The sequence below is a fragment of the Dermacentor albipictus genome, unplaced genomic scaffold (assembly GCF_038994185.2).
Source record: "Dermacentor albipictus isolate Rhodes 1998 colony unplaced genomic scaffold, USDA_Dalb.pri_finalv2 scaffold_14, whole genome shotgun sequence".
NCBI lineage: Eukaryota > Metazoa > Arthropoda > Arachnida > Ixodida > Ixodidae > Dermacentor > Dermacentor albipictus.
In genome coordinates this window covers 14,578,162-14,722,340 of record NW_027225568.1, presented here as the reverse complement: position 1 = coordinate 14,722,340, position 144,179 = coordinate 14,578,162, and the positions used below count along the sequence as shown (strand labels likewise).

Here is a 144,179-nt window from a genome sequence, read left to right as displayed (position 1 = left end):
AAAGAACTGGAATACATCTTCGGTGCGCCCTTTTTATTGATGGTGATCAGGAATTGGAGGAAAGGAACTTGGCCTAGAAAAATGTAGTTTTCGGCAATAACGCCAGCCACCCACCATGGAGCCCTACGAGGGGACGCTACAGGGACTGTATGAACAGGTCCTGTAAACGCCAGCTGTACGTCATCACTGTAACCAAATATGAAAAAACCTAGGTTAGCTATTCACGCAAGGTTAACCCTTGCTGCCTGGAAACTTGGAAGTAAGGGAAGCTAGGAGAAGACAGGAAAGATGGAAAGGGAGAAAAAGACCAAGGTTGGAGGGAGAGAGAGACAGGAAAAGGTAACTACCGATTTCCCCCGGGTGGATCAGTCCAGGTGTGCCGTCTACGTGAAGCCGAGGCCAAAGGGCTGTGTTGCCTCCGCCGAGGAGCTGTAAAGGTCCAAACAGCCGCCATCGGCTACACCCCCAGGATCCCCTTTTCCCCGGACACGGCTAAGCCATGCACGGTTAAACGCGGGAGGGTCCAACCCTCGCCTACTCGGATACGTGGTGTCGCAACACACCAAACGCCTGCTGACGCACACGCCCCAGGGGGGTTTAATCTATGTTAGTAACTTCAGTTTATTCAAACAGAAAAAGAAATAAAAAGGAAAAGAAACGCCCAGAAACCTGAAACAAAGGCTTTAACTGTAAACACAATTTTGGCATTCCGAGTATTGCATGTGCAATACCCGCACCATTCAAGCTCGTATGCTTTTCAATGCAAAAAGCCGATAAAAGGCAACGACGTTTCCACAGCGCGCTACACAGGCCACGTGGTGCGCATGCCTGCTGGCATTTTAGGGAACAGAGATGCCTTGGCTGGCAAGCGTCGAACTCTTAGCACGCGCTGTTTATATTTATTAGGTAGTGTATGCTGGGATGCGTGTTCAGGCACGGTAAAGCGTCGAGCATGAGACTAAAGTTCCAGGGTTGACGTTGTTACTAGAAGCACTCTCCACCAGCTCTACAGGTGTTCATTATTCGTTAGCGTTGCGGCCGACCGTCAGAGCAGGGGACGGAGTCTCAACACGAGCGCCGTTCCCCGAGCAAAGCTCCGGAAAGGATGCTCCACTATTACGTGCCTCTTCTTCGCTACATCATCATCATCATCATCAGCCTGGTTACGCCCACTGCAGGGCAAAGGCCTCTCCCATACTTCTCCAACAACCCCGGCCATGTACTAATTGTGGCCATGCCCTCCCTGCAAACTTCTTAATCTCATCCGCCAACCTAACTGTCTGCCGCCCCCTGCTACGCTTCCCTTCGCTTGGGATCCAGTCCGTAACCCTTAATGACCATCGGTTATCTTCCCTCCTCATTACATGTCCTGCCCATGCCCATTTCTTTTTCTTGATTTCAACTAAGATGTCATTAACTCGCATTTTTTCCCTCACCCAATCTGCTCTTTTCTTATCCCTTAACGTTACACCTATCATTCTTCTTTCCATAGCTCGTTATGTCGTCCTTAATTTGAGTAGTACCCTTTTCGTAAGCCTCCAGGTTTCTGCCCCGTAAGTGAGTACTGGTAAGACACAGCTATTATATACTTTTCTCTTGAGGGATAATGGCAACCTGCTGTTCATGATTTGGGAATGCCTGCCAAACGCACCCCAGCCCATTCTTATTCTTCTGATTATTTCCGTCTCATGATCCGGATCCGCCGTCAATACCTGCCCTAAGTAGATGTATTCCCTTACGACTTCCAGTGCCTCGCTGCCTATTGTAAATTGCTGTTCTCTCCCGAGACTGTTAAACATTACTTTAGTTTTCTGCAGATTAATTTTTAGACCCACTCTTCTGCTTTGCCTCTCCAGGTCAGTGAGCATGCATAGCAATTGGCGCCCTGAGTTACTAAACAAGGCAATATCATCAGCAAATCGCAAGTTACTAAGATATTCTCCATTAACTTTTATCCTCAATTCTTCCCAATCCAGGTCTCTGAATACCTCCTGTAAACGCGCTGTGAATAGCATTGGAGATATCGTATCTCCCTGCCTGAGGCCTTTCTTTATTGGGATTTTGTTGCTTGCTTTATGGAGGACTACGGTGGCTGTGGAGCCGCTATAGATATCTTCCAATATTTTTACATATGGCTCATCTACACCCTGATTCCGTAATGCCTCCATGACTGCTGAGGTTTCGACTGAATCAAACGCTTTCTCGTAATCAGTGAAAGCTATATATAAGGGTTGGTTATATTCTGCACATTTCTCTATCACTTGATTGATAGTCTGAATATGGTCTATTGTTAAGTAGCCTTTACGGAATCCTGCCTGGTCCTTTGGTTGACAGAAGTCTAAGGTGTTCCTGATTCTATTTGCAGTTACCTTAAAAAATACTTTGTAGGCAACGGACAGTAAGCTGATCGGTCTATAATTTTTCAAGTCTTTGGCGTCCCCTTTCTTATGGATTAGGATTATGTTAGCGTTCTTCAAAGATTCCGGTACGCTCGAGGTCATGAGGCATTGCGCATACAGGGTGGCCAGCTTCTCTAAAACAATCTGTCCACCATCCTTCAACAAATCTGCTGTTACCTGATCCTCCCCAGCTGCCTTCCACCTTTGCATATCTCCTAAGGCTTTCTTTACTTCTTCCGGCGTTACCTTCGGGATTTCGAATTCCTCTAGACTATTTTCTTTTCCATTATCGTCGTGGGTGGCACTGGTACTGTATAAATCTCCATAGAGCTCCTCAGCCACTTGAACTATCTCATCCATATTAGTAATGATATTGCCGGCTTTGTCTCTTAACGCATGCATCTGATTCTTGCCAATTCCTAGTTTCTTCTTCACTGTTTTTAGGCTTCCTCCGTTCCTGAGCGCATGTTCAATTCTATCCATATTATACTTCCTTATGTCAGCTGCCTTACGCTTGTTGATTAACTTCGAAAGTACTGCCAGTTCTATTCTAGCTGTAGGGTTAGATGCTTTCATGCATTGGCGTTTCTTCGTCAGATCTTTCGTCTCCTGCGATAGTTTGCTGGTATCCTGCCTAACGGAGTTACCACCGACTTCCATTGCACACTTCTTAATGATGTCCACAAGATTGTCATTCATTGCTTCAACACTAAGGTCCTCTTCCTGAGTTAAAGCTGAGTACCTGTTCTGTAGCTTGATCTGGAATTCCTCTATTTTCCCTCTTACCGCTAACTCATTGATCGGCTTCTTAGGTACCAGTTTCTTCCGTTCCCTCCTCAGGTCTAGGCTAATTCGAGTTCTTACCATCCTGTGGTCACTGCAGCGCACCTTGCCGAGCACGTCCACATCTTGTATGATGCCAGGGTTAGCACAGAGTATGAAGTCTATTTCATTTCTAGTCTCCCCGTTCAGGCTGCTCCACGTCCACTTTCGGCTATCCCGCTTGCGGAAGAAGGTATTCATTATCCTCATATTATTCTGTTCCGCAAACTCTACTAATAACTCTTCCCTGCTATTCCTATTGCCTATGCCATATACCCCCTCTGCCTAGTCTCCAGCCTGCTTCTTGCCTACCTTGGCATTAAAGTCGCCCATTAGTATAGTGTATTTAGTTTTCACTCTACCCATCGCCGATTCCACGTCTTCGCTACAATATATATATATATATATATATATATATATATATATATATATATGTATTGTCACGTGGTGGTGACGTTAAGAACACAGTAGCAATGCTGTGATAGACAAAACTAACTTTTATTGGGCGAACCTGTGCCCACAAAACAGGCTACACTTATAGCACAACGATAGCGGCGAACACGGTCGGCGATCGTCGAAAATCTGATCAGCGGTTCAAGCGCGTCGGCTTTTATACACAATCGTCGAATGTTCCAGACTAATCGTTGGGACCCGCGTGCCTTCCATAAATTTCTACATCATTCGCGTCAGGCGAATAAATCAGATAACACAAGGTTCGGCAACAACAGACTGCGGATAGAAGCACCGATAACTTTCCAGAAACTTCGGATACATGCAAGCGCATCCCGCGCTGTGCGATAAGATTTGTTAGGCGGTGAAACCTGGTCGCCCGATAAATATAAATACACGTGTCAATATATATATATATATATATATATATATATACATACATATATATACGGATACGTCACCAGAGTTTAGGTAACGTATCCGCACCTAACATCTGGTGTCTGGTGCAGCCGTAGATAAATGACATGGATTTTCTGATTGAACGTCACACTCGTATCGTGATTACAATCTAGGGCTCGCATATTGGGCATCGCCATTCATTTATTTCTATGCATACTTTCATTGTGCTATATTCATCATCGTCATCAGCCTGTTTTACGTGCACTGCAGGACGAAAGCCACCTAATGCGATCTCCGATTACCCCTGTCCTGAGCTAACCGATTCCAACTAGCGCCCACAAATTTCCTAATTTCATCGCTCCACCTAGTCTTTTGTCGTCCTCCATTGCGTTTTCCTTCTCTTGGTACCCATTCTGTAACCCTAATGGTCCAACGGATATCTAAACGGTGCATTACGTCACCTGCCAAGCTTCATTTGTTCCTCTTCAGGTCAATTAGGATATCGACTATACACGTTTGCTCTCTGATCCATACCGCTCTCTTTCTGTCTCAAATCGTTATGCCTAGCAATCTCCGTTCCATCGCTCTTTGCGCGGTCCTTAACTTGTTCTCAAGCTTCTTTGTCAGTCTCCAAGTCTCTGCCCCATATGTCATAATAAAATGCACTGATTGTACATCTTCATCTTCAATAATAATGGTAAGCTCCCAGTCAGGAGTTGGCAACATCTGCCTTATGCGATCCTACCCATTTTTATTCTTCAGTGAATTTTCTTTTTATGATCAGGGTTCCCTGTGAATAATTGATCCAGGTGAACGCACTCCTTCACAGACTCTAGTGGCCCACTGGCGATCCTGAACTCTTGCTCTTTGCCCGGCTATTTATCATTATCTTTGTCTTCTACCGTATTAATCTTCAACCCCACTTTTACACTCCCTCTGTTAACTGTGGTATAAAGTTTGTAAACAGGGATAACGTGCCTCAGACAGGCTGGCCAACGTTTCGATAGGAGGACCTATCTTCGTCAAAGGCGGCCTCGTCATCCTCGGCGTGTTAGTTTTAAAGCGTTAGTGCAGTGAGGTCACGTGCGGGTGTTGTCGCTGGCGGCTGGTTTTAAAGAGAGAGATTACCAGAGGAAACAAGCGCTGTCGTCCGACGTCTGTGAGCTTCATTCTCAAGACGAGGGGACAAGAGCGTGAGAATGGGCACGCGGGGAGAAAAGGAAAGAAATAGAAGCAGGAAAAAGGGAAAAGGGGAAAAAGAGGGTGGGGGAAGCCAGGGCCGCACCAAGGCAGACAAAAAAGGGGAGGGGGGAGAGTGAAAGTTTTAAGAAATACGGGGGCTTGGGAGCGTGTTGGTGATGCGAAAGGTTAGGAGGTATTCAGGAGGAGTCGTTGGCGGCATGTTTTTGAGGCATTAGAACGGCCGGTCAAGCGGTGAGTACGCGAGTAACAGAAAAGACAAAAAAAGAGAAAAGCCAGACACACACACAAAAAAAACATGAGTTGAAAGCGACTTGAGTAGCATAGTAGCAATACGTCGAGTAGTTTTGAAATAGTTAAGATGGCGACGACGAGTCTGCGGTGCAATGTATGGGGTGACTGAAAGACAGCGGCATGGTCTTTCAAGGGGCACTGCCCCATGCGCTCAACGTAGGTGTCGTTACGGCGGCATCCAGAAATGGCGATACTCTGGGTTGAGGCCCCGGAAAAGGCACATTGACTTCGGGATGTGTTGTCGAGGGGATTTCAAGAAAAAAATAGATGAAAAGGGGGGAGGAAGGGAAGGGAGAGGGGGAGGGGGGTCCCGAAACCGGTATAACAAACAGGAGGGTGACGCGCGCAGAAGCGGGCGGGGGCAAGTGTACATGGAAGAAGGGGATCGTACAGTTGGTTTAGACGTAAAAACCTGAAAGACTACATTAAGTTGAGTAGTAGGCAGGAAAAAAAATTTTTTGAAATGGAACAGTAGGTGAGGTTAAGAATTAAAGTTGGCTGGTGGCCTAAGGTGTTTTGTGTATTGGTTGATGATACGAGAGTTTCAGCTTTAAGTTACAGCTTTTAAAGATTCTAAGTTGCCACGTGCCAAATTAATTCCTGTCGGGTGTAGGGAATTAAACTTGTGTATGAGGTATGATTCCGTATACTTCCTTTCGCGAGGGGAACGTAACTTAAAGCTGAAACTCTCATATCATCAACCAATACACAAAACACATTAGGCCACCAGCCAACTTTAACTCTTAACCTCACCTACTCTTCCATTTCGAAAAATTTGTTTTTCCTGCCTACTACTCAATTTAATGTAGTCTTTCAGGTTTTTACGTCTAATAATAATAATAATATTTGGGGTTTTACGTGCCAAAACAACTTTCTGATTATGAGGCACACCGTAGTGGAGGACTCCGGAAATTTTGACCACCTGGGGTTCTTTAACGTGCACCTAAATCTAAGCATACGGGTGTTTTCGCATTTCGCCCCCATCGAAATGCGGCCGCCATGGCCGGGATTCGATCCCGCGAATTTTTTTTTTTTACGTCTATACCAACTGTACGATCCCCTTCTTCCATGTACACCTGCCCCCACCCGCTTCTGCGCGCGTCACCATCCTGTTTGTTATACCGGTTTCGGGGCCCCCCTCTCCCTTCCCTTCCTCCCCCTTTTTTATCTATTTTTTTTTCTTGAAACCGCTTCGACAACACATTCCGAAGTCAATATGCCTTTTCCGGCGCCTCAACCCAGAGTATCGCCATTTCTGGATGCCGCCGTAACGACACCTATGTTGAGCGCGTGGGGCAGTGCCCCTTGAAAGATCATGCCGCTGTCTTTCAGTCACCCCATACATTGCACCGCAGACTCCTCGTCGCCATCTTAACTATTTCAAAACTACTCGACGCATTCCTACTTTGCTACTCAAGTCGCTTTCAACTCATGTTTTTTGTGTGTGTGCGTGTCTGGGTTTTCTCTTTTTTTGTCTTTTGTGTTTCTCGCATACTGACCGCTTGACCGGCTGTTCTAATGCCTCAAAAACATGCCGCCAACGACTCCCCCTGAATACCTCCTAACCTTTCGCATCCCCAACACGCTCCCAAGCCCCCGTATTTCTTAAAGCTTTCACTCACCCCTTCCCTTTTTTTTGTCTGTCTTGGTGCCGCCCTGGCTTCAGCCACCCTCTTTTTTTTCTTTTTTCTGCTTATATTTCTTTCCTTTTCTCCCCGCGTGCCCACTCTCACGCTCTTGTCCCCTCGTCTTGAGAATGAAGCTCACAGACGTCGGACGACAGCACTTGTTTCCTCTGGTAATCTCTTTCTTTAAAACCAGCCGCCAGCGACAACACCCGCACGTGACGTCACTGCACTAACCCTTTAAAACTAACACGCCGAGGATGACGAGGCCGCCTTTGACGAAGATAGGTCCTCCTATCGAAACGTTGGCCAGCCGGTCTGAGGCACCTTATCCCTGTTTACAAACTTTATACCACAGTGTGCTATTCAATCTGTCAGCCCCTTTCTTGATTTTGGACTCCCTCTGTTAAATTTGTGAATGATTTGTTGTAACTCCTCTGCATTGTTGCTGAATAGAACAATGACATCGGCAAACCGAAAGTTGCTGAGATATTCGCCGTCGATTTTTACTCTCAAGCCTTCCCAGTTTAATAGCTTGAATACTTCTTCTAAGCACGCAGTGAATACCATTGGAGAGATTGTGTCTTCCTGTCAGACCCCTTTCTTTATAGGTATCTTCCTGTGTTTCTTATGTAGAATTAAGGTAGCTGTAGACCATCTGTAGATATTTTTCAAGGTATTTTGCATAAGCATTCTGTGCTCCTTGATTGCGTAATGCCTCTATGACTGCTGGTTTCTCTACTGAATCAAATGTCTTTTCGTAATCTATAAAAGCCATAGAGAGAGGCTTATTGTATTCTGTGGATTTCTCCATAAACTGATTGATGACCTGGATGTGATCCATTTTAGAGTAGCCCTTCCTGAAGCCAGCCTGTTCCCTTGGTGGACTAGAGTCCAGTGTTGGCTTTATTCAATTAGAGATTATTTTGGCAAATATGTTATATAATACTGAGAGTAAGCTAATGGGCCTATAATGTTTGAATTCTTTAACGTCTCCCTTTTCGTGGATTAGTATGATGTTTCCATTCTTCCAGTTCTCTGAGACCCTTGCAGTCGATAGACACTTCGTCTAAAGAGCCGTCAGTTTAACAAGCATTATGTCTCCTCCATCTTAGATTTAATCGACTGTTATTCCATCTTCTCCAGCCGCTCTTCCTCGTTTCATGTCTTGCAGGGCCATTGTGACCTCATCGCTAGCTATATAGGAGGAGTTTCTGTATCCTGTTCAATACTGTTTGTAATTGAGGTATCCTGACTCCTGGGTACTGCAGAGGTCAGTATAGAATTCTTCCGCTGCTTTCACTATATCTTTGAGATTGCTGATGATATTACTCTGCTTATCTTTTAGTGAATACATCTTGGATTTTCCTATGCCAAGTTTTTTCTCACTGATATCAGGCTCCGTCCATTTTTTACGGCTTGTTCAGTCTTTCTGACGTTATAGCTTCAAATATCACTTATTTTCGCCTTCTTGATCAGTTTTGACCGTTCCTCAAATTCTATGTTATCTCATGAGTTGGGCACTTTCATTTTTGTCGTTTCTTTATTAGGTCCTTTGTTACTTGGGAGAGCTTGCCTACTGGTTGCCTGGGTGCCTGGCCTCCCACTTCAATTGCTGCCTCTGAAGCCAACCTAGTTCCAGTTTCATTCATTAGCTCTATGTCATCATCATCTAGCTGTTCTAAGGCTGCGTATTTGTTTGCAGGTACCAGCTTGAGTTTGACTGCTTTTACCCTTACTGCCTCAAGGTTGACCAGTTTGTTCTTGAGAAATTTTGCTCTTTCTCTCTTCAAATTGAGGTGTATCCTAGCCCTCACTAACCTATGATCGCTGCACTTTACCCTACCTATCACTTCTACATCCTGCACTATGCTGGGATCAGCGCAAAGTATGAAGTCAATTTCATTTTTTCTTCCACCATTAGGGCTTTTCCAGGTCCATTTTCTGTTGCTACGCTTCCTGAAAAAAGGTGTTCATTATTCTGCGAATTCCTTTCTGCGAATTCTACCAGCGTCTCTCCTCTAGCGTTCCCAGAGTCGACGCTGTTGTTAATGTCGCCCATTACTGTAGCACACTGAGTTAGCACTTTTCTCATCGCTAATTCAACAGCTTCATAAAACTGACCTACTTCCTCATTGTCCTGACTTGATGTTGGAGAGTAGGCTTGTACTACCTTTAATCTATACCTCGTATTAAGCTTGATTACGACTACAGCTACCCTCTCATTAATGCTGTAGAATTCGTCATGTTGCTGGCTATGTCCTTATGGATTATTTATTTATTTATGTATTTATTTCATTTATTTATTTATTTCAAGTACCCTCATGGCCCTGCGGGCATTATTGAGGGGCATGGAACAAGACATACAATAATACAGATAACAAGAAATGTAGATACATTCATGGGTCACAGCATTACATGTCATTGCATTATAGCATAGCATTGCATACATAACATTACATAGCTCACTGCACTGAGTTTTACAGATTTCACAGATTTCAGCAATTGTGCACATTCATGGAAGGCTAAAAAACGAGAAAAGAAAACAACTAACAACGCAAACTTGAAAATCATCAACACAGAGTTCGTGAGGGACCATGAAACGAAAGGCACGCATGTCATGAAGAAGAAATGTAGACACTTAACCTATTCTTAAAATGCTCGAGATCGTCGGCGAGTGCCACATCTGCTGGCAAGTGATTCCACTCGGATGACGTAGTTGGAATGAAAGAAGTTAAGCGAGCGGTAGTGTGACAAAGTGGAACGCCCACTTTGCGTGGATGGTCAATGCGCGATGAAACATAGGCGGGTGAAAGGAGCAAAGTGTTTTTCAAAACAGGATTCAGATTGTAGATCTTAAAAAAAGACAGAGTCATGAAATTTTCCTGCGCAATGAAAGTAATGGTAGTGACAAAGTGTTTTTCATTAGTGTTACACTTGATGTGCGGTCATAGTTGTGGAGAATAAAACGAGCGGCAGGGTTCTGAACAGCTTCCAGCACAGATATAAGTGACTTAGCTTGAGGGTCCCATATCGACGCGGCGTATTCAAGCTTTGAACGAACCAGTGTTTTATAAAGTAGGAGTTTGACGGAAATGGGCGCATTAGAAAAGTTTCTTTTTGTGTAACCGAGCATGCGGTTTGCATTTCCAGTAATGTAGGTGATATGGTGATTCCAGGATAAGTTTGATGTCAGATGTACACCGAGGTATTTATACGAGGTAACCGGGGCTAACGAAGCATTGTTAATGCTGTAAGAGGCTCGTGGCGACACGCCTTGACGTGAAAAGCGCATGGATTTGCATTTTGATGTGTTTAAAACCATTTTCCATTTAGCACACCAGTCAGTAACGCAGTTAAGATCTGCTTGCAATAAGTGGACATCATTAGTGTTTTTAATTTCATGGTATAGTATACAATCATCTGCAAAAAGTTTGATGGAAGATTTTATATTGTTAGGCAGATCATTAATGTACACAAGGAACAACAAGGGTGCGAGTACCGATCCTTGTGGTACCCCAGACCTAACCGGCATTGAAGATGATTGAAGACCATTAATGTGGACAAACTACGAGCGGTTAGATAAAAAACAACGAATCCATGCTAGAACATTCGGGTCGATGTGAAGATGAGCAAGCTTATACTACATCAGACTATGGGATGCCTTATCGAAAGCCCTGCAAACCTCTAAGAAGATGACGTCGACCTCTGAACCTTCATGAAGAATGGAATAAATCTCGTTGCTGAAAGATAATAACTGTGTTTCACAGGAAAACTGCTTCCTGAAACCATGTTGTGTAGGCGTAAAAAACGAAAATGATTCAAGAAAACCAGATAATTGAGAAAAGATTATATGCTCCATGATTTTACATGATATGGAAGTTAATGATATGGGACGATAATTGAGGGGTGAATGCCTGTCGCCAGATTTATGGAGTGGAAGCACTTTAGCCACTTTCCATTCGTGCGGTATATCTCCTGTTTAAAGCGATTGCTCACATATCTTTAGTAAAAAAATTGCGGAGTACACTTCAGTATTTTTCAGGACTTTGGTGTTAATGTTATCAGGCCCGCAAGAAGAGGAGATTTTCAAATTGTTAATTATGTTGATAATTCCGTCATAGCTAAACCTGACAGGCTCCATTGGAAAGCCTATGTTACATGCATAGTCTCCAACATTAGTAATGTTAGTTACGGTACTTGAAAAAGCGGTACTAAAGGTCTCGTTAAGGATCTCGGCGACATCAGTGCTTGAAATAGGGTTTGACTGAGGGTTAACGAGAGATATAAGTGACTGCTCTCGTTTATTGACACTACTCCAAAATTTTTTTGGATTGCTTGTTAAAAACGTTGGCAACGTCACATTTAAGTAGTAGTGCTTCGATTCCTTCAAAGACTTCTTGTAGCTAGTAACAGTTTTTTTCAGTGCTGACCAGGGCTCACGCTTTCCTGAAGACTTAGCTTTGCGGAAAAGCCTCCTTTTTTTGTTTGCCAGACGTTTTAATGAGCGGTTGTACCATGGATAGTGGCAGTTAGTTAAAAGCTTTTTTCGAGGAATATACAAGTCGACCAATTCACAAAGCTTGTTTCTGAAAAGTTGCGAATTGGTATTTACGGATCTTTCGTTGAAGTTAGCCTGAAATTCGTCAAGGAAGTTTTCAAGTGTTTTTTTAATTGCAGTGTAATTTCCTTTAGCATAATCATATATTACTTTTATATTGTTATGCGACGTTCGAGCAGGGAAGTTCAACATGACATGTAGTAAAGAATGATCGCTTATTCCTGATAAATAGGAAATATTGGAAACAGCATCAGGGGCCGCTGTTAGCAACAAGTCTAATACATTGGATGTTGAAAATGTGACCCTCGTAGGCTGCGCTATTACTTGTGTTAAACAAAAGTCGGAACCGATTTACAAAATGAGACGATTCTGTCGAAGAGTTGATAGTGGTATACGAAGTGCTAGACCATTTAATATTAGGGAAATTAAAATCACCAAAAAAAAAACTGGAATATTCGGAAAGTTGGCACACACAGCGCTCAGCGCGTCATGAAGGTCCTAGCAAAAACCAATCCCAGTAGAGGGCGAACGGTAGCATGCCCATAATAGAAGCTTTTGATATTCAGTCGTGATCTGCACACATAAAAACTCTAGCGTCGTATGAATATCAATGTAAAGGCTATCGAGATTATCAGAGACAGCGACCAGAACACCGACACCACGTGCTGCTGCGCGATCACAGCGAAATATGGAATACCGCTTTTGGGTAGCGAGGATTTCCGTGCTTCTAACAGAATCATTCAGCCATGTTTCCGTTAGGACAATAATGTCGGCCGATGTGGTATCGGCGGCACCACAAAGGTCATCGCGATTGCGAACAACACTGCGTATATTTGTGAACAGCACTGAAAGTCCAGGAATCGGCTGCGCACGCTGACGGAGGCGCCCAGCCAGCTATCTCGAATCTTCAGAACCACCTGCGGCACTGGGATCAACACGTGAAGTAGTAGCATACACGCCAGTTTGTTCACAAACGCTATCACTTTGAGCACAATACGTATAGCATTTCTTGTTTAAGAATAACCTTACGTGCCTCAGTTTGAAGCGCGTCTTAGGTGCCGTTGCCTTCGGAAAATCCATCAGTTTTTTTCTAGCATGCCTTGTAGATGGACTAAAATCTTCAGACATAGAAACATCTGAATCTTTGAGTTTAGTCTGAGCATTTTTTAGCATTTCCTTCGTTTTGTAGTTGGAAAATTTCACTATTATTGGCCGCGTTTTCGTAGACTCTGCAATGCCGATTCGGTGGGCCCGGACGATATCGGTACTAGAAAGGGTAATTGACATATTTTGCTGTATTATATTCACAATTTTTTCCTCTGACTGCAACCATGTTTCGGTGCTTCCAGCGCCTTCAGGTATGCCGAAAAATAAGAGGTTATCTCTACGGGATCTATCTTCCAGGTCGTTCATTCGGGCCCTTAATGAATAATGTTCTTTGGCTAGTCGTTAAGCAGTTGACTTGAGAGCATTAAGGTCCTGACGGACGGATTCAAGACCCGCAAGTTTGGCCTCAACATTTATAAGCCAGTTTGAAATATCAGAAACCCTCACGTCTAGTTCCTCTTGACTGCATATAATAGACTTAACCGAGTTCAATATTTCGACCTGCCCTTGTTCAATGTTTGTTGAGCGGGTTCTTAGATCCTCTAAAAGGGCGCGTATGGCGCCACTGTCAGATTCGGACGTCGGGTTTTGAGGGTTGGTACGACTGCTATGGCCAGGGCTAGGGTTTAATTCAACATCTCGGGACAAAAGCAATTGGAGCACACAATAACACTGGCATACATTTTCTAACAGCACTTGTGGGCAAGGGAGCATAATGAGGAATAGATCATTTGAACGCTTGGATGAGACTGGACTAACCTCAAGGATGAAAAAACGAAAGACGTTGGTGAACAACATCGTATCGCTGCTCCCATGCCCACTGAAGGGGCGGCGACGGTGCAGCTCATTTATATCTTGTGCGATGGTTGACGTCGATGCCGATCCGGGGTAGAAATCTTGCGAAGCGGTCACCAGCTGCGTCATGAAAGCATTCGATGGGCCGGCGGAGCATTTGTCGCTTGACGCCGGCGCACTCCCGTCGAAAAGCGCCGGTGGGATTCCGTCGTAGCACAGAACTGGATCTGAAGCAACGCTGCCAGTGAAGAACACCGGACACTGAAGGATGAAAAAACGAAAGACGTTGGTGAACAACATCGTATCGCTGCTCCCATGCCCACTCTAGGAATCCTACCCCGTATTGCTTCTTATCTTCAATACCTCTATAGCAGAGGAGGTGTCCATTATTCAGCAACGTATGAGCCTCACCAGTTCTTCTAATCTCACTAAGGCCAATGATATCCCAAACAATGTCTGATAATTCCTCAAAGAGTCCTGCTAAGCTAGCCTCACTCGAGAGGGTTCGTGTATTAAACGCTGCAAGTGTCAGTTTCCATTGGCGGCCTGTCCGGATCCAGAGGTACTTAGCACCCTCTGCTTAGTTATAGGTCTGACCGCCGCCTTGGTCAGGTGCTACGCAGCTGCTGGGGACTAAAGGCCATTGGGTAATTGAGTGAGCCATGTGGCATGGGGTGGCTGAATACTGCACCAGGGAGGCCAATTCCTGTTCTGGTGGGGGAGTATCTTGATGAAGCTTAGTGGACCTTCCTAATTTGCTTGTGCCTGGATTAGTATAACCCCACTTGTTCTCGGCATCTATTGCCGGTGGCAGGCGTCACTCCAACCCTGCAGATGCTGTGCACAGTAGGAGGTGAATTTCAAGCTCACCACAGTAAAAAAAAAAACTTTTATAGCGGAATTCAACCTTCCGGCTATAAAAACAGAGTATTCGACATAGCTCAATCAGCTAATCTCCCAAGCGGCGAGGCTATACCTTCTCGCCGAAAGTACAGCCCAGAGCGCCCTACGTGCCTAACATTTTTTTTTATTCCTCAGGGACAGATGCCTTTAGCTGATCGCGATGGGTAACTCTATATAGAACGATTTCTGAACAGTTCTGGCCTCGTAGTTCCGGAATCGCACGTTCGCAGTCGGTCGTGAACCCGGCTAGGTATATGGCGTCTCGGCCGCTTTTGACAGCGCTTAGAACGTGGAGGGGTAAGATAACGGCGGAGCACTGATCGCTTCACTCCCTGGAAGGGAGACTAGACACGGCGCACCTCCATCTTCCGTTCTTTTGAAAGCGGAGCCGAGGAGAATGGATCAGCTGCTCAGTCGTATGCACACACGCATTTATTTATTTATTTATTTATTTATTTATTTATTTATTTGTTTGATATTTATTTATTTATTTATTGTACCCTCAGGGCCATTGGCATTGGAGAGGGGAGTGGTTAAAGGCATACAAAACAAGAAAAAAATAGGAACTGTGATACAACGAATAGGAGTATTGCAGTAAAAAGTTAACAGGTGTGTCTACTCATACAATATTAGCTAAGGCGTTCTTGAAGAGCTGGTAATCTTTGATGGCTGCTGTCAGTGCGGGAAGGTGATTCCACTCTGCTGCTGTACGAGGTATAAATTACTCAAAGAAAGCGTTAGTTATGCAAAATGGGACACCGACCTTGTAGGCACGATCTAATTGCGATGATGGGTGACGTAGGGGAGGTATAATTCACTACGCAAGTGTGGAGGATTAAACATCTTATGGAACAGACAGATACAAAATCCTTTGCGATGTGAGGCTAGTGATGGTAGATTAAGGCTTGATTTCATTGAAGATATGCTAGCGGTCCTGTTATAGTTGGAAAGAATGAAGCGAACTGAGTTATTTCAGACCATTTCTAGTGAATATATTAGGTTTTCATGATGAGGGTCCCAGATGGATGCGGCGTATTCTAGTTTCGGACGTAATGACGTTTTGTACAACAGCTGTTTGAGGGATGAGGGCGCTTCAGAAAAGTTGCGGTGGATGTAACCAAGCATACGGCTACCATTGTTAATTACGTATGAGATATGTAGAGACCAAATGAGATTGGAAGTGATGTGTACACCAAGGTACTTGTACGAGGCTACAGGTTTTAAGAGGGCATGATCTAATAAATTAGTGGGGATGCTGTTGCAAGTTCTGGATACGCGAAGAGATTTACATTTAGTGATGTTAAGTTCCATTAGCCATGTTTTACACCACAATGAAATAGCGTTCAGGTTAGACTGAAGAGCGGTTACATCATCACTGCTTGTTATTTCTCGGAAAATAACACAGTCATCCGCAAGTAAATGGATATGAGAGGAAACAGAAGAAAGCAAATCGTTGATGTGAATTTGAAGAAGAGGCCCGAGGACGGAGCCTTGTGGGACACCGGAATGAACAGCGTTTGAGTGAGAGTTAAGATTATTAGCTGACACGTATTGCGAACGGTTACTAAGGAAACACTCAATCCAAGCAAGAAGTTTGGGGTCTATGTTTATGAGCTGTAGTTTGTGAAGTAGTAGTTTGTGACACACTTTATCGAAAGCTGTGGAATATTCAAGGAAAATGCAATCTGCCATTGAACGTATATCAAGAATTAGGTTTAACTTATGTATGAAGGCAGCCATACTGTGAACTTGAGAAAAATGAGTTTGACTCAAGAAAGTTAGCAAGCTGTAAATATGGGATGTGTTCTAATATTTTGCATGGGATACTGGTTAGTGAAATAGGCCGATAATTGAGAGGAGAATGCTTGTCACTTGATTTATAAAGTGGAATCACCTTACCAACTTTCCAATCAAGGGGCAGGTATCCTGTGTCAAGCGATTACTGAAAAGTTTTCCTAGTAAAATAGATGAATAAACAACAGTGCTGTGCAAAAATTTCACGGAAATTAGGTCATAGCCGGGAGCAGAGGATAGGCGCAACGATTTAATCATGGTTTCGATGCCACATGCTTCAATTGTAATTGGAAATATAGCCTGGTAATCATAACAAGGTGCAGTGGGTGGGGAACAGTGCAGGTTGCAGAAAAGTTTTGGATAAATGTTTCATAGAGGACAGACGCGATATGATTACAGGGTATCGCATTCCCAGAGTTATCTGCAAGAATTATAACGTCATCATCATTTTGGTTAATAACGAGCCAGAATTTCTTTATATATACACCTGTGTACAAGAAAACTTTCTCTCACGGGCGAATCGGAAGGCTGCAAACCCGGATTTCTCTACGGCATGCAGCTCATAACGCGCTACTCTCATTTAAAAATGATAATAACAGCAATAAGGTCCACTATGTGCTCACTTTCACCACAATAGTGGCCCATCTCAGTTGGCACGCCTTGGCGGCGCATTTCAAGAGCTTCTTCTGCCTATTTCGAGAACCTTACATGCCTAAAGATTTCCTTGATTTGTTCGGGATAGATGCCTTTAGCAGATTACGAAGAGTAACTCAATATAGAGCGGTTTCTAAACGGTTCTGGCCTCGTAGTTCCGGAATTGCATGTGCGTAGCAGTTCGAGAACCCGGCTAGGTATAAGAAGAAAAAGAAGGTTATTTACCACATAAGTACATTGATGTAAACAAACTGGTGGAGATGGCAGGATAACAGCTGCATAACGGCACCCTGACTAGTCCCACCTCCCCGTGCACAACATGCAGCAACATGGCAAGATATTAGATGTACATAAACTTGTGGCAAGGTTAACATATATATCTATATATATATATATATATATATATATATATATATATATATATATATATGGGTATATGGGTGTATATATATATATATATATATATATATATATATATATATATATATATATATACACGCGTATCCACATATGGAATAGAATCATACATAACAACTTCGAAATGACAAAGAAATACTTTTCAAGTGACAAACAGAAAAGTTAACATTCACATACATTTTTGCAGTAATGTTTTCTTCGATATATGATGTATGTTTACATCACTTAGATTGCATTTGTTAAGTGTTGAGGGAAGACAGTAGGGGAGTTCTTGAAGGCCATAGTTTGTCCAAGGGCGTGAGACTTCCCAGTTTTCAGTGTATCGATTTAGATGAAAAGAAGGATTCCGCTGCAAGTTCGCGATGTTTATGATATGATTAGTATCCTTAATCGTGTCATGTTTAAAAGAACACATAAGTTGATACTCGTTAAATTTTAAGTTTCCGGAATATATCACGCGGATGTGCATTGTAAGGCAAGTCTTAAATAGCATGTAAGGCATTCTTTCGAAGTGAAACTAAATTACCTAATGATTTCCTTAGTACTATTTGACCCGACGAGGTTACAATAGCGCAGGTGAGAAGCAAATAGCGCATTATAAACCGTAGGTTACTGTGGTATTGGTAGTAGCCTCTGGCATCTGCGCAACATACGTAACACTTTACAAAGTTTATTTCGTAAGTAATCGGTGTGGTGGTCCCATAGCATCAATTCATGAAAGATAACACCCAAAGTTTTTGCTGTAGCGGAAAGTTCTATTTTCGTGTGATTGAGTGTGAGGCACAGGGTGAGATCACAAGGCGTGGACTTCGCTCTAAAGAGGACCGCTTTTGTCTTGGAGCAATTTAACTGGAGATAATTTTTGCAGACCAGTTATATATTTTGTCAAGTACTTCATTTGCAAAATTCATGAGTTCATCCTCCTTATTTTCTGAGAAGAATAAGCTAGTGTCATCTGCATAAATAATATAGTTAATCGAATCATCAATATTCACAATACACGAGAAGAAAGGGGGTTAACCGAGGGGCCCGAAATGCGAAGGTTGTGGGTTCGGTTCCAACCTGTGGCAAGTTGTTTTTTTCATCCACTTTAATTCCCATTAATTCATCGTTTCATTATTCCATTTTATTAAGCACAAGTATTTCCCCCTATGTTGTGCTTGGTGTCAGTGTTTGTTGGCTTCTTACAGTATTCGCAATGTCATTTATATAAATGATAAATACAAGAGGTCCCAATATGCTACCTTGAGGCCCACATTGCGTAATCAGTTTAAACGAAGATAATTTTCTATTTATTGATACCCATTGCTTTCTGTTGGTTATCTATCTGCTAATTAAATCTAACACTATTCCGCGTGTACCATAACAGTTCAATTTTTCTAATAGTGTTCCATGGTTAATTCTGTCAAAAGCTTTTGAGAAATCAAGGAATGCTCTCAATGTTAGTTTTCTTGTCTTTATATTTTTCAAAATTAGTTCGTTTTGTTTAAGAAGAGCAGCTTCAGTCGGAGCTGCCTGACCTGAAGCCAAATTGACATGGTGTTAGAATACTTGTTAAAGAAAGCATTCATCTGAAGAAGAATAATTATTTCTAGACCGTTTGAAAACAGCGGAAGAATTTAAATTGGTTACTTAATTCGTTACTTGAAATTGGTTACTTAAGTTTTCCCTTTCTCCGCCTGTGTACACCACAGCTACCCTTGAAATTTTCATCTGATGAGGAAAAATGCAAGAGGTTAAGCACATGTTGTAAATGTGAGTGAGGCAAGGGGTGAGCAGGTCAAGAACAAAAACAATTGGTTGTATTGTACCCTCTGTTTTAGTTCGCCTAAAATTTTTGAACACATTTACAACTTCAATGTCATCAGTCTCATCAAGATACAAAGAATGTGTAAGGGGACTGGGCAAATACATCAAGCCATCTTGATCATAAGTACTTTCAACTAGAGAGACAAAGTAATCATTAAATTTGTTGATGAGCGCTTCATCTTTGAGAACCTCATCGCCAACCTTCAGCTCTTGGTATGGTAGTGGCGGGTTGCCCTTATTATATAACAGAATTCAGCTTATTCCAAGCCTGTTTTGTGTCAACGATACAATCGAACACGGAGTACTAATAGTCGGGTTTTGCTTGCTTTTGGAGTTTAGTCATGTTATTTGGATATTTTTTAAACTGCTTCAACTCATCTGGCTCACGGGTATTCAAAAGCGCATGGTACAGCCTATTCTTTTCTTTTATCATTTTGATTAGCTTAACGGAGATCCATGGCTTGCGAGTGTGTTTAAGTTTTTCTATGTGCCTGTAAGGAAAGTGGTTTTGGTATACTGTGCACACGATCTTAATGAAACGGTCATAGGCGTTATCAGGTGATGAAGAGTATGTCATCCCAGCTCAACGAGCTTATTTCGTCACGAAATCAGGAAAGATATTGTTAATTAATGTCTTGGAAATAAATGTCTGCTTTCACGGGGTGCCTCGGTTTAATTTGAATCGTAGTAAGTAGGCAAAGTGGCAAATGATCATTGATAGTGTTACTCATCGGATCATGGTGTAGTAGGTTAGCAGAATTTGTTATAAATAGATCTATCAAGGTTGCTGTAGCAGCTGTAATGCGAGTTGAGGTAGTTATAACATATGAAAGGCAATGCGAAAGAAGTAGATTTGACAGGTCAGTTTGTTTGCTGGTTTTTGTGAGCATGTCAATGTTCAGATCACCTCCGCGTACTAATGTATAATTATTACCATTAACAAACCAATAGAATTCATCTAAACTTCGAAAAAAATGCTAATGTTGCCGTGAGTAGGTCTATACACAACTGTAAATAGAGAGTTTTCGAATTTTAAACCCAGAATTTTAATCTCTTCACAGCGCCGACACCATTCATCAGTACAATAACGGCTGATACTTGTGTCCACTTATATGCATACACCGCCACCTCTAGTTTCAATATTTATGTAGGCCACATTATACCCATCAATAAGGCGTCTCGGCTGCCTTTGACAGCGCTTAGAACATGGAGTGGTGACGTAATGTTGGAAAACTGGTCGCTTCTCTCACAGGAAGGACGACTATATAGACACGGGGAACTTCCATCTTGCGCTCATTTGAAGGCGGAGCTGATGAGAATGGATAAGCTGCTCAGTCGTATGCACAAACATATTGTAGTTTACCTTTAGGAAGCAATTGAACCCACCTTCCCGTGATATATACATCTCACAGAAAGATTGTTGGCGCTTGGTAATCGCTATTCGCATTGTTATCAAACCTGTAAAGCTTCTAATTGCGATCGTACACTAGTCTAATGGCACTCTCTCCAGTTTCGTCTTCTTCCACTCTAATGCTTGTAGAATTTGTTTCGCTGCAGGGCTCGATGCCGTCAAGCACATAAACTTGACCCGCTACGTATAAGCGATCAGCGGATCTGTGTTATGAATCTCAAACGCACAGCTTTCTCACGGACCAAATCTGAATATGACGTAATTTCCAGCCACGTGTCGTAAAATTATGCTTTACCATATATCGCAAGTGGACAAGTGAAAATCGGTGGCCATTCATTTTACATTAAGCGGAAAGCGGGGAAGTCAAGAGATATCGACCAAAGTATATGCGAGATCCTATATCCGTTGTCTAAACACCATTTTCAATGTACGCCTTCCCGCGCATTCTTACATCACGCATAAAAGTGAACGTGGATGCATACAGCTAAGTTTTCCTTTCTTTAAAGGATAAACCCGTCGTTTTCTTTAGCCATAGTAGGTTATTATCATGTTCAATTCCATGGCTTTCATAGTCCTACCACTGGTAGGGGGTTCAAAATGTTTATAAATTTATCAATAATTTCAAATCACCAGTAAAGAAGGTACCGAAGCCGAAACGGGTAGCTGCTTCGTGTGACATCTAGGATCAGTGGAAGACATACGATCCTATGCTGCTCCAACGTAGACATGCAGAATGAACGCTAAGCACGCTATACACCTTGTGCTAATGCCAAAAAAAAGCTATGCTGACGATGTCTTCTGACCACACAGGAAGCTTATCCAGCTCTTCCGAATGAGACAGCGCCGATATAAGCGCACAAATATCGCAGTTTGCTTTCAACCCGCAGCCGCCCAGCGAGGCGGCTGGCGAGCCCCAAGCTCAACGCATTGTGCTGCGGGAAGACGAAGAGAAGCGCCGGTCCTCACATCTGCCAAAACGATGATTGTGGGCCGTCGTCTCGTAGAAAAAGGAGCCACCTTCGTCGTTTATATAGGCGAAGCGACGGTGTAGACTCTAACGTCACAAACACAAGGGTGGACGGTAACAGTGGACATGAACACGTGTGCAGCCAATATTAAAATTATTTTCAGGAAAACTAAACGAGTTGCAGTCGTATCGTTTGGCAAAGACAATCAGAGTGAGAAAGAGAACGTATATTCAAAACTTTATCATGGTCCATGGACATAGAAAAATCGCTGGAGTTTCCTTTTAAGGTACATCTCAGTATGGTTACAAGCGCTTTGTCTTTTTTTTCACTAAATTTGATTCACCATTCGGCCATCATCAAAACTCGAAAGAGATTGGGAGAGACAAAAAGAAGTCTTTTGAGCACAAAGTGTTGTAGCACTATTTTGAATAAAAAGAAAAGGTTCTAAATTAGGACAAACTTTACTCTGCATTCCTACTACAGACACAATTATACTTTCTATATAAAGACATTTCAAACACCAAAAGTGGCACAGATGCGACATTGCACACATTGTAAAATAGCTTGTACCCTTAAACGCGAATAATGGTGTAAATAGGCCTATAACTCACACCCTTACACCATTTTTTAGTGTAAGGATGTGAGTTATTGACCAATTGACAACCTTATTCACTTTTTGAGGGTATAAACTGTTTTGCAGTGCATAGTGCTATTTGCATGACACACTGTCGGGCGCCTCGCAGCGGGGCGAAGGTTTTTTTGGCGACTGCACAAATCGTAGCCCTATATTGCGATGACCGATATAATTACAGCGGAGCTATTATACGCCAGGTTCTGTCGGTTTGTGTGCGTAGGCAAAAAAGATGACAGCCACCCCAGAGCTAAAAGAGCATAAGCATAAAGCAAAAGCGAATCACCGGGTATGCCCCAGCTGCGTTAAATCGCGAGAAGTTCCACAACGTATTGTGATCAAAAATACCGTAATTAAAATGTAAAACCGGAACACAGTTTAGTATGGATTGCGGTTTGTCGTCACGGGCTCTATAGGCGTACCACCGTAACCTTATCCCAGTTCCTTTTCACCCGTACCAGGAGTAGGCCCCATTCCGTGAGGACTGCGGAAGAACAGCGCGCCTACAAAGAACACCGTCGTGAACAGAAGCGGGATTGAGTGCGGCAACGGCGGGCGGCACGTAATATACGGACGAAGATCATGCCGCGAACGCCAAGCGTAGCACCTTTGTTTGGATCGCCCCTACTGACTCCACTCCCATCGTAATTGTGGGTGATTTGCAACAGAGGCATGTCGCGGCTGAACGGAAATTGGTTCGTGGCGTTTCTTGTGAAAGGGCTCGGCATTCAATTTTACACTAACATCAGTGTGCCCACGACATGACATTTTGTGTATAGACCTCAGTTTGGCCTAGAACCTTTCCAGTGTTGCCATAGACCCTCTGCCCGTACATCTAAGCGATCATAAAACAATAGTGATCTTGGTGACCGAACAATAAATCCATAAAAGCCAACAAAAGAAGCTTTCACATAATAAAAGCATTCAGTGTGCCATTTAATAAGACAACATAAAAAATTCCAAATTATATGTGGTGGGTCTTTTATTTTCAACTACCATATTTATTATCAACATATTTATCACTCCATATACAGCTCTGCTAGCCATCCAGCTTCACGGAGTGGAATGGCTCTGAATTTTCGTTTTTCATCCTTTTCGTCCGGCGTCATTAGCTCGGACACCGCGGAGCGGCTGCTGTCGTTCGGACTGGCTACACTACGCGACGTATAATAACACACCGAAGAATGAAAAAAATAATAATAGCAATAAGAAAACAAAAGGCAACGAAAACCGATCACTGTTGTCAATTTTTCCCTATGGAACTGCATCACTGCCCTAAGATATTCCCAGAGGTATGCAGTACACGAGGACAGCATGCGATTTCGTTCGGTTTTTAACTCCAATTCAACTTCTATTTGCGTGGAGTGCTTTTTCAAAAAATCACCGCCCAAGCACTCCGTACAGATGATTAACCAGTGAAGCTGAAACGTGGGACCCGGTGTTTATGACTTGTTAAATTCCTATGTTTGATGCAACGCCCGCTTCGTAGGCGGCCGGATCTTCGGTATGCAGTTGCTGCTTGAGCTCGGCTGCACGAACCCGTTCTTCTGCCCGACCTGTAGCATCGGCATGGCGTAGACGAGCTCGTACCCGGTTCTGTTCGCGGCTTTGCTGATCGAAAGCTGCCTGCTCCTCAGGAGTACGTATGACGCGTGGCCTACCCATTTTGGAGTTCGAGAGAAGCTGCTGCGCGGGCACTCAGTTGCGACGGAGAGCAACGACGTCACTAGTGGTGCAGCCACTCACGCGCCTCTCTCTCATTCTCTCTCTCACTTTTTCAAACATGCGCATGGAGTTGCGCTGGAAGAGTTTTCGGCGTACCCGCGATGGACGGACGAATCGGCTAGCGATTTACAGCTTGGCTATAAAACTGGGCAAGGTATATATATATATATATATATATATATATATATATATATATATATATATATATATATATATATATATATATATATATATATATATGCAACTGTTCCACGCCTCTTCTACGGCGGACACTGTGGTGTCGGCGATATTTCACAGCAGCAATGTTCGTGACGCCGTGACACGTGGCCTGAAAATTTGCCTCTGCACAAGGCGACCTAGTCCCATCACTGCAGCGCCGGAAATGGTCGTCGCCTGCGTGATTTCAGCAAAAACAAAGCATGCTTTTCAAGACATATCGCTTAATGGTCCTAATATGGCATCTCCTCATAAACAATCCTTGCGTGTGGCGTAAATGTGAGGCCCAGATGCCACCACAGCAGACAGAAGGCACTTGCGCACGCAGCTTTTCGGACAGTTCAGTATAGACGCATTTCGGCTATATATAAAATTCGGATTCGTTCACTAACCTTTCAGGCCAAAGACTGCGCATTCAACCCGAAGTTTTCTTAACAAATTTATGAGGTATATGCATGGAGTGCTGCGCGCTTCGCATCACGGTACAAACACTTCACGATCTCTTTTACTGAGTGCTCTATTCTCGGAAAGGACTGAAAAGACGCGGCATTAGTCCCGTTTCGTGAGCACGCTCGTGCGTTGCAGCGTGTTGAAGTTCTTACAATAGTGCCGCCTATATTCAGCAAATGCATGGATCGACGAGGCTTGCATGTTGCGGACGTCAATATAGGCATCAAGCTGCAATAATAGACATCGGGGCTTCCAGATGTGTGAAGTCGATGAAAAGGCTCAAGTTTTTAGCAGGAATAGTTGCGGCAGTTTCCCGGAGTATGGCTCAGATACTCAAGCTGCCCGTCCACGCTTAGACAATGAAGGAATATCGCACCACGGCCACGGTGATTCGGGTTGCAGTGATGTGCGGACTCGTCGCACTGGACCAAGTCATGGCATCGGTCGCGGTAATGAAAGTTTCAGTAAGCGAAGGTAAAAGCTTTGTCACTGTTTTCTCCGTGCACGCTCGCGTTTTGCTGAAGCACATATGCGGCGTACTCTGTATTGCTGTGGTGCGGCGGAACGAGATATGGTGTCCACACACAGGAGGCTGTCAGCGGTCAGCGTATCGCTAGACGAGCAAACGCTGCTTGAGCGAGAAGCCCAGAAACAAGCGGCAAAAATTTTCAACTAGGCGAACTGACTCAAAGGCGGCTGCTATATGCCGGTTGTCCCATGTAACTTGAGCCAAACTTCAAAAGTATGTAAGTGCCGTGTAGATGGACAAACCATCGTAATGTTGTTCGTAGTCACTTTTATATACCCATACTTTTTTTCGCATTCAGTCTAATTACACAATTAGCCTTCATTATATATTCAACTTCTGAAATACAATCAGATGAAGAGTATCAATGGGAAAATTGTAGAGCAACTTTGTAAACTTGCAATCAAACTTTGCACTACGCAACACGTGGTACATAATAGTGATTTTCCAAGCGTGAGTGCCGCTAGTGGCCAGACGCGGGGCAATTTTTCGCGTATTCGCGCACTTCTACTTTCGATGTCTTCTTCGCGGTGTATAGTCTCAGCTACTTCCAAACTCGCTACGCATCAGTGTTTCTCGAATGCCGGAGTACGCGCATCAAAGCATGTGGACATTACGCTACGAATTAACAGTCAGCTACTGGTCTATATGACTGATTTAAACTTAGCAGAGTTCTGTAATAGGAAGCGGTCAGTGTTTAAGTAAGCTACAGAGGGAGCTAGCTGGGAGGCCAATTCTCAGCCTTCGAAAATCGGATAGGAAACGCTATGCAATCTATGTCCTCTGTGTGACGGTCGCCAAAAAACAGTTAAAACAAATTACAGTGGCTTCCTACTGCACCCTACTGAACAAGGCTGTGATATAGAGAACCTAAATGTAAGTAGGTATTTGAAGATATGAGGCCTAGCGAAAAGAAAACTGAGCTTCATTGTAAAATTTTGCGAGCCCGTAGCCGTATAGTCGGCATGCAGATAACTTCAGCCACGCAGGTCTTCTATGAAACTTCTGCGTGGTTATACGTTTTCTTCGATGATATCCTTAACAGCGCCACCGCTTCAAGTCCATTACTGTCCTCCTGGCCGGCGCGGAAAAAATGTTTTTGCCCAATGTCGCGCAGTAATACCACGCCCGATGTCCCAATCTCTTACTTTTGTTTGCGTTGTCGTTCCTGGTTCAAGGAATGACAGCTGGAGCCTCGTATTTTTTTATGGAAGCGCTCGAAGTAGCCGTGTCTGCGTGGAAGCGCTCGTCATCACCTGAACCGCACGGGGAAACACTGCCTGGACGCCTGCCCTTTGGTGAAGAGGCACGAAGTGCATTTCTCGACAGAAAAAACTACGGCATATGTTAAAGTTTTCTTTCCCCGTGGATGAAAATCCAATTGCCTGATCCCGTTTCTGATGCTCTGCAAGTTCCCGTTGGACCTGTCACGATATAATCCAATGGAGCCGGCGAGCTTGTTCTGGCGTCTCCACCAGGAATTCGAAACAATAGACTAGGGAGCATTATTACTATTGCTCTGCAAAGTCAGACGCTCCATAAATTAACAAAAAAACTGTGATGCGCCTCACAACCAGTTAAAAATTGACCGAGTTCAAGGCTCCCGAAAAAAAAAATCACTATCGTGTGTGGACAAACTATGCGGCAAACTTTTTTTTTTTTTGCAGTAGTACATGCGACAATCAAGAGCCATGAAAAACTACCGCACCGACAAAGCCGTCAGAACTAGTCGCCTGTTCGGTGTCATTGCAGTTATGTGAATGAAGGCAACAGCTAGGCTGAAATCACTCGCACGTAGACGTCATCCTACTAGGTTATTTATTTATTTATTTATTTATTTATTTATTTATTTACTTATTTATTTATGTATTCATTTATTTTTACTAATATCCCAATGTATTAGGGCATTGCAGGAGCGCGTAAAGTGTAAAAATACTAAAACGGAACAAGAAAATAATATTCAGCATCGTTAGGCATCTTCATCGAGTATAATAGAATGCGATTAATTTACTATAGAGCGTCCTAGAGAATTCATTAGAACAGTTTACTCGACATTGAACTTTACCCAATATCATAACCAAAATCACGAAAGTTTGTCAGTTGTCCGGCCTTTGGTTATACCCTTCGCTCTCACCTAACAAGCAGCAAGCAGCAGCTTCATCTTTTTTTCCGTCTTCCGTGAAAACATATCTTCATTTAGATGATTCAAAGAAAGACCACACGCCTCACTGGGAATTTGTACACGAAATGCATGGAACACACAAAGCAAAGCATGCGATGTTGCTGCTAATAAACGTGACAAGTGCGCGCTTTCATTCGCGGAGTGCTGAAGGACGAGGTCGAATAGAGTTTTTCTCTCGTAAAATGGTTATCGCAGCCTAATACGCGATTCAAAACTTGTGCTGACCACAAGTCCTGATATTTCACTCTTTCGCGCCTAAATACTTCGTTTGTATCGTCATAGCTCACTCAATTATTGCGCCCATTACCACTACTATGTCTTTTTTTGCCTGTGTGAATTCAACGTTATTATTACATTTGACAGAGGTAATTGATCGACCACCGGGTGAGTCCTGTATTCGCTCCGAGGTCATGAGTTACAGTAAGGTTGTACACTTTGTTAATTATCGCTTGTCGAACGAATTGTGCACCACTACCGTGGCACTATCAGGTGTAACAAAAACTGGTGTCCTTTTTTCTCCCCACCAAAGGGCACTGCCTCTCTCCCCATGGAAAGCTTGCAGCCGACCAGAGCTTCACTCCTCCGGGTGACTGCGCTCGTGTCACCTGCGACGCCGAGAACGAGATGCTGCACATAGAAAGGTCAGTCCCGAGTACTGAATCCCCAAGTGCCCCGAACGCCACCTGGAGTAACGTTACTGGGCTGCATAGTGAAAGAATGTCTTCTTGATATGTGTGCCTCCGGAAGCTCTTCGAGCATTAAGTTGCGCTGGTTGGAAAACTTTCACGGCGTTGAAAGTAAGTTATAGGTCGTATTTATTCGCCTGCCCGAATGAGAAAACTTTGTTTTGCAATTGGCGCCACGTACATTTCATGCCCAGCTTTTTGTCCCAATAATACTGTTTCTTTTCCCCCCGCTACCTTCCTCTCAGAGGTTTGGGAAAAGCGAAATTTCTGAGTGGAATCGAATACCAATAATCAAGAAGATCAACCTCGAAATATTGAACCGAACACGGTACATGTCTCATTTCGAAACGAGGCCAAATATAAGGATTATACGGAGTGCATCAAGTAAAACGAGAAAAAAGAGACGAAGGAGACTAATTTACATGGTTTGATGTAATTTTGTTTCAAACTAGACGTCTGGTCAGGTAAAAGCTTGTAAGTAGGAGACAATATGCGTATATGGCGCACCATCACAGTGGCAGTCATAAAAACGTAACGCTTTTGGTCATAAAAAAACACAGCGATAGCACGCCACTAGATGTCTGTATATATTCTTGTATGCTGTTGAAGGGACAAAATGAAATACTACACCACCGGAAACTATTTTAAAGGGATGTAAGCATGGCAAGATTGTACACGCAGCAAGTTGCTTTGCCTACATCGCGAAAACAAATTTATAAGCTACCTAAGTAGGAAGCATCCTAATTGAATGGCGAAATTACCTTACAATTACAATTACGAGGAGTTGGCCTAATCCATGCGTTCGCTCAGCAACTGGGGCCTCTGCGCAGCAGCCGCGGCATCCCTGCAGCAGAACCATTTGGAACAGTCGTCACTTGCGCCTACCCTTTTCCATGCAGACTGGAATGAGTGCTGATATCTCTTTTCTTCGATAAGAAACGCATATTCGACAACTTCTAGTAGTTAAATGTCGAAGAGAATAGCAATGACCATTCAGTTTGTATTCGAAATTTCGAAACATCGGATACCCCTACGTCTTCCCGTGGAGCATTTACGCCCGCCATTGTCCTTCCCATGCAAAGTACCATGCAGGCGCGCCAAGTACACGGTCGCAGTTTGGTAAAAAATTCAGGCAGAACTCATCTTACAATGGCTGCCGATGGTTGTGCGATCATTCAAGCAATGCAGCGACACGCCATGTCGCAACCACCGAAACGCGTCACGCATGAGCCGTGTACTGTAGCCGCACTCCTCTCTCACGCTTCCATCTGGACCCGTTGCGCCGTCTAGCGGTGGGCGCGCGAAGTCACCGTCTTTACACGTGGCCTCCGTTAATTTCAGCAATGGCACGCCGGGGCGCGCGAACGCTGAAAAAATAAAATAAGTTTATCTCTTTTTCAAAGCAGATTGTACTTTGCCTATAAATTTATGGTTTCGCCTGGGTCGGTCAGTCGGTTACTGGGCGAGTTCTCGCCGAGTAGGTTTGCGTTCAGTCAAATATCACGAGGCGCGTCCGGTGGCGGGATTCGAGCCTCGGCCCCCTACAAAGCAACCCGAAGGTCTAACCATTGGGCCACAACCACACTTTCGTTTTTTTATTGCAGGGAAACAATGACGTAATAGTGACCACAGGTCAGTAATGACGCAAACCTAAACACAAAAAAGAGACATGAAACCATTAAAGAGATTCACTAAAATGCTCGTATATCCCGCGTATTTGAATTATTTCTTCCTGGAAGGTGTTCTTCGGTGCTTGGGGTGGTTCGGCATGCCTATCTACTCGTATCATTCTTGCTTTCCAGACATTATGCAATCAGATAAGAAAAATTATATTTTGTGGCAACCTTCCGGCCTATCAAGTTATATTAGAGGCCTTGATGGGTCAGAACCTCACGTCCGCTACTGCCGGGACAACAGCAACTACCTGTTTGCGATGATCGCCGCTTGTTGATGATCGTGATTGCCATACTTTCGCACATACCCACTACGAGGGCTCGGCCAGGAACACTGATGTCTAGTAGTACAGATCAGCGGCCAAGGAGCGTTTGTCTTGACTATGATGATGATGATTCTCATTCTATGGCACATAGCCGCAACGGGGGCTGACCAAGAAGCGGGTGGGACATATTGCGCAAACACCGACTAGCTCTTTGAGTTCATCACCGTGTGTCGATAACGATTATGATTTCAGTACTATGGCCCATATCTACAAGGGAGGATCTGCGAAGAAGCATGTGCGCGTGTTGATTATGATTATGAGCATTTACACACAATGGCAACATACCCACAACGGGGGAAGGGGGGTTGGCCAAGAAGCGGGAGGTACATATCGTGCCTACGTCAACTAGGTTTGAAATGATCGCCGTGTGTTCAAGATGATTATGATAGCCATACTCACACTGAGGGATCGGCAAAGAAGCGTGTCTGCGTGTTGGTTACAATGCTCATGATAATTTGCATAGAATCGCACATGCCCACAACGACTGATTGGGTGAGTGCATGCGTGCATGCGTGTGTGTGTCTACATCTGTGTACGTCTAATAAAAGAAGCGGAGGTTACTTGCCCAAAAATAGAAATGCATGATCGAGTAAATAACAAACATTCACTTATTAAGTTTTATGAAATTACCGTATGGCTCCTATTGCAATTTACAAATTTTAGCAGTGGAGTTCAAGAAACGGATCCACTTGGAACAAATTCTCAGGATGTCACCAGTGTCAAAGATGTTAATTTGCAAACATTGCGGAGAAATGCAATGGCGTTCAAGTTACTTTTGTGCTTCAATGCATAATGCAACGTTTTGTTAAGAAAGTAAGCGGAACGACATTGCATTTTTTACCGCAAGTTTGACGGCGCAAGTTTAATGACACACAAGTCTTTTCAACTGGATATGCCTTGCAGCCTCACCCGCTAGAATTTGTAAATTGCTATACGCGCCAAAGGTAATTAGCTAGAAACTTAACGAGTGCATTTTTGGTAATGATTTAATAGACATTTCAATTTTCTTGCCACTAATGTCCGCCTCTTTGAGTAGACTAGCCGATGGCCTAGCAATGTGCTATCTGCCACAGACAATTTTTAAGGACTCTTTAAAGAGTGTTCGCTGAAACACCTTGTACATATATTTATTTTACTCGGCAACCATTCGGTTGTCACTCATACGTAATGTGCGATGAAGCCTTGACGCGGGAAGTTTCTGAGAATTGCTTTTTAAAGCGCAGGTTTTAGGCGCCCGTTGCTACGAGGAGCGTCAGCGTCGGCCTCGGCGTAACCGAGCGAACGAGCACAACGAAAGAGGAAAACGAACGCGGAGCGCAGGGGGGTGATGAAAGACACGAGGAGGAAAGCGGAGAGGGGGGTGCAGCGCAACCAGGAGGTGGAAAGTGGAGGAGGCATGGCGAAAAGGGGCCGGAGCAAAGCGGAGTGCCGGCGCTATCAGGCATGCGGCCAGCGCGGAAACAATGCGCTGGCGCGGGCTTCGGGCCAACTGCGCATGGGCTACTTCGCCTGCGGCGCCGTCCGCCACCGCTACAGAATGCGCTCAGCGCCAGCCGCGCCTTCCGGTGTCTATGCTTTCTTTGTGAATAACGAGCGACGCAACCGGGGGACATGCTTCGTCCACCGCTGCTGCTAAAGGTGGATACACACGCGAGGGCAAAATCCCGCCTGCTCCGCGGACAAAATAGTGACGTCATCACTTGAATCCGTGCAGCCGAGTTAGGTCGCATTCCCACAGCCGGAGCGCCGTTTGCGGAATCCGCGTGCTTACTCTCGGCGCCAACGCCACGCACGTTGCCAAATTGCTGGGTACGAGTGCGCATTTCAAGATAGACAGCTATCGGAGGTGGCGTTTGTCCGCGTTGGCTGTTGTATTCGAAGTGAGTGAAGACGGCTAGGTGTAGGGTGTAAAAAGAAAACGATTATGCTGGAAGAAGCCACGGATGTCGAAGAATACGCTTTGTGTTCAGAGCTTGCTTTGTGAAGATCTACTCGAGTGTGATCCGGACGAATACAAGCGCCTAGTGCGCGTCAGCAGCACGCAGTTTTTCGAACTTCTGGCCCGCGTTCAACATACAATCGAGCGGCAAGAAACCATCGTGAGATCATCTGTGCCAGCGAAGACACGGCTTCAAATCACTCTTCGCTTTCTCGCCGCAGGTAAGCACTGGCGTTTGCTTCAATTTGAAGTATCAAGTGTCACTTTTCATGAGGCGCGCTGACTTTTAAAGCAAAGGCATCCCCCAGCTTTCTCGACTGTGACTGCTGCCGCTCTCTTGGGAAGTGCGCGTTTCACGTCGCGTGTAATGTGCGTGTGCACTTATTTCCGTTAGCCCGTGGACGCAGGAATAAAACGAAAAAAAAGAACCAAACCACTCTTTAGCGTCCTAGATCTCTGTGTAGTGTGTACAATGACAAACACATCTTCGTTGTGACGTGAATGCCCTTACCTCTCGCAATGAACAGTTCGTGTATTGCGGCGTAGATATAGCAAATGCTACGGCGCATCAACAGCACTAAATTGTTTTGACCGGCACGGCGCATGAACATCGTATAAACATGTTGCATAAGAATGTTGGAAATATGGTGAAATAAAGACAACTGTGTGCATGGAATTTAGTTTCATAGCATGAAAATAGCAGCTTTATAAGAGATCCGCTTTCCACAGATTCCAGTGTGAATATCAGATGTGCATATTTTATTCGAATGCGGAGTTCTGTCTCTCTTTGTTAATTTTTGGCGTAACCAACAATTTCTTGTTTTTCTTTTTTTAATAGGAGAAACGCACTACTCCTTAAGCTGACAGTTCAGGGACGACACTCAACTGTAAATCAGCTCATAAAGAGAGATGTGTGGCAATCTACCTGGAGCTGAAAGACGAATTCTTGAAGACCCCCAAGACTGACGGAGAGTGGTCTAGAGCCATGCAAGACATCAAAGAAAAGTGGCAGTTCGCCAATTGTATTGGTGCGATAGATGGAAAGCATGTGTGCATCATCAAGCCAAATATTCAGGCTCTTTGTATTTCTACTACAATAAAACCTTCAGCATAGTGCTATTTGCGCTTGTTGATGCGAACTATATTTTTCGCTATTTGGACATTGGCGCCCCTGGTTCACAAGGCGATGGCGGAATTTGGCAGTCAACACCTCTGCGAGAAGCAATTGATGAAATAAAATGCGGGACTGCCCAAAACCTAAAAGTGGCAAGTTCGCCAGATCTTCAAATGCCCCCGGTTATTGTAGGAGATAATGCTTTTCCTCTAGGTGAAAATTCCTGAAGGTGCGGCGTTTGTTCGCGAAAACCGTTTTTAGAAACTCTGCAGAGGTTCAATCAGATGAAGAAAACGAAATGGTTCAAATCTAGAAGAGCATTCCCAAAAATGAAGTAAATGTTTCGGCTACATGGTTGATATTGAACTGGTAACGTGCTGCTGACCACAAAAGAAGAAAAAAGAGAGGCAGGGCTGAGCGCCGAAATGACAGAGCACCCTGCCCTCTCTTTCTTTATTTTTTGGTTACGCAGCACGTCATTATCCCAAAAATGAAGTTATAGCTAATAATACACACCGACAGAGTAAGGCGCTGATTCTGCATGCCTCTGAGCCATTTCGAGAGCGATCTCTTGCCATAGCCTGTTACGCAGCTGCGCGCTTGCATAATCGGCGAGCTCTATACTCAATAGCACTGCGAATCCATCAACAAGAGCAAAAAAGGTACCGGTTGCTTCGTCACTTAGCATTTTCTTGTGCACCTCACTCATGTTGAGGTCACGCAGGCTGCGCGGTCTAAATAGAAATGCGCGCGCAACCACGACTCGCCCTTCCCGCTGCACCACAACAAAAGCACAAGCGGTCGCTCCTGCACACTCCTGCACAACAAAAACACACGTGGCATCAAGCCACGGATGCATCAAGCCAACAACACGCCACCGTAGCCACGCCAACCCGTCCAATGTTGGCAGATTTGACGCAGACTACGTTAAATTGAGGCCAGACGACCGCCAAACGGACGGATGGAAATACCGGCGAGCATTTTCAATCCGGACCGCGAGCGGAGGAGGCCGGACAAGGCGAGGGCGGCAAGTTTTGATGACGCGCACGTCACGTGATGCGCCATCCGCTGCGAAAATTCCTCCTCCGTCCGGTCGTGTGAATGCACCTTAAACGAGCTGCCCGAGCAGAGGCTCAGCGCCACCGCCGAGAGCATCTTGTTCTTCAGAATCAAATTGTTTGCCGTAATATATGGTAAATTGATAGCACCACACCGCTGCGCTCGAAATTCGCATTAGGCAGTATCGTAATCGTCGGTGAACGGCCTTTTATATTTTTTTGCCGTATATCAATAGAAGGGGTTCATTACTTTTCTTTTAGTATTGCCGAAGAAGTGACGTCACCAGCGTCACATTTTGTTGTTCAATTATTATGGCCGACCCCGGGAAAGTGGTGGGGGGCGGAGGGGGGGGTGCAAGGGCGAAGCTGTGTTGGAAGGCTAGATTCGCCTGCTGCCTCCAACGTCCTCTTCCTCCTCATGAGGTGGTGACCTTACCACGACAGTCTCGTGGAAGTGGTGGAAGGAAGGGCAGAGCGAACCAATTGAGTTTCGAGCTTTTAACTGCTTTTGAAGCAAAATGCGATAGGAATGTTGTCTAAACAATTTTTGCGTTGTTTCAAAGAGAAGCGAGCTCTAGCAAACATTTACTTCCTGCTTTGGAAAGTTTCTGTTGGTGACATTGAAGGCAACATCGTGGTGCTTAGTTCTGGGGTGAAATTCCTGGCCTCAAACAGGCATAGCTTTCTTAGCTCCGTTGCATGTTCTGCAGTCAGCAACTGTCAAACGGCTTTCCCACCTCCCGAAACCGCTTTTCCGCAAGCAAGGCCTTTTTTTTACCATTACACTCGTTGCGGGGGAAAAAGAACATTCTCATATATTTGCGAGAAGCGTAGGGGTTTCAATTGTTGCTGCACCGAGCAATATGCACTCACGCGAGCTCTAAATTGACATCTCACGCGAAGGAATGCGGCGACAGGCTTTATGCGAAGATGCGCGTAGACATTATGGAGACGACAGTCGGCGAGTGCAGCGCGCTTTTATTACCTGTGAATGAAGAGCGCGCGATCAACGCAGTAGCGCCTGCAGTCACTAAGGATGCACAAGTCACGCCTTTGGCGTTAAGGACCTCATAGAGACACGCACGCTGTTGAATATGCAAGAACCGAGCCACCCACTTGACAATGTTGAGACTGCTGTTACTTCTGCTGAAATCTCTTTGCTTCGTCCCTTCAGTGTTCTCTTTCCAGCAGAGATTTTTCATTTCCATATACCTTTGAGGATCCCAATAAAATCTGAACAATATTGTACTTCGTACGCACAGTGTTTTGAAAAGCACGCGAGCACGCTCGTTCAGTGCACTCGTTCAACGAGTTGAAGCGGCACAGCTTCTTACCAGCTGCGCTATAGGCCACACGTCGGCGTTGAGAGATACGGCGCGTCGTTCTCATCAGCGCCTGCCAACGTGTTTAAAACTCGAAGGTACAAAGAAGTTCCTGTGAGGTCACGGCCAACACGGGCCTTTGAATAATGATGTACTGTATACACTATAGTCGGTGGGCTACCATTTGCGCTCAAGCAACAGTGCCTCGGTGAGTTGGCCATTGGGTAACAGAAGAGTTTGGAGATAAAAGTTAAACTCTGCGTGTGAACCTCCAGCAGGACCGGCAGTTCGCTCTTCATTCACGTCGCGCAAAAGAGGAACTCTCAGAAACTACCAGCATCACGGCTTCATCACACATTACTTATGGATGGCAAACGCATGGTTGTTGAGGAAAAAAAGAGATACATTCGAGACCGTGCCACGAACTTCCTTTTAGTCTTTCCGAGTAGGACTCGGTAAGCGTTTGCGAAGCAGTGCGGCAGAATCTTGAAAGCACACGACTGCTACTTACTTGGACGGAAGGATGCTGACGCAGACGCGCGATGAATCTTGTTGAGATTCGTTTTGATACTCTTAGAGAAAATGCGAAAGCGTGCCCAGAACCTATTGCTGTGAGCGATACTTCTTTCCTGTATTAACAAGAAGTGCGGTATTGCAGGTTTTCAAGAACCAAGGAGGCTGGCAGTTATAGGGAAATCAAATAAAAAGAGAACAACATGAAGTATTTCAAATTTTTGCAGGTTTACACTTATTTTGTACATTGAAGACAATTTAGGCTGCGGAACACAAACGAACCGCTTGTGTGGCCCACAATTAAAAAAATATTTACCAGCGTTCCGTGCCAAATTTTCTCTACAGCTTTATAACGAAAGTTCAGATAAACGAAGCATATCAAGCGCGTGGTAGTCTGTCTTCCTGTGTTCCAGCGTTTGAGGTCAGCGGTGTTTCGTCACTCTTCCACGAGTAGAATGGAAAAACAGCGCATGCTGTCCACAGAAACTACAGCTTAGAATAAATAGCGGGAACAGGCCGGCTATTCCCCGGTGTCAAATTTCTTAAAAGTCACCAGCAAAATTATTAAGAAATAGCCGATTCTAAGAAGTATAGGAGCGAAATGTTGCGTTCCTTATAGGGTGCGGGCAGCGTGAGGCTATCGCTACAGCCTGTCATCATCATCATCATCATCATCAGCCTGGTTACGCCCACTGCAGGGCAAAGGCCTCTCCCATACTTCTCCAACAGCCCCGGTTATGTACTAATTGTGGCCATGCCGTCCCTGCAAACTTCTTAATCTCATCCGCCCACCTAACTTTCTGCCGTCCCTGCTACGCTTCCCTTCCCTTGGGATCCAGTCCGTAACCCTTAATGACCATCGGTTATCTTCCCTCCTCATTACATGTCCTGCCCATGCCCATTTCTTTTTCTTGATTTCAACTAAGATGTCATTAACTCGCGTTTGTTCCCTCACCCAATCTGCTCTTTTCTGATCCCTTAACGTTACACCTATCATTCTTCTTTGGATAGCTCGTTCCAGCTTGTCGCCAGTACCCAAAAACTCTGAATCTCTTCGGCGTTGTTTAGCGGGCCTGTTGGTTGCCTCGCATGGAGAGAGTGGGTCGCTGCTCGGCGTCCAACGATTTTTTTTTTATGCGATAGCATCGAATGGTTCATTGGGCGAGAAAGCCGGTGTCTGCAGTAGCAAAACGGCTCCTAAATTCCCAATGGCTGCAACGCCACGTCACACGCCCGCCTCAACGGTGGAGAGCAGGTGAAACAGAACACCTGCTGCCGCGCCAGGTGTTGCGTGAGGGGAGAGGGCATACCCGGAACTCCACGTCACCCTCACTCTCGGAAGCCTGTGTGGTCCGCGCGTTCTTGGTCTGTGCAAGCTCTCTCCTTCATTCTAAGTTCGCCTATGTAATCGCTATAAGGAAATTAATGTATTAAAGAACATAATAAATTGGAAAGAAAAACGTTGACGCAGGGAGCTTCGAAACTGCGGCCCCAGGCTCATAAACCGAGCGTCTTCCCCGGTATTCTTAAACCCGCCTTCACTCAACGCTTCTCCTCGACTCAGCCCAGCCGAGGCGACGGGGCTTCCTTCACTCAAGGCGCCGTTGCGTTTCATGAACACTACTCCACCTTTCCTCCGCCAAGAAATGCATTGAAAATGCGCCCTTCACTCGAATGAAGTACACCTACCGAGAAAAGCGTCTGGTATCGAGACTATTCCTAAATGTGCTGATCAAAACTACAATTATTTAAGACAAATATGCATTTCCGTTAATTCGTCTTCCTAATCAAACGACTACATGGCGCAATGCACAACCTAATCTCGGCAACCCTGCCACAGTGAGCATTCGACTGATACATCAAGCGGGAGCTGTGTTTGAGGTCTGGCAACAATCGCACCCCAACAGCTCAGAGCATCGCGCATGGCTGAAAACCATGGAGGAAGGAAACTGAGGGGTGGCCCTACCCCCTCCGCGCGCTAGGAGAAAAGTGTGAAGGAAATGACGTATTATGTTCTCTTTTTTGCTGTTTTTTTATTTCTTTGCTGTAGCGGCCACGCCTTTCGGGCCATAATGGCGGCTTTGTTATTGTTCTGTGCGCTCACACGTGTTGCTCCGTAGGTTTCGTACCGTGGCAAAGGCGCCGTGCGGGCCGGTTTGCGTTGGTCTCCGTGTTTTGTTGCGCTGCGTTATCTGGACCGTGCTCTACCGGATGTTGCTGTGGCCAGGTGTAACAGGAGCAACTAAAGTTCGTGAAATTAACGTGCATGCAACGCTGTACGCAATGTAGCACGCGACGGCAATGGCAACGGACGAAGGAATATCCGGGTGAAACTTTGCCCTCTTCGGCGGAATCATGCTAACGTGCTAACGATTGTTTAGCATTGCTGCGGAGCGCGCGGGTCGGAGCAATACGGCTGCGCGCAGTGCGGCGTGGTTTCGCGAGAAATGTAAACAAGAGAGGAGAGCTGGCCCGATAGGCGGAGCAACGCCATGAGCAACGCCAACTTCCGGCTTCACTTTGGCTTCACAAAGAGTGACGTCAGGGCCTCTCCTCAGTTTCCTTCCTCCATGCAGAAAACCAAGAAAATTTGCGCCGGCATTTGTCCGCTGCTCTCTGTTTCCTAGTGCTGCATTAGTGGTTCACGTTGCGGTTGTTAATTGCGGTTGTTCTGGGTGATTTTGTCCGTGTGTGTATGGTGACCGAGCCGGATTGACTTCGAAGGAGGCCACAGATGGAACGGCCGATGGGCAGCTTTGTTTACCTTCCCGTTTCAAGACCGATTGGTGCTGACACTTCGCTGAAAGCAACAAGAGGACAGAAAATACGGGTGAGGGAACCATTTTTGCATAGAAGCACATTATGTTGATGTGGTTTTCGCAAGGTTGCTGCGGCGCTGTTGATGAAACGTTTCCAATGTGCTCAAGCATGACTGTTGTTCATGGTACGGGCATTAACACCTGAAGCATATTTGAGGCAGCATAAGCTTGCGGAAAACATCTTTTTTTTTCTAATCGGAGCTTGTGGAAAATTTGGCACGACAGTCTGTTATGAGTTCCGCTTTTTAAAACAAAAATGCAGCATGTACTCATCGGCGCCTATGTCCAACGACCATTCCAGCATCGCGCATGAAATCTTTCAGTATTGAGGAGAAGCCGTTATAGTATACATGTGGCAGAATGCATATGATTGTGTGCGTAGCACCGGCAGGTTGAAGAAGAGCGTTTTTGAGTCCTGTACTTTGTTTTAGAAATCGGGGTGGTTAGTCGGTTTGTTCAAATTGTAGAACACATAATCAAAGAACCAGCACGGGTGCCTGCATTGCCAGTGCTTCCTCACTTCACATACAGGCTACGCAATGTTTTAATCTTCTGAAAATTCACTTGTCAGTAGTTCATCACCAGCATTAGTGTTCTTTCTCCTTACCTTTTTCAATGTGCTATGTGGTAGCATCTGATGCATGTTCCATAAACTGTGCTTTAGGTTCACGCTGTGGCCACATTTCTATAGTTGTGCTATGTCTTTTCATTTCCCTTTCTTAGGCACACTGATTTTACTTAGCGCACGAACGCCCTGTGTACATAATTTTTTTTGGCATTCTGGTGCAGGATCTGGGCTTTGGAAGGACCGGTTGATTGAAAAAATGAATGTCTATGCTGCACAGCAAGGCTTCTAGCCGACCTTAAAGCATCGATAGATACGGTGCCTGCCCTGCAGGAATTTCACCCGACCGCTTCCCTGAAACAACCTAGGTGCTCAAGAAGTACGTGACTAACCTACCCGGTAATTAGTATGTGTTTATTTTCATCAACTTTTGATAGTATTGATGTTACGTCTCCCTACATTGACAACATGGCGAAATGGACATTGTGTTATTTCGAACCACGAACATGACACAGCTATACCATAATGAAATGAAATGCATATTTTATTCCTGTTCAACTGTCATATCATATCACGCATCATATCATATCATCTTCACGCATGTCACAGCGCACCAGCCATCAACTCCAGGTTTCTCGTCCTCGAACACGAACTGTCACTTTTCAATGATCATTTTCCCTCGAGCTGCCAAGGACTGGAACGACCTACCCATTAATGTCGCTGCCATCACATGTCATTCACAATTTCTAGAAACTGTTGAAACTTGTATTTCAATGTAACACCTGCCTTTTCCTATGTTCACATGTTAACCACCCCTTATGTAATACCCCGAATGGGGTCTTTCAGGTAATAAAATGAAATGAAATTAAATATAAACTTGTTTTGGAGACCATATATTCATGATCATAATGTCCAAAGTCATCAGTTGCCCATGACGCTTTGCGATTGCGATGTGAGCTTTTTACTGCCCACAATTTGTGATGCAGCAGTTTCGTAGCATTTGTAACCAGCCCTCTAGTATGCTGAAGCTACGTTAGCATCAGCTAGTGTACATTAGGAATACTCCAAATTTTTATGGTTAATTGCAGCTTGTTTGAATTAACGGTAGTGGTGCACTCTATACTGTATTTTTCAGGATCGTCATTGTGACAGTCTGTATCATCATTTGGCCTAATTTGGGATCCTACAAGACACGCTGCTACCCTACGTTTTGTTCCTCGGTCAATTGGTGAACTTGTGCAAGCCCCATGGAAGCCAGCTGTCATCTCTATCCAATGAAAGAAATGAATTGTGGCGACTCTCATAATTCAACTTAAGCTGAAGCTATAACCATAGCAGAAGCAGCATATATTCTGCATGGGTTTACCATCACACACCTTACACACCTTCGGGTGCCTACACCCGACAGACTACTGTCTAGAATACAGGTGGAGTTTTATTCTAGAATATATTTGTAAGCAATAACACTGCTCGCGCTGTATTTGCCTACTATCAAAGTACAAAATGACGAGCATTATGTTGTCTCAGAAAAAATTGTGGCACTTGAAATGAGCAGAAATTATTAGGGGTACATAATATTTTAATAATATGGCTGAAGAAAAAGAACCTGGATAAAAAATACAATCACTTCAGCTACAACGTGTCTATGAAGGCAAATGCATGCAGTCAAACTGCTTTTAGTGGTGATGCTTGAGCTGATAGGATGTCAGATGCGGTAGGATAGACATCTTAGTCAGAATATTACGACAACTATTGTAGTGGAGCAGGACATATTAACTGGAGTGCTTCACTTGCACACCAATGCAAGCGCATCACACACAGCACACTCGGAAAGGCAGTTGCTCTGCGTGCTTGTGTTGGCACCCTCGTTCCTGCATAAGACAAGGCCTTGGTGATGATTATACAACGATGTCAAGGCTTATGAAAAGAAGCCTAGATACACTAATCGTTTTCTTTAGTTTACTTTTTGTACTAATTAAATTCGTTTGAGCCTTTGGTGTTCTAGGGCGCGATTTTTTTCTATAGTAAGCTCATACTCTTTTTATTTATATGCAAAGAAAGGTTTTTCACCTGCTTTGGCGCTTGCGCCACCACACCGACATACAGCGATCTAACACTTACACAATGAACCTTCTAGAGAGCTGGAATGTTCGCAACATAGATATGCGAGATATATCTGGTACCACTTGCTAGTAATGTACGTACTATAGGGGCTGTCACTGCGCTGCTACAGATTTTTTTATCGCAATAAAAAATAATGTGATGTGCAAATCGTATACTCAAATTGTATTGTTATTGTATTTTTTACTCAAATAAAATATTCCATGCACCTGTGTACACATGTAGGTAAAATTCTGAATGCCGTTTCATAACTGGCCACTTCCTCGTTGGACTCAGGTGTTCATACGCATGATGAGCTAATTTAACCTCATTTTTTGAAGCAAGGCTCACGTAATTATTGGTTACAACTTTAAATTCCACCAACTGCACATAGTACACTCAAAATTACAATACATTATATTGTTTTCCGTAGCGCAACTAGCTGCATGGAATTAAAGAAAATTGAAAAAAAATTAAAGTGAACGCACCTGCTCATTTATAAGAAGATCGCCTTGCTGCGGTGTGTTTCGCCGTCCTTGGATTAGAGTAGTCAGTGACTATCTACCCTAGTGCAAACCGCGCGAACGCGGGCGACTGCCGGCCCTTGCACAAGCAATACACGCACACAGGTGATACATGCACTAATTGCAGGAATCTTCTTCGTTGTTTTCTTTTCATAGGTTTGAAATCCGCCGCAATTATGGATCACGCCGCGCTAGAACTGATGCGGTCTTGTACAATCAGCCGCGAGAAACACGTAAGTGCTATGGGGCCAATAGTAGTCTTGGAGCAATCAGACAAACAATACCTGGATGTAGGTCAACAAATGGCTCATGCCAGGAGTCATACGACAGTCAATTCACTAGCTTGCAGTCTTCCCGACAGGACGGCCCATCTGTCTCGGCGCCGCAGTGGAATGATAGCGTCGCCGAAGCGCTCTAGAGGATTGCGCCGGTCCCAAATACGAAGCTTTTGAAAATGCGGGGCATCGTTAACTAAAGAAAGGCTACGGAGGCAGCAGGCCTCCATCCGAAAAAGCTGACGAGGTGGGCGACTGATAAGAAGGCCGCCATGTTCACGCACTAACTTCCCTGAAGGTAGCTGCGAGGCTACCTTGACGTTCTCGATTAATGGCGTTTTTCACTGGTCGATTCGGAGCAGGATTTCTTGCTCCTCGGCAACGAATCCGAATTTCACTGGTCCATCTGGAGCGGGTTCGCGCGTTCCACTGGTCGTTACGGATCAACTCGCTCCGCGCCGGATCGCTCTCACTTGCTCCGCCGCCGAGGCGCGGATTCGGGCGGTAATAGCTCGCGTCACTTCCGTCTTCAAGAGAAATCGGTACCCGGTTGGTACGCACAACATTGTGCTGCTTCGCAAAATGGCTGCGTTCGGTGCTGCTGCAGCGCGGACGACAGCGGTTACGAAGTGACACAGGGGCTGTGCGAAGACTTCTATGCACGTTGTCCATGCACAGTTGCGGACGCGACACGGAAATGACGGACTATGCGACTGCCACGGTCAAATTACACACGGAGAACGGCGAGTTTGGTTGCCGTGGAAACGTACAGAACGGAAATAGGGCATAGTTTTCGGAATCGGTTCGTGCGACGTGTACGCAGACTTCCTGTGTGATCTGCCGCGGAGCGTTTTTGCGCCCCGCTAGCCGATTCGGATTTGTAAAACCCGAGCGCTCGCTCGAGGACTTCGGCGGCCGCTCCAAATCGACCAGTGAAAAACGCCATAAGATGCTCGAGCTTTCCTTCACTCAAGGCGTGTTTCGAGTGGAGGGCGATTTGTGAAACGATAAACCGCACTCTAGGAGCACTTCGAGCGGAGGGTAGAGTCGAGGTACGTTTCTGAATACGGGCGTTAGCCCATTCGGCTAAATCAGTGCCGGCTAGATAGCAGGCTGTGCACTCTGTGACATCATGCTACTTGCTCTGGAACATCCATCGCTCAGCCAGGTGCGACGAAAGCGGTAACGACAAAATCACCGCGCCTAACTCGGGAGCGCCTCCAGTAGATCATATGGCAGTCGGGTAAGGTAGCGTTATGTCACAAATTGAACTGCACCATCCTCCTGCTATCAAGGAGACGTTCGCCAGGCGTCTCGACGCGCTCGCTTGCCCGCGAGCAGTTCATAACTCCAACGACCACTCAGTGGCTTTCAGTTGCACATCAATGTTTTTGCATTCACAACTCGTACGTGCTTAGGTGTCCTCAGATTTTTAAAATTTACTTTAGCGTCAAGAAATGCGAAGCAGTGTGATACATAGGCTCTGCAACTATACAATCCATTTTCAACAATGGCACTGGGAAAAGTAGCGCGGATGCATCTGTTTACGCTCTGGGTGATGTGATTGCTGCTCAAGCTTTTGCAGGCAGCACTAGCACTGATTGCTACCCCTTGCGGGTGAACGCGGCTTTTGCTGCGAGAGAGAAAGCAGCTCTCCCTGCCGCGCCGGCTGAAGCACGCGCTGTTTGCCAGTATCCACGTCATGTACGCCGCACACCCTTATGTGCTCGAGTCATCCGCTAACAAGCTATTTACACGCGTTCAATAAATACAGTACCTGCATAGAAAACTACGTAATTACTTAGCCCTCCGGCTTTGGCACGACTGTTGCGATGACGAGTACAGCGTTCTGTTATGTTATACAGAACATTTCAGGCGGAAGCTAGCTCGGATACTGAATTTCTCTTGTACAAGTTCATAGCATGGAAACAAAACCAAGGGCGAAAATAACGTGAACAAGGACATCGCTCGTCAACAACAATCTAAAGAACGGCGTAAGCAAGGGCACCGCTCCTCATCCTTGTGTTGTTCTTGTGCTGTGAATCTGCATCATGGGTCGCGAAGCGCCCGGCAATATACTTTGTTCCATTGCTCTCTTTAACAGCAGTGAGTAAGCGAATTATCACAGAGATAAATAAATAATGGCGGCAGTGGCGGCAAGCGGCAGTAGCGGCAGGAAGGAACCACGCTTAACTCGCACTCTGCTTTTTGCAGCTTCTTCTACTCTGCCGCATCGCTGCCTTCACTGAAACACTCCGATTGATACCTGGGACCCATCTGCGCAGAATCATCACACCGAATCATTGTGCTTCCCCAAACGACCCGCGGCGCTTCAGGCCGACGACCGGCAAGATAAAAGGTGGACAGCGTGGACCATCCCACACTTGGTAGCAGTGGCGACAGGAACGAACCAAGCTATACTGGGACTCTGTTTATTTGCAGCTTCTTCTACTCTGCCGCATGGCTGCCTTCACTGAAACCGTCCGAGCGATACCTGGGACCCATCTGCGCAGAATCATCACACCGAATCATTGTGCTTCCCCAAACGACCCGTGGCGCTTCAGGCCGACGACCGGCAAGATAAAAGGTGGACAGCGTGGACCATCCCACACTTGGCAGCAGTGGCGACAGGAACGAACCAAGCTATACTGGGACTCTGTTTATTTGCAGCTTCTTCTACTCTGCCGCATGGCTGCCTTCACTGAAACCGTCCGAGCGATACCTCGGACCCATCTGCGCAGAATCATCACACCGAATCATTGTGCTTCCCCAAACGACCCGTGGCACTTCAGGCCGACGACCGGCAAGATAAAAGGTGGACAGCGTGGACCATCCCACACTTGGCGGCAGTGGCGGCAGGAACGAACCAAGCTATACTGGGACTCTGTTTATTTGCAGCTTCTTCTACTCTGCCGCATCGCTGCCTTCACTGAAACCGTCCGAGCGATACCTGGGACCCATCTGCGCAGAATCATCACACCCAATCATTTTGCTGCCCCAAACGACCCGTGGTGCTTCAGGACGATGACCGGCAAGATAAAAGGTGGACAGCGTGGACCGTCCCACACTTGGCTTCAGTGGCGGCAGCAACGAACCACGCTAAACTGAGACTCCGCTTTTTGCAGGTTGGTGTTTCCTCTCGCGCTGGTTTTTAAACATGTGTTTGCTGCCGCTGCTGCCACCTTGATATTCTTGCTGTGTGTGCTCTTAAGTACTTTGTTCTTGTAACCATAATATATTCCTGCTGTGTGTGTGCTTTAAGTAATTTATTCTTGCAATCAACGTGTACGACGAGCACAGATGTCTGCTTTTTCTTTAAGGATACGTTCGCGGCAGGTGAAAGTTTTGTGTTATGTGATGACTGTAAGCACCCATACCATTTTGGATCGTGTGCTGCACTAACACAGAAACAATACAAAAAGTCGGCAAAACAGAAATGGGTTTGCACAATGTGCAAAACTATGAAGCGCAAAGGAGAGAACCTGCATGAAAAGATGGCTGATGAGGAGGCAGCCGACATAACATCAATCCTAGTTAGCATAAACGAAAAACTTTATGAATTGATGCCACAATAAGAGACTATGCCAAACACAGGAAGATCAGTGCAGCTGATGTCAGAATAATATGCTAAAGTTCTAGAGCGACTCGCCACTCTAGAAAAGGACTCAAAAGAAATGCGCCAGAGACTGGAGGCCCTTCAAATAAACGCACAGTGAACAGAAGCCGAAAATGAAAAAAAAAACTAAGAAGTGAAATTAACGACCCTGAGTGGTTAAGGCAGAAGGCTAAACCTTGAATTTCACGCAATTCAGGTATCCACTGATGAAGATCTGTTAAGTAAAGTGAATTTTGTGGCCGACGTGATCGGTGTGTACAGGCTTGAAGATACAGACATTCATTCTATTCACAGATTGCCGTCCAAACTTGATAAGAGTCCCGGAATTATCGACAGATACGCAAGACAAGCGGTGAGAAATCTGTGCTTTGAAAAAGGCGTGAACTGAACGAATGCAAATGTAGCGCTTCCATTCTAGAAAACTTGACAAACCATAACCGTCAATTGCTACAACAAACAAAACACTGAGCGAAGCAAAATGTGCGCCAGTGCGTCTGGCACAGAAAAGTGCAAAATTTAGATGCGGAAAGCCAATAATGGTGATTCAGTGATTGCAGTGCGCAGTGCACGTGACCTTCCTACATAATTCTTCTTATTACTTCATAGCCATGTGTGTGAAAGTTATTTTTGATGTTTGCTATGGCTAATCGCAGTCACTTTCCTCCTGATGAGGTAAGCACAGTTTTAGCAAGTTATAATAAAACTTCCCTCAAATGTCTTCATTTAACCACCCGTTCACTGTGTAACAGAGAAACCGAAGTTGACGCTTTTATTTCTAGCTTTTCTTTTTTATTCGATGTCGTCACGTTGACGGAAACTTAGTGTAAAGACGGCCAAAATAACTACACGTACTCCTCTTATCAGCCGTTTTCGTTAAATCGATCCGCGCGCCATGGTGGTGGTGCTATGTTGCTGATGAAGCCGGGTGTCAATTGTGAACTTCTTGATTCGTTTTGCGTTGTTTGCAAAGACTTTGAAATACTCTCAGCACGTGTGAACAAACACTTATTTTCTGTTAGCTATCGACCTCCTGATGGAAATGCTCCATACTTCTTTACCTTTTATGAGCAATTCCTGGATTTCATTTCTAACAATGATAATTATGTGATTTCGGGCGGTGATTTTAATATTGATATGCTGGCAAATACTAATCTGCAAAAAGCAATGGAAACGCTCCAGATCTCAAATGGGTGTAAGAATACAATTACATTACCCACAAGAGTAACAAAAGACTTTGAAACATTACTTGACCTTTTCATAACAAAGCTTGACAAAACGAACATCACGAAGGCGGTTGTATCATCCGATCTTAGTAATCACCTCCCGATAATTCTCGTGATACAGAAACAAAATATGGAAGCCCGTAAAATGCGACAGCACGTTGTTTGTCCACCCATTACGAATGCTGGTCTAGACAGTTTTAGAAACGAAAACTGCAGTCTGACTTTCAATGGTTTCTGGAAATAGAAAATGCTGATGACGCATACAACAGGTTCGTTAATGAAATAAGGGAGTATTATAAGAAACATTTCCCGCTAAGTACGTTTACCCTGGGTACAAATATTCATAAGCCCTGGATTACACCCGCACTGCGCAGCAAAACTAACTACAAGAACTCGCTTTACCATAGTTTTGTTAAAACCAAAGATCCGAATCTTTTCAAGAAATATAAAACATATCGAAATACGCTAAACAAAAGAGATTAGAACGAGCAGATCTCATTATCTTTACTCTGAATTCGAGAGTTGTTTATACAGAAGTGATCAACTGTGGAAAAAACTGAATGCCTTTATGAGGCTAAGAAAATCGACGCCAGGTACTGGAAATTGTTATTGGATGGCAGAGAAGTAAGCGGCAACGCACTTGCCAATTCCTTTAATGATCACTTCCTTCAGTATTCTGATTGTGGAGTACTCAGTGAGTTCATCGACTTCATGCCTGCTCACAATCGACATTGCGCTTTTCTCAGTCCAGTAACCGGATCCGAGCGGATGTCAGTTTTTTCCTCTCTTAAAAATTATGCAAGCCTTGACCCAGAATTTATGCAAATTCGTCCAATTAAATATGTTCTTGACATTCTGTGTCCCTATATAACTTACATTTTTAACATCTGCTTGTCGAGCGCCTCATTTCCGAAAAGAATGGGAATTGCAAAAGTGACTGTACTGTTCAAAAATGGTGATGCGTATGACATGGGTAATTATCGACCAATTTCTGTACTACCGATATTCTCTAAGGGATAGGAGAAAGTTATCCATATCCGAATGTCCACCTTCCTTGATAAACACAATTTAATCTCACCGGCACAGTTTGAATTCAGCAAAAACAAATCTACGGAAATGGCGTTACTTGAACAGAAAGAATTTATTTTATCACATTTTGAAAAACAAATGTTAGTACAGGGTATGTATTTGAATTTTTCTAAACCGTTTGACTGTGTTCATCACTGTACACTACTTAAAAAACTTGAAATATATGAAATCCGCGGACATTTCCTGCAACTAATTCAATCATACCTTAGTCACCGGCAACAGTTTGTAAAAACTGAATCATATCGCTCTCATTTAAAATGTATTATTAGAGGTGTTCCCCAAAGAAGCATTCTAGGTCCACTGCTCTTGATTATTTAGATCAACGACCTTACAAATATCTGTACAACATCAAAATGTATTTTATATGCGGATGACGCCAGTATTTCTATAACAGCTCCCGACTGTAATCGACTGGTAAGTGCAGCAAACTCCCTCCTTATAAACCTGAAAAAATGGTCAGTAGCAAACCAGCTGAAAATAATGTTAAGAAAACAAAAGCTGTTATATTTAGGCCGAAATCGAAACAGTTCAATGCTCCAGTAAACTTAACGTATGGGGGCGAACCACTACTAATGACTGATCACATTAAAATCCTTGGCGTAATTTTTTGCCGATAATATGCTTTGGTATAACCACATTGACACTGTTTTGACAAAGTTAACTTGTGTAGTTGGCATCTTTCTCGCCTAAGAACGTGCATACCATTCAAGGTCAAACTTCTTTGAAATTCGCTTTTTTACTCCTATCTAAATTACTGTTTATTGGTTTGGGGCACAGCTACTCAAACTAACTTACAGAAACTTTTTGTCCTCCAGAAAAAAATTGTCAGACTGCTTTATGACTTACCATATAACAGCCATACACACAGTTTTTTTTTTCAAGAAACAAACATTATACCAGTAAAACATCTTTCTGACTATAAGCTAACACTAGCCTTCAAAAGCGAAGTATTTGAAAATAGAACGTTTCTACGCGACTTATCATCACTAAAAGAGAACATTTCCATGTACTACCATAATACATTACCCGGCACAAAGTAAAATGGAATGTATAACCCCTCGGGCTAACTACTCTACAGAAAAACAGTCTTTCATCCTGCCCACTCTCCTGAATAATTACAACAAAAGCACCACTGACATTTTAAAAATAACTAGTGCTGCAATACGGCAACACTATGTATTAGGTGTCTAGTCTTTCTCATTGGATGATTTTTTGTGTTCATTCCTAGTGTCCATTTCGGTGCCTATGTTTCTTTTCAGTGTTCTTTCCTGTAACCCTTTTTACTGCCGCCTTGTAGAGGGGGCTGCGGGCCCCTGTCAAGCTGCCGTTTGTTCGTGCAACTTTTACCTGCAGCCTCCTCCATCTTTCTTGATGGGCCATGAACATTATTATTATTATTATTATTATTATTATTATTATTATTATTATTATTATTATTGCCGCCGACTGCGCAGTAGGCAGTCGGCGGCAATTCTTTGCCACAAACTGACGTTTGTCTTTGCCCAGGAAATCCGAAGGATCATGCCTCGTCCAGGGGCGCTATTCTGGACATTCCGCCATTTTCTTCGGAGCGTGACGTAGGCGCGACGCAAACAAAATGGCGCTGGTGGCCCGGTTTTGCTTACGTAACGTGACGCCAACTTGACGTTTCGCCTAAGAAGCTGAAATGAAGGCACTGAATGTAGCGTTATCGGTAAAGCAAAACAGTTTTCCTCCGCAGTAAAAATAAAGCAGCTATCTCAAAGCGTATGATTATTCTGTCGAAAACGCTTCTCGCTTCCGTCGTCTGCTGCGTACAAGCCGTCGTCTGCTTCAGTAGCTCGGATGCGTGTCCCTGGAAAATGGAATGAGTCATCCAATGTTCGTGCCAACGCGCTTGTTTTCTTTCTTGAGACAACATACGCGAACTACCAGTGGTGATGCGCGCACGTTCTATGCCACGTTATCGCTATTTCGTGAAACACAAGTGACTCAGCCCGACTCGGCTGGCTTAGAAACGGCCGAATATCACCGATAGCGTTGCGCGCGCCAGAGATATCCACTAGAGCGACGCAAGCGCCGGCGCTGCCATCTCTTGTTCATTTCGCTGGTTACTCGCACCGCGGGAGGAAACTTCAAGGCGCCGCCTTGCATACATTTCTTTTTGTAAGTTAAAAAAAGGCCGTTGTCATAACTTTTGATTGTGCGAAAAGGCATTAATCTCGATTACAATACAAATGCAGCAGTGAAAAGTGGACAACATTGCTGAAAGTTTGCTATATTCAACCAATATTATTTCGTATTTACGCGTTCTTTTAAAAAACGATGGCCCAAAACACAAATGCCAACACCACCCGAGAGCGATGCAAATACTATGAGCACGCGTTATGAACAAAAGATTTTCGTGGCGCCAAACGACGGGGAAAATGTGGCGATACGCATTCCTCTCGGCTGCCATTGCATATGGCTGCCCATTAGCATAATTCGCGCGGCTCGTCGCAGCAAAAATTATGGCGGAAAATCTCAGCAATGGCGGCCCTGCGCAACGTCACGCATCGTCAAAATGACGTTTACGAAACAGCCCTTCCTGTGACGCTCCTCATGAGATATTCCTTCAGCCAATCAGCAAGCTGGCATGGCGCATATCTTGAATCGCCACCACATATTCGCGCAATTGCAGATGCATTGCACTGGCTTCTGCACGCTACCGCTCACATTCTTTTTGAAGCGCTAACATCACAATATATCTGCCAAGGACCAAAAAAATGTATTAGTCCATAACATTTGCAGCTCCACGTCACGTTTCGTCATCTTGATGAAAACGCAAAATTGCATTTTGCAATACTTCCGCTTCCCGGCACAAATTTCAAAACACGTGACCTTTCGACAGCCAATCAGAGAGTAAACATGGCGGCTAATGGCGGCCGTGCAGCCGCCATGCGTGTCCAGAATAGAGCCCCAGCTCGGTTCACGCAGCCATCTTCCGCCAGAACCCAAGTGCGATAATCGTGGTATCAAGCCTGCGCAGCAAGATTGCCTCCACCCTCCGACAAGCTAGGATACCAGAGGGCCGCTAATCGTCTCACCGTCACCTCTAAAAGCACGGACTGTTCCACAGCCTTCTGCAGTCGGCGGCAATTCTTTGCCACAAACTGACGTTTGTCTTTGCCCAGGAAATCCGAAGGATCATGCGTCGTCCAGCCCGGTTCACGCAGCCATCTTCCGCCAGAGCCCAAGTGCGATAATCGTGGTATCAAGCCTGCGCAGCCAGATTGCCTCCCCCCTCCGACAAGCTAGTACACCAGAGGGCCGCTAATCGTCTCACCGTGAGCTATAAAAGCACGGACTGTTCCACAGCCTTCTGCAGTCGGCGGCAATTCTTTGCCACAAACTGACGTTTGTCTTTGCCCAGGTGAGCTAAGGCTCCTAATTGAATTGTTTAGTTTCTGAGTGCCGCCGACTGCTGTAGAGGGTCTGATATTTTGTGCATTAGGGTTGGTGTATCTGCCTGTGACAGCGCCGTGCCAATGTCGTCTTGTGCAGATTGATCTGATCCTCTTCCTGATGATGGCCGTTTCATGTGTTGCAAAGAGTGTAAAAAAACATTTCATTTGCACTCATCTTGTTCAGGAATCGCAGAATCGACGTTCATTTCGATGGGTGCGTCCAAACGTGACACATGGAAATGTCGCCATTGTCGACAGGGAAAAAACCGACCCTCGGCTGCAGATGCATCTGTTACAGAGGAACTTGATGCTCTGCAAAGCCAAATAGGAGCTATAAATCAAAAACTGGACAGTCTCTCTTCCCGCAGACCTGGTATCAATTCATTGTTATCACTTCCTGATAAAATCGATCAGCTTTAGGTGCTGACTTCGACTGTCGACACTCTACAGACTTCCGCGAATCAGATTCAAAACTCAGTTTCATTCATGTCAACCAAGTACGACGATTTTCTGGTTAGACTAGAAGCAAGTGAAAAAGAAATCAAGCAAGCCAATTCGGAAGTTTCAGCACACACGCTCAAAGTGCAGGAGCAGGAGACCGAGATCCAGTCTTTGAAAAGTGAAATGAACAAACAGGAGCAGTACAGTCACCGTTCAAACCTCGAAATCCACGGCCTTTCTGCTGCACCTAATGAGGACTTGCGCGCTGTTGCGGCGAATCTGGCAAAAAAAATTGACCATCAAAGACTTGGACAGCTCTGACATTCTTGCCATCCATCGCTTACCGAGCAAAAAGGAAGATAATAGCCCAGTCGTTCTGATTAAATTTGCTTCGGTATCTGTAAAGGAAACGTGGATGGCTTGTCGCCATAAACTACAGAACTTATGCGAAACCGATACTGATCACAAACTTTATTTTAATGAGAACCTTACAGCAGCAAACCGGGAACTTTTCTGGCTTGCCAGGAAAAAGGGAGAGGAAAAGAAATATAAGTATGTTTGGACAAAGGATGGAAACGTGTTTGCTAAGAAGGAGGAGGGTGCCTCTTTAATCTGTGTGAACAACGTTAATGATCTGTTGTGCCTAACGTAATTGGTTCAAATCGGTCTATCATTCACTACGGCTATCTTTTTCAAAACAACCTCATGGCTCTGTGCGAGAGTTTGGTTGACATTGAAGCACTTGTTCGTAAGTTTTCCTTTCCATCAACAGTTACCACAGTTCACGTTAATATCCGCAGCTTGCGAAAGCATTGTGACACATTTTGTACTTACGTCGATAGCATTTTACATAAAGTGGACGTTTTTGTTCTTACTGAAATAAATATATGCTCGTCCGAGACTAACTTGTTCACTCTTCCAGGATTCGTTTCCTTTTCGCTCCCTCGAGACACTCAAAGAGGCGGAGGGATAGCAATTTTCGTACAGGATACTTGGAGTGTGGAACAGGTAGCGGCTAACTTTTCTAGTGCGGAATCTTTGGCACTGAACATTTCAAACCAACTTAGTCATATTTCACTCTTGCCACCCTCAAGTAACCTGTCCTTGTTTCTCAATGAGCTGGAGGCTCATTTACAAAGAACGACGTTAGTTCCTAACATATGCCTAGTAGGCGATTTCAATATAGATATTCTCAATCCCATTGCAACCTCGGTATGCGATTACTTAGATATCATTGCAAAACATGGCCTTGAAAATATTATTGATCTTCCAACTACGAAAGAATTGCTTCTTAATAATTTAGTAAAGTCTTGTATTGATCACTTAAACATCCGCACGGAGTCTGCTGCAGTTCATGGTGCAGTATTACAACTGAAAGTTGCCGACCATTACTTCATAGCTTGTCAGTTACGCTTTCCTTCTCGGTGGTTATCATGTTCTAGTCCCAACACTTGCCACGCTGTTACCGATACGGCTACTTTTGATAAGCTGGTCGCCTTGTTGCATTGGCAAGGCCTACTTGAAAACACTGACAGGCTCGAGCTATATAACGAATTTTCACGTTCGATGGACATTATATATAAGTCCAGTGAAAGGATAATTTACGTTCGCCAACGCCACCCGAACCAGCCCTGGTTGAACAGCATGATATTATCCGCTATCAAAGAAAAAGACCTGCTTTGGCAACGGTGCAGACGTTCGCCTAGTAATTGCATTTTGCGTACACAATTTAACACTTCTCGAAATAAAGTAAATGCCCTTATTCGTGCAGCCAAGCGTTCGTGCAACAGAAACCGCTTTTATGAATCCCGTAGAAATCCTAAGAAAACATGGTCTCTGATAAACGAGGTGAGAGGACTACCTTCAAATTCGGCTAAAGATATTCAGAATCATTTTGATTCAGATTTATCAACAGTCGTTGACAATTTCAACCAATTTTTCTCTCGGTTTTCTGGGGTATCTAAGCAATCATGCTACACTGGTAGCACTGCTACTCCTGTAATTGAATCCGCTTTCCTGCCCACTATGACGGAAGAAGAGCTTTACTCGTTATTGGGCAGCTTTGGCAGGCATCAATCACCAGGTATCGATAAAATTCGCATGTTTGATCTATACAGGAACTTCGGCTTTCTGAAAAATGTCTTGCTAGAAATCCTAAATGGGATAATTACAAGCGGAAGTATTCCTGCGCGGTTAAAAACGGCCGTAGTTCGACCACTTCTAAAAGGTGGTGAAGCTAAGTGTGTGCATAATTATCGCCCCATTTCTATCCTGCCTAGTATAGCAAAAGCTCTAGAAAAACATGTCTTCTTAGTAATGAACAGCTTCATTAACAAAGCGGGGGGGTTTCCGGACTGTCAATACGGTTTTATTGACGAAAGGGGCACTCAGGCTTTATTAGAAGAATTGAGTGACCATTTATTTTCTTCACTTAAAAAAAATCTTGGGGCCAGACAATGAAATCTTCCTTACCTCAGTAAGGAAGCCTTCATTGCAGTGAGGCTACCTTATGTCACTCTGAAAGGTTCCTTACTGAGGCGCCCTCGGTGAAGGCTTCCTTGGTGCTTCCTTGGTACTTCCTCAGCATAAGAAGCCAAACAATGAAATCTTCCTTACCTCACTAAGGAAGCCTTCATTGGGGTGAGGCTACCTTATGTCACTCTGAAAGCTTCCTTACTGAGGGGCCCTCGGTGAAGGCTTCCTTGGTGCTTCCTCAGCATAAGGTAGCTCCAAAGCTACCTTCATGCGTCCTTACGCCGCTCCTGGCCCTGAACGAGCGCTTCACCTCACTGCTTAACCACGTGGCATTCGCTTGCGCATGCGCACTGTCGCCCACCTGCGGAGAAGCGCGAGCACGGTACGTCTTGCCAGGCATGTTCATTTCAGTCACGCGTGCGGCATGCAAGCATTGCTAGGCGTTGCTAGGCGTTGCAAGACGCCGGCGTGCCAGCGTTGCTGGAGCACATCAAGTTTTGCACTGTAATGCGCAACTTTTTTTTAACTTTAGTAAACGAAACTAGAAGAAAGCGTCCACGCTTCTCTATATTAGCTATTCAATTTAAAGATTGTGCGACGATACAACATTTTTTAATAGAATAATGGTGTTCGCGGAAAGATTTGAAGAGATAATCTCGAACCCAGGCACGCAGCAACCGCTCCTTAGGTGAGGACGGGTGAAGGGAGCTTTCAGAGTACGCTTGCTTCCTCCATCGGTCCTTCGCTGTAAGGAGGCCTCACGTAAGGGTAGGAAGCGCTCGTAGGAAAGGAACTAGGGGTGTGCGAATTTTCGGAATTTCGAATACGAATCAAATATTTTCCATATTCGAAGCGTATTCGATTCGAGAAGTGCATGTTCGGAAATTCACGAATATCCGAGGACGGCCGAATAACGGTGGAAACCGCGAATATTCGGATAGACTGCGAATAATTGAGCAATTAACCAATTGTATGCTTGCTCCGCATTCTCCTAAGAACATGTTTATTAACTGAGAACTTCGCATGATCCGCTCATTATCTGTATGCTCTGTTTCAGTCTATCTGCTTCAGGCATTTGAGACATGATCAGTTTCGGTTACTTTTTCACCAAGCTTTATAATTCCAATTATTTTGGAATGCCCCATTGCCTTGAAGGTTGCAAAGGCAACTCAGGGTTTGCTAACATTGATTCAAAATGTATCAAGGCTCTATGTGCGGAGTGGAAATTTGATGAAGTGGCCAGCCTAGGCATGTTTCTTGATCCGCGCTTTATGGCCACAGTTCATCAGGCATCTGGTCAGATGATCTGGCTGAAAAACCTTGTGACAAGGGAGCTCCAGGAAGCCGTCGTGGAACACCATGGGGACACCGCCGTGCCAGCGTCGACTTCGTGTCCACTGGTGGCATCGAGTGTATGGAATGCTTTTGACGATCTAGTGATGAACAAAGAGAAGACACATTTGGCATCTGCCCCTGAGAGGGAAGTTACAGACTACGCGCAAAAGCCTCTTCTGGAAAGGGGCATGAATCTTTGTGAGTGGTGGCAGTCCATTGGCCGCTTCAGGTACCCGCTTTTAAGTGCACTCGCCCGGAAGTACTTGGCGATCCCTGCCACTTCAGTTCCTAGTGAAAGAGTCTTTTCTACCGGTAGAAATGTGACAGTGCATAGAGAGCGTTTACTTTCTGGCCATATTGAGCAGTTAATTTTCCTTCATGACAATCTGTAACAAGCGTTTTACCTGACTGAGGGCATTACCTGAGTCCATTATCTATAATTGAGTACCTCTTTAATTTGAAGCAACCTTGTAAAATGCAATGTTATTTTTAAAAGGGTAATAATGCTATTGTTACCTCTCTTGCAATTTTTTAATACTACACATGTATTCGATATTCGATTCGATATTCGAAGAGAGTTCTTCGCCTTATTCGTATTCGATTCGTAATCGAAAATTTCAATATTCGCACACCCCTAAAAGGAACGTTTTATTGTTTGGGCCAAGCTACCTTCATGCGTCCTTACGCCGCTCCTGGCCCTGAACGAGCGCTTCGCCTCACTGCTTAACCACGTGACGTTTGGCTGCGCGTGCGTGCTGTCGCCCACCTTCGGAGAAGTGCGAGCACGGTACGTTTTGCCATGCACGTTCGTTTCATTCAAGTGTGCGGCATCGAAGCGTTGCTAGGCGTTGCTAGGCGTTGCACGACGCCGGCGTGCCAGCGTTGCTGGAGCACATCAAGTTTCGCACTGTAATGCACTGCTTCTTTAGATTTAGTAAACAAAACTAAAAAATAGCGTCCATGCTTCTCTATATTAGCTCATCAACTTAGAGATTGTGCGACGATACAACCTTTTTTATTGAATAGTGGTGTTCTGGTGTTCGCCTAAAGCTTTTAAGAGATAATCTCGAACCCAGGCATGGCGGCAGCCGCTCCTTACGTGAGGACGGGTGAAGGGAGCTTTCAGAGTATGCTTGCTTCCTCCATCGGTCCTTCGCTGTAAGGAGGCCTCACGTAAGGTTAGGAAGCGCTCGAAGGAAAGGAACGTTTCATTGTTTGGGCCTTGTTTGTTGCGCACTTTTTTTAGATGTGGCAAAAGCGTTTGACACGGTATGCCATTCGATTATGCTAGAGAAACTCTGCAATTCAGGTTTTCGAGGACCTTTCTTCCGATTGCTACGCAATTTTCTTACAGATCGCTCCCAGATTGTTTCCATTTGAGACATTTGCAGTTCCCGTGTTTTTCTGAAGGCCGGTGTGCCATAAGGTTCCATACTGTCTCCCTTACTTTTTAATATATACGTTAAGGACATGTGCAACGTGCTATCTGTCTGCAAGTTATTTCAATATGCAAACGATACTGCAATTTTAGCCACACATGTGAATTTTCCAGACGCATTCTCAATCCTTCAAAACCACGTCGGGAAATTATTGGATTATCTTGGTGCAAATTTAATTGACATCAGTCATTCTAAATCAAAGTTGGTTTGCTTCCATAGCCCTCTGAAACGTGTTTCACTTTCTTCACTTTATCTGCACAGCTCTCGATGTATTAATTGTTCCTGCCCTCCAATAAAATTTTCGGACTCTGTGAAGTATTTGGACATATGGTTTGATTCTAGTCTTCTTTTTTCTACTCACGTGTCTTACATATGTGCCAAACTTCGTAAAATCGTCTGTTTACTGTACCGCACCAAAGTATTTTTACCCTTGTCTGTTAGGAAACATTTGGTCCACTCGTTAGCCTACAGTGTGCTCAGACATGGTATTACAACATTTGTACATTGTTCTAGTACCTGGCATCACCGTGTAAATAGGTTGCTAAAGTGTATGTTAAAAAGTGTTACCTATGATGTACACAGATGCTAAAAATGCCGAATATGCGCTCACTGTTTGTTCAAACAGTGGTATTGGAACACTTCTGGTCGGATACCTTTAAAATCCCCACTGTGCCTTGCCGTCCTTTACGGCGTGTACCTGCTTTTTCAGTTCCTCACACACGAACCAGATTTGGCAGATATACTCGAGCCTTTTATGTTCCAGATATATTCAATGCACTTCCTTCTGAAATTTCTTCCTGTAAGTCTGTATGCGACATTCGCAAAACTTTAAGGGCATTGTACACAGAATGATTATAGGCGTCGTATTTTTTTTCTCCTGTCATTGTTTAAACATGTTTCCGCTCTGGTCGCTTCCTCGCTTCTCTTTTTCTTTGTTGTTGTTTTTTCGTGATTCTCTTTTTTTTGCCTTGTACTTTATCACTCGCTACCTTAGTTTTCAATGTCTTTTTGTTTTGTTTTTCTTCCAAAAGAAAGAAAACTCAGTTTCTGGATGAGTCTTGTTATTGACTGCCGGGTTTCGCGTGACAAGCCACTGTGATGGCTTAGGCGAACCCGATTTCTGTACTTATACTTGCAGATTTGATAATAAATTATTATTAATATATTACCAGTCGGCGGCAGACTTTTGCCACAGCCTGACGCTTATTTTCTGCACAGGCACTTCAAGGGAAAGCAGACAAGGAGCATGCGTAGTACAGCCCGGGTCATCTAGCGATCGTCGGTCAGCAACCAAGAGTGATAACCGAAAGATCTTCACGCGGCGATTTTCAACCCGGTACAAGCAAGATTGCCTCCCCTTCGACCAGCCACAACACCAGAGGTCTCCTGTTCGTCTCAGCGCTGCCTTTAAAAGACTCGACGAATTCCCGGCCTTCTGCAGTCGGCGGCAGCGGCAGATTTTTGCCACAGCCTGACGTGTATTTTCTGCACAGGCACTTCAAGGGAAAGCAGACAAGGAGCATGCGTAGTACAGCCCGGGTCATCTAGCGATCGTCTGTCAGCAACCAAGAGTGATAACCCAAAGATCTTCACGTGGTGATTTTCAAGCCGGTACAAGCAAGATCGCCTCCCCTTCGACCAGCCACAACACCAGAGGGCTCCTGTTCGTCTCAGCGCTGCCTTTAAAAAACTCGACGAATTCCCGGCCTTCTGCAGTCGGCGGCAGCGGCAGATTTTTGCCACAGCCTGACGTGTATTTTCTGCACAGGCACTTCAAGGGAAAGCAGACAAGGAGCATGCGTAGTACATCCCGGGTCATCTAGCGATCGTCTGTCAGCAACCAAGAGTGATAACCGAAAGATCTTCACGTGGCGATTTTCAAGCCGGTACAAGCAAGATCGCCTCCCCTTCGACCAGCTACAACACCAGAGGGCTCCTGTTCGTCTCAGCGCTGCCTTTAAAAGACTCGATGAATTCCCAGCCTTCTGCAGTCGGCGGCAGATTTTTGCCGCAGCCTGACGTTTATTTTCTGCACAGGTAGAGTGCTTTTCTCTACCTTGTTTTTAGTTTCTTAGTTCTTTTTTGCCACCGACTGCTGACTGCCGAGTGTTAGTGTGTATCGTTGCACTGTTATGGGTGACGGTGATGAATGTATTGTGTGTCAGAAGGCGTTGCCCGACGATGGCCGCTATATTAGATGTATGGATTGCAAAGAACCGTATCATTTGGGGCAGAACTGTTCTGGCATTGCTCCAAACACGTTCGATACGATGGGACCACAAAAACGAGAAGTCTGGGTGTGCAAAACCTGCCGTACTAACAAAAAACGTACTGGCTCCAGTTCGCAACAGGTGCCACAACCTACGGACAGCCCCGATGGGCTAGCAGCACCTTTAGCAGAGATAAAGGTCATCAATCGAAATGTGGAATCGCTGCCAGAGCTCCACGCGAAGGTGGATTCCCTGCTTCTGTTAAAGACAGAATTCACAAGGCTTTGTACAGTGGTTAGTGTCGTAGAGGAATCCGTGAAGTGCCTATCTGCACAATACGATGATGCGGTCTAACAACTTAAAGCTGATAAAGAGGAAGTCTCAGCTTGCAGGAAAAAAGTGCAGCAACTACAAGAAAAGGTGCTCGCCCAAGAATCATTGATTCATCAACTGCAGCAAGGCCTAAATGATTTCGAAAAACACAGCAGGAATGCCAGCATAGAAATTCATGGCTTGAAACCGAGAACAGATGAAAACCTGCCTGAGTTCCTTGATGAGCTGGCCTAGAACCTCGAGCTAGAGAAGCCTCGTATTGGAGAAGTGGTGGCTATACACCGTCTAACAAGCAAGAAGCCATCTCCGCCGATCTTGGTACGATCCGCTTCAATTGATGATTACGAATTTCAGAATTCAGTCGTTGAAACTGATACTGACAGAGAAGTAACGAGGGAAGGAGTAATACATATGCTGTTAAAACTTGATCCTAAAAAATCTGCTGGGCCTGACGGTATCCCTAATGCCTTTCTTAACCGATACGCTGAGTATTTATCCGGGTTTCTAACTGCTCTTTTTAACTGTTCACTGTCTTCAGGGGAAATACCGACTGACTGGGGTATAGCACGTGTTAAGCCGATTCATAAAAAAGGTGACCACTTGTCGTTTGAGAATTATCGTCCTATCTCTATTACAAGCAGTTGTTGTAAACTTCTCGAACATGTTATTGGAAACTTCATTCATGAATTCCTTAGTGATAACAACGTACTATCAAAATTTCAACAAGGATTTAGAAAAGGGTTATGCACTGTTACACAACTAGTTACAACTGTGCATGAATTTTCACGAGTGCTTGATGCATCAGGTCAAATAGATGTTCTCTTTCTAGATTTCTGTAAAGCCTTTGATAAAGTGCCACATGGGAAACTGCTTTACAAATTACAGTGCTTGGGGTTACCAAGACAAATAGTTCAATGGATTGCGGCTTACCTTCACAACAGACAACAGTATGTGGTAATAAATGATTCATCATCTGCTATTCTTCATGTCACGTCTGGAGTTCCACAGGGAAGTGTATTGGGACCACTTTTGTTTTTAATTTATGTTAATGACTTGGTTGATGTTATTCCCAAAAATGTGTCTGTACGTTTGTTCGCGGATGATTGTATCATTTTTAAACAAATTGTATCCCCCAGAGATCATATTGAATTGCAACATGCACTGAATGTTATTGACGACTGGTGTCAAAAATGGGGCATGCAACTAAATACTCAGAAAACAGTACTACTTCGTATCACCAGGAAACTAAATCCGAGCCAGTTCTGTTATACCCTTAGAAACAATAGTATCTCGATTGTAGGCAAATATAAGTACTTAGGTGTCACCCTCACAAGCAACTTAACTTGGTCAACACACATTTCTGATATCTGCACATCTGCACTACGTAAGTTATGGTTCCTTAAAAGAAAGCTGAAATTCGCACCCTCGCAAACAAAGCTTTTAGCTTATAATACGTGTGTTCGTTCTAAGCTTGAGTATGCTTCTATCATTTGGGATCCATATTTAAAGAAAGATATCATGCAACTTGAACGTATTAACAGAAAGGCTGTTAGGTTTATATTTGGCAAATATCGTAGACTTGATTCCCCATCCAACCTAATGCAATTAAACTGTATTTCTACGCTAGAAGCCCGCAGAAAATTTAGTCGCCTTTCATTTCTTTATAATTGTATATTTGGCAACATAAAAATAAATCTACCTGACAGTATAAAACCCTTAACAACACCACGCACACGCCATGGCCATGAATTTGCACTAACCCCAATCTTTGCCCGATCAAAAGCTTACAAATTCAGTTATTTTCCAAGAACTGTGGAAGAATGGAATTCTTTGCCGTCTGGTATTTTTGTTTCCAATAATTTTTTTGCTGAGTTGGAGTGTTACCTTCTCTCTTAAGCCTTATTTTTCTTTTTTTCTTTTTGCTTTTCTTCTTTCTTGCTTGCTTTTTTGTTGTCTGTTGCTTTGCACATTCATGTTGGATGTAACCCACACCTGCTTGGGCCACCACATTGGCCTGCAGTATTTTGAAATAAATAAATAAAATAGATAAAATTGGTGTTCGGGAACGCTGGTACGCAGTGCGAGGCAAGCTACAGAGCCTTTGTTAATCGGAATCATTGGACCAGCTGTATTCTAATGAAAATTTGTCGCAGTTCAACAGAAGGTTATTTTGGTTAGCAAGGACCACAGGAAAGAAAGCAGGCTACAAATTCATATGGGTAAGAGGCGGCAAAATCTTCGCAAAGAAAGACGAAGCCGCAACACTCATTCGAATTACTTGCGACGCGGACATCGATAGGATAAAATGACTGACCAATCATTAACAAGCACACTAGAATTTCCAGACTTTGCCACGTTTAAGGCAAACTTTGGCCGAAACAAAGATAATGAATTCACGTTGATAAACTTGAATATTCGTAGTCTCCGCAAATATTGGGAACAATTCATGATTTTAGCAGAAGAATCAGTTAGTTTTGTGGATATATTTGTTCTCACCGAGATAAATGCACCAGAGTCCTGTCTGGTTACGTTGACAGTGAACGGTTATCTTGCCAGTTTGAATGTAAGCCCGGCACGTAATGGAGGAGGGATCGCGGTCTTTGTGAGTGAAAAATACGATGTTTCAGCCGTTGACATTACATTTACGCATGCGGAATATTTGGCTCTAAACGTGACTTTATTACACGCGGCTTTTACATTACTCGCGGTATACAGGCCACCATCTGGTAGCATGACAAGATATGTAATTGAACTCGAGGAAATACTTCTCAGGTACAAAGATGCTGAGTTGTTCTGCCTAACAGGGGATTTGAACATTGATATCTTAAGCACAAACAAAATTTCTATTTCAAGTTACCTATCCTCACTTTCAGCCTATGGAATAAAAAACACAATCACTGCCCCCACACGTGAAGATTTCTTGAGCGGTCGTCAAGTTAAGTCATGTCTTGACCACATAGCTCTTCGTGCGCCGAATCACACTTTCACCTCATGTATCATTTCTCAGTGACTGGCTGATCATTATTTAACCGCCTGTCGTTTTTCTCCTCAGTCTGGAACTGCTTCATCAAGTTTCAGTGATGTTAATAAGATACCCGTGTCAATAACAGGTGAAAGAAAGTTTGATGCATTAGTGGCATCTTTTTACTGGACAAGTTTAATTGCGGACGATTCAGCAGAGGTAGTTTACTTAAAGATGTGCCGTAAACTTGACGAGCTCAAAAATACTTGTACGCGAAAAATTACGCGTAAAAAAAAAAAGGCGGAATCATGATTGGCTTAGTCCTGAAATTTTACGGGCAATCGCGAACAGAGACCGGCTTTGGAGACGTTCCAAGCCGGCTCCTAAAAACGCAGACCTTCGCTCAGATTACAGAGCCGCCAGAAACAAAGTTGTAGCACTTATTCGATCAGCTCGACGCCTGTACTTTCAACAATAATTCAAACGAGCATTTAAACATCCTGCAAAGATGTGGTCTCTGGTTGACCATCTTCATGGGCACCCGCCGTGGTTGCTCAGTGGCTATGGTGTTGGGCTGCTGAGCACGAGGTCGCGGGATCGAATCCCGGCCACGGCGGCCGCATTTCGATGGAGGCGAAATGCGAAAACACCCGTGTGCTTAGATTTAGGTGCACGTTAAAGAACCCCAGGTGGTCAAAATTTCCGGAGTCCTCCACTACGGCGTGCCTCATAATCAGAAAGTGGTTTTGGCACGTAAAACCCCAAATATTATTATTATTATCTTCATGGGCAAGACGGGAGTGCGCCTAGTTTTGATATTTCAGTAGAAGAGCCTGTCTCAAAAGCTGATAGTTTCAATAAGCATTTCACGCTTGGAGCAGAAAGGGCGGCAGCTCGACACGACGTAAAATGCACTTTAAAAGAATCTTTGTCAGCTTCTGCATATCTTCCTAAGTTATCAAAGGTAGATCTTGCCAGATTAGTTTTTAGCTTCAAGCGGAGTAAGGCCGCTGGAATAGATGGCATATCGGCGGCACTGTTGCAACGAAATTTTGACGCTCTTTCGGACATTATGCTCTTTCTGTTCAACGACTTCTTAGAACATGCCATCTTGCCAGAAAAGTTGAAGACCGCTATTGTAAGACCACTGTTTAAGGGAGGTCAGATGAACGCGGTTGAGAACTATCGACCGATCTCTGTTTTGCCGATCCTTTCCCAAATACTAGAGAAATTTCTATTTGAACGCATGATGTCCTTCTCAAACAAATTTTCTATCCTTTCAAGCCGTCAATATGGTTTTATCCCCGGAAGGGGCACCATACATATTCTGGAGGAATTTGCTGACCAATTGTACGCAGCATTTGAGGAAAACTTGTTTAGCTGCGCCCTCTTTCTAGAGGTAAACAAAGCTTTTGATACTGTTAACCATGCTATTCTTTTAGAAGAACTGTACGTACTAGGCTTTCGAGGTCCCTTTTATGCCATTCTCAAGCACTTTTTTGAGTGGTCGTTCTCAAATTGTTAGGTTAAACAACCAATCAAAATATACTAGCAAGCTGCCTGTGAAGGCTGGTGTACCACAAGGATCCATTCTGTCCCCACTACTCTTTAATATATTTACAAATGACTTGAGCGTAATGAATTCCAAGTGTTCAAAATTTCAGTACGCAGACGACACTGTTTTGCTCACAAGACATATAAACTACAAGACAGCAGTTAATATGTTGCAGGAAAACATGATTCATGTATTGAAATGGTTCGCGGATAATGGAATTTCAGTTAACACACAGAAAACCAAAATAATATGTTTTAGAAATCCGCTAAAGACAGCCCTTATAAACAAACAAGTATTTTTACGTGATCATGATTCTCTCTCTTGTCGTTGCGAACCCGTTGAATATGTAAATTCATTCAAATACTTCAGGGTGATTTTCAATAGCAGTTTATCATGGCATGACCACTTGGCTTACGTTTGTACCAGGCTGCGGAAGGTTTCATGGTTACTATTTAATATCAAATCTTTGGCTCCAATGTATGTGAAGAAAACTGTAATTTATGCACTTACGTATAGTGTTCTTAGATACGAAATTAGCTTATTTGCGTCATGTCCTTCCCGTTGGCATTGCCGAATTGATAGCATCATAAAAAACATGTTAAAGAGCATTGTATATAATTGTCATATCCCTCCCGGGGCCGACATTTTCAGCTTCTTACGTCTTCCTTCATTCCATTCTCTTTTTGTACAAACAGTTGTTCATCGCCACTTTTGGAATTTATAATTTTTAATGAAGTATGATCCTAAGCGGAAGTTGCGAAAAACAATTCGATATTTTGTACCACGGAGTCTAACAAGGTATGGAAAGGCAAGATGGTGTGTTTATGTGCCGGACATTTTTAATGGGCTACCAAAAGAACATTTTGCTGTAAACTCTAAGCGGAACCTAAAAACTCATTTGAGAACATTGAGTTGACTCTTTTATTCTTTTACAGTTGTGCTTAGATGTATGAGATTATCGATTATAAGTTTTGTTTCCTTGGAGTTAGTACGGATGTCCTTGATACTGGTTTTGTGATTGCCTTGCTTTTCTATTTCTTCAGCTGAACCTATTGTTGCTTTCAATGTTCTGCTTGTTGTTGCCATTTTGTAACTTCTGCCGTAAACTGCCGGGCCCAGTCCTTCAAGCCTCCTGTTGGCTTTGACGGGCCTGAACCTCCCTGTATCCTCTACAAAGTGGCAATAAATATTATTATTATTATTATTATTATTATTATTATTATTATTATTATTATTATAAAGGCAATCATAATAAACATAAGCGTGTCTCGAGGCGACCTGGGCGACACGTGTTAAAAATTGTTTGATTAATTAAATAATTTTATATACGTGAATTCGATCATAACGACGAAAGTTTATGATGAGATCGTTAGGTAAGGGTTTTCTATACCCAAATGGAAAGAAAATATCGCATGGAGTACGTCCCTTAGCACGCAATAGATTTACATTATGCAGACGAAGTAACGCATATGCAGTGGGCGGTAATTTCGTCCAGTATAGGTAAGCTTAAAAACATCTTCCAGATTGACATTCCCGGCGGGGGACACTGTATGGTTGTGTTGAGCTTTCAATGTTGGCACATTCCTGGCGCAGCATTTCCCGAGCCAAAGGTTAAAGGGACCTCTCAAAGCATATGGAGCATGCTGTGACGTATTCCCAGCCGAGGACAAAACATTAGCAAAGCATACGTGACAAAAAAAAAACGTTTGGAAGAACTCGGAAGCAGTATTTTGTTAACTTGTTTGGGAAGGAACTAGCGTATCTAATGCGGTCTGGATTGGTTGCGCGGACGATCTTGTTTTTTTCTCGCAACTTGCGGGGATGTTCTCGCTTGAGTGCCCGGATAACGGCTCTGGCTTTTGACTCAAGGTCACTTGAAGGTCGCCGACAATGGGAGCTAAAAGCATTTTATGCCTAAAGGGCTGGTTATCCCGTAATTGAGAGTAGATGTAAACATGAAATGCCTACCCACAATGCAGATCGGCTGGAGCAGATACTAGCCACACTCTTCAAATCGCTGTAGTGCACGTTCGCAACAGCACACCCCACCACACCGCACCCTGCCATACTGTGCACTGGTCCATTATCGAGGCAATAGTTTCCTGTCAAAGACAGAACCTCACTACAAGTCTTGTCTCGGTCAAACAGTCATTCGCGACGCGCCGGTTGCCACCGGTGCACCGGATGCGCCGCGGACCTCGCGGACCACTGGCGCTAAAAAGAGCACACGCTACTCTGTCTCAGCGCCAAAAGATGGCAGTCAAGCCGATATTGCCCTATATATGCCTTTTGGACGTCGCCTCTTATTGGAAATGACAAATAAAACTTATATTCGCGTATGTATATTCGCGTACTATATTCGCGTCAACACTCCGTGGCTATGAAGGGAAAGCTACGGAGATAAAGTGAAAGCGCTTGCGAAAAGAGTCCGGTGTTTTAATCCGTGATGGTTTGCGCTGGGGAAGACAAAATGTAAACACCCGATTGGCAACAGTTAAATAACACAGAAGACACGACTTAATAAGAAGGTTTACTTATTTTGAGGCTTTTCCCTTCCGCGTCTGGGGAAACGCGAAACGGTCGAACGTGAAAACTGCGTCGATTCGGCGTCTGTTCCGAGCAACCGAAATCACGGTCAAGCGCTGCCGAACTACTTGGCGCAGCAGCCACGCGTCCGTAGCTTTCCCTTCAGAGCCACAGAAAGTTATCCGCGTGTATAGAAGCTTCACCTTGAGTGATACTTTGAAGAAACATTTGTAAGAACTCGGAAGCAGTATTTTTTGTAACTTCTTTGAAAAGTAACTAGCGTAGGTCATGCGGCCTTGACTGGTTGCCCGGGTGATCTCGGATAACGGCTCTGGCTTTAGCTCAAGGCCTCTTGAAAGTCGCTGACAACGGGAGCTACGATTTCATGCTTAGACATGCCGCTGTGGGTATCTTTTGCGACAGAGGCTGTAAAGGCCCTCAGAGTTCGACATCGCCAGCGTTCAATTCATTTGAAGGAATTTATTTGGCATGAATTTTACAAGAAATATTTTGCATGTTCCACATCAACTTTCGTCCACAATATAGGAATGGATTCGTTACAAGCTAAAGAACAAAAAGAGTTCCGGACACTCTCTTCGAGGGAGTATCTGCTTCTCCGATATTTCACTCTCTTATCTGAGAATAGATCAACCCTCTTTGAAAGAGAGTAAAATAACACCTCCTGACAGAGTTTATTACTCCACCACAAGGGAGTGCTAGTACTCTTCCGCAGAGCGCTAATACTGTCCCCACAACGGTAATAGTACTCTCCCAGACCGAGTGCTTCTACACTTCTAAACCGAGTACTTCTACTCCTCCAAGCCGAGTGTTTCTACTCTCCCAAACAGAGTGCTTGTACTCCTTCAGAACAGAGTGCTAGTACTCTTCCCAAAAGTGTGAAAGCACGATGTAGAGCCATGGTCACGTTAGAAGGGCTTCACAATAGTTACATGTGGGGAATACTTGATTCCTTCATGAACAGCTCCTGCACTTATGCTTGGTGAATTGGATGTAATCTGTAGTCACCGAGTAACTCAAATGAAAATTTTTCTCTTTTATAAGGTCAAATCTTTATTGATCAGTCACAAGACAAACTGAATGTTAATTTGAGAAACATACTGACAAACCCTTCAAATCAGATCACAATGATGCCCATGAACTTTACAACACATCTTGTAATAAAACATAAGTATATCCTCCAAAGTTTTACAGTATTACAGTGTAGCAATATCATTTATTTCTAGTTGGCTCCACCTTCTCAAAACTGAAGTATACAATGGAAAGTTAAACATAAAACAAAGGTGTAGAAACTTACAAAGTATTGACACTACGATCAAAGAGGAATATGCGCCACATTACTGGCCAGCAAACGCATTTCTGGCAAAAACTCATGCACTTATATGGCAGAGGTTGCCAGGTGAGCTGCTGAGCATGGGTCTCGTAGCGTCGATAAAGCGTGCAAGAAACTTTTTTATCTGCCATATTGTAAGACAGTAGCTCATTCGATAACGGCCTGTACAGCGTATGTATGTTGCTGACTGAGAGTATAGTGAATTTAGAAATGTGTTATTAGCTAGACCTGCGGCCTCATGTGAGGGCGCAGGTCTAGCTAGCTTTTCTTAGATTTCAAATAAAGGTATTCATGTATAGGCTACACCCCAATGTTTCTAAGCGTGTCTTGTCGTGGTTCTACAGCAATATCCTGCCCGGTCTCAATGCAGTGCTGAGGCGTATCACATTTTCCAATTCGGTTGACCTCCTCTCGAAAGTAGTTTTCTGGTGCTGTCGCGATTGACTCGTTACACTTTCTCAGAAATAAATAAAATAAAATTTACAGTATTATCTAGTGTGTATAAAACTGCAAGAGCATTGTCATTAAAATCTTGTCCATCAAATTTCTTGTCATATATGGTTGCTTTTCGTTCCCATTACGGTAAGAATGCCATACTTCTGAGGATATATCATCAGAAGCCAACAAACACTCACAACAAGGACAACATATGGGAAATTACTTGTGCTTAATAAATGAAACAAAGAAACGAGAAATAAATGGGAAATAAAGTGGATGAAAAACAACTTTGTTTTTTTTGGCTTCTTATGATATGACTAATAAAAATTGGGCCCCTCGGTTAACCCCCTTTTTTATCACTTACTACATAACGGGGGTCTTGAATCCGGCAATTTATCGTTTCTTTTTTTCATTTATTAGGCACAAGTAATTTCCCCTATGTTGTCCTTGGTGTCAGTGTTTGTTGGCTTCTTATGAGATGACTAATAAAAATCGGGCCCCTCGGTTACCCCCTTTCTTCTCGTTTATAGTACTGAGGCGCAGCTTACATAGTTACAACATCAATTATTGTGACCAGTTGCAAATACAATGGGATTAAAATATAGCATGGCTTCGGGTGTGAATCAAAAATCAGATGTGATCAATATATGCATCAAAGGCGACATAAGCATAAGTACAAACAGAGAAGTGCACGAAAAAGAAAGACAAAGGAGCCAATCATAAACTGAGAAAGGCACCTTACTGTTTCACATATCCCTTCCATGCACGTGGATTTTGCATGTGGCTATGCATATACTTGCACAATGAACCAACTACTTGAAACCAAAGCTTTTTTCCAACTGAAGTGGTTAAGATGCGCTAAAGAAAAATTATTGCGCTTCACTGAATCTTTTCTTTGTCTCAAAAGAAGTACGTATGCGTCTGGGAAGATAAATACATCGCCTCACTGTGCACTCTATCTTAAGTCCAAAAATCTACGATGTGCAAAAATCCTTTAATTTTATTTTGCCTTATAAAAATTATGTCCGTAGAAGCAATCAAACAAAGGGATGTGAACGTTATATGTCCACATCCACCAATTGATAAACAAGTATTCTACTCAGATGCTCTCAGTTCATTGCATTAAACACATCTCTGCCTCCACTAGCATACCTGGTTGGCAAGTAGAATTAGTCACCCTAATCAAAATATCAAATACCTGCCAAAAGCTATCATGTGACTAGTTCACAGAAGGAGAAACCACAATTTTACATTTCTAAAATAATTTTCTATAGCAAGTGACTCTGTGGCTTCTAATACGTAAGGTGCGCACCATGGTGTACACAGTTAAAGCCTTAATTGCTCCTTGCTTTCGCTTCGGTATGCACGAGCGATTCTAATGAACTGGTTTCGTAAGCATGTACAGTGCTCACGGAATGAAACACGTCAATTTAGGGCTATGTAATGCGCATACTTTCGTTTCAACCGGCAGCACTTCGTGTCACATCGACGTAATTGTGGCGCGTACACTTACATCGGAGTCCTCTTCACCTTTGGTGACCAAATTCCTAGCGACATGACATGGTGCTCTCGTGTACTTTGCACATATGTAGGGTTCTACTAAACGCTCCATGTCCTATTTCATTCCGTGAGCACTGTACGTAAGCGATAATAACTTCTTAAACATGGGATACTCTGCCTCCAATGCTCCTCTTTCTGAAACCTAAAAGCAAGCCATACTTCTAAAATTACGTGTAAAAAAAGATAAAATTAAAGACATGACAGTCTGTCTGCTTAATGTCAGTATCTAATATACAGAATGACAGTGGTTTGTATTTGCACCCTTGCATTCACGTGCTGTTAATTATGTAAGCACCTAACCAAGCATGAGCTGTTGCTTTTTAAAGTGAACACAGGCACCATGCTCATTGCAAGTATGGATTATGTCACTAAGCAAATATGCAATTTCATTGTACCTATATTTTTTATCGCATGGATATATCTGTTCAGAGCCAAGACAAAAAGTAGTAACTTCTAACAAAAGTAATCAGCTATCCTAACACAAATATCCAACTTTTCAATTACACTTACTCATTTGTGTTTGTCTCCAGAGAGCATACTTCATCTTGACTTTCCCATCAGAGACATCCCAAAAATATACCATGTTAAGGTGACTGTCTAGAGCACGTGGGAATTTTCATCTTGGTATGGTATGGTATGAAGAACTTTATTTAGGTCCTGAGGGATCAGTCTGGGACTGATGCGGGCCACTCCCACGTCGGTACAGAGAGGCCGAGCCCCTCTGCTATCACACGGGCCCTCTGGACAGCCCTGAGCTGGTCCGCCAGCACTTCACTGTGCAGCATTCGCTGCCACCACTGTTCACCTCGAGAACCATCACCGGCCAACGCCAAGCAGCGCCACAGCATGTGTTGTAAATCGAGCAAACCCCCACACTTACTACAATAGACTGAATCCCCGCAGTCCGGATTAATTTTATTCATGATGACAGGGTTAGGGTACGTCCGTGTCTGCAGAAGCCTTAATGTAACCGCCTGCGGCCTATTTAATTTAGGATGTGGCAACGGGAATGCCCTGCGCCCTAAGTAATAGTGCTTGGTGATTTCGTTGTAGGTTAACAGTTGGTCCCTGTACTCAGGAGCGGGAGATCCAGCCCCTTCAGGGAGTACACGGCACACTAATCCTCGTGCCTCCCTGTGCGCCACCTCGTTGAGGTTACGCGGGGCTCCCTCCACTGTCCCCATGTGCGCCGGGAACCAAGTAACGGTATGCGAAGTGATATCCCTACCCTGCAGCAGTCTGTTAGCCGGTTCCGCAACAAGTCCTCTCGAGAAGGCTGTAATCGCAGATCGCGAGTCGCTAAACACCAAAACTCTTCTAGAATCAATTAGTGCTAGAGCAACAGCCACCTGTTCAGCAACCCCCGGATCTTTGGTATAAATGGAAGCAGCATCTCTAACGCTCCCTTTGCCATCTACTACCACCACCGAATAAGCATTTTTACCATTAATCCATGCGGCGTCAACAAACGCAGACTCCTCCTCCTGATCCTTTGCCTCTCGTAACAAAGCCCTAGCTCTCGCGACCCGCCTCCCTACATTGTGCACGGGGTGCACATTCCGCGGAAATGGACGAACCATGATATTTGCCCTAAGGTTCACGTTCAACTCGTGTAGGGGCGCCCTATCATGCGACACAGCCACCGATTCTTCAATTGACTCTAATATATACCTACCCGGTGGTGTACCTAGCAACCGCTCCCTCTGTGCGGAACGTTGAGCCTCAGCAATTTCATCTAAAGTATTATGCAAACCCAGTCGTAACAACATATCGTTTGACGTAGTCATAGGCAGACCAAGCGCAGCCTTGATGGCTTTTCTGATTAATGCATCCAATTTATTTTTCTCCCCCCTATTCCAATTTAGCATAGCTGCCACATACGAGAAATGACACATAATAAATGCGTGAACTAAGCGCATTGCACCTTCTTCTCCTAAACCCCTATGCCTATTAGAGATCCTTCTTATAAGTCTTATGGCCTCCTCCGTTTTCTTGGTAATACGCTGAATGGTTCTAATGTTCGATCCGTTTGCTTCAAGTACAAAACCCAGGACCCTGATTGCTTCAACTTTGGGTATCACCGACCCTTCCCCAGTATGAATTCTAATGCAAGGCTCAACGTCCGCTACCCAACCCCTCGGCCTACGACCTAGTTTCTTAGATTTGAAGATCAACAACTCCGACTTTTTAGAGGAGCACTTGAGCCCCATGAGACCCAGATACTCCTCCGTAAGCGTTACCACCTGCTGCAGCCTAGCCTCAAGCTCTCCATCACTACCACCGACACTCCATATAGTAATGTCATCCGCGTAGATAGAATAGCCAATATCCTGGACAGTGTCCAGTCTATTAGCCAACTTCGACATCGCCAGATTGAATAACATAGGCGAGAGTACGGATCCCTGCGGAGTACCACAGCAACCCAATTTAACGACTTCCGATTTTATCTCCCCAAACCTGAGACATGTCTTTCTATCCGTAAGGAAAGCCTTGACAAAATTGAAAAGCCGCTGCCCCAAATTCAAGTCCGATAGCACCTGTATAATGAAAGAATGTCGGATTTTATCGAAAGCTTTTTCCACATCAAGTCCAATTAGTGCCTTGATATCCCTTGTTCGCCGGTCAAGGATCTGATGCTTAATCCTGATCATAGCATCCTGAGTCGAGAGGCCGGGCCGAAATCCTATCATCGAGTGCGGAAAGACCCCATTGCCCTCAACATAACGCGTTAGCCTATTTAAAATGGCATGCTCAGCGACTTTTCCCAAACACGACGTCAGGGAAATGGGTCTGAGATTTTCAAGCCCTATGGCCTTCCCCGGTTTGGGTATCAGAACAGTAGTTGCCAGTTTCCACTCTTCCGGGAAAGAGCCTTCCTTCCAGAGGCAATTGATCTGCCGCGTAAGGAACTTAATTGACCCATCGTCTAAATTCCGCAGCATTTTATTCGTAATGCCATCCGGCCCATTTTCATCTTGGTGTGACGCACTTTATTTTGAAAGTTTTGTTGACATTTACTGAAATGGTGACGTCGAGGGCTCGACGGAAGCCCGCCTGGTCAGGATGAAGCATGAAGCAAGAAAACTATGGACACCGACCAAAACAAGTACTAAAAGAGGATTAAATCTAAAGGACGTTTCGGCTTCCCTACGGAAGCCTCGTTCACATTGGGATGAAGGAAAGTTCACGGAAGCTTATCTATGCTTCAGAATGTTACGTAAGCAGCGCGTGTATGACGGTGGGAGGATTCCCTCATTTCGATTGCGCGTGTGACGTGTTCCTTGTATCTCCAGCGATTCCAGATACAGCCGCGATTTCAGGTTTCTTTCTTGGCAGATATCTCTCGAGCGATCCCAGTTAATCTTGTGACCCATTGCATCCGTGTGCTCAGCAAGGGCATTCGAAACTGTGCGTTTCTTTTCGACATCTTTCTGATGTTCCCTCAGTCTCTGTTTGAAGTTGCCCGATTCAGCGATGTATGCGTAGTCGCAATCTGTGCACGGTATCTTATAAACTACGCCGGGAAACGATTCTCTCGGAAGCCTGTCCTTACCGCCAACGAGTGCTTGCTTCAGCTTACACACGGGCACGTGCGCGACCTCATCGTCATAACTGCCTAGAATGCGAGACAAGGTTTCGCTTATCCTTGGAACGTAGGGTGAGAGCGCGCTTTCTTGATAGGGGATTAGCCGGACGGACTGAACTGGACAGGCGGCGTTCCACAGCACTCAAAAAAAGACGTGGGATAGCCGCTTGCCAAGAGATCTCCTGGCACGTGGTCCAAGTCTTTGGAACGACTTTCTGCGGAGGTGCAAATGCGGTTCGCATGCTTCAGCAGGGAGGCAGCAACCGACGTTTTGTGAGCGTCAGGATGAACGGATTGATAGCTCAGGTAGCAGCAGGTAGTGTCAACTGTAAATTGGATGGCCTTTTCCTGACTGTTTAGGTGCGCAGTGAACGAAGCCAAAGCGCTGCGCCAAATCACTTTTGGCCCAGGACTGGAGGACGCGAGAGCATGACTTTCCAAAAACTCCATTGTAAGATTGGCAGCACTAAGAGAGACGGATGCCCCCATTGCAGTACCGTGGACTTGCCTGAGAATGACTTTGTCGAAGCAGAAGTACGTGTTTACAAGGCAAACACAAAGGAGCCTCTTGAGGTCGGGAACGTCTATGGGCGACCTGTTAGGCAAAGTGCTGTCAGATTCTAAAGCAGAAGTGCATGCTTCTACAGCCATGTCAGTCGGAATTGAGGTAAACAGCGACACCACGTCGAACGAAACCATCACCTCGTCCTCATATAGAGACACGTCACGAACTTTTTCAATAAAGTCGCAGGAGTTCCTCACATGCATGGAGCTCATCCCGATGAGTGGAGGTAGAAGCTGGTGCAGGTATGCGGACAATTTGTAGAGAGGGGAGCAGGTGTAGTCAACGATTGGACGCAGAGGGACGCGAGGCTTGCGAACCTTCAACAAGCCATAAAGTGCAGGTGCTCGAAATGAGGGAACCCTCCCCTCGTCATACACGCGCTGTTTACGCCACGTTCTGAAGCATACTGTTACGAATGGCCGTGTGTAACGACCGTGTGCCGCACAACACCCCCTCGGCGCCGCTATGACTAAACGCGATCGGCGGACCAACTATTTTTAGTGAAATCGCCAACGCCTTTCCGGTTCGACTGAAGCAGGGAGAATTTCTGCAAGGAGATGCTTTGCGGTGCCCTCTCATGAGCCTTTGAAGACTCCAGACAATGAACAGCCGCGGCTGCTGCTGTACGAGGTCAGCTCGGGGATTAGGAGGCGCCAGCTCGGGTCAAGCACCGTGACCACGAGAACCCACTAACGTCGGCGTGGTCAGTGAAAGCAGTGCGGCATTGTGTGTAAGCCCCCCCCCCCCCCCCCCCCAAAGGCGGTTAGGCTACGATGACTGTGAACACTCCGAGTTTGTAGCAGTTGGAACGTCCGTTTTTCCGTCACCTGGGGATCTAGGGAGGAGAGATTGTCGCACACTCAGCAGCTGTTGTGCGGCTGCTGAGTGTGCATTCCTCTTGCAGTCATGTTATACCGATGAACTTTGACGTTCTCATGGACATACTGTAAATAAACCCACATTCCCCGTTCTCGATGAGAAGCAGTCCTTCCCTTCTACAACGTCCCAAGCGTGGACAAGTTGGATGACGGCATAGGCCAGCTAACATCTATTTCATGCCCGACCCAAACTTAACAATACCCAAGTTTCCGTCAACATTCCTTCATCCCATTGTGAACAAGGCTTCCGTAGGGAAGCCGAAACATCTTTTAGATTTAATTCTTTTTTAGGACTTCTTTTGGTCGGTGTCCATCGCTTTATTGCTTCTTACTGAAGTGGTACACCCAATATACCCACATTCCAGGTTCAGTTTCTTGCCCAAATTGCATGACAATGTATTGTGATTCAATGGCGTGCGCTCCTCTGCACTACGTGGAGTCGCGCTGGGCTGGCTCTTTGACATCCCTGTGTCCTTCCAGCTGCCTTATTGCGTTATATAAGGCGAGTGGCTTAAAAATATCGTGTGCGAAAGTCAACACGATGACATGGTGTAAAACAACATCAAGACAGTTTAGAAATAAGGTCACGGCACAAAACAAAGTCGTATCTCAGTCTTCCTACTAAACTGCATGCGAAACATCTCATCATCATCTTCATCACAATCATCAGCCTGGCTACGCCCACTGCAGGGCAAAGGCCTCTCCCATACTTCTCCAACTACATCAGTCATGTGCAAATTGTGGCCATGTTGTCCCTGCAAACTTCTTGATCTCATCCACCGACCTAGCTTTCTGCCACCTCCTGCTACGCTTCTCTTCTCTTGGAATCCAGTCCGTAACCCTTAATGACCATTGGTTATTTTCCCTCCTCATTACATGCCCTGCCTGTGCCCATTTCTTTTTCTTGATTTCAACTAAGATGTCATTAACTCGCGTTTGTTCAATAACCCAACACGCTGTCTTCTTATCCCTTAACGTTACACGCATCATTCTTCTTTCCATAGCTCGTTGTGTCGTCCTCAATTTAAGTAGACCCGTTTTCATAAGCCTCCAGGTTTCTGCCCCGCGGGTGAGTACTGGTAAGGCACAGCTGTTTAACACTTTTCTCTTGAGGGACAATGGAAACCTGCTGTTCATGTTATGAGAATGCCTGCCGAACCCACCTCACCGCAATCTTATTCTTTTGATTATTTCACTCTCATGATCCGGATCCGCGGTCACCATCTGCCCTAAGTAGATAAATACCCCTACCATTTGAGGTGCCTCATTACCTATCGTAAACTGCTGTTTTCTTCCGCGACTGTTACACATTACTTTTCTGCATATTAATTGTTACACCCAGCCTGCCGCTTTGCCTGTCCAGGTCCGTGAGCATGCACTGCAATTGGTTACTAAGCAAGGCAATATCATCAGCGAATCACAAGTTACTAAGGTATGATCCATTAACTCTTATCCCCAATTTTTCCTATCCAGGTCTCTGGATACCTCCTGTAAACACGCTGCGAATAGGATTGGAGAGATCGTATCTTCCTGCCTGACGCCATTCTTTATTAGGATTTCGTTACTTTCTTTATGGCGCACTTCAGTGGCTGTGGAGCCACTACAGATCTCTTCCAGTATTTTTACATACAGCTAGTCTACACCCTGATTCCGTAAAGTACCCACCGCGGTTGCTCAGTGGCTATAGTGTTGGGCTGCTGAGAACGAGGTCGCGGGACCGAATCCCGGCCACGGCGGCCGCATTTCGATGGGGGCGAAATGCGAAAACACCCGTGTACTTAGATTTAGGTGCACGTTAAAGATCCCCAGGTGGTCGCGATTTCCGGAGTCCTCCACTACGGCGTGCCTCATAATCAGAAAGTGGTTTTCGCACGTAAAACGCCATAATTTAATATTAAAGTCCAAGGTGTTCGTGATTCTATTTGCGATTACCTTAGTAAATACTTTGTAGGCAACGGACAGTATGCTGATCGGTCTATAATTTTCCAATCTTTGGCGTCCCCTTTCTTATGGATTAAGATTATGTTGACGTTCTTCCAAGATTCCGGTACGCTTGAGGTCACCAGGCATTGCGTATTCAGGGTGGCCAGTTTTTCTAGAACAATCTGCCCACCATCCTTCAACAAATCTGTTGTTACCTGATCCTTCCCAGCTGCTTTCCCCCTTTGCATAGCTCCCAAAGCTTTTTTTTACTTCTTCCCGCGTTATTTCTGGGATGTCAAATTCCTCTAGACTATTCCATCTTTCATTATCGTCATGGGTGCTACAGGTACTGTATAAATCTCCATAGAACTCTTCAGCCACATGAACTATCTCATCCATATTAGTAATGATATTGCCCGCTTTATTTCTTAACGCATACATCTGCTTCTTGCCAATTCCTAGTTTATTCTTCACTGCTTTTAGGCTTCCTCCGTTCTTGAGAGCATGCTCAATTCTGTCCATATCATACTTCCTTATGTCAGCTATCTTACGCTTGCTGATTAACTTCGAAAGTTCTGCCAGTTCTATTCTATCTGTAGGGTTAGATGCTTTCATGCACTGGCGTTTCTTAATCAGATCTTTCGTCTCCCGTGATAGCTTACCGGTATCCTGTCTAACGAAGGTACCAACGACTTCTATTGCACGCTCCTTAATGGTGCCCACTAGATTGTCGTTCATTGCTTCAACACTAAATTCCTGTTCCTTAGTTAGAGCCGAATAGCTGTTCAGTAACTTGATCAGGAATTCCTCTATTTTCCCTCTTACTGCTAACTCATTCATCGGCTTCTTATGTACCAGCTTTCTTCCGTTCCCTCCTCAAGTCTAGGCTAATTCGAGATCTTACCATGCTATGGTCACTGCTGCACACCTTGCCGAGCGTGTCCACATATTGTATGATGCCTGGTTTAGCGCAGAGTATGAAGTCCATTTCCTTTCTAATCTCGCCATTCAGGATCCTCCACGTCCACTTTCGGTTATCCCGCTTGCGGAAGAAGGTATTCGTTATCCGCAAATTATTCCGTTCTGCAAACTCTACTAATGACGCTCTCCTACTATTCCTATAACCTATGCCTTATTCCCCCACGGACTTGTCTCCAGCCTGCTTCTTGCCTACCCTGGCAATGAAGTCGCCCATAAGTATCGTGTATTTTGTTGTGAGTTTACCCATCGCTGATTCCACGTCTTTATAGAAGCTTTCGACTTACTGGCCATTATGAGTGGATGTAGGCGCGTAGACCTGTACTACCTTCAATTTGTACCTCATGCTAAATTTCCCAACAAGACCTGCCACCCTGTCTTTAATGCTATAGAATTGCTGTATGTTACCAGCTATATCCTTATTAATTAGGAATCCGACTCCTAGTTCTCGTCTCTCCGCTGAGCCCCGGTAGCACCGACGTATCCGCTTTTTAGCACTGTATATGTTTTATTTGTCCTCCTAACCTCACTGAACCCTATTATATGCCACTTCATCATCAGCCTGGTTACGCCCACTGCAGGGCGAAGGTCTCTCCCATACTTCTCCAACTACCCCGGAGAAGTGCTAATTGTAGCCATGACCGGAGTAGTTGGAGATATCCCATATAATGCCCGCTAATTCCTCCACTAGCACGGCTAGGCTAGCCTCACTAGATAACGTTCTAGCCTTAAACGTTGGGCAGGTTCAGATTCCAATGGCGGCCTGTCCGGATCCAGAGATTATTAGCTCCCTCTGCTGCGTCACAGGTCTGACCACCGCCGTGGTCAGTTGCTTCGCAGCTGCTGGAGACTGAGGACAGGGGTGTGATTGTTGTATTAATGTAGGGAATTGTGGCCAAGTACTGCACTAGGGTGGACAATCCTGCTCTGGTAAGGAAGTGCGTTACCACTTTTGGTCACCGGGGTCACGCCGCACTGCAGACCTGTTTAAACAATTTTATCAACACGCAGATTTTTTTTAATGCGATGGAAACTTGCGCGGCACCGGGATTTGAACCACGGTCCTTTTACACGCGAGGCGGATGCTCTACCTCTACGCAATCGCTGCACGTCACGCGAAACATCTAAATGACTGCAACAGTCAACTGCTAAACTAACTTCAATTTTTAGATTTAAAGAAAAAAAACCTACAGTTCATACTTCTTCAGCACCATTGTTACAATACTCCTACTAATAAAGAGAATATTTGTTATTGTCAGATGTCATAAGTCTGTCATTAGTCTGGTGTGTCACAAACACCACTTGTGACACATGCTATGTACGTGCCCAGTGTGCACCCCGCACTATCTCTGGTTGTGCCACTGCTCAAGCCGTAATTTGAGGATCATGTCCGCAAACATGATGCTCAGTAGGAATGAAAATATGGTCCACCAGTTCAATGGATATGACTGGATGTGCCTATAAGAATGGGCAACAACGCTTGTTCTGGCAAGCTTACCCACATTTCAATATTAACAAGAAACAGTCCACTGCCGCCTGCACCTAAGCTTACTAAAAGCCATGAACATATTTTCATTCATGAGGTGCGCACGGGAGTTCATATTTGACAGACTCGACTACTGCCGCAGTTTCAAATCTAGCATATTACATTGTTGAAGGCGTGTAAAAGATACAGTTAGACCGCAGTCAGCCTATTAGACCAACTCGTTGTTCTTTGTAGGACAGACGACTGGTAACACGGAATTGAAGCAACATTTTATTTTGATACTTTACTTCTCCACTAAAAATATTAAAGCGATAAACACATTTTTATCTGCCGTACAGTAGCAAAATGCACACATTATGCGTGTAACCCCCAGAGGATGCGTGAGTTGGCTGTTCACAGGACATAACTCTGAAGCGTCAACTCATATTAGCAAATGCAGAGGCAATTCCAAAACAGTAAACATATGCGAAACGCGCCTGCAATTGTACTTCCACACAGCAGCCATTATATTCGATGCCGATGCATAACTCGCTGCTTGACAATGCACCGAGTTCGTACACATAAGCGCCCTTTGAGATTCGTGGCATGCTCGAAAACCGCAACAGGAGACCTAAAATCAGACATATAATCACACCAATTGCTTACATGAGCAAAAGCAGCTCATTCTTAGGGCTAAACCCCATGAAAGGATTTTATGCGCGACGGCGACGAGCGAGGGCTTCGAGCGACAAAATGGGCCGTCGTTTGAACAGATCGCTCGGTTCCGGAAATCTAGAAATAGTCGCTCCTCACCCACAAGTGCTTTGAGCGACTAGCTAATAGCGCGAAGGCGGAGCTGGATGTACGTACATCTCAAATACTACCGATTGTCGCACGGAACGAGCTAACGGTTGAATTTTTATACGTGCAAGGATAAGAACCTACTGCAAGACCTCCTGAAATATTTTACGCTGCTTTTTACAGTAAAATACATCAACTTAAATCACTAAAGCAGGCGTCATGCGTGATTGCAGCCCTCATATCGGCAACACCGGGGAGGCGTCGCTCAAAATCGTCGCTCGCATGGAAAACGACTTGGAGACGACGAGCGAACGCGCCCGCCATCTCCATCGCGTCGCTTGTCGCTGTTCCGCTTAGGATCGCTTATATAGGGTTTATATTTTATGCATCATAAAACATTCATTCCTCATGCGTTTTCAGTACGTTCAGTATGACGCGCCCAACTGAGCTCTTGCAGCGTGAAGCTGAATGCCTGCGGCAAAGCTTCTAACTAGCACTGGTGCGTCACGTAGCTTCAGTGGTCGCAGATTACCCATGGGCGAAAGACACCGTCAGGCACGCGTATTATTTATAACGAAAGCATTCCGCCAGAAAAATGACGCCTTCTGTTATGTGACTCCTTATTTGAATAGCGTTCCGTACACAGTAGACTGCCACACTGAATAAATTCTAACACACAAAACGCACGCTAAGCACGCTTCGCATAGGCTCCGAATCATGGGCTGGTGAACGAACCATTTAAAGCCTCCTTTCCCTACGTCTTGATTAACGTACCATGGTTCTGGTAGAGTTTGCGATCTTCAAAGCTATTACAGATAGCGGCAAGTGATTAAATCACCTATAATTATCGCGACGACTGGCTTTTTCGACTGGCATCGAGAGACACGGTGCGCTTGACTAGTCCGTTGTCGATCGCGTTGGCTAAGCGCCGCGACGACTTCCTGGTGATAGCATGTCATATACACAGAATGTGCACCTAAGTTGGAATTCACTTACCGTAGAGGATTTGTTGTTTTATCCAATGAATGACGAACAACTGTAGTGTTTTCGCGGGGTCGCGAGATGGCTGACACACGGTCTCCTTTGGATGGCCTTCGTTGCTGCTTGCTGCACGGATCACCTTTCTCCGATGATGTGCTGTTCCGCGATGTTGTGCGCGCGCGCGGTGTAGCAACTCCGAGTGAAAAAGTAGAGCGCTCGCTACGCGTTCCTTTCAACTGTGGCTGCCTGTTCTCTTAGAAGCAAAACGGTGTGTTCATTGCTCAGAGTGCGTGAGTGATACATTGCCATGTTCGAGGCCAGCCTCCTAGAGTTGAAGCAGAAGATTACGCTACGTTTTGTTCTCAATTGCCGCAAGAGAAGAACGGGCATTCTCCTCTCTCCCAGATGGGCAGAGTGAAAAGCACATTTCACTCTCTTCTTGCTGACGGAGTGAACAATTCATTTCACTCCACTCGACATTTTGCGGGAGTAAAACAACTCTTTGAAGAGCAAATCGCGCCCTTCACTCCTGCGATACCTTCCCTAGTTTCGAGAGTGTACATTCGCCTTTGGTTGTACGTAGATGCGACACTTCACACATGTCACTATATACGGCGTCACTAACATAAGCGCTGCTCTAGTCCTGTGTCAACAAAAATTTTCTTTGAAATGATGTTTGCTTTTTCTGTATGACTCCTTAACTATGGTCCATTTTCTTATAGGAAAAGTTGGCCCGTCAACAATTCGTACTTTCTTCGCCAATATGTTTGTCCCAAATGTACTAGAAAAAAAAGGCTTTTATGGGGATCTTTAGCTGCAGCGCCACCATGCCACGAATTCGGCGTTCAGGTCGTCAGTCATCTGAGCTGAACGTTTATTTAGCGACGACCACACTTACTTTTGTCGGTTGTTAACGCAGGGCTTAAACAGACGCGTCTTTCGGGAACCGGAAAGCTGACCAGACGAACATAAATTGTTGAGGAAAAAAAACTGTAACTGTTTGTCATTTTACAGGTGCATCGCTTCCAACGAGCAAAAACCGCACAGTGAAATTGCCAGTGAAGCACCAGGCAGTGCCACGCCTTTTCCTGCATGCTGTTCGCAGAGGCTGCTGTGAAAGGAGAAGCACGACAAGGACACAAAGTTCCCTTCATGGTCGCCAAGCACCGGATGGGAGAGCGCCAATACGAACCCAGGAAATAATAAAGGAAAATTATGACGCTGCTATAATATTGTCAAGGCATGTTTTTAAGAGAACGAAAATGAAGGAATAGGTAAACGTGCTGTGCGGATATTCGAGCTCGATAATTGCGCTAGAACGGCAGGAATTGCATTGCCTTTTTTTTCTCACTTCGTTTAACTTACCGGACTTATACATTCTTGTTTTAACAAGAACTCACACGAACATTCACTTTGCAAACGTATTCACTCAGCTGTCTGCGAACACTGTAGGTCTAGAGATTCAAGGTAGTCACGTCAGTGACTGTTTAACAGTCTCCTAAATAATTCTTCTGAATATTTAGCCAGATTGCAAAAAAAAGAAATTCTAGGCATACTTGGGCAATTCCTCCGGTTTTAAAGTTGTTTATTTCGAATGTAGCAGTCTCTCACAGCGGACACTGCCGTTTTATCAAGAACAACTTGAGCCGCCATGGTTGCTCAGTGGCTATGGTGTTGGGCTCCTGAGCTCGAGGTCGCGGGGATCGAATCCCGGCCACGGCGGCCATATTTCGATGGCGGCGAAATGCCAAAACACCAGTGTACTTAGATTTAGGTGCCCGTTAAAGAACCCCAGGTGGTCGAAATTTCCGTAGTGCTCTATTACGGCATGCCTCATAATCAAAAAATGGTTTTGGCACGTAAATCCCCATATTTTTTTTTAATTAGAAGACGTCGCAGAACACAATAATATGCGTATAATGAATACCTTCTTCCGCAAGTGGGATAGCCGAAAGTGGACGTGGAGGAGCCCGAATGGCGACACTAGAAATGAAATAGACTTTATACTCTGCGCTAACCCTGGCATCATACAAGATGTGGACGTGCTCGGCAAGGTGCGCTGCAGTGATCATAGGATGGTAAGAGCCGGAATTGGCCTAGACTTGAGGTGGGCACGGAAGAAACTGGTACATAAGATGCCGATCATTGAGTTAGCGGTAAGAGGGAAAATACAAGAATTCCGGATAAACTACAGACCCTGTATTCGGCTTTAACTCAGGAAGAGCACCTTTGTTGAAACAATGAACGACAATCTTATCGGCATCATTAAGGAGTGTGCAATAGAAGTCGGTGGTAACTGGGCTAGACAGGATACCAGTAAGCTATCGCAGGAGACGAACGATATGATCAAGAAACGCCAATGTATCAAAGCCGCTAACCCTACAGCTAGAATAGAACAGACAGAACTTTGGAAGCTAACCAACAAGAGTAAGACAGCTGACTTAAGGAAGTATAATGTGGATAGAATTCAACATGCTCTCAGGAACGGAGGAAGCCTAAAGGCAGTGAAGAATAAACTAGGAATTGGCAAGAATTAGATGTATGCGTTAAGAAGATGTATCATTACTAATATGGATGATAGTTTAAGTGGCTGAGGAGTTATTTCTTCTTTCTTTCTTTCTTTATTGATACTGTCAGCCCTTACATAGGGCCATTACAGGAGTGGAGAAAAAAATAAATAAAACAAACAATGTCAACACATTTGAATCATACAACGTACAAAAATGAAATTACATTACATATACAAAACCAAAAAAAACCAGTCAATGTACCTTGAGACATGTAAAATAAGAACATACACAGATAATAACAAAATCAAAAAATAAGATGATTCAGAAAGTCAGATCATTAACGGACCGCGCCCTCAGAATAAATGATGGCACGCAAATTTTCAGAAAACTATTTAAAGAGGTAGACTGAACTACGAAATCGGGAAGCATGTTCCACTCTTTTATCGTTCTGGGAAAAAAGCTATATTTAAATGTGTCATTATGGTTTACCGGAGGGGGAATATACATGCTGTGGCGATGTCTAGAAGATTCGTTATTAGAAATTTCAAAATAGTTCGTCCTATTTATTTTTATTTCATTAAAATAATAAGGAACAGGAACTTCAGCCTATCATACTTAGTTCTTAATTCTAAATTGGGAAGATTTGCAAGCTGACATAGTTTTGAAGGGGAGTGAAGTCGACCATATTTGTTGAAGATGAATCGAGAAGCTAACCTCTGAATTCTTTCGAGTTTCTTACGGTTTTTCTCTGTGTAAGGTTCCCAGACAATTTTCGCGTACTGAATGATTGGTCTGACCAGTGTTCTATAGGCCAAGTTTTTAACTTCAGAGGTTGCTGTGTGTAAATTTCGTCTTAGGCTCCAAAGCGCATTATTCGCCTTCTTACTTACTTCATCTACATGCCTATTCCAGCTTAAGTCACTTCTAAATAATAAACCCAGATATTTGTGTTCCTCTACTTTTTTAAGCTTGTTGACATGTATACTATAAGGAAATAGCAGGATCTTCTTTTTTCTTGTAATAGACATGCTTACTGATTTAGTTGGATTTATAACCATTTGCCAGTCAGAATACCATTTCATAATGTTATCAAGGTTGCATTGCAATTTAATTTGGTCACTGGAAGATTCTATATTATTATAGACAACACAGTCGTCAGCGAATAGTCTTATTGGAACAGAAATGTGAAGACTGGACCTATGCGCGTTTATTTGAACGTACTGCTGACGGCACTGTAAGTACGATGTAAACCACTTTGTGAGGTTAGGATTCTTAAACACAGTATTAATTTTGAACAAAAGCTTGGAGTGGAAAACTTTATCGAATGCTTTGGCAAAATCCAAATAAATGAGGTCCATCTGTCCACGGGAATTTATCGTTTGTGAAGTGTCATGAACCAATTCAACTAATTGAGTGATCGTAGATAGTCCTTTACGGAATCCATGCTGCGCAGAGGATAACAATTTATGCATTTCAAGGTATTGTGACACGTGTTTGGCTATGATATGTTCCAGAAGTTTAGAGCATGTACTTGTGAGGGAAATTGGTCGGTAATTGCTAATGTCTGAAGTGTTCCCAGTTTTATGAACTGGAATTATTCTTGCTAGTTTCCATGCGGTAAAGAAAGACCCATTCAATACCGAGGAATTAAATATTTTTGTAAGGAACTTAGACACCCATTCAGCATACCTCACTAAGAATTCGTTAGGAATAACGTCTGGTCCAGGGCTTTTTAGTCTTTATATTGAGTAAAAGGTTTAGAACACCTTCCTCAGTTATCTTAATATTCGAAATGGGAGGGCGGGCAGAGAATTCACATACAGTAGGCACTGTTTCATCATCCTTTGTATAAACCGACGAGAAGAAAAGATTAAATTGATCAGCCCTTTCAGCATCATTAATTCCGGGATTAGAACAGCTCTGCTTATTAGGCGGATTGACATAGCGCCAAAACTTAGCCGGTGCTTCCGAGAGGAACTTCGTCAATGTTACATTGTAAAATTGGCCTTTCACCTCCTTAATTAGCCGCTTCAATTCTTGCCTCATTTCCGTAATTGAAGTTTCGTCATCTGTATACTTACTTTGAGAGCATGCTTTCCATTTTCTTTTAATTTTCCGTTTTGCCTGAATGATTTTTCGGTTCATCCAAGGATTTGTCTTTCCGCATTTTTTATTCTTCTTAGGAACAAATTTATCCATGCAATGAGTTACTACACTGTAGAAGAAATTCCACAAATCATCAATGCTCACATCCGATTGATACAAGCAGGTAAATGCATCAAAGGAGCTTTCGAGATAGTCTAAGACACTCACATCATCTGCGGATTGAAAATTCCAAACTCTTTTCTTTTGGTTACCCAGTGAGGGGGATGGAAGCATACTGAAAGTAGCTATTGGAATCTTGTGGTCTGATATTCTGTCTTCTACGTGGCAATCCGTCAAAAGCCCTACCAACCCATGCGACACTAAAATAAGATCCAAAATAGATGAGGTTGTCTCCTACAATTTGCTCTAAATCATAAGAGAATGCCAAGTCTAACAGCTGTTCGCAACTAGCCACGTCTACTTCCCCGGGTGAGTATGAGCTGCAATTAATTCCCGGTAAATAAAGTCGCCCAGAAGAAGGATATTGTCTCCTTCTCGAAAATTTCTTTCCATAAATTTCCTTAGGCTGTTCATTTCATCAGGTGTGGTATTTGGGGCCCTATATACACCTTCAATGTAAACTGTTCGATCAGCAAGTTTAGTTTTAATCCATACAGCTTCGATACTATCCGGTTGTTCAAGGGTAGTACACAATATGCTTTGCTTAACCAATATGGCTACTCCTCCACCTCTTGTTCCTCGATCCCTTCTAAGTGCTTTGTAACCAATTGGCACGACTTCGGCATCTTTGATATTGCTATGTAACCATGTCTCCGTTATGACAATAACGTCAGGTTCATGTTCCAAAACCACAGCTTCCAATGCATCGGTTTTGTTTATTATGCTCCGCGCATTTATGTTTATAACCTTAAAGCCATCCTGTTTACCTTGTTGGAGTCAGTTGCCAGTTTCAATTATCCTCAAAATTTGGTCATCCATACAATACATTATTAATTTTCAGTTTATCAAAGACAAGTTTGGCCCTAGGACCTTCTTTTCTTTCCTCGGCACACGTGTCCCACAGTTTCTTTCTAATTTCTACTACACCTTTGGAGTAATATTCGATAATGCTTATCTCTGTATCCTTAAGCTTGGTACAATTGCTCAAAATCTTTACTTTCTCCCTGAAGTCCGCTAGCCGAAAGATAATTGAGCGGTTTCTACCAGGTGTTTTCTTTCCAAGCCTGTGAATTCTTTCAATGGAGCTTACCTGCACCTTCAGAATGTCTCTGAAAACTTCTTCAGTGACTTTTTTCATCAGTGCAACTTCATTCTCCTGCACGCCTTCTTGCATGCCTCTAATTATTAAATTATTTCTTCTAGATCGGTTGTCCAAATCATCAACCTGTCTAACAAGGCTCGTCGCGCTTTCATCCCACCTGTCAACAAGCGCTTCAACGTTTGTGAGCCGGAGCTGAGTATCGTCAAAGCTTTGTAGTTTCTGTTCAATTGCAAGAAGTCGTTTTTGCATTTCAAGCATTCTTGTGTCAGAGCTGGCCTGATTTGACTAAACCTCAGTAAGTTTCGACAGGATCTCCTTCTGGTTCTGGATTACATTTGCAAACATCGCTTCCGTTACCGGTCCAGGATTTTCTTCTACATCGCCCGACAGCTTTGAGATTTAAACAGTACGAGTGGCAGCCACGATGATAATGGAACAGAGAATAGTCTAGAGGAATTTGAAATCCCACCAGTAACGCTAGAAGAACTAAAGGAAGCCTTGGGAGCTATGCAAAGGGGGAAGGCAGCTGGGGAGGATCAGGTAACAGCAGATTTGTTCAAGGATGGTGGGCAGATTGTTCTAGAAAATCTGGCCACCCTGAATACGCAATGCCTGGTGACCTCAAGCGTGCCGGAATCTTGGAAGAACGTCAACATAATCTTAATCCATAAGAAAGGGGACGCCAAAGAGTTCAAAATTATAGACCAATCAGCCTACTGTCCGTTTCCTACAATGTATTTACTAAGGTAATCGCAAATAGAATCAGGAACACCTTTGACTTCTGTCAATCAAAGGACCAGTCAGGATTCCGTAAAGGCTAAACAGCCGACGTTTTTTCGACCACCGGCCTCTTACAGTGTCATTGACTTGACGTTACATTCAACGGACATCCTCGCATCGTCAACGACTAGCAAAGATAGAATGGGCAGTGATCATTTTCCTGTCTTCGTCAACATTGCTGGATATAGAACCAACGGCCGCAGATCCTGTCCTGTGACGCATTGGGATACGTACAGGGACAACCTAAGCGAATCATCTGGAGACCTGTTCGCGGACATGCTACGTAGCAAGAGATTGGCTACCGCTGAGCTGAAGCTACCCGACCACTTCCCCGCTCCGGATCTAAAGCTCAAAAATCTATGCGCTGCCCGTAGAAGAGCGGAACGGAGGCTGATGAGGACGAAGGGTGACCCACCAATGAAGACTATATACAACAGGATTAACGCAGTGATTCGGCGGTATACAAGGAAACTAAGAAGAGATCAATGGGCATCATTTTGTGCAAGCCTATCGGTCTTCACACCAGTTCCAAGGATATGGTGGGTCGTTAATAACCTTGCTGGAAACTTTCGACCACACAAGCCATTTGAAGCCCTAGCATTGAAGTTAGGCAAGACACTCGCTTGTCTTGCGAATGCGTTCGCTGAAATATACTCTTCTGGCAGGTCAGCCAGCACAACCGACCCGCCTCCGCCACTATCCTCGTCCCTAATGGATGCTCCTTTTACACTCAGAGAGCTGGAACTAGCCATGAGCAGCCTCCGACGTCGCTGTGCGGTGGGACCTGACCTTATCAGTAATCAGATGCTGACTAACCTACCGGTTGAGAGGCGGCGTGATTTGCTGGCATTTTTCAACCAAGTCTGGGCCAGTGGGGCTATCCCACATTTATGGAAGGTAGCATGGGTGGTACCGGTTCTGAAGCCTGGAAAGAATCCTGCAGCTCTGGACTCATACAGACCGGTATCACTGACCTCGTGTGCAGCGAAGCTAATGGAGAAGATGGCATGCACAAGACTCACTTGGTATGTCGAGCAGGGTCAAAAACTACCATCGTGCATGACTGGGTTTCGGCAGCGTCTAAGCGCTCAAGACAATGTGCTGGACCTGCTAAGCCACATAGAACATTACAGTGCGGATGGCCTGTCGACACTTGCTGTTTTTATGGATGTCTCTAAGGCTTACGACTACGTGTCTCGAAGAGCCATCATCAGCCAGTTACAAGCTATAGGCGTCACGGGTCATCTCTTGCACTTCATACATACGTTCCTTAATGATCGTCGCATCAGAGTTCGTCTTGGCGACACTTTGAGCGATGAAATACGTATATTTCGTGGTGTGCCACAGGGGAGTGTTTTATCTCCCTTATTATTTAACATTGCCATGAGTAGCCTCCCAACAGTACTAAACCATCGAACACCAGTGAAGATGTCTATATATGCCGATGATATCTGCATATGGGTCTCCGGCTACCAGCATCGCCGCCTCGCACGAATAGCCCAGGGAGCAGTAAAAGCAATTCAGGGTCACTTGGCAACGCTTGGATTAACACTATCAGCTGAGAAATCATCATTCGTACTATTTCCTGGTGTGAAAAGAAAATCTACACGCTTGGCGCTGACTTTGGACGGATACCAGATTCGACAGGTCACCAACGTCCGATTTCTGGGCGTTACCTTAGACCACAGGCTACTCTGGCGCCGCGGTGTTGACCACGTTGTGGCATCATCGTCACCCAGGCTACATGTGCTCAAGCGAGTCGCTGGCATACGCTGGGGCAACCACCCGACGTCAATGCTACGGCTACATACAGCGTTGGTTACCAGTCGAGTCCTGTATCAGCTACCTCTGATGTCACCCTCAGACAGCCAATACGAGCGCTTAGAAGCCATCCACAGAAAAGGTATCCGACTTTGCCTTGGAGTCCCTCAGCCAGCGTCAAACAAGAAAGTGCTCTACGAAGCTGAGTCACGCCCTCTACGACTTCAGGCTTCCGAGGCTCTGATGATCCAGCTTCTACGATTGAGTGAGTCTACGCCCGGTAGAGCCCTCTTACGACGTATAGGTAACAGACCGCGCTCACATTTTTATGCAGCATTGAACACGCTTCGCGTATTAGGATTGCGCTGCTCGAGACCGAGAGAAAGGACAGAACCACCCTGGACATTCGAGGACATCACATGCAACTTAAGTGTACCACGATTGCAATCAAAGAGCTGCATTCCATCTGCAGAAGCCAAGTCATTAGTCCTGGAACACCTGAACACGACTTACCCGAATCACCTACAAGTATACACAGATGGCTCTGTCAAGGCAGACGAAGACCGCTGTGCAGCTGCATACTACATTCCCTCTCTAAGATATACGTGGTCTGGGCGTCTGGACTGTATAGCCTCGTCGACAGTTGTGGAAGGCGTAGCGATAGCTTCTGCTCTGCGCAAATTAAAGACTTTGCCTCCGCAGAATGTGGTTGTCCTTACGGACTCAAAGGCCGCATTACAACAACTATACCGTGGTTTGCCATCCCTCAAGTTCCCACGCAAATCCCTAGCCATTGTGAAAGACCTCAACAACAAAGGCTTCACAGTAAAGTTTCAGTGGATTCCCTCCCACATTGGTATCTCAGAAAACGAAAAAGCTGATGCGCTTGCATACGCAGCGCTATATCATCCTCCCAAAATCAAGGCTCCAAAGAGTAACCAAGTGCAAAAATCTGAAATTCGACATCACTTTGCGTCGCTTTGGGTTCCACCGCATATGCCCTGCGTAACCAAGAGATTGCACCGAGAGGAAGCCTCACTTCTACATCGTATAAGGACAGGATCTGCTAACACACCGGCCTGGTTATTTAAAACGGGGCGAATAAATTCTCCGAACTGTACGGCATGCAACGAGACAGGAGACATTGAGCACTTTTTCTGGTCCTGCCAGCAATTCCAAGATGCCAGAGACATTCTCCTGAAGAATTTGCAACACAAGGACCTTCCGCATGCGCGCCTGCAACACCTTATATTTCCCGAGGGATCAGTGATAGCCCGCAAAGAAACTTCACGTCTCCTCATCGATTTCTTAAGAGAGACCGGTTTAATCGACATATGGTGAAACCCATCAGCGGTATTGTGCGAGACGCTCGGGCGGAGCAATTGCCGGCCTTGTTCGCCAGGCTAAACCCGCCTGTTGCTACAATTCACCACCACCACCACCACCATCCGTAAAGGCTACTCAACAATACACCAAATTCACACTATCAATCAGGTGATAGAGAAATGTGTGGAATATAACCAACCCTTATACATAGCTTTCATTCATTAGGAGAAAGCGTTTGATTCATTCGAAACCTCAGCAGTCATGGAGGCATTACGGAATCAGGGTGTGGACGAGCCGTATGTAAATATACTGAAAGATATCTACAGTGGCTCCACAGCCACCGTAGTCCTCCATAAAGAAAGCAACAAAATCCAAAAAAAAGAAAGGCGTCAGGCAGGGAGATACGATCTCTCCAATGCTATTCACAGCATGTTTACGGGAGGTGTTCAGATACTTGGATTAGGAAGACTTGGGGATAATAGTTAATGGAGAATACCTCAGTAACTTGCAAATCGCTGATGAATCGCTGATGATTCGCTGAATCGCCTTTGTTAGTAACTCAGGGAAACAATTGCAATGCATGCTCCCTGACCTGGAGAGGCAAAGCAGCAGGGTGGGTCAAAAAGTTAATGTGCAGAAAACTAAAGTAATATTTAGCAGTCTCGGAAGAGAACACCAGTTTGGGGCAAGTAGTGACCGCGGATCCGGATAATGAGACTGAAATAATCAGAAGAATAAGAAGCGCTGGGGTGCGTTTGGCAGGCATTCTCAGATCATGAACAGCAGGTTGTCATTATCCCTCAAGAGAAAAGTGTATAACAGCTCTGTCTTTCCAGTACTCTCGTACGGGGCAGAAACCTGGAGGCTTACGAAAAGGGTTCTGCTTAATCTGAGGACGACGCAACGAGCTATGGAAAGAAGAATGATGGGTGTAACGTTAAGGGATATGAAAAGAGCAGATTGGGTGAGGGAACAAACGTGAGTTAAGGACATTTTAGTTGAAATCAAGAAAAAGAAATGGGGCATGGGCAGGACATGTAATGAGGAGGGAAGATATCCGATGGTCATTAATGGTTACGGACTGGATTCCAAGGGAAGGGAAGCGTAGCAGGCGGCGGCAGGAAATTATTCGGTCGGATGAGAATAAATTTGCAGGGACGACATGGCCACAATTAGTAGATGACCGGGGTACTTCGAGACGTATGGGAGAGGCCTTTGCCCTGCAGTGGGCGTAACCAGGCTAATGATGATGATGATGATGATGATGATGATGATGATGATGATGATGATGATGGATATGTTGGTTTTGTGCCTTGAGGCAAAAGTCACGACAAAAGAATTGTGCAAACTGTCTCAGTGTCGTCGTCCGTTAGCATGCTATGTCCGGAAGTGCGAGCAATCTTTCGTCACATTTACTGCCCACCGGGCCAAGTACACCCTTGGGTATCGCATATACTCTACTTGCAGTTCCCATAGTAGTCTCCTGTCACGGTTATCCACGTGGGTGAAGGAAGATATTTATTTAAAATTACTGTGCAGTAAGATATGCGGGATTTGTCTATTCTTAATATGGTTTACAATGTTGTCATTCGCGTTTATAATATAGTCGCAATGTGAACAAGCAGGTAACGAACGCCATAAAGGCTATCCACATCCTCAAAGACCTCGCGCACCACTCCTGACACTTGTATTCAAGTGTTGTATGACTGGCAAGGACATCCTTAAGGAATGTTACATAATAAAATATGGGGTTTTACTTGGCAAAACCATGATCTCATTATGAGGCACGCCGTTATGGGAGAAACCGGAATAATTTGGACCATCTTAACGTGCGCCTAACCCTAAGTACACGGGGGTTTTCGCATTTCACACCCATCGAAATACAGCTCCTGTGGCTGGGATTCGATCCCGCGACCTCGTGATTAGCAGCCGAACCCACTAAAATTTAAGCAACTACGGCGGGGAAGGAATGTTGGCAGTTCGAGGAAGGTGACATTCGGCACGTGAGACAATTTGTTCCCATCCTCATTGCCCGAGAATCGGCACCAGCCGTCGAAGAATGACACCGTAGAGTACCCTGTATTTAATGTGATGGAGCCGCGTCCAAAATTTCAGACCCGAATCACACTGTAACGACTGACTACCAGGCATCTCGCTTATACGTGAAGTCGCCTGACAGCTGCAGGGCGCTGGCGTCGGCCACAGGGTTTACTTGACCTCTTCTCAACACTTGCCGACATTCTTGCCTTATTTCGCAACAGCCAATTTATTTATGCCAAAATTTGTCCACTCTGTCAACATTACGCTTTTTCATTTCCAGGTCATCCTTTATATTTAGGCTAATGCTGTCCTGAGATTTTCAGCAGTTTAACCTTTCCCAAAATCCCCGCATTATTGTCGGCCTCTGTTCATATTTTGGGCGATTTTTAATGGACGTTGAAACCATAGCACGGCCCCCTGACCACGCTGCTCAAAAAGGCATTTGATTTTTCTGAGGTCTTGTGCAAGCTTCTGCTTTGCCGTTTATTAACCTCCTGATTTCTCTTTGACTTGTATCCCATTTTGGCGACTACGATCCCACGGAAGTTGGCAATGATGAAATGGCCATGTGATTGAAGCCGTTGAAATCAATTCTACTGTGGACACGACAGCCGCTTTTGCTCACTGCGAATGAAAATATTGCATTAATGAGCGCCATTTTTAAGCATGTAAACTCGCAGTCTAAGAAATTATGCTGATCCCACGGACTGTGCGAATCGATGCAAGCGAAGCTTTCTGTGTCGTTTGCTTTGATTGACGTTAATTAGCGGTAATGCTGACAGCGAATGTATGATTTTTTCAGCGTATAGTACAATACGAGAGTAGAGAGTTAATGGCAAATGTTGCCTTGTGTTACTACTCTTCTTTGTCTGCGTAGTACACAATATACAGCAAGCTGTGTTTGCTTGAAGCGTTGATGTGCGCTATCGTTTGTAACCTGTGAGAAGGTTGAGCATTGATATTGGTTCGCATGGCACATCGCATCGCAGCAAACGCCTTGGCAGAATTATGGTGCTCTACGTAAAAAACCACTATCGGAATATGAAGCACGTCCTAGTGGCTAGTGGCTCCAGATGAACTTTGATACCCTGGTATTCTTTAACGTGCTCCTAAATTAAAGTGCACGACCGTTTTTGTTTTTCGCTGCCGTCCAAAATCGGCTCCCGCAGCGGGGATTGAACCCGCGACCTCGAGCAATGCCGTAGCCGTCTAGCTACTGCGGCGGGCACAGACGTGTTGATTTGACGTGCAACCACTTCAGTATTGTCACCTATACCCTACGGTAATTAATTGCGGCGTTGTGTCTGCACGCCTGCGTCAGTTGTCCACTTGACAAATTAGTATGTTGTTTATTTTTAGAAATAGCAGAAACGTACAAGCTACAGAGCCGTACGAGAACTAGAGAAACGTACAGGAACGCACGTGCCTTAAGTTTGCCCGCAACGGCTGTCCTATCTATAGTAGTAGAGTTTTTTGCGCGTGACAAACAGCATGTTGTCTGCTGCAGTCATAACAACACACGCAGGGCCCTTCTCGCAGGCAGACCACAGTGCCGAACCGAAACTTTCCGGCTTCGGTTCGGGTTCAGGTTCAGGCTTTGCGGGCCGGTTTAGGTTCAGCGGCCATTGGCGTCGCAAGGGGGCGCTGGGGGTCGAAACCGCTTCCCGGAATTTACTGATGAAACCCCCCTTTTCCATGGAACAGAAAGTTTCAGGAGGTGGGCTCCGAAAGAGCGATATGGATGAAAGGGAAAGTACGAAGGGGAGGAGGGGGTTGTAATATCACCTGACCTAGAACTTAAGTTTATTCAGTTTGCCTACTGCGGCTGTCGCGTTTATATATTAGTATCGTTTCCTTGCCTCCTTACGTCACGTTTTTCCTATCTACCCTCCCCTCCCCCCGCTTTATGGGAACTGGAGCGGCTTGCACGAACATTAGATAATTAAAATAATAAAGAATTTAGGAACGCGTTCTTAAACGTTCCGTAGACAAGTCATAGTCTGCACTTCTGCTGGGGACAAGCAGAGATAAAGTTGCAGACCCTGAGGGAAATCTAGGGACAATTAGAGCCAAACCAGTCATTTCAATATGGCTGGCCAAGCACGAGTGCGCGAAACTTGGCTGTATCAATTATGTACCGAATGGATGATTTTGCGACAGCGTCTGTTCCGCGATCGAACAAGCCATTTGGACTTCCTGAGTGAGGAGCAGCTGCGCAGGTGATATCGCTTTAGACGCGACGGTGTCGTGCGTATCACAGAAGAGCTGCATGAGGACTTGGAGCCCTGGACGCGCCGACGCGTGGCTGTTGCACCATTGCTTCAAGTCATCGTGGCCCTGCAGTTTTTGCAACTGGAATCTTCTTGATTACAGCAGACGATGCCATCAACGTTCATGAGTCCACAGCTTCAAGAATTGTGCTTCGTGTAGCAAGCCCCCTGAAGAGGCGTGCAAAACTGTCCATACAGTAAGTTATGCCTTGTTTGAATGATATCGTATTGTTATGACATCGTCATATTGCTAACATAGGCGCCAGGACGCAGGAGCACGCGCACAGACGCTTATAATGAGAGCAAGTTGCTTGGCGGCGCCAGTACTTTTTGCAACTAGTCGTTCCCCAGACATTCCCTAGCCCAACTGCTCGTTAGTCATTGACTAGGAAACATTCAAGACCACGTTCTTAAATTCCTTATTATTTTCGTTATTAAAAGTTCGTGCGAACCGCCTCTGGAAGCCAAGAGTGGCAAAGCTGTTAATCACTCAAGCAGGATGCATTGTTGGGCAAGTTGGTTCATTGTAATTGGAAACATTGGTTGCGCTTACTAGACAATCACATGTAAGAAGACAGGACAGGCGCAAACTAACAACTGAGGTTTATTCGAGAAAAAAGCACTTAAATATCAGACCATGCCAGCACAGGCACTGCAGGGTATCAACAGCATAACAGAAGAAAAACCCCAAAATCAGCGAAAACCAATGGCGTGGCTTACCTAAACATGCTATCTACGAAACGTGCCTTCCTATTGTAAAGCACGACCGATGTTTCACTGATGCATGCTTGTCCCTTCTTTTTTATATAGTAAGACTCAAGAAGTTCTCGTGCTTTTTCATTGTTTCACTTGCGCAGGGTCTTAACTTGGTTGAGCAGAGGCCTGCATTTGTGGTCTAAGCAATGCATGGGTAAATGACGTTGCTCCCGATTTATAATTGATCTTTCGTGTTCTCGGATTCGCACGTTCAAACAACGGCCCGTCGGGCCTATGTAGGTTTTGCCGCATGTCAGGGGAATCTGGTAAACAACGCCAACTTGTGAATCTAAATAGGGGTTCTTGTGTTTTATGCCGCAGCCACCTTGCTTCTTTTTGGCGTGAAGTCGCCCAATGAGGGCGCAAAGGTGACTCAGCTTGCAGGGAGCCGAGAAAACGAGTGGGACACCATGCTTGGTTGCTATCTTCTTCAGATTATGTGCTGTTCTGTGAACATATGGAATTACACCTGGCTTTGAAGCTTTGTTGGCAACATCAGAGTTTACTTTTAGAATGCCAAGTTGGCGTTGTTTATCTGATTCCCCTGACATGCGGCAAAACCTACATAGGCCAGACGGGCCGTTGTTTGAACGTGCGAATCCGAGAACACGAAACATCTATTATAAACCGGGAGCAACGTGATTTACTCATGCATTGCTTAGACCACAAATGCAGGCCTCTGCTCAACCAAGTTAAGATCCTGCACAAGTGCAACAATGAAAAAGCACGAGAACTTCTTGAGTCTTTTTATATAAAAAAGAAGGGACAAGCATGCATCAGTGACACATCGGTCATGCTTTACAATAGGGAGGCACGTTTCTTAGATAACATGTTTAGGTAAGCCACGCCATTCGTTTTTGCTGATTTTGGGGGTTTTCTTCTGTTATATGCTGCTGATACCCTGCAGCGCCTGCGCTGGCATGGTCTGATATTTAAGTGTTGTTTTCTCGATTAAACCTCAGTCGTTAGTTTGCGCCTGTCCTGTCTTCTGACATGTGGTTGTCTAGTAAGCGCAACCAATGTTTCCAGTTAATCACTCGTTTCGCGACTGCGTCTGTTCTACCCATTTTTTGCCTCCTCTACCCTCTCCTCTCTACCATTCTATCTAGCTTCCCTCTGGAGGTAAACGGTCCAATTTCTGCAGCCGTTTTGCGGGGTGTCGCGTATAGTTACAGCTGTCAAGAGGCTAATGTGGCAATCGACGCCCAGGGAGCTCCAGAGGGCATTGTGTGTATTCGACGCGGTGCAAAGGCCCAAACGAGCCTCTCGCGTTTTCGTTTTTCTATGCCACGCTCCTTCCATATATGCAGGCTCTGAACCACCCCTGAGGCGAGTAAACTTTCGAAAAAAGCTTGGCTTTAAGAGAACGCTGATTTGCACACTGCAAACTATATCAAAGACAGGGGTGCTGGGCCAGTGAATCTAAGAAATCACCACAACAAACAGGTGGGAGGGCAGGTAGGAGAATGGCCTCGAAGACCGCGCCGAAACAGAAATATAGGAATCTTAGCGGCCGCCGTGCCGTTCTACATACCGGAGAATGTTGAAGTGTGACAGTTACTAACAGAAAAGAATGCTAAGAAGGGGAGTGGAATGATGTATGCGAGGAGAGGGGACGCGCATAAAAGGCGTCAAGAACGATGTTGTCGGATAATTATGGGCATAAGGAGAGTGTCTCGTCACTTCCTGATCGCTCAACGCCAGACAGGCGTGGCCAGTCGCCTAGCTGAGGCTCACCTACCACGTGGTAGCACGTGCTGCTTGCTGCAGAGAGCCTGTCCTAACTAAACTTCTCGGCAACTTTCGGAATAGGAAGGTGTCAGGAGACACGACGCTTTCAGATTTCTCAGAGCTACTGGCCCTCATTTTACGGCAAACAACGGATTTCGTAATTCTCACAAAGACTTCTAGACAGCCCTGCTTCGCACTGTCTGCTTGATCAGTTCCCGAGTAGAATAAATTACAATGTGCGTCGCGTGATAACTACAATGCCATGATCGCAAGTTACTTCAAACAAGTCGGACAGGAGGTCACCAAAAGTTAGTGAAACTTACCATCATATGACACTATCCAAGTTCTAGTGCAAAGCTTCGTTCCTCTATTATTCAATCTAGAATAATATAGCATGCCCGAAACGTCAAAAGCGCAATTGAGTGATAGGCTACTTGCAAAACAGTACCCGCCCTCTCCCGTTCATAGCCGTGGCCGTACCACTCACTTGAATGTCTGGTTGGAAAACAACGGTGATCTCCACGGTTACCTGGACTGCAACACGTCTGGCCTGCAAACGAGAAGACATGATAGTGCGCTGTCTTCTTTCTGTATGGCTCCGTTTTTAGCGCTGATCGTTTTTCAAGTCATGTACCAGCTAGTTCATCGACATAATCTAAGCGCATCAGTTCGGAAACAAAACTTTAATTTTTTTAATATCATCCTTTTTAAAAATAGCATAAGGATAATTGCATAATTTGATGCGAAGTGTCTATAGCTGCAAACTGTGCATCCTCGTAAAATGGGTAGCCTTCTCGTACGGAGAGTTGCCCTCGCGTCGTCGTGTGCAACCCAGTTATATATATATATATATATATATATATATATATATATATATAGAGAGAGAGAGAGAGAGAGAGGGGGGGGAAGGGGGGGGGGCGGAATGAGTGGTAGATGTCGGCACAACCGCCCTCCCCGCCGATATATATTTCTGGCTACGCCAATTTCAGCTCCCCAGCGAAAAATAAAAACCATTATAACCTTTTGGGTTCAAACGGCTTCGAAGTGTCGAATGCTGTTCAAGCGCTGCTGCGTGACAGCTTCGGTTTTGGGGATAAGTCGCCTATATTTGGAACGACAAGTTCGTTTGGGCATTGTGCAGAACTGTACTGCGAACCGCTTGCTTTTCCACGTGCATTAAACTGCAAAGAAAAATAATAGATACCCCGTGGCACCCTCTGCGGCTGTGCAGTGCGTTACGCCTACATCGTCGCTCAGATGCGATCTTGCTTTGGCTTATTGAAGGGACGCTAAGGAGAAACAGTAACCTCAGTTTAGACTTGCTACGTATTCTTCCGAAACTGTATTTTAGCTAATTTCGGTTTAATAGGTTTAATAATAGTAAAAAAAAAGATTATGAAATTTAAAGTTCCAATTATTGAATTTCTAACGGTGACTGTAGCCCCGTGCATCAGCGTGACGCCATGGATTTCAAGAACGTTTTGCGTATTTGAACACATTGTAACTCAGTAAATGTCTTTGAATCTTGCCAAATTCAGTCTTTGGCTCTTTCAGAATGTATTGCAGATAAATTACCTAAATTATGGGGCTTTTAGGAGCTAAAACCGCGATCTGATTATGATTATGCGGTGCGGGTATGGTGGCTAGAGGGGGAGGTGTCGGCATCGGAGCGCCGGAGAAGCAGCATTTTTTCAGGACGATACGGCGGCGCTGCTGTCGGCTCCGAGATGCCTCCTGTACGCTGGCTAAGTTACGCTGCGGTTATTTTGTTCCGCTGTGAAGTGCTTTCTCGCTCCGCGGCTTCTTGGGGCGCAATACGCGCATCGGGAAATCATTTTAAAGTCACTGGTTTAATCATTAATCATTTAATCACTGGTTGGTGCGCGCCTCATTGAAGTGCGCGCTTCAGTTAAAACGGGCCGCTCGAGTGAACCATGATTATTTCAAGTTTATTTAAAGGGGTGGAGACATCAAAATTTTCGTTCATGCGTTTGTTGATTCAAAAGTTGCATCATGCTTCAGGGAGCACGATACACACAGCGGGATTCATATATATCCGATAAATAATTTAATAATCGCATTATTATACCAAGCGATTTCGGTTTCGGTTTCTGGGCTCCGGGGGATGCTATGACGTCACAGAGGAGGAAACGCAACATGGCTTGGTCACGTGGGCCACAAAAGATAGTGACGTAAAACTATGCTGCGTCGTCTGCTCGCGCATACGCGTGCTCTGCCAGCAGAGGTCAACTGGCGATTCGAAGTGCATGTCGCGATTATTATAATTATTGCGAAGAGCGACAACAACGGTAAGAAAATATTGCGGCTTGTGAGAGTCGGTGATTCATTCCGAAGCGCCGTTAGCGTTAGCTTCGAAGTGAACCGGAAAAGGCCTAGCCACGATATCGGCGGCGCCGAACGATCAGAGGCGGTGAAGCTGCCGTCGGTGCATAGAGTGACCACTCCTCGGACGCTGATTGGCCGCTTCGCCGTACGGCTGCCGCACAAATGGGTCCCGGGCCCGTGCTCTCTACGGCTAGGAAATCTCGCCGTTCGCAAGCAAAACCGCCGTCCCACGGGGGCCCCCGAACGGCAAACGGCGTGCGGCGAGTTTCCGTGCCGGTAACGTGGACGGGCCTTCACACTGAGAAAGGCCAAGCGAAGGACAGACCGCTCCGAGCTGCCGAACTATGCGACTATGCGAGGAGAGAAGCGGACAACACGAACCCCGCATATCCTGGTCCCTTTCGGAGTCGGCCGGCTACTGTTTTACACTCAAACGTGCAAAGGCCCGTCGGCACGGCAACTCGCCGCACGCAGTTTGCCATTCGCGGGCCGCCGTGCGGCGTTCGTGTTGTCCACTTCTCTCCTCCTGTGTCCGTGTCTGCACGCCTTACCCCTTCTTTGCATTAAGAAAGGATTTCTATATGCCTGTAGCTCGGTCATAGTGGAGGCTATGCTCGGTCGCTCGGCTCAGCAAGCTCCGTAATCGGCATTTCATCGCTACTCATCATACGTCACGTTTTTGCGCTGGTGTGCTATGACGTCAATATTTTCGTTCCTCCTCTGTAACGTAGTAGCTGCCGCGCTAGCGATGGGTCTCGACTACGAGAAGGAGTTTTCAATGACTTTTTGGAGCTGAATTAAAATTATTTTGAAATGTTTGCAGCGTCCGATACCTCGTTCGGGGTGTCCTTGCATACCGAAGCAGCCTACAACATGCTTTTTATAGCCTCAAAATTTGGTGTCCCAACCCCTTTAATTTTGCAATGAAAGTTAGAGCTGTAGGCACCAATGGTCAAAACTCAGCATAATGAGAGCGTTAAGGGAAATTTGGTTTCCAATATTAGAAACCTGCAAAGAACTAAGTTCGCGTATTTAGTACCGCTCAAATATTGCCAAAAATGCCTTAAAAAAGGAATATTTATTGTTGATAAAATAATACACACGACTCTATACACACGGTTGTTATCTCTCAAACAAACAATGTGCCACGAAATGGAGCGCGAATCCAATATATAATGGAGGTATATACCCAGAAACGGTGAACAATGTGCAGTGCAAACAATAATTTGTCGGGTGGGAAATTTTGATCAGATATGCAGATATTTCTAGGCATACAATGTGATGTGAACAATTCCTGTTTTACATATACAAACGCTTCATGTTGATCTTGCTGATATAAACTTTGCAGTTATGCAGTCATGTTGTGCGCCTCAACTTGAGGTACTTCATTTTTTCTCGCTTCCCTTGCTTCGACGCGTTCTCTCCTGCGACAAGGACGTGCAACCTCGTGATGACAAAAAACCGTATCACTTGGTTGGTGATTTCTACGATATGCTGCGCACAGCCAACCGTATCCAGCTTATTTATTGACAGGCAGGAAATAAGGCCCATGATGCTGTCAGCCTTCAACTTGTTAAAGCTGAAACAATGCGTGAAGGCATCTTTCATCGCAGCAACCAAGCCTCTGTGTGCCTGAGATGGGTAAAGTAGGCCACCTCTATCCATGTGGTTGGTAAGGCACGACTCTTCCGGAAGCAAGAGCGAGTCTTTTGCTTGAAGCAACAGCTAGGGAGCACTCTTAGCACTCTCTCATTTGCATTTTCCTGGTAACATACCCGTTAACGTAGTAGGGTATGCGAGAGTCGCTATTTGATCCAACCATTTCACGATGATCTGGCATCGCATCACAATGCTTTACCATCTCGTGAACTTCATTTAGGTGGCCCACATCCAGGAGATCATCCAGCTTACTCGGCACACCGACCAAATTTTTTAAGTGGCGTGGGCCAAGAAGGATACTCAGAACTCCTCATGACATGCAAACAAAAGCGGGGCAGGCGAAGCTAACTTCACCACAGACTTCACGACGCGCGCTTGGAGCTGGAGAGATTGCTCAAACACATCACGCTAGGCATCTCGGAGACGACGAGCGCGCCACCTGTCGCTGTCATGAAAAAATGCCGCAGCGCCATACGCGGCGCAGCCCAGCCGATGCTGACACCTCCCCCTCTAGCCACCATAGTGCGGGTTCCTTCACTTTTTTTTACAGTGAAGCTGTTAAGGGCTACTTTCTCCACTACCGGGACCTACGCGTGCAGGAAAAAATCCCGAAGATAGTGCAAAGCCAGGCCGACCCGCAGCGGAGGTGAAGCAAAGGCTAAGCACTCCCCATACGGGAGACGATTCCGAAGGTAGTACAATACCGGGCCGACCCACAGCGGAATTGAAGCAGGCATTAAGCACTCCCCATATGTGTCTGATCCCGAAGATAGTGCAATGCCGGGCCGACCTGAGGCGGAAGTAAAGCATGCGTGAGGCAATTTCAAATATAGTGCAATACCGGGCCGAGCAGCGGCAGAAGTGACGCAAGCGTTAAGCACTCTCCATAAGTAGGCCGATCCTGAACATCCCAAAGATAGCGCGATGCCGGAACGACCCGCGGCAATATGCAAGCAGGCGTTAAAGGAGCGGAGACATGAAACTTCTTGTTCATGTGTTCTTCGATTCAAGCGTTGCGTACTGCTTCAGGAAGCACGATACACACCACGGTATTCATATATACCCGATAAATAATTTAATAATAGCATTATTATACCGAGCGATTTCGGTTTCGGTTTCTGGGTTGCGAGTGATGCTATGACGTCGTAGGAGAGGAAACTCAACATGGCTTGGTCACGTGGGTCACAAGAAATAGTGACGTAAAACTATGCTGCGTCGTCTGCTTGCGCATACGCGTGCTCTGCCAGCAGATGTAAACAACTGGCGACTCGAACTGCATATCGCGATTATCATAATTACTTAGAAGAGCGACAACAACAGTAAGAAAATATTGCGGCTTGTGAGAGTCGGTGATTCATTTCGAAGCGCCGTCAGCTTTAGCTTTGTAGTGAAACGGAAAAGGCCTAGTGGCGATATCGGCGCCGCCGACCGATCCGCGGCGGTGAGGCTGCCGTCGGTGCCAGAGTGACCACTCCTCTGACTCCTCAGTCGCTGATTGGCCGCTTCGCCATACGGCTGATGGACGAATGGGTCCCTGTCCCAGCCTCTCTACGGCAAGGAAATCTCGCCGTTCGTGAGCAAAGTGGCCGTTGCACTGCGGCCCGGGCATTCGCTTTCCTGACTCGCTTCGAAGCAGCAGCAACATTCGCTTTCCTGACTCGCTTCGAAGCAGCAGCAACAATTCGCTTTCCTGACTCGCTTCGAAGCAGCAGCATTCGCTTTCCTGACTCGCTTCGAAGCAGCAGCAAATTCGCTTTCCTGACTCGCTTTGAAGCAGCAGCGAATTCGCTCTCCTGGTTGATACGAAGCAGTAGCAATGGATTCGCTTTCCTGACTCTCTACGGACCGACAGCAGAGCACATCATGGATTTCGCCTCGCCTGGAGAGCGCCCGCCACGCGTTCGCCACCGTCGCCACGCCAGTCTAAGCCTGGTGACACTCGGCCCCGCGTCACTGGACGAACTCCGGGCAAGGGAAGACCTTGAACTCCGTGCCACACGTATGCTGGGCCAGTGGCTCAAACGCCTCGCCAGCACCAGCACCATCACTCCACCCACGGTTTCCCCACCACCTGAGGATACCCCAGAAAACCCCATGAAGCCGTCAGCCCCCCGAGGAAGCCTTGGAGCCTCCCGCGAACGGTCTCCCAGCACACGAGGAGCCCCATGCCTCAATCCCCCTGCCCTCCTCCGACGACGAGGACATGGATCTGTCGAGCTCGAGAAAACGAGCTCGCGAAACGGAGAGCGACGATGACGAGGACACCACGCGTCGTAAGCAACCGCTGAGCACTCACCCCCAGCTCGGAGGAGCACGTTGCAGCCAGCAGCCACGTGGAGCAAGGAGACCAGGGCAGCGCCATTTTGCCAACCCTCCCCGAAACACCTGCGAGTCTCTCCCTTCCGGCCGCCCAAGGAGCCCCGGATGGATGGATGGATGTTATGAGCGTCCCTTTTGGAACGGGGCGGTGGGTTGCGCCACCAAGCTCTTGCTACTATTGTCACAGAGTGCATGCCAGCGCCCCTCTCGAGTGGGCCGTCATTGCCACCGCAGCCGCAACGCTGCTTGCACGGCGATGAGGGAGAGCGCTCCCCATTGTCCCCGAACCCGCCCGACGGGTTGATCACGTGGGTCGCCAGAGCGCGGCGCAGGGACGAGGCGGCTCGGCGAGCCGGCAGAGCAGCTTAGAGGACGAAGGAGCGGGGTCGTGCACCGGGAGACAGCTGAAGATGTGGTCGGCAGGCTGAAACCTCCAGGCCGAAGTCTTCGCCGTTCGACCGACAGACGGTGCAAGTCCGTCAGGATCTTCGGCAGAGAGGTACCAGCAGCCCGACGCTCTTCAGATCGGGATCTCGGCAAGCACGCCCCAGATAAGCCTCGTGTTCCAGGCCGCTCTCAGAACTTTCCGCCGGAATCTCTTTTCTAATCGCGTTTAATCTTTCATTTGTTTACCCATCGCGTGTTAATTTTTGTATGTTCTGTTAGTGTAATGTTTGCCGTGGTTATTGTCGCGTATATTTTGTATTTGTGTCGCGTATTTTGTTTGTTATATCGCGAGTGTTACTAGCTCCCACGTGGTGGGCTTAGTGTCGCGCGAGTGGCGTCAGGGCGTGTGTTGTGTGACCCGCACGCCTTCCGCGAGCTAGAGCCCACTACTTGTAGCTGTATGTTCTTTTTCTTTCATGATGTCTCGCGCATGGTTTTATTGTAATAAATTGAGTGTGCGTGTTGTACGACGTCGCCTCCCGTCTCATGCCTCTGGTTCACGGTCGATCAGGCGTGGACCTTATCGCCGGTCAGCAGTCGAACCCTCACTAAACGCACGCGGCGTGGGTTTGTTGTCGCCCCATCCCCTCCTGTTCGGAGAGTGCGAATTCCCTCACCACCAATCTTTGACAACTGGCGTCCGCACGACAGGACTCGCTGACCGCGATCTTCCGTGACCACGAGGCATAGCGGGCGGAACAGACGCGTATCGTCGCGAGCGGGAGAAGGCCGAGATATGGCTGATGGACTCCTCGAGGAATTGGAGCGCATCGTGGCCGTCGGGAGGCAGATGGGCCTTGAGGGGCCAGCGCTCCGGTAGTTTGTGCGCGACATGCGCTCCAAAGAAGAGGCGGATCGTCGCAAGCGCAGGAAAGCGCGAGAGCTGCGACAACGCGAGGCGGAGGAGTGCGATGCGGCACGGTCTTCCCAGCGCGTCCTCGAGTTAGAGAGGGAAATTGCGTTGTTGCGCGCGAGGGAGGGCCGTGACGACAGCATTCGTAACACTGAGCGCCTGCCGGGCTCGACCGTCGCCGCTGACCAACCTCATCCCTCTGGAGTGAGCCTTGCGCAGGTTCGTGCACAGCCCGTGTCCTCCCTCGTGCCTAAGCCCTTGGGTGCCGGGGCCCTCGAAGCGAACGAGAGGCCGGTGCTTCGGGAATCAGGCGGTGTGGTGGGTGACGATGGTCAGAGGCTGGCCACGAAAAACGTCAGCCGCCGCGCAGGCAAATGGTGCCGACATCGCAAGCCGAGAGAGGCGGCGAAGTGTGTGGCGCGGCGGAGGCTGGCGAGTTACCACACACCGCGGGGGCGCGAGGTGAGGACCCCTGGCAGACTCCGGAGTGTGAGGAAGAGGCCGCGCGAAATGGCGCAGAGGTCACGGAGGCGTCGACAGAGCTCGGCGGTCGCGGAGTGCTTTCCCTGTGCTTTCAAATGTCATGTACAAAACATTTATGCTCGTTTACAGTGTAGGGAAATTCAGCAATAATATGTAATCATGTGTGACAGAACGAGAAGGTTCTCATATGTTATCAATTTTAAGTGCTGTTTATATACTTATAATTTAAATGATGCTTTGCTAATGTTTTTCATTTCTATTAAGCAGTTTAGTTACATGGCTTGCATAAAAAACTATGCACAATTATTCGACACTGCAGTGCATCTTAATCTGCTCTAATTTTATGTGAGGAGTTTTCTATAACCTGTGTAACTAGTGCATTATGTCCCTTGCTGCTGTGATAGCTTGCGATCTCTTTCATGATTACGTATTATGGTATGCTGAGTTTTGCACTGATGCTTCCTCCATCTGTATCCCTGTTTCCTTTGTAACTTTTTGCCAGTATAAAACTCAGTGCAACATAATCATTAACATGCACTAACTAGCCCCATTCCTTACTTTACTTAATGCAATCTCTTGCTCTGCAATATTTTATTAGCAAGTTATGGATAAGTTATCCACAGTATGTTGAAAATTTTACTTGTACGAACCGGATCTGTTCAGATCTGGCACAGAATTAATTGCAGCACATCAAGTAGAAATAAAAAACAAGCACTTGCGTCTCTGTTTTTTTTCTTGTGTTTTTGTCCTTGCTGCACTGCATTTCAGGTCATTTCATGATGATCAACCAACAAGCCCACATCGCCACCCTCGCTGACTTGTGCTGTGATAAAGGTTATTCACCTAGGTGTGAATTTCGTCTACATATATATATTGTACAGAAAATGTTTGCCTGCTGTATTCCTTTGCAGCGTGAAATAAAAAGACATTGAAAACACTTGTGTGATCACTCCTTAGTGGGGTATGTATAAAAGATTGAATGACTACAGTGGGGTTTAAATTAAGGTGAAGAACAATAAGCATAATAAAGGTGCTGTTGCGACGTGGGGAACTTCATGCACTATGGTGGAGTAAGGATAGTGGGGCTGGGCCTGATATCCAGGTTGTTTTTGAACACACATTGGTATTTGCATTTTGTGCAAGAATGAGCAATGATGCAGATGTTTAAGCTCTAACTGCAATTTTTTTCTTTTTGTCACAGCGCCCGTCTCGTCCCTTTAACTCCTCCATTGTCTTGGTCACATCACGTTTCCCCTGTCTGGTGTTGGGAGATTGGCGACAGTTTCGTCCGATTTGGAGGTTTGCAACCCTTTCCTATGAGGAATTTGGCCCAGGACATGCACAGCACTGTGCACAAACAGGGAAAAGCACAATGACCATTTCTGCGACGCAGACAGACATCGCAGATTGAGCATAGAGAAAGAAATGGTTTGGGCCCGGTAGTGCTCCACAAGGGCGCCTGGGTCCAATTTGCTCTTCATTGCCCAAAGATGGGAATGAAAAGGCATGCACACAGGTCCTCAATGGGAAAGAAAGGCACCACAAGGTCATTTGGAGGACTGCGACTTTGCAAATTGTCCAAACCCCTTTCGTGGTGGGTCCAATTGGTTCAATTGCCTCGAATCGCCGCACTTGGAACTCGCTTTGACGAGTTAAACATTCGTCGTAATGCATAACCTTCAAAGCAAGAGCTCGTATGGTTTTCCAGTTGATGTGCATGAATGGCAACTTCATTTTCCAAGCGTCGGTCATGCTTGGCCTTCATTCACTTGGCCAAATGTACTAGGCTTGTCACACATAAGCATGGATTTCGGGTTGGCTTCCAATGCCTTCCCAATGATAGACAGTTTGGTCAGTGACGATTTACCATGTTTGCACCTTGCAATCTTGCTGAAAGGCTTATGACGAGAAAATAAAGGACAACAGCAGTTGTTTGGGCCGCTGTGCTTGGCATTAATGCGCGGTTGTCATTATCAGATACATCTTCTAACGCGATAGCTTTAAGGACGCTGTGTCGCAGACCAGAAAATTAAAGACAACAGCCGGCGTTTGGGCTGCTGCGCTTGGCATTAGTGCGCGGTTGTCGTTTTCAGATACATCTTTTAACGCGATCGATAGCTTTAAGGACGCTGTGTCGCAGAAAATCCAGCGTCGGGCGCCGCTTCGACGAAGGGAATTTCGAACCGAATTGGATACCCTCTATACCACTCTTCTACTACCAAATTTGCTCATATCTCGTCTTTCATTCTTTACGAAGTTATTCCTTGGAACTTTGACAACGGCAGCCCACAAACAAATGTAATGAGAAAACAAAAATACAGAGAACGCATATTATTTATGTTAGCTCTTCTCAGACTGAAATATTAAAAGTTCGAAACCGCAGATCGACCCACGCAAGAGGCTGCGCTTCTATCAGAAAGCTTGCCATCGTGCATAGCGTTCGCCGCCAGCGTTTCCCGGTAAATGGTATATCCTTACATAAGCTGCACTTGCTCGGAAACATGAAATGCAGTCAGGGGTCTTTCAATGCTATCGCGTTCACCTCTTAAAGGCGAAGCTTAAGCGTCCTCCATGTTTTTCACACAATTAGGCAGATGATATGGATCGATCAAAACGACCTGCGCTAAGAGGTCGTAAGCAATTCGACATAAAAGCGTACATTCACAGCTGTGAACGGTGTCGCGCACGTGAGAAAGTATATGTATATACACCGTCAAAAGATCTTGCAACTTCACCAGCAGCAAGAATATTGACGGCTCGATCGCCACTTGATTCTGTTCTGCGTGAATTTGGTGCTACTTGCGCCGTTTAAGACACGCGCGAAACCCACTTAATACGTGATGACGAAGCTGCTTTGATTCTCAGCATGCGCCAGAACGTTCGAGCTTCAACATGGTGATCGACGGCGCAGGCCTGGTACTATCAGCGCGCATGAAATTTGGATTGCGCCGTGACCAACCAGCACACTATCGGCGACAAATAATCCGTACATCGCACCGTACAAGTAGATGCGATGTTCACAGACGAAATCTACTGAATACATGCTCAATGGGTTTCGCTTTGATACGCAGCATGCATACCAACGTGCTTTGACGTGTGTGTGTGTGCGTACCGGGCTCTCGCTAACGTCGAGCACGGCTGGATCATTATATCAGCGCGCATGAAACATGGCCAGTTACTTGACGAAGCAGCACTACACTATCGATCGGCAACAAGCAAAGAGATAACCCGCACCAGAGATACATACGCGCTGCGCACGCGCGAGACCCACTGCATACGTGATCGCAAAGCCGCCTTGATACGCTATATACATGCGTCCCTATGACAGCAACCGCTGGCTAATGTGCTCAGTACATATCATGGCCTCCTCATTCAGCATCTCCAGTTTATGTTGAACTGACTCGCATACTTCCATTGCAATTCTTGTCCGAGTACTTGCAGCTAAGATTCCCACACTGAAGCATCTCCCAAGGTAGCATATAGATAAAACGCTCTAGCAGCACAAGATTGACTAACTTTTCATCTACTAATTGGAAAATTTATAAATAAGCCCTGAGAAGGGGTTTATGCAACATAGGTTGCCACCCGTAGGTCAGAAAAATTGTAACTGACTCAGACTCGCTCATAAAAAAAAATATTTTTTTTACTTAAAGCTCACTCACTTGCGACTAAGTTTAACCAAAATTCTACGCAGCCGGACTCACTTAACTCTGACTTGCCGAAATTCTACTCAACCGAACTTACTCGGACTCAGATTCAACAAAGTTCTACTCAGCTGTACTCATTGATACCGTGAGGTTAGTCCAAGCGAGTCGACTAATGAGCGAGTTTGCCAACCTATGGCTGCAACTATGCCTTTTGTCAGAGAATGCAAGAGAATGCTTCAGCCAGGGTGTCTTGCTAGAGTTTAACTTCAGTCCAACATTAAGTTTTATTAAGCTGGAAGCTGCTTAATACACGATGAAAAGCAGGCTGTGCACAAAGGACAAATTTTGTATATATGATTGGTGTAATCTAGGGCTATACAAATCGTAAAATTACAATTACTTTCTCATTTTTAAAGTAACAAAAAATATGAAGTTTCACAAAGGCTCATATGCATTCATACAGGCATTACCATTAAGAAATAGATGTCGAGACAACTGAAGAGCTGGTAAAGAATAGACAACTGCTTTCACTTACCTGGGACATCACAGCAATGACAGTAATGAGACAAGGGAACAGCATGTTACCAGACACACGTCTTTACATGTTTTTGCAGCAGCTCACTCACGAAGAGAGGTGTGATACTGCAGCAACACATGTTGCTGCAGTATTGTTGCTAGGAACGGGTGGATGTCTGATTTTCCCTTTATTAATTACTTCTCTCCGCCTTGCGGGATTCCACAGAACTATTATGTCAAACTCTTGCCTTTGCTTCATGTTGTTGACAAATTCGACTTCGCCCTAGCATCTGCTAGCCGCCTGGTTAGCTCAGATGGTAGAGCGGCTGCCCCGGAAAGGCAGTGGTCCCAGGTTCGAGTCCCGGACCAGGACGAATTTTTCTCCAACTGCGAGGCTTTTCTTTCGAGGACCCCGTATGGGTTTCCTTTGTAGCAATTGCTACGAAAGGGTAAATGTCTGATTTTCTCTTTATTAATGTTCTCTTAAAGGGTTGCAGACATTGACTAGTCAATTAACAAATCAGAAGGAATTAGCATGTAGGCTGTCTAAAAGCGAGTCACCTTTATAGAATGGTTGCTCAATCCTCTGCACAACAATCGCAGCTATCCTGTAGAAGAATAAATTGGAAGAGTCCTCACATTTATTGTACTATCTCACTCGAGACTCCATTACCTGTTCCTGTCTTTCATGTATTCAAAAGAACTAATATTTGACAACTTCGAATGATGAATTTTTGAATCCGCACAAACTGAATAGCAGAAACTCTTTGATTCATATCCAAAACTTAGAATATTTGAAGACCCCTAGTACAAACCCAATCAGATATATTAAATCACACAAGTGCAGCAAAAGGCAACTCAAGTATTGATAGCAGCTCCTCACTTGTTCCCTACATAGAGCCTCTGCTGCACACATTAGGTGACATAAATTTGAGTTTAAGAGAAATGTTCCTAAAACAGTGATGGTAATGCACTCTTGTAAGAGAAAAAAGACGAACTCGAACAACCATTTTAGTACCTTCCAAACTGATGCTCCCTTAGATGCTAGTCTTAACAGTGTTTATTTTGGTAGAAAAACACAACTGGAATAAGGCAGAAAAGGAAAAACATAAAATACAACACAAGTTGAAGCAGAAGTAATTTACAGTAAGTTGAAAAATACACATTGTTTTGTCCATTCAGCAAATTTGAACAGAAGGATATGATGGGAAATCGGAAAGTTTTGCAACTTGTGTATAAAAAAATTTACCTGGGGTTTAAAAAAATGTTTTTTAAACTTATCTCCCTCCACATTTCTTCCATTTGCATAAATGCTTCCAATATCACGCAAAAAAAACTTTCTCATCTTATTTGTCAGATCACTGCTCTGTACCAGCTTACAGTGTGTTCTAGTGATCATACCTTGTCCCCTTGATGAAGGTGTTTTTTCAGGCTTGAGATTAAAAATAACGTAACTGGAAGCCATAACAGGCCTCTAAGATTGACGGTCAAGCTCTTCAAATGCACGTTCTATAATGATAGGTTGGATAACATGAGATCTGTGGACAATGGAATTATTGATCTACGGGGAGAACACCACTACGTAAATGTAACTAATCCTCGTAGTTTTTTCACAATGGCCACAAGCAGTTTTAAAACATCTAACATTGACACAGTGCTCTACTGTTATCCTCTTACAATTGTCCACATAAATGCCCAGCTGTAGCCCCTTTATATTCTAGAAAATAGTCATCATCACTTTTCTCCCCAAGTGCTCGTATAACAAGTTTTTTGGGAGGTGGGGGGACGGACAGACCCCATAAGCCTTCACTTATGTACATAACATGTTGCTTTATTTCTGGATCTCACCACTAATGCCATATTTCATCCGCATTCACGAGGCAGACAATGCTCTTAAGTCTCCCCTCCTTATGGGCTAAAAGCACCCTTAAAAAATGCGAGAGGTGGTGTTGATCTTACACAGAGGTTTTATGGTACCCACCATGCCCAAAACATCACGCATGTAGTGCCATGTCGAATCTCATGTTCCATGGCAATTTCGGGCACCTTAATTCAACAACTGTTCATTATAAGGCTCTCAACTTGGGCTGAACGATTTAAATCAGCTGAAGTGGTGGTTTGTCCCAACCATGTGTCGTCTTGCACATACATACTGCAATGTCTAAATTTCATGAATCAAGTTACCGTACCATGTGAAGGACATTCATTGCATACATTCATCGTTGCACAGTTTATTTCCTTGGCTGAACTCTCTTCTTTGCACCACAACTGTATCACAATCTGGCACTCAAGCTTGAAATCGTGGGATCACACCATGTTAAACTGGCTGATGTGGAACAACAGTCGAATTGGTAGTTTTGATATTACGACCATGCTAGTTTGAATAGCCAATGGCTATAGAGAAACCAGTGTCTGACTTTGCATTACACTCAACCTGCAAAACCTTTTGATTTCTGCTCGCAGTAACACAAAAATGTCAATATAGAACCACTAACCGAAAATTTCACATCGTGGCACTATCTCTGCCCCAAAGTAAAGGTCCAATCTCTGTGGCGAAACTTCCTCTCCAGGATGACATATGTACAGCTCCCCAGATTTCGAGACTAGATAAGAGAAGCGGTGTCGTCTGAAATGCTCGACTTGAAGTGGCACCATCACCAAAAAAACAGTTTGTTCTCTCATGTATAAAGAGTCCACAAGGGCAAACTTAGGATGATCTCCTTTTTCCATAATCAGAACATCGTTCGTCCTGTACACTGAATGGCACCAAGTGATGGACTTCACTTTCCATATGTTTCCCATGTCCGTCACGCTGTTTTGTAGCACAGCAGGGAGGTCATTGTGGTTGGCCTTCTTTGCTCCATTGCATGACACGTTGCTAGTGCCCAGGCCATGGAATTGATAGCCCTGAAGCAATTGGTGCCGGCTGGCCATTGTCTTGCAAATATTGCGAAAGTTCATAGTGCGAGAAGACAATCTCTTGAAGTACTGATGCTTGGCTTCAAAGCGCATGCACCAATACTGTGTAAGCGGCCCAAGCTGACTCATTATTCTGGGGTAGTGTACCAGATAATGCATCTTTGGTGTTATGCCTGAGGCAGGGTATCTGCCCATGTAGTTCTGCAGGAACTGTTCTATATTGTGCTGAAAGTAAGGAACCAATGCAAGAGGAACCTCTTCAGCTAGCACCATATCAGCTATCTCTCTAAATTCAAGATATATTTCCCAGTGATGGTTTCCTTCGGGTATGCTGGAGGAAAATATGAGGGGCAGTAGCCTTAACAGACACCATTTCTGTGAAGCTGAACCTTTCAAGCCTCCTTTTTGACACACAAAAGACTATGTGACCTGTTCAGGGCGGTTCTTTCTGTCATTATAGCCATAGCAATATGTGCTGATCCTATCGAGGTCTGCTACAGATAGCACAGAATCACTCACAAGTCCATTGAGAACATTGCGCAGGACATGTGAAACTGTTCCTTCAAAGATATCGTGCATCACATCAGGTGGCAGCTGTGTGCACACAGAAAAGTACTCTAAAGACAACAGTGGCGAAGGCTTGCTGACACCGTAAACACGCCTCAGGTCTTCATTAATAGCAATGGAAGCAAGTTGGTCTGCATGAGTGTGGTCCTTCCGAAGAACACACTTAGATTCATTGGTCAGACTTTTGATGTTGTCAGAATGTGCCATGCAAAAACGGCATATTCTGCCTTTGGCAAATGAGGTGTTAAATCCACCGATACTGTGCATGGACAAATTGTCTCCACAAAATGCCAACACAAGAGCTTTAACTTGGATGATACCTCTTTCTGTCTGAAATGTGAGGCCTTCATTCTTGAGCGGAAGCAAGTCTTCACAATAGGCATGAATACTTTCTGATGCCCGTGCCTGGTTACGTGTTCGTGTCGTGCAACAAGTGCAAGGTGGATGGTTTTGAGTTCAGAGCGATGAGCAGCATGGATGTTTAAAATAGAAAAATAAACAAGAAAAAGTTTGTGTGTGCCTCTCTTTGCACCAAGTGGATTGCATATTTCAACTTCGTCGGCATGCAAAAGCAAGAAGATTGTGTTGATCTCTGATGGTCCAATGTGTAGGGCTGAAAACCATGTCAGTAATATGTGGGACTTCAAGCACATTCTTAAGCACTGCTGGTATGGGGCACATACTGAAACGTCTCTGGGCTTTGTGGACTGAGCTTGTGCTCTTGTGGCGCTGTGTATGGCAAGTGCTGCCTAGCAAACACTTCACGGGAGAATCTGGATCGTGAGAGCGAAAATATTTCAGAGACGGAGTTTAGAACGCGCTCTAGCTTCTCGTTCAAAGCAAAACTGAGTGGAGGATGGTTTCGCACCATGCTAAAAAACCCTTGAAGCGTTTCTTGCAACAGACCTTCGAAGTCGCTAAAAACGTCTTCTGCAGCCGATTGCGTGATTTTGCGTTCTTCGGTTAGCTTAAAAAAGAATAAGCACACCCTGTTTTGCATGTTTGCAACAAATTCTGAAGCCGACGCTTCTGCGCTTTGTTGAGGTGGACTCTCAAATGTGTTAAGTGTACCCGCGTTCGTACATTCTACGTCCGTCGATGACATGTCATGCAATATATCAGAAACATTGCGGCCATGAGCATCATCCGAAACCTTGGGAAGCTGCACTGCGGTAGTGTCACCAATGACAACGTTTCCGTGCGGACAGTCGGCACTGCGCGAGTCGTGCTGCGCGCCACTGACATCGACGTAGCTTCTGTGACAGCGGTACACGTGCTTTCTTAGAGAGTCAACAAGGCTGTACCTTCTCGGGCACCCGTAAATTCCGCACGCTATGCGAAAGTTGGGTTCCCAGCTGTACGCATCACGAATATGAGTCAAAAGAAGTAGGTACTTGATAGAAAAAAAGCACACTTTGAACAATGATGAAGCAGCGGCGGACGGCTAGACATTGTGCCGCACAGCAAATTGTCAGAAAAGAGCGAATGAGTTGTAATGGATTGAATCACAAGGATGGCTTTGAGGCCTATGTAAGCAGGTGCCACTGCTTAAAGGGGTGGAGACATGAAAATTTTCGTTCATGCGTTCTTCGATTCAAGCGTTGCGTAATGATTCAGGAAGCACGATACACACTGCGGGATTCCTATATACCCGATAAATAATTTAATAATAGCATTATTATATCGAGCGATTTCGGTTTCGGTTTCTGGGCTACGGGTTATAAATGAATAAACAGCTGACTGACCGACCCTTCCTTACCACCAATTTCCATACATAATTAGTCACCTCCGCCCACCTGCCCAACGTAGGCCAAAGAGCCACCCTTTTAAATGAAGAGGCTATTTATTTGTGTTACTCTTCTGCTACTTGTACTTCGCGGGCCTTTGGGGTGGCAAGCCCGCACGATGAGCTGCTGTCGAGTATAAGGCAGTGGATGTATTAAATGAAATTCAAACATATAGGAAACCTCTCGTTGGCGGTTTACAATGCGCTAAATATTTGTGAATTAAGCATATTTTGATACAAATTGTTCAGCGAGAGAGCGATCCGCGGCATGGCCCGCAGCGTTTTAGGTTTTGGGCTCTCTAGGTTCAGTTTCTCCCGCCAACTTGACGCGCCGGCTTGAACTCTCGCGGCTGCCGAGTTTCCACTTAATTTTGGTGCAATGGACATAACGTGCCTAATTAATCGTGGGCCGTCGAGCTTCGTGCTCACCGTGTCTGGCGACCACAAACTGGAAGACCTAAAGGATGCAATGGCAGCACACTCATCGCTGCAGTTTGTTGAACACGACGCTATCCTGCAGGTAAGTTTCTTTATCACACGGGCAGACGTCTTTCGGCTAATACATACTTTTTTTCGCGTACTTTTACGGATGTCCGTACATGCTGTCGTATAAAGCAGATGAAGTGTGGGATTTCTTCGTTGCGATGCGATATTGAATGAAGACTGTCCGGGGAAATTTTACTCGTATAGTTCATTTTTTTTCTAAAGCGTCATACCCCAGTAAAAAATTTATTAGACCAGTTGGGAATGTCCAATTGGAACGAATTGAATATTTCCAATTTTGTTTTGGGACGCCCATTAGAAAAAAAAACAAGTCCAATATATTGAACACAATTTGTGGTGGTTATCTGTGGCATTAGTTTTCGTGTCCTTGTTTTATTCGCGCTGTTCAACCTCGGTTCTAAACTCCTGTCAAGAAGTGTACTCATGCATGAAAACTACGGCAATTCACTTCATTGACATACCCACCATTCACCAATTCACTGAGAGGCTCATGTGAGGTGCTATATATTTAAGCAAAATTTGGTTGACCAAGTGTTGCCAGTGGTTTATGGGAAAATGGTAGAATTTCAAGAAAGATTTGTAACTTGGCAGATATATGACGGTTTTCTCCATTTATCGCAAAACACAAATCTTTTACTTGATAACTTGGATTGTATTGCGCTATCGTTATTATCAACTATATGTATTGTTTCACAAGATTATTCATATAGTCACTTTGAATTGGGACCAGCTGGCATACCAAGCTTCAGTGATGTCCAGTTGGAACCAACTGTATTTCTCATGATGCCCAATTGGAACTTGGGCCTCCTATGCGCATTTGGAACAAGTTGGGTCCCATTGAAAAATCCAACTGGACTCAATTTTTTTTTTACTGGGACTCGCACGCAAAAGCGTCTGTGTATGCGTAATTTATATGTAACTACTAGCCAACTGCAAATGTTTTGTCACAGTCCTGTTTCAGTTAGCTTTAAACGGATATCGTTACTGCAATTTTCCTGGCATACCCATGCTTGTACTTCAAGTGAAGGGGTTTGTTGTCATTAACTTCTAGACCTTTTCTGCTCGCAGAAACTAGTGTGTTAAAACTGAAGCACGCTTGCACGCATGTTGTGTTCTAGCTGTACTACTGTCACACTTATTTTAGCATAACACGCTTCGTCTACAGAGTGGAGGGTCCAGTTTTTGTAACAGTACTTCTACGTATTCTGTGCCGCCTGGCTCACATTGCCAGGCTGTGGACCGCAATTAAGTGGTCACAGATGAATATTATCGAATCAAGAAAATTTTGACAAAATTCTTACAGCATAAGAAAATAAAAAGCCTTTATGAGCTGCAGTTGCAAGTGAATGTGAGAATGCCTGAAATTCAAGATGCTCTTCATAGATTCCTTCTGCGCAGAAACTGGTATATATGTACCCATATTCGCATGTGGTTTTCAGTTGCAGCATAATTTAGGCTGTGGTGTAGGAATGTCAAGTTCCTTTTGCGGCATTTCAGGTGCATCACAAAACTTTCAACACATTTGTAAATGTGGATGAGAACACCACACTAGAAGACAACTGCATCATTAGGGTTCTTGATGTATGCATAATTGTTGACGGATCATCAGAGGAAGCCGTAAGCCTGTAAGTCAGCATGCATGATTTTCATCCTATGATTCAGTCAACTAGTGCTTTATTTGCTTAGCATTTAAGTAACTTAAAAATCTCCACATTTTGATATCTACTACACAAATTCAGGGAATGCATGTTGTCTTTCATTGCTTTCTCATTAATGCATGTGTCCTTTGCACATACCTTTTTCGCCATGTTCACAACTAGCTGAGTGCACAATGTGTTCTATAACATAAAAAATGAAGCATGCTAACATTGGCTGTGCATTACTTACACCAGAAAAAGAAAATACTGCTATTATCATTGCTTTGTTACCTTTGCCAAACGATGCCTGCTAATGGGTGTTGCACCCGCTGATGTTTGAACACCTTTGCCAATGGGCATGTTATGCACTTCAGTTTACTGCAGATGAGTGATAAATATTTACATAGAAAGGACTGGCTTGAAGGCCCACATGTGAAGTGGGGTGAATAGGAGTAAAAGGGGAAGATCACAAATAATGGTTGAACCCAACTTCGTGTGCTCCCACAGGGAGTGCAGTGTCACGCAGGCTTGATTGTCGTTGGGCATTGTCCAGTTACAAGTCCTTACTTGATATATCTGTTGAATGTCTAAATGGTTTATACATGTGACATCTATTGTTCCATAATCAGGGGTGCATTTTCTGTTAGTTTCCACCTAGTGGACTGTCCATTTTGGCTGCTGCTGAACTGCTGATTGACTACACAAATACGAGGGTGCTACAGCATTGCTGTTGTATTATGTGTATTGAGTAATGCTGTGTGACAGGCATGTAATAATTGGACTTCATGCTTTTCTTTTGTGTTGCGCTCACTTTAGGAATTTCTCGCTCAGTAGTGATGCTATCTCATGCAATGAGGTGACCACTGTGATCTCCAGCTCACAATGCAACAGTGCAAAAGGAAGGCTGCAGTTTTCTTTTCCCAAGACACCCATTGATATAGATGCTCGTCTGTGCTGCTGCAGACAGACAGAGGTCCCAGAGAATCTCCGATGAAGAATAGTTGATTGGTTATGGTTTGAACTCTCTCAGTACACATTGTAAGTCTTTTACTTCATCTAGAGTTTCACTTATTTGCACGCCTAGTTTGACCTACTCATACTTTCCTTGCAGTCTGCTTCTCAGAGATGTGAATTGTTGAAGTTAGGTTCTGTTCAGGTAAACGTGTTCATACCATGATTCAGGAAATAAATATGAACGAGTATACAGGCATTCACTGAGCCAAGCATGTGAGCGTTATCCTACTCGTCAGACAGCGCTTGCTGAAATTTCAACAAATGCATTGCAAACAATCACCATGTCATGTTGATTTCGATGCAACAGCACAGCTACTTAATAAAATGTCACATGCTTGCCTGATGTATGCAGACTGTCACACTGGAGTGCCACAGATAGAAATAAAACAAAAGGAAGCCTCCTATTTAGTGATTTCGCTAGTGTTCTAGAATTCACTTTACATATTTTGTCTATATAAGTGGTATCAACAGCCCGCGTCTCCTCCTTGTTTTTATAAGTGATAAAAATGGCAAGGAGACTTCGGAACACATTCTACAACAATCCACTTCAGCGATACTATCGCCTTGGCCATCAGGCATATGCTGATTGGCTGATTGAGCAAAATCGAATTATGTAGTGCTCAACCAACCAATCAGTGTGCACCTGATGGCCAAAGTGATAGTATCATTGAAGTGGATTGTCGCAGAATACGTCCCCTGCAGAAAATTTTGTATGAAGCCATTGTGTAGTTATTGATTGTGCAGCTTTCAAAAGGAGTGGCGACTTTTTTCAGGAGGAACTGATGTGTGATAAAACACTTGAGTACTGACAGATTTTGCATTACTTTGTTTTATTATTAGATAGCTGCTCACTGTAATTACAGTGTCATGCCAGAATTCTTTGAACGTATACCCTCTTTAAGTGTGGGTAGTTCAAAACGCACACCAGATGTAGCGTGGCTTCTTGGTGTAGGGTTAGTTTGCAGGGGTAGCTCTTCATGCCACAAACATCAGAGGTAGTGGTCACACGGTATCACAGACCACTGGTGCACATACCAGTCAGCCTCGCCCAATAGTGCAGTAGTAGCCAACCAGTAGTCCTAGTTCAGCTTAGTCTAAGAATACCCATGTCGCTGAAAGCTGGATGCATGCTGCATAAACCATCCTCTCCTCTTTTGCTTTGTTCTTCTCTACATTCAACATGAGATAATTAGCTTCGTTTATCACTGTTGAATCTGTCACAAGGTAGTGACCTTTGTCCTATTTAAGCTTTCCTCCTATGTTATACTTTTGGCAAGATAATCACGATGTGGCTTCATCTACTATGCTAACCTAAGCATCAGTGACACCATGTACTCCCCACCTCCACACCACAGCCCCCATTTTTTTGACATACGGAAAAGCCTTTAAGCGAACCTTACGCCAAGAAATTTGGTTGCTTTCTCAACTTTTGACATCAAGTGATGCCATATTTCATGATTGGTTGCATATTTGTGGAGTTGAAGCCTCATGCAGTTATTATAGAGTCCGCGATTGTCGAATAAGGCAGGAAAGGGAGACAAATGTTTGTGTCGGTGCTCTTTAAGGATGTTTAAGGTGTAGTTGCTCATCTGAACATTGTTTGCAGATCCCATTTATAGTCAGGCGGTCGCTGTCATTAATAGCACATTTATTTTTGATATTTGTTGTAGCTTTCAGATGCCTTAAAGACTACATTGACCAGAGGACAAAGAATTGCTTTATGTTTAGCAGACTGCACTTTTGAAAACAAGTTGTGATATTTGCAAAAATAGCCCCATACCCAGTAATCAAGAATTTTGGCTATGGAGCTGCCACTTTGTACAGAACATTTGACCCATATCATAGTTACACTGTTAAAACTGGGTCCAAGTAGTAGTTAGCATATGCTATACTTGGCTAGCATTTATAGCAGCTTTTCATCTACTACCACACCCAGTATGACTTGCGATAGGCAAGCAGAGCTAACAGCTTAGTTTGAGACTACCAGGAAATCCGGCATATATTTCAAGTTTCTTTTTTCCTATTGAAACTGTGTGCTAAACAAACGACACAGGAAGAAGACAGAAGGAAAGCGCTCGTCCTTGTGTCTTCTTTCTCTGTTACCGTTTGTTTAGCGCAAGGTTTCTAGAATCAATTCCAACTAGGCTGAGTTGCAGTGAATTTTTTTTATATTTTAAAATGCATAATATCAGTAGTATATTATATACTGATACCAAAACCTTTCATGTTTTTCCCTGTTATAGTTTTCATTTTGAAAGGTGGTGCAAAGCAGTAGGAACCTATTGTCATCTGGAGATGTAATGACTATAAAAACTGCAAATGCTCATGCCGCTGTGCCGAAAGATTTGCTGAGGTCTGCATACCACATCACAAGCTGACTATATCATCTCATTTCGCTGTTACTGAGCTACGCGGTGGCAGCACCATGGAGGCAGTAAACGGAGAGCAATTTTGGCTGCTGAAACTACCAGCAACAGTGTGCATGGCGCAACATTTAAAAAACACAAGGAAGCGGCTGGGTCTGGTTGTGGTAAAAAAAGAGCTTTTTGCATGCAGCAGGATGAGACAGATTCCAAGAAAGAAGCCTTTCCTGAAATCGACAACAACTTAATCGCCTACACCGATGTAAAGCAGCAATGCTCTCTTGTCTTGCAGTGAATTTCAAGCTACTACAGCGAAACGAACTATTTGGAAAGTGTAATGATTGCAATTATATACAAACGTCTCTTACAATCCTATGTGCACGATGATACAATGTCACCTGTGCCAATCTTTACCACTGGATGGTCCTTTCCTTTGGTTGCTCACAAGCAAGCCACTACAGGCATTTTAAGTACTTCTAGTATTGAACACGTGGTTAAGTAGTGTGGCTGTTTCAACACTTTTGTTGTGCTTGTTCATGTGAAGCATCACAGCACCGGGATGAATGCCTAAAGCTGGCAAGCACTGCATTATTCATTTAGAGAGACACTAAAGAGAAAAAAGATTTTATCTGTATTTATTGACAAAATTTCATTCTACAATGCCGAAAATGCCACTCTTGCTCCAAGAAGAGTTTCTGCACCAAAAGATGTGCAGAAAGAAAAAATAGGTGGTGACGTTGCCTTGAAGTTCGCGCACCAGCTTGCCATAACATCGTAAAATTTGACACTGTTAGCTAGGGTCTAGCTAATTTATCAGTAAACGTGGAATACATTCTTCTCAAAAGGCGCCAAACGCTAGAGATCCCCAGTTGGTCAAAATTAATTTGGAGTCCTCCAGTACGGTGTGCCTAGTAATCATATCGTCATTTTGGCATGTGAAACCACAAAATGTAATTTACGGTATTTTACCGATTTTCAGGTACCCTGGCCGTCTGTATGATACAGCTGCGAGGGAGCTTGTTCAGCGCTATCCTCAGCTAAGAGATCGCTTTGGTGATGGACATGTTCGTATTGATTCTTTGTCTATGATATTTGCTTGTAAATAACCTTAAATGAACAGATGTGCTTAAGAAGGATATAAATGATGAAACTACCGTAAAGCCTTATTGCTAGGAAAATGAATTGGTGTTTTAGTACACACTTTGTGGATAAAAAGTCGACGGCATACAGAAAAGCAGAAAGAGTGCAGTCTACTATATAAGGTAGCAACTAGTTGCCTTGCGTAAACTAAACATTGTTCTCCGTAGTATGTTGTAGATTTTATAAAAAAGGGAGGTTTATAGTATATTGGGTGTTTAAACAAGAATGTGCAAGATTCTCAAAACCTCTTCAGTAGTGCTAGAGATAATTTGTTTTTCTTGTGGGCATCATGAATCAAGTACTAATAATTAAAGGTGCACAAATGTTCAACTTTCTGAATACAAGTAATAGTTATCTGTATTAAATTTGCATTCAGTTCTAGTATCCGCTATTTAAAGCTATTCAATATTTGTTTGTTTGAGCACAGGCAATTACTGTTAGTCTTGAGTGAGAGAGGTTGGTGCAAGTAAGGACTGTTCCGAATAATGTTGCCACAAGGGAACTGTGGTTCTAGGGCAAAGGCACCAGCTCCTAAGCACATGGACCAGAGCAGATAAGTTCTCAATAAATTCCAGTCATTCCATGATGTACAGGCTACATATGAATTTGTTTTGACTTAAAGAAATTTACTTGTTAACTGATCTTAACATATTTGAATTACTTTAAATCAATGTGCACTACTGCTGTATCACATTTTCAATGAAGACAACACTTCACATGCATCCGGCGATGCGTTGTTCCCTTGTTTCATTGTCATGGTGCTCCAGATAACTAAAAGCATTCATTTTTTTATTTAAAGGCTCCTAGGTTAATCGTAGTTCCAGTTGCAAACAGCATTACATGCATGTATGGAATAATGTAAATAAGTCTCACTATTTTTATCGCACAAACTCAATAACTGTATATTTCACTTTCTTAAAAAAATAAACATATATTTGATTTGATGTGCAAAGGTCATTCTTCTCGAATCCTACTATCGTATATGTTGATTTTATTGTTAGAACAATGCTACCAGATTTGAATTAATGAATGAATTGAAGATTTTTGGCATAGGTATGCCCTGACCAGGAGTAATTTAAGCTGGCTAGCAATCAAATCAGTGGTATTGGCAGTACAAACATACTAAAGAAGTAAGATGGGTCGCAGTCATACTATCTGCATGTTCCTTCTTAACACTAATAAAATGAACTGTTAGCAACCCGCTGAAGCATCAACACTTCTGAGCAATTGCTGTCCATCGATGTGTCAAGTTTGTTGGCCTAAAATCACTTGCACTATTACTGAATATCACAAATAACAGGAATGCTTTTCAGTGATAATAATGATATGCATTGACAAGTTGCTTACTGCGATTGCTGCAGATGTCATGGCAGACAGCATTAAGGTACAAGGGAAAAAACACACGAAAGAAATTGCCTGCAGGCATTAAAGAAGTGGACGAGCTGCGGGAAAAAGTGAAAAGGCGCAAATCTTCAAGCACGTGCGAGGAAGGCAGCAATACTTAAACGGCCAAGGTCCACGTAAGACAGGTAACAATATTTAAGTTTGTTTCTGTATGTTAATCTTGTAAGACTGTTGGCATAATTTTTGTTCCTTGACTTTGTGCAGACACTCAGTGTCATCTAGCATTTGACAGTGCATGCCTATCATGCAAGTGGCATGAGCACTGTAGGTTGTGATGAAAAAAAGACAAAGGTCAGCATCAGGATAAAACAAGATGTGCTAAACCTTTACTGTGGACTGCGATTTATTATTCTTTCCCCCATTTCACGTCGCCACAGAAAAGTTTGGTGCTGTCTTTAAGGTAAATCACAATGTATAATGTATCCCGGTCAAAAAATCCATCAGGGCTATCTTGATGGACTTGTAGAATTCTTGAAGGTCAGTAAGGAATTCTTACAGGTACTTTCCCAATACCAGTAGGATTTTTAAAGGTCAGTCAGGAATTCTTACAGGTACTCTCCCAATACCAATAGGATTCTTAAAGGTCAGTCAGGGATTCCTACAGGTACTCTCCCAATACCAATATGGTTCTTAAAGGTCAGTCAAGAGTGTCTATATGCACCCTCCCAATACAAACAGGGCTCTTAAAAGTCATGTAAAAACTCTTACAGGCAACCCTCCAATGCCACTAAGAGTCTTGTCGTTTATTGGAGATCCTTTACATGTAGCTTTCGTACACCAGTACGGCGCTTAAAGGTTAGATAGATTTCTACGGGCATCATGACCGTCCGAAACGAAAACGTCCGCACAGCCGATTAACCGAGTTGAATGTGTAAAACCTCATGAAAAATCTGCAGTAATCAAGACCGCGATCAGTCTTTGTTTAATGCTTTTACTTTTATTTAGCCTTTGTGGTGCCGAAATCGGCAGATGCATGAGGCAACTAGCAACCGAGTGGCTTTCCGCAGTACATCGGTGAAGGATATCTCTTCACCTCATTTTAATTACGGTTACACAATAACATGAGTTGCGCTACCTTAAGAGTGTCGAGGAGAGCAGAAACTAGTTGACGCTATTTTAGCACAGCTACCGCGTGAGTATATTATGTATATATAGTATTTATAAGCGACATCACAAACTTGGGCCAGTTAGAAGCGGAATGAAGGATGCGCTACAATTTTTTTCGGTGACTTGTCATCAACTCATAAGCTCAGCGGGTGATTAAGATCTCGTACTCTATTTTTGTGGCTGCCGAGCAATACACCATGCATCTATGCGTTGTGCCTGCGCTTCTCGCTTGTTTTCTCCGTGTGCGCGTCTTTCCGAACCGTCCGCTCTTACAACGTCACTGCGCAATATATGCACAGTGCAATAAGGCCGCGGCGGCGCGTTCCTATAGCTTTGGCAGCTAAACAAACACGTCTTCAGTAAAGGATCAAAGCATTTCCGTGACGGCAAAGAACGGTATATCGGCAAGGCATCATTTAGTGAAGAAACTGTCCAGAACTGGCGTAAACGGCTGTCGAGGTCTCACAGCGAATTGAGTGTATGTACGCACCATTTGAATGCAGCGCTGCGACAGCTGCGGCGCGCATTTCACAAGTAGAACCGTGGTCGAAACGCGACCTCCCTGAGCGCGAGCGATTGTGAAGTTTTGTGATGTATACCTCATGCACCAAACATACGTCCGCTAGGAAAACGAAGAGCTTTCCCAATGTATACGCACTGCCGTATGTTGCGTGCGGCCCAATTCGATTACAAACGGGAAATATAATGTCTGCATGTACTTAACTGGGCTATATATGCTATCGCCGATCATTACTATAGCGTATGCGATAGCTCTGCATGCATGCGCGTTATATGCTGCATGAACAGAATTCAATTGCACGCCTTTCATTCTGAAGCGAGTTAACAAAATTTTTATCAGCACAGCAATTAATTTAACAGCTAACAATTTTCATTAGGATATACAGCAATTGGATACTGTTCTCATATCGTTGCTGTGGGTGCACCGAACTATCTTCAGGCAGAAGGCTCAATGTTGCTGCACCAACCAGAGGTGTGGTCAATGGAAGTGTGGGAAGGATTTATTCATTTTTATTTATTTATTTGTTTATTTATTTATTACCAAAGGATACTGTTGCATCTCTTCTAACTGGTCACAACTGATGAATGAAACCTTCATTCCATTCATGCCATCTTCGGTTAATACAGGAAGCATCTTTAACAGCAGTTAATGCGGCATTTTTTCAGGTCACTTTGTTGTTGTTGAATGATTGCGACTTTATGATGAAGCATTTAGTACAATTTGGTCATTTTAATTATCTCTAATACCGTAAGCCTGTATTCTTGCCCACATCTAATCAGTTTTCTTCCCTACAGTTCCGTAAAAGTACCCTTTCTGAAAAATATGAATGGCGTATATTTTTCATTAAGACAGTATTCTGCATTTCATGTTCTTTCTCTTCCCATCTGCTTCAAAACGGGAGGCAGCTGTTCCAGTCTTCTAGACAATTGCTCTTTTGCACCACTGATTTGATCAATGTCACGACAAAACCGAACTGGTCATGTCGAGTGCAAATAAAGCTTCAATTTCCTCAATTTTGTTTGTCCTGTTAAAAATGGAGTGTGGAATGCGCACATGCCTGCCTACTGACTGGCATGCAAGCTGGTTGAGACGCACAACAAGAATGTTATTCCTTCAGCCTGCGTAGGACTAGCTGTGCCAATATGTCTTAAAATTGATGCAATCATGCATTTGTGCCATTAACGGACAAATAGGGACCGATAGACTGGTAGACCAGTAGACTGGTAGAGACCAATAGACTGGTAGCCCATCAGACTGGTAGCCCATCAGACTGGTAGACCATCAGACTGGTAGACCATCAGACTGGTAGACCATCAGACCGGTAGACCATCAGACTGGTAGACCGTCAAGGTCCGAAATTACGTAAAGCCATCAGACATGTAAGCCAGTAGCTTGATGGAATTTTTGACTGGGGTACCATTACATGTATACAGTATGTCGCTATTATCACGTACTGAGCCTAAAAAAGAAGTATGTGTTATATTATGCTATTAAAATCAAATACGTAGTGTTCACAGCCAAGTTGAGCAGGCGCCAGTAATTACACAACAAAGCTTTCTTTGCAAACCCTCCAGGCCTTTGCTGACCATGGCTACTACAACTGTCTTGCTGAATAGCTGCATGTATCATGTTGCATAGCATGTGTGAGAGCACATATGTGCAATTTACCAGTTTTATTAGTTAATAGTCAACATTACCTCTGTATTTTGCATCCTACTTCTCTAAAGACACCTCTCCTCACTGTTCTCCCCTCAACAAGTATTGCCTTCATCTTTGTGGAATTGCTGTTGCCTTTTCACAGCATTCACTTACAGGATTGGCTGTTTGCATTTTCGCATAGCTTATGCATGATGTACGGTCCCATTCACTGCTGTATGGAGTGCATGAGCAGATAGCTTCAGTTACATGGTCAACTGGGAGCGGCTACAGAGCTCTACATAGCCAATGCTTACCCTGCCTAGGGGCTTGCGTGTAAGACACACATGTGTGAGACTGCAAATGTTGCTTTTCAAGAGCGGCGACACTTGATCACTACCTTCATCATGTCAGAACAGGCCACTTGTGTACTCGTGCAACAGTGAACAGTACTGTACAACACATGCATTGTGTGACATTTAAGTTGTGACTTGTGTGGTGCAAAAACAAATGTTTCATGAGATGGCATATTGCATACTATGACAATAACGGAAGTTCTATAAATCGCATTCCGTTTTATTGCACTTAACTGCTTTCCGAACGCGTTGCTTCGTATAATTGTAACATGTGCATTGTGTCTGCATGGTGTAAAAAATATTATATTAATGTAGGTAAACATAAATTATTAATTCAGAATTAACCCAATTATGAATGTGTTAATTAAGAAGTTGTTGGCAATTAGAAGTACCATAGAACTATTCGCTTGCTTATTTTTTCTGCTAAGCAAGGACCTGCTACACTTGAAAAATGCCATGTGACTGCACAGCTATCCACGCCAAAAAGCATTGTCCTCAAACATGCTCACATGGAAGGGCTCACAAAAATAAGACGGAGAAATTTCTGTAAGAGCTACCACTTTGTTGCACACTGCATAAACTGCATGGCCTTTTTGTTGGCATGCCATGGAAAGCGTGTGCGCAGTCATCTTTTGGTGTTGTGATACCATTTGCTCAATAACCTCCCTGTAGGCTTGTCTGAAGGTGCTACTTTGTTGGTGCTGGTGGTTGTGCAGCCACATGGTATTCGTGTTCCCCAGGATTTCTTTTGCAGCCAAAAGAAACAAGCAATAAAACAGCATACCGGTTTTACACATCCCAATCAATTTTTTTTAATTGTCCACAGCTTCCTGACACCTTCATAACAGGGGATATGTGAAATTTTGCAAGTACACCTTCACATGCATCTCATTTGACACACATTATGGAAGTTGTTGCCCTAGATGTGGGATTAAAGCAGGAGCACACAAGCTGTTGCCACTATCTTATCTGCCATCTCTTTGCTACATCCTTGCTATTTGCAAGCCTATCTTTGGCTCAATGGTACCGTAAGCAAGAAGTCAGTCATATGGTTCTTGTCAACCTAAGCGTGTGGAAAATTATACTTTCAGTATTTTGTGTATTTCCTTCAGGACAGTAATTCACGTGTTAGATAATTTATCATAAATAAAGAATTCAATGTCGTCAGGTAAATATTTGGGCCAGCTGCTCAACTAGTCTGTCGACAATATGTACTTGCATTGTTGCACAGACATTGATCCATCTCTTTGAAACCTTAGCACATGAAAGCAGGGACATTCTGCATATTCCCAATTTCCTCATGATTGCATATAGACCAATGATTTTTCAGAAAGTTTATTAAATGTATGCTAGGTGTGTATGCCATTAATACCTTTATGTGATGTGTCATGCGTAAGTTGTGCACTTTGTCCATGGAATTTTTCTAATGTTACTTCAGCAGCAATTTGTTAGAACCATTTGTGATTTCAACAAATAACAACATGAAGCAGCTACATTCATTGTGGCAGTGTAATGGTGGCAGCATTTTTTTTTCTTGCTTAGGTATCATGTAACCACAAAGCAATTTTAAGATTTAATGGTTTCTGATAGCAAAGAAATGTGAATACTAGAAGTTTATGCTTGCTATAAAGTAAATAAAGCATGCTTTTGCTATCTTGTTGCAAAATGCGCCAAAAGTAGCTGCAGGATGTCACCTACATTCCGTCAGGTTCTCCTTCACTTGTCGACATAGATTATTTCGTATGACATTTATTTTGCGGAGAGGTACCGTATTGTATCAAAATTTCCCAGCGTGCCCACAACTGCTCCCATGTCCAGTGGCTATCACGGTGTCCAGCGGCCGTCACAGTTTTTATCTCTTCCAAATTCACTTGACTATGTTAATGCCACAATCAAACTCACCAATATTAATCTAATTTGTTATTGACGAAGAAGATACCGTTTCAATGCCTGTAATGTACTCATGAGTAAAATGAAATCGCGTGCGGCCTGCTCTGTAAGCAGCTATTATTGTTTTGTGGTCCCACAGTATGGCAGAGGCAGCTGCCAGTTGGTTGGGCGGTTGTTATCCCACAGCAAATGCTTTCCCATAGTTCTTGATGTGATGCTGTTTCTGTTTACATGGGCAACTGAAATTTGCATTGTCCATCTCAAGCTAGACCGGCTTGGCACATTTGTTGTGATGTGCCTTTTGAGAGAATTACTACATTTACACGAGATGCAGTATGCTTATAAACATTAATATGATACGCTTCTGTCACATTAGTGTAAACGTGGCTTGTGTAGCTTTGGCTGACAGTTAGGCAGTGCAATATCCAGTGCAATCCATATTTCATTGTGTTGTACCTGTTATGTATTTCTTTTTGTGAACCATTATCACTCTGCCATTCATTACATTGCAATTCATTAGGCTCCTAACATTTCTGTACTGTAAGCAGCATTGCTACACATTTCGTACAGTTCCTTGCAAGAAATGCATGTAAGACATGAGTTGTGCTGCAACAAAGCTGCAAATATACTAATGCAGACAAAAAGATACACTCTAGAAGAATGAATTGGTGATCTTGTTGGTCTTGCATTGCTGATGAGGAAAATTAACACAAACAAACACACAACTCACACGGGAGGAAAAGATAGAGTAGCACTTATCTTTGTCTTTTCTTCCTGTGTGAGTTGCCTTTTGGTTGCTGTTAATTTTCTTCTTTGTTATATACAATAGACTTCTGTTATTTTGACTCCAAGTAATTTGACTTTTTGGTTAATTCGATCCCGACTGAAAGTCGCGACCAGTGCCCATATTGACACATGCATATTGCGTTTTTTGTGGATGATGCACGCGGGCGCCCCGACGAAGACGACAAATGCTCGCTGGCTCTTGCGCTGTTGGCTGAACTGGAAAGTGCTGCAGTTATCCTCTGTAAATATACTTTGTCTCCAATTCCTAATCCTTTGTTCGCGTAACATTTTGGTAAAGGGCGCCGTTCCCTGTCCTTGCCACGGAGCTCCACAGCGGCTGCACCGTCCTATTTTCTGCCATGGCTCCTGGTGACGACACCTTGTCTGCTTCTCCTCCTGTGACCCCGACAACAATGTATGTTACGGTACCAATTCCCGCGATCCTGGCATTTTCTCCAGTCAAGATAATGTCGACGTTGAGGACCGGCTCAGCCTGTATGAGTGTGTTAGCCAAAACAACCGCTGGGACCCTACCATTATACTAGCGAATGTCCTCTTCTACTTGTGCCGAACTCCTCATGTCTGGTTCCAGGCACACGAGGACGAGATCGCTAGCTGGGATGCCTTCAAGGAGAGGCTCAGCGACCTCTTTGGAAATCCCACCGGTTGGCAGCTGGCTGCCAGAATAGAGCTTGCTAACCGAGTTCAGTGTTCTACTGAATCGTATCTGTCGTACATACAAGACGTACTCGCTCTTTGCAGGAAAGTGGACGAGAAAATGCCCAAGGTTGCCAAAGTCGGCCATGTACTCAAAGGGATCGCGGACGACGCATTTAACTTGTTAGTCTTCAACAATGTGTCCACCGTCGAAGTCATTGTCAAGGAATGCCATTGCTTTGAGCTCGCCAAAAGCCGCCACATCATTCCACAGTTCTTCCTGCTCCCTAACACGGCTGCGACGTAGTCTTCTGTCGACTTCACTGCTTCACCACCCTTAAATGAGCAAGTCACACGTATTTTTTGCCGGGAGCTCGAGGCTACAAGTCCTGCACCGTTCCATCCACGCCCACTTGATCCCACCATTGACCTACCAGCCCCAGAAATCTCTCTCATTCAGGCAGTCGTGCACCAAGAATTTGCAAACCTCAGTTTTCGTGCTGCCTGCTCTATCTCCCGACCTGACGGCCGACCTGTGCTGACAGCTACGCCTCACAGCAATCTGTTTTCGCCTCCCAGATACCGCAACCCTACCGAGTGGAGAACTCCGGACGGCAAGCCCATTTGCTTCCGTTGCCTCCGCATTGGCTCCGTCGCTCGACACTGCCGCACCTCCTGGACATCACCACATTCGAGCTCCTTTTCCCCGTCTCCTCGCCCATATGCCAATCCGCACCGTTACTCGCATAGCCGTATGCCTCGTACCTCGGACGTATCCACCGATGACAGTCATCCTGCTTGCTCGCCGTCTCCTCAGTGCCATCGACCCGCATCGCCCAAACCACGCCGCTGTTCGTCGCTGAACAATTATAGGCCCTCCCAGACAGAAACTGGAAAGCTCCTGAGGGTAATGCTGCATTATCTTCGTCGTGCTAAAATCCTCCATTTATGCACCCAATGAACCAGGACTTGATGTTCACCTCGACGGTGTCCCTTTGACAGCGTTAATAGATACTGGAGCCCAGGTGTCCATAATGAGTTGTAACCTCCGTCATCGACTGAGGAAGCTTCTCACACTTGCTACTACACGAGCCGTACGTGTGCCCGATGGCAGCACTATTGACGTCACTGGTATGTGTACTTCCCGTATAAGTATCGCCGACCGCCATGTTCCAGTTCTTTTTACAGTGCTGACCAATTGTCCCCATGACCTAATCCTCGGACTCGACTTTCTTACGGCGCATTCAGCTTTAATCGACTGTTCTGCCGGTACCCTTTGCCTTGAACTTCCTCTACTCGCACATATTTGTGCCGAGCTGCCGAACAACTTTAGTACAATCGCCTTCATCCGCCTGCTGCCTAAAGCCTTGACTTTCATCTATTTGCTATCATCCTTTCCTGTGCCTGATGGTGATTATGTCACCACGCCTGCTCCTGATGTCCTTTTGATGCGCAATATCACTGTGCCCCACTTCGTCGTCACCGTTGCGATAGCCGGAGATACCTCCCCGGCGTCAATTTCGGCCTAACAAAGGAAGTTCTACCCCAAGGCATATCGGTTGCAACACTGCATGCTGTAGCAGATGACCATGTCACAACATTTTCAGTAGACGTCTGCTCAGATTCTTCACCATGTCCACAGGATGCTATATGTCCTGACGCAACATTTTGTCCCATGATTGCTGCGGACCTATTGCCTGAACAAGCAGCAGCTCTGTGTCACCTTTTGATTTCCTACCACGACATCTTCGACCTCAACAGTCGCCAATTAGGCTGGACTTTAATTGTAAAGCATCACATAAATACTGGTGATGCCAGTCCCATTCATCGCCGGCCATATCGAGTTTCTGCTTCAGAGCGTGAGGTTATCCAAGATGAAGTGAACCAGATGCATGCCAAAGGCATCGTTGAACCTTCGTCAAGCCCTCGGGCCTAGCCCGTGGTGCTTGTTAAAAAGAAAAATGACACATGGTGTGTCTGTGTAGATTATCGTCATCTAAACGGCATTACCGAGAAAGACGTCTACCCCTTAAGTCGCATTGACGACGCCCTCGATTCTCTCCACAGTGCCAACTACTTTTCAATAACAGACCTTTGGTCTGGTTATTGGCAAATTTCTGTGGATAAAAAGACCAAGAGAAGACTGCGTTTGTCACCCCTGATGGTCCCTATCAATTCAAGGTTATGCCGTTCGGTCTATGCAATGCCCCAGCAATGTTCGAATGTTGATGGACTCTTTGCTTCAAGGCTTCAAATGGCCAACATGCCTCTGCTACCCAGACGGCATTCTCGTATTTTCGGTTACATTTGAGACACATCTTGAGCGCTTATCCACTGTTCTTCAAGTTTTCCAAAATGCTGGGCTCCAACTAAATTCATCGAAGGGTCACTTTGGTGATTGGCAGATTAGAGTGCTGGGCCACCTTGTCGATGGTTCCAGTATTCAACCAAACCCGGAGAAAATTCGTGCTGTAGTCTTTTCCTGTACCTCAGTCTGTCAAAGACGTCCGAATTTTTGTAGGACTCTGCTCCTACTACCGACGCTTCGTTAAAGACTTCGCAGCGATTGCCCGACCACTTACTGATCTTCTGAAGAAGGACGTGCCGTTTACATAGGGCCTTGCTCAAACTGCCGCATTTGCCCACCTAGCCAACATTCTCACCACACCACCTATACTGGCCCACTTTGACCTGCCTTCTCCTCGCCAATGGTCACGCCAATCTTCTTCGCCAATGGTCACGGTATCGGAGCTGTCTTAGCCCAGCGCCAACAAAGTCAAGATCGTGTTATCGCCTATGCTAGCAACTTTTTCACAGCAGCAGAGCTCAACTATTCGATTACAGATCATGAATGCCTGGCTCTCATCTGGGCGGTTTCCAAATTCCACCCGTACTTGTACGGCATGCACTTCTCTGTAATCACAGAGAAGTGCATGCACTCTGTCGGCTTTCCGCACTCAAGGATCTTACCGGCCGGCTTGGTCGCTGGGCTCTGTGGCTGAAAGAATATTTCCATAGAGAAAGGGATTGAACAAGAGCGGACACTCGGCGAAAATTGGAAACAGGAAACATGTCACGCTATACTTTTAACATCGACGAATTGGGGCCGCGAGCATCGAGAAAAAGAAGAATGTGAAATGAGATTAACAGAAATTGTTTTATTTTTTTTTATTCTTTCCCGGAAAAATTAAAAATATCTGCGTATAAATTAAGTTAAACTTTGCGGCTTACATTCGTTGCCTAGCGGCAGGCGAACTGGTGAATAACGAGCCAAATGTTTACGTCATTCGTCAGACTCACCGCCGAAGCGAGAGAGAGCGGCCGCGCATCTGAGCGTTGGACTGTTCGGGCGCCGTCTGCCTGTTTTTCTATTTGGGTATTTAGCCTGGTTTGGTGACCTCCCGGCGAATTATTGCGTTCGTTCGGAACTTCGACAAGGCAGCACTGCACTATTGGACTACGGCAAGGTGAGAAACTTTGTTCGACAGTCTGCGACGCACTTCAAGCAATTAGGCTTACTGCCCGGCAACTAGACTAGACTTGTGACGCAGTTAACAAAAAACAGCGTGGCCGTCGTGGAGCAGTTAATTTGAATTAGAGAATCGCACTGGGAGATGTTTGCGACGCTTCCTATAAGCCCCAATATTGTTTTAAGTAATTTCGGTAGTTTTTGGGCACGCTAGTCGCACAGGGTGCTGTGACGCAGTTTCGCGTGTACTGAATTTTACTGTGACAAGTTTTGGCGCTGTCTCTGACTGCCAACATTATTGAAACTAATTTCATAGCCTTTTGGGCTACCTTTCGAGCGCAGTGGGCGCGCCTGGCGCTGTGACTCGGTTAGCGAAAATCAGCTCGGCCATGGTGCGCGGTTTCGCGCTTTAATGCACTGAAAAGTTCATGGCGCTTTTCTTTCTCTGACGCCCAACATTGTTGAAAATTATTTTCGATACTTTTATGTTATGAGGCCCGCTGGCCGCGCCTGCTGTGACGCAGCGAAAAGCAGCTCGGCCGTGGTGACTGTTTGGCGCGTACTGAATTTTATTCCGACAAATTTGTCGCAATTTTTATGTCCGCGCAACAATTTAAGCCTTCTTTCGGTACCCACGCTTGTCAAAAACGCGACGAGCAATCGTCAAGAGTGATAACACGGGAGTGCGTTGCTTGCGCCTGCAGAACGCGCAAGAGATACGCCAAGGAGCTCAAACGCCAGGAACTAGTAACTCGAAAATTCTGGCTTCTGAACGGCACCCACGCAGTTTGTCTTGAGTGCGGGTAGAAGGAATTCTGCGAGCGTCCAGCATGCTCTGATTGAGAGCCTGTGTTGTGGCCACCTCTGTGTATTCGTAGCGTACTATCGCGTCGGTTGTAGCCAAGTTCGCGAAACGCGCCGTTGCCCGCGCATTCGTGCTATTAAAGTGCAGGAAATAAGTATTGGGAAGAGGGGAATGCTTGGAATTAGAATGTTTGTGGTATGTACGGTATTGCTTGGGATGAGTCGGGTATTTTCTACTCCGTGTGTGTAAATACGAACTGCTTTTGTTCGTAATACCGCCCACTCGCCACTTTCGCACGCTTCGTCTCTACAGGCATTATTCTTAGATGTTAATACCTAAATAACGCTTGTAATTTTTTCAGCTCACATCGTCTGGTGGAGCTTCCTGCGGAAACTACTGCTGCTTACCTGGTGCCACAACGCTGGACGAATGCACAAAGCCCGCGACGAGCATTTACAAAGAATAAAATAAACGTAAATTTTTCCCCATTTCACAAGGTGTCTTGCGTCTTTATGAAATTGCACGCGTCACATATTCAATGGAGGCTTGTGAAGATCGTTCGTAATCAATTTTACTTAATAAAATAATTTGCAAATAAATATTTATTAAACAAAAAATATGTAAATAAATATTTGCTGCAAAAGCAAAAAAGAACAAAAAAAACAAAAAAACGGAGCCGGCGTGACGCGCACCAGCTAGAATTCAAAACGCGCGCGCACAAAACCGAAACCGGAAGTGTGCTTGAGGTTTTAACATCCACGGCTTGGTGCGCTGCAGTCAATTTGGCCGCTGGGCTCTATGGGAGTGTCCGCTCTTGTTGTATTCCTTTCTCTATGATATTTCTATGCAGGAAGGTACAAGTCGGGCTGATTACATCAATACGCAGGCTGTTTATCACGCTATCTAGTGGACAAACCACCCGCCGACCCTGACCACGATGCCAGCACTTGTGTTTTCTCCGTCTCTGAGCTTCTACACATAGCCGATGAGCAACGTCGTGATGCCACCTTGCGCGCCATCGATGGCTTGGAATCTTCACCTTCTGATTCGTCCCTTCACCTGTTTGCTCTTCGGGATGGTGTATTATACCGCCACAATGTACGCCCCCGACGGTCCTGCCCTACTCGTCATTCCTAAGCACCTCCGGTCAGCTGTTCTCCAAGAACTTCACGATTTACCAACGACAGGTCACCATGGCGTCTCCCTCACCTATGACCAGATTCACTGATGCTTCTTTTGGCCAAGCCTTGCCCGCTCCGTCCGGAAATAAGCTGTGGCGTGTGAGAAATGCCAGCGCCAAAAAACACCATCGGCGCTCCCTGCTGGGTGTCTTCAGCCGCTCAACATTCCTTCAGAGCCATTCTTTCACGTTGGCTTGGACTTACTAGGCCCTTTCCCTCTATCCACATCTGGCAACAAGTGGGTCGCTGTGGCGACAGATTACACCGCGCGCTACACCATCACCAGAGCACTTCCAACAAGCTGCGCCACAGATGTCACTAATTTTCTTTTACGCGACGTGATTCTGCAGCGTGGTGTTCGACACCAACTGCTCTCTGACCGTGGTCAGACATTTCTTTCTAAAGTCATCGCCGACGTCCTGCATTCCGGCTCAACTAAGCACAAGCTGACAATGTCTTACCATCCACAGACTAATGGTCTCACGGAGCATCTGAATTGCACCCTAACAGACATGCTTGCAAAGTATGTCTCGTCCGACCGTACTGATTGGGACCTTGCCCTACCCTATGTCACTTTTGCATATAATTCTTCACGTCACGACACTGCCGGTTATTCCCCGTTCTTTCTGTTGTTCGGCTGAAAACCCACATTGCCACTGGACGTATTCCTTCCATCCGCCGCAGCAGAGACCAGTGAGTATGCACTTGATGCCATCCCCAGGGCAGCTCAGGCACGCGAAATGGCCCGCGCTCACCTCCTGACCTCCCAAGAGAAGCAACGGCGTTAGTGCGATTGCCAACACAGAGATTTTCCCCGACGAAGACGAGCGCTCGCTGGCTCTCGAGCTGTCGGCTGAACTGGCGAGCGCTGCAGTTATCCTCTGTAAATGTACTTTATATACAGCCACCAGTTCCTAAACCTTCGTTCGTGTAACAATATATTTCTACGGGACAAATGTTTCAGTGTTCCAATTTTGAAATTAGCCTTTGCTAGATACTTAGAACTTGGCTGGACATCTTCCACGTCTCTGACCCCTATGGACACCACAGTAATAATTCCAACAGTGGAAGCTTCTATCTTGGTGGTGTTTAGGGTACAGCGAATGCGTCTATCATGTGATCTCCTGTCGGAAACACCTATTTTCGGCCTGTCCCAGAAAGATTTTAAAGTGAGGAAGGTAGCTACCAGCAAATTATTACAGTATTACTTGGTTCTATCGTATGCCTCTTTTCTTTTTCTCCACACACGCACACAAAAAGATTTGCTCGAAAATTGCTTGGGCAGTGCAGTCCAATACAAATCCAAACCATGTTCAGAGCAACATATGTTAGAGCTAGCCTAGCTTGCGTCATCACCATTGGCATCAGAAAATGGGAAACAGTGATAGTGACAGAGCTGTGAGTTTTTGCATACCATGACGACAAGGACACACTGCTTTCAGTGTTACTACAAAAGCACTATAAAGCGATACATTATTTCACATTTTAAGCTAGTGGCAACAATTCGCATGATGTGCTCTTAGCATTTCAGAGAAAGCAAGTGCTGAGAAAGCAAGCAAGCAAAAGAAAATGTGAAATCCCGTGCTTTGGCTGAGCATGGTTCTTCAAGCTGCCATGTAATCAACTGGGGGAAGGCACGTGTTCTTGCCAGGAAAAGAGGGCTATCTCGACGCATTTATCTTGAGTTGCTCATGATTCAGACAGCCACACACTCCGAAGAGGAACGATGGCAATCTGCCGTCAGCGTATGCGCACTGCCTGTGTCACATGTTCAAGACAATTTAAATGAGCTGCTCGAACACCTTTGTTTAACTTGTGAACAAGGCTCTCGTGTGGGAGCCGAAATATCTTTGCTATTAAATTTTACTTTGGTCAGAGTAGTGCCCTGGGTTTTGTCTACCTTTTCACCACTCTATAGACCGTATGGCGGACATGTTGTAGTTATTCATAGACAGGGATAAAGTGCTGTCTTGAGATTGATGCCAATGGGCACTAAGTAAATAATTTTCCATTCCATGAAGGTGAAGCTTGCTGGTTTCACCTTTATTTTCTTGTCAGAATCAGAGGCATGCTACATTTTTCTTGCTGAAAATAGAACTGTTAGGTGCACAGTTGATTTCTGCTTTGCTTAGGAGCTCAATGCCATATTTAAGTTAGTTTTCTGCTTTGAACTCAAAAAGTGGGTGCAAGTTTGATTCAGGGACGTGTTTGAGTCAAGGCAAATACTGCCAAAGAAATTAGCTGTGTATTTTGCTTTTTCTTCTGCCTCCTATTTAGTTCAGCTTGCCAGATAATTCAACCCATTTCATCTTGTTAGGGTCAAATTTAAAAAAAGTTTACTGTATTATGCATTTTGTATCTTCTGAGCTAAGCCAGCTAAAACGTTTGCACTGGGTTAAGCCAGTATACTAGCCTCGAACAATAGTCCTATTTCATTTGCACCACGTAGTCTGCCCATTGTACATGACTTTCAGTCCAGAATGTATCGCAGGTAAACCAATATAGGTCAACCATTATGTATGGAAATATCCATGTGCTGGTAAGAGAAGCTTCAATGATAACTGGAGAGGTTAGCTGAGTGAAAGGCTTGACATGCTACTGCACGTTTAATATATGATAAGAAATGAAAGAAAGAAGACAGATGTAAAACACTCAAAAATGCACTTGCACACATTCATAAATGTAAGCGACAGTGAGCAACACAAAATGAACAAGATGCAGTGGAGCTATGTTGCACTGGGACTAAATATGTTTGCCATTACTGACCCCCTTTCAGTAGCAGTCCACATCCTCAAGTTCTGAAAAAAACAACTGATAGCTTAGAAACTTGGGTAAATAATTTTACATAAAACCACTGTCATATTTTTGTTCACTATTGCATATTTCACAAAAAACAAAAACTCTCTTCCACCCAGCCATTTGCCACAGCTGGGCCACAGCTGGGTGGATGACAATTTTCCCTTTCATGAAACTTCCACCTTATGGGCCTCTGAAGGAATGATTTTGCTACTGTGTATTTCAGTTGCGGAGGGACTGCAGTTTCTCTAAAACCATACTGTCAGTCTTTTTCATAATTAGAGGCAAAAAGATTATAGATAAAGGCTCGACACAATTGCAAGTAATGAACAGCACCTAACCTATCCTGGAAAGGAAGATATAATTTCTGCCTATTCTCTGAGAGGGCTGAAACTTTAGAGGTTGGTGAAGAAAGTTGGAAAACAAGCCTAAGTTTGTATGCATCCACTGGAGCATGCATCAACATAAGTTTGGTTGGGCATGTCTGGTTCTTAATTAAGACGAAAAAATTATATTTTGGTAACCAAGGACAACGAAGGCAATCTTGGTCAGAAAAGAAAATGTATCTTCATAAAAATAATATAGAAGCACACAGTCGATTAAAAAAGCATTCTGCAGATCTTGCCAAATCTCCATTTTAGTTAGCTTTCAAAGATGTGTGGTGGCTACTGCTCTAAAATGTTTAGTGATAGACAGCAAGTAAATGGCGTTGATTCTAACCAATTACCACGTATCATCGCTATGACAGCGAAAAAGAATTGCAAGAATGCAACATTGCACAATATCAGCCTATGTGCTATATTTTTTCATCTACAAGAGCACTTTTCTAAATTTCTCAGTCTGTTACCATGAAAATTACTCAAATATGACGTAAATTTTTCTCTTGTTGGCACGAAAAATCTACTGGAAGCACTCGAGTCTGGGTAGTAAATTAGTATTACCTTAAATAAATTTTAAAGAAAGGGCCATCCTTGATTTTCTGTAATATCTTCCAGATTAAATCAATTTTCTTGCGCTAATACTGTTGTCACCCTTTCTATACCTGTCAAGAAGCTGCGCAATGTAATTCTGAAAAAATTGAAAAAGAAATTGCAACAGATTAGTTCATTCATGGTTGTAGTCCTAAGTATATCTGGTGTTGCAGCTGTTCATATTTTTAAAAATTTTTGCAGCTTCTGAACGAGTTCCATCGGCTGACAGGTGTGAATGCAAAAGAAAGAATAAATGCGTTTGTGGAGAAATATGGGCAGAGAATCTTGGCACTGGCACCCAAGAAAAAACGCCCACTGGAAGAAGACCCGGATGACGCTTGTAAGTTGTACACATAACCTTGATGTTGAGTGGCTGAAACGCAAACAAGTTCACAGCCACTCTCACCTTTTCATTCTATGCTATGCGTTACCCTGCAGTTAATGTACTGACAGACCTGTTGGAAAAATGTTGCATGCAATAAGCGAGTCTTCAGTCTTGCATTTTTGCTCTGCTACTTCTAAGAACTCTTGTGTAATGCTAGACATAATTACGGATTCAACAGTAGTAGTGTTTACCAGCACTTGTAGCCTTTTTAACACTGCCAAGTGTTCATGCCACATGCAACCCAGATCATGGAATTGCTTAAATATGGTAGTTGTTTTTCTCCAGCTGTATTTTCTACAGAACAGGGGCTTCATTTTCGATATGTGCAGTAAATTTCAGGAAGGCAATGATGGTGGGTGGAATTCAAAACAGTTTTAGTTTGCATATAATTCGATGATGATGTAGTAAGGAACAACCCATCAGGTTTCCTGCACTTGAACACAGTCACAGCAGCTACATTTTGATAGGGGTGAAATATGAAAACGTTTACATGTTTGTATTTGTGTGCATGTTAAATATGGTCAAAATTAATCGAGTCCCCCAACCCACTGCAGCATGCCTAATAATTGTAACGTAGTTATGCCACATAAAACCCCAGAATACAATTTTTTGCCTATATTTGAACAAAGTGAACAGAATTATGCTTCTGTTATTGATTGTCAACGATTTGGAAAATGTTAACTCATACAAGCATTGTAGGACCCCCAGAAGCTTCATTTTTGAAGCCATTAAAGGCCAGTGCCAATAAAATTGTGGAGTGCATAAAAAAGGATATCTACACATACAGCAGCATCTGTAAAACAATTTTCTTTCAAATGTAAGGACAAGTTCAGGAAAATGTACATTTCTAATACCAAAAGTTTAAAAAAATATACGCTGCTATTACCATTTGCCAGAAAGGATCCAGACCCTGAAATGTTGAGAACAAGCAAGGCACTTGGGTATGACAGTGCATGAAAATGTTCGAAATGATATTCCAGCATCTATCTTGTCTCTATCAACTACCAAGTGTCTGTTATCTATGGACTATTCAGTTTGTCATTAAAAATAAATTATGCAGATTCAATGCACATGTTGGAATCTATGTGAAGTGAAGCTTCGGTAACTAATGAAGAGTGGTTTGGTTTGGCGAGTTTTATGTAGGAATTGCAGTGGGATGAGCCCATTGTGGAGGATTGGCCAAGAATGGCCATATACAGATTGACTAAATCAAGGAGAATAATGCAAATTAAAGAATTCGTTACAAATAATTCACTGTTCCCGTGACAGATAGGTGTTCTTTAGGATACATGTGGGGTGACATTATATGTTCAGGCTTTATGCAGAAATCGAGTTTCTTGTTGCATAAAACAGCATACTTTTTAACCATGCAAGCATTACATAAGCCATTTGCAGGCACTTTCATACAACCTTTGTATTTGTATCCACAAATATACCCGCCGATATAGCAACCGACCCAACAGCCAGGCAGCTATGCCAAACCTGGGAAAGTAGGCAAAGAAGCTTTGCTTAATGAGAACTACTAGCCCAGATGCATTGATGCAAATTCATAGTGCGGAAACAAGACAAGTACAGGAAAATTATAAATTAACAAGGGCAGCACTTGTTATCATTTACATTCTTGTCGCCTTTGTGTCTGCACAGTGAATTTGCATCATATATCTTAACTACCCAGACCACATAGTGCTTTGTTTGTGCATACTACTAGTCATTCCAAAGTGAAAGTGAAATTTCATTGCAATTGGCCTCTGTGTTGTGTGGTAAGTGGCTGTGGTAATAAAAAAAAAACTAGTTCACAAGGAGTTCATACTTTCCTACTTTAAAGTGCTCATTAAATGTCAGCCGTCGACTTGAGCTTCTTTGTTACCATGCCTCCAGCATTAATTGGCAACAGATATTTGCATGGTGAAGCCAGTGATATTCAAGCAGTCCTAACAGTTGCTGAACTCAATTAAACAAGTCTTGAATGCCGGATACCTTCGTACCATAAAATTACATTTCGTTTGATGAATTTTACCAGCCTTCTGTAGCTTTGTTTCCTTGCCTTTATGTTCCCTCTTTTTTTCAGATTACTATACTGTATCTGTGCTCATGTCCCTGCCTCGTTTGGCCAAGGAAGACCCCAATGACATAATTGCACAGCTGGTAGGCACACATTTTTGTAGACGTCTAGCCTCACTTCAACTATTTCTTCATTCACGTCTAACTTAATATGCTCGTAGGTATTCTCCAGCATTCATTGTTCTGACTAGATCTATTTCTACAAAGCACATTTCCATGAAGTCACTATCCTTACATGTCATTCTTTTTTGAACTTTTATTTTGAAAGTACTATCTTTACCTTGGCCAGAAACAAAACTGCTTTTTACAACATGCTTTTACATGGTATTTGAGCCAACTAATGTAGAAAGCAAAACCTACATTCACAAAAGCATTCTAAGGTAGTTTATTTTCTTTTCAGTACATATTTTAAATGGCAGCTCTCTTAAAGAGGACATTGAAGCTATCACAGCTCCAGTGTGTTGCACGCCTGACATTTGCATCATGTTGAAATCCTTAAATAATGATTTTAGAACACATGTTGCATTGAAATAATTGAAGTTGCTTTCTGCTAATGCACATGCCCTAAGTAGAAATTTTAGACAAACTAGTTTTAATAATTTCACTGCAAAATCTTGCGGCCAAACAGGATGTTTCATGAAATTTTGACCCATCCTCTATAAAATGGTCAACAAAAAATGTATAGCAGGATTACATCCTTGCCACATTTTTGTAACCCATAACTTGATGTTGCGTTTTTTCTAGCTTCACAACAGAATAACTATTTGAATATTTAATTTTACTTGTTTGCGGGGCTTCCTCTGACGTTTTATGCTGTTTTTGTAATATTTATTGCACTGTCGCACATTGTATTTACTGCATTCAGCAGTAAATACCAGGCGTGTTTTTTTAGATTTTGTGGTGTCTTTATTAAAAATTGGCTGTGCCAGATAGGATAATTATAGACATTGAGCTAGATTACTCGTAGGGGCTTACATTACATGCGAAAAGATTGAAAAACATAATCAACTAAATAAAAAAGACCAATCAGGTTTTTTACTAATTAGATTACTGCACATATTGCACTTTACAAATTTTAGCCAGCAAGTTCACCAATAATATCCACTTCTAAGGAACTCTGAGGATTACAGCAGTTTCAAGAAACTGTTGCCAAAGTGTGTGACAAAATACATTGATAAGCCTTTTATTTTTATGTTTCAGTACTTAAAACGGAATATTGGGGAAAAAATAGTGGAACAACAATTTTACTGCAATTTTACTGCAAGTTTGACAGCAGACCTCTTAAAACTGGTGCCATCCTTAGTATTTGTTCCAAGTGGATATGCCTTGCATACACACTCGCTGCAATTTGTAAATTGCAATTCATATGCTGCAAAGTAATTTGTTAAATACCTAATTGCTCATATTTTGTAAATTTGCCACATATTTATTTCGATTTATTGCACAAATATACCTGACCTCTTGGACCAATCCAGTTCAAGGATTAAAATTGTGCCATGTGCCAGGGGCAATGTTTAAAAATTCCTGTCTTAAAAAATAAACTCATGCACTCATAAACTAGTTAATAATAATAAACTCAGTTCTTTTGCATCCCATTTGCTTGCACTGTTAGATTTTGAGGAGCATTAATAGCTAGCAACAGAGCATGTTAATTTTTGGACAATGCTTTCTCGCGCTAATAACAAAAATCAGTGACTGCAATTTGAGTCACGTGTCCAGAGGGCCAGCCAGAAGCTGCAATTTGCTGTTGTGAGCCTTGAAAGCATCTGCTTGCTATCGTTTCTCTCAGAGAAGTGTGTTTATGTGGAACATAGGCAGAAAGGCTTAAGTAATAATTGACCTTAGTGACCATAATTCTGCTTAACTGCTCTTAGCTAGCAGACAACTTTTGAAAAATATTTTCAAGAGTTTTAAAGAAGCGTGTGGACGGGCCAGGAAGTGACATGACGAAGGCGTCGCTTTCAGGAAATTAATTTTCAACTATATTTAAAGTAGGATGAGACTATTA

The 144,179-nt window shown here is 44.5% G+C and overlaps 1 protein-coding gene and 1 long non-coding RNA gene across 2 annotated transcripts; both read left to right on the top strand.

Moving 5' to 3' along the window:
• Positions 1-24,921: 24,921 nt before the first annotated feature.
• Positions 24,922-82,626, top strand: LOC139051783 (uncharacterized). The gene is made up of 3 exons (XM_070528774.1): positions 24,922-25,104; positions 27,868-27,979; positions 82,422-82,626. The coding sequence occupies exons 1-3, from the start codon at positions 24,990-24,992 to the stop codon at positions 82,522-82,524; spliced, it is 330 nt and encodes a 109-aa protein (XP_070384875.1). The 5' UTR covers positions 24,922-24,989; the 3' UTR covers positions 82,525-82,626.
• Positions 31,921-33,081, top strand: LOC139051704 (uncharacterized). Its single transcript, XR_011509502.1, has 2 exons — positions 31,921-32,183; positions 32,801-33,081. It is a non-coding gene; the product is annotated as an uncharacterized lncRNA (long non-coding RNA).
• Positions 82,627-144,179: the final 61,553 nt, after the last annotated feature.

Excerpts from the sequence above, each read along its gene's own strand:
- LOC139051783 (XM_070528774.1), top strand. The coding sequence starts at position 24,990 with ATGAAGGAATATCGCACCACGGCCACGGTGATTCGGGTTGCAGTGATG. Across the intron at positions 25,105-27,867 it reads GAAAGTTTCAGTAAGCGAAG|GGCACTGCCTCTCTCCCCAT; the intron begins GTAAAAGCTTTG and ends TCCCCACCAAAG. Across the intron at positions 27,980-82,421 it reads GAGATGCTGCACATAGAAAG|GTGCATCGCTTCCAACGAGC; the intron begins GTCAGTCCCGAG and ends GTCATTTTACAG.